The following is a 142706-nucleotide window of genomic DNA, read 5'->3' as shown; positions in this document are numbered from 1 at the left end:
ATCTTTCTCTGGAAAAAGAAATCTGAGAATATTCAGTTTTAAAGATGTCTTCATCGCTTTAAAGAGAGATCGTTGCGTCTGGAGCTCCTAGGCGAGCTAAAAAAAATTGGCTGGAGCTTTAGGAAAAAATCTCGTCGTCCAAGGAATGCACTGTACTTTGTCTATGTATTCTCTGGACCGCCATGTTTGGTTTTTCCTCAGGGAGATTTCAGTAGGTATAGTTAGTAAAAGTAGTTCCTGCGGAGAAAAACATTTAGATTGCGAAGAGGAAAAAAAACACCCTTCAAAAAACTGGCACCATTTTCCCCATTGCTTCGTGTCTTTTGCTGTGGAAAAACCACTCAAAATGCATAACGCTACGCTTCCGCTAAAGCTCTCTCGTACGAGCTGATGACATGAGGGTTTGGTGGGCCCTAGAGGTGTTTTGGGGTCGTCGTGAGGCGAGTACATAACCGGGTAAGCATTGGTGTGGGACCGCGTACTTCGGCCTTCCCGGCCCTTACCACGGTGCGTTATTTATTAGGGAGATTGAGTGGTGTAGGTGTGTGTGTGTGTTTTTCCAAACCTTCACACACAGTCAGGCAGGCAGGCAGGCAGGCGCTGCTGGCTAGTGGATGCCAACGGTTCCAAAAAATCTCCCACCGGCAGACTAAATACGGATAATATGAAGAACTAGGCAAACCCGGAGAAAACAAACACAAGAAGTTTAATGCATTCACGCTCTCCGTGAAGAAACAAAAAGACATTAAACCAGAGGCGAGAGAAAAAGTTTGAAGCGAGAGAGAGAGAGAGACTACCCTACCCAACATTGTAATTTTAAGCATCTCGTTTAAACCTCGCACTAGCATCCCACCCCCGGAAGGATAAAAGGGTTGCATTAATCTCTTTTTATTTCATTAAATAGAGGAAATGATTTTTTTTTACTTTTTTTTACTGAGAATCGACAGCGTCACTCATCTGTAAGCGTCCGAGACAATTGAATAAATCGAGTGCAAAATTTGAATGAAACCAACAAAAAATAACCTGGGAACCCAGTATGTCAACAAGCTCTGTACTTTAAAGGTGAAATAAAAACTATAAGGAGAGAGAGAGAGATAGAGAGAGAAAGAGAGAGATCTTTCACGGGGGGTTAAACAATTTCACAAAACCGGATGAAAAATGGCAAGGTTTAAGGTTTCTCATCCACTTTTCCCACGTGCGTGAAAGAGAGGCGAAAGAGCGAAAGGGGAGAGACAGCGAGACAAAATTTCCCTTTTGGGTCGTTCGGAAGCGGGTGTGAGAGAACCAAAACATGGGCACGAAAACATTCGGAGCGAAGGCCAAGGCTACCCCGTGAAATACAGTCCAAAAAAGAAAAAGAAAACAAGGGCCTCCCTCCGGCGATCGGTTGTGAGCGGGTGTGAGTGACTCGAGCCAAAAACCACATGACCAAAGCTCTGGTTGACCGTTTATATACATTTCCGCAACGTGCCGGATATTCAAGCCACGGCCAAAAAGAAAACTGTACCATACGAACCGGAGTGGAGAAAAATAACTCAAAAAAAAATCCACAAAACACCAGGCGCCTCCATGTGCTCCACGCGGGAGCACTACTGCGCTCGTGAGTGACCAACAACGTGATTTTTCACAGATGAGACTCTCATACTCACTTTCTCTCTCTCTCCAGGCTATCATCCTTTCTCTTTTGCTTTCGCTCTTCTTCTGCATCTCTGCCGTTCACTTTCGTTCGCTGGTGGTTCGTTGGGCGCGAGTTTTTTGTGGCGAGAAATGTGAAGTCACCAACCCCCCCTCCCCACCCCAACCATTTCCAAAACTTTTATTTACAGTTTTTCTCTTTTCGTTGTTGCTTTTACAGGGGTTTTGAGGGATAAAATTACAGGTCAACAGTTTGACAGCGACTTCAAGTGCCGTGATTCCCAACCGGTTTTATACCATAGCCTGAAAGCACTGAATATGTAGAACATAAAATGTTCCAGTACTCACATACACTTCTGAGACAAGGACTCTGTCCAAAACTGAGGAAACCCTCCTAGTTACGATCAAGAGGTAGATGCTCACAGAAGGATCTTTAGACCCAGTACATGTGGTAGGATGATTTAAGACGCCATCACAATGAAGAGCTCCACAAGCTCAGGTTTCCATAGACAGATCATAGGCGTGATAGGCCCAAACTGAGATGGAGTGATGACATTAATTGATCTACCAGCAAGGCCTGAATGGCTGAACAAATCAATATCTCGTCAAACTTATCCTGTAAAACCCTGCAATTTTCACCTTTCCGTGTTGGAAGGTGTTGAGGGGGAGGTGGGGGGGGGGGGGGAAGGCAAGAGGAAGATGAAGGTGGGCAACAGATGGCCGACACCCTAACGTCTCTAGTTGAAGACTCGAGGAGCAAGCGCTTGCTCTCTCGAGCAGCTCTATTAAATTAGTTACAATAGCGGGATACTTATGCGAAAACCCCGTGGTAGAAAAATAATCACCCCTCCCCTCCCCCCTCTCTCGCCAACACACTCACACGTCCACAAGCGCTCGTATAGCAAGGTAACAGCAACAAAATCGGGTAAGGATTGCGCTAGTGTGTGCCAATGCAAAAAAGGGCTAAATATCGATTGTTTTAGCGAGTGTTGTTCGCAGCATGACGAGGATTAACGGATGGTAGGGTTAAACAAAACAATGAACGGAAAAGCCGGTGAAGAAAGGAAGGGAGGGGGGGCGCGGGGTGAAGAAATGACAAACACCACCACCAACATCCCTCTCTCCCACCTCATTTTCTAGCTTCATTTTAGCATAAAATCGATGCACCCGTGGGGTTATGGCGGCCATAGCCACCATTTTGCTTCGCGCACCCCAAAACCCGAAACAAAGAAACGGAAGAGATGCGGAGAAGAACAGCAAGAGAACAAAAAAAAACGGTTCACCGGTCATTACCATCAACCAGGGGGTGGAGTGGGTGGTTGGGAGGAGAAGAAGGAGCGATGGGAGGGGTTCCATTTTCTATTCGCACACATTCTTCTTCCTGCGTCGGTCTCGCGCGATTCGGCTCGAAAATGTTTCTAGCGTAACGGAGGAAAATCAAAGCACACACACACGTGCGCTGCTGGATGGAAAACGCCTAGAAAATCTCCCAGTTCTAACGGGTATTGATTTTGTTTCCTTCTGTTCTTACTTCCGTTTTCTTTTTCCGTTCCGCACACTGTGGGAACCACTTGAAAGAAATCAGAGCATCCGCCCGGGCCACTGGAAGACGGCGACCAGTGGTGAGTGTGCGTGTGTGTGTGTGCCCGAACTGAACAGTGTGTGGAGGAAAATGTATTTTTAAACCACCTAAATTTTCGACCGTACCGCACATCACAAAAGAGCAAGTATTTTTAGCCGTCTGGAAAACAACACAAATCTATCCAAAAATTTACAGCGCACGTTCATGAGATAGTGTTTAGCAGACATTTGTTGTACGCAAAACAACGATGGACGACTTGAACGAACGTTAGACGACGGAACGATAGAGAACAGAGGGTTTGGCTCAGGTCAGCCGCTTCCTTACAAACACCACAAAGTTATTGGAGTTGAAGTCTTCACACCTGGATGTGTTCTTCTTTGGCTCTCCCGAACTCCAAGAAGTCTCCTTGACTAATGTCTAAAATCCAAAGTCCTTAACTGTCTTGTGAAGGCCCGGGGCTTCTCTGCCACCTCTGGCATTGGACCACAGACTGACTCAAACTGAGGTTTCTTCTTCTTCTTCTTCTTCTTCTTCTTTCTTGGCACTAAAACATCGAGAGATCTCGGCCTGCCATTTCTGGCTTTCTGTGACTTAATTTTACCAAGAGTAAAGTAGTCAGCCCTACGTACGGAGAGATCCAGACGGGATTTTAACCCCGGTACTACCGTGTGAAGACCGGTGCTGTTATTGCCTCGGCCACCGGACCGCCCCATAAACTGAGGTTTAATGTCCCGAAATTAATCCTGACCTATCCCAAAAATTGTACTAAAAAAATCCTTTCAGTTGAAGTTCACCTAACATCCAGGGAATATCTTTGATATCCAGCGATCCAGTATTAAGTACGACTTTAGATTTTTGGAGTAGCCCCTGTAATTGATGTTTAAAGTTCCCTAAGGACCTCAAAGAAAACATTTTACGAAAGAAAGTTCCAGTGTTCCAGTCCAGTGATTGTCTAACCTGGAGATCAGTTTTCCGGGATAATTTGAAGTCCCAGAGATTCAATTCGATATCAACTTTGGGAACATAGACTGCGTTCTTCTACTCAGATGATACAATTCCAGGTGATCTGACACAGAGATCGCTTAGATATCCGAAGATCCAATATGAAGTACAATCGAATGACGTTATCCTTTACTTTGGTCTACAGACTCCACTTTTCATGAAATTGGCGAGGGAGCTAGAGTAGAGTAGGAGCGATAAAATATTCAGATATTCTTAGCTTTCTTGGAATTGGTTCTCTAACTGAGGTGTGAAGTTGAGAATGACTGTAGACAACATATTCCTTCTGACCCATGATTTCCAAAAAAAACTTCAATTGATCTTTTCATAAAGTCCTCAAAGCTGGTTAGGAACGGTTTAACCTTCCGATCAAACTGATCCAGAGATTGCTTCTTCATCTAGAGGTATCTTGAGATATTCTTTCTGATGCGAAGAATCCACTCTCCAAGAACTAGGCATGGGAGGTAGATTTGACAGTTCTTTTGATTGGTAGGCGATATCTTTGTTATCTATGTTACCTGTTCATCACATTAAGCCTAGAAGATCTTCAATATTTGTGAATTCCTCTAAAATAATAAAGTTGACGAAGTATTTCACATGATTTAAACGCAATTGTGCTTGAATGAAACTGATTGTAAGGTGTAGTGACCTTTGAACAGTGAATCATCGCAAGTGAAATCATTAAAAAATCAAACCACTTATGATCTCTAACCCCAGCAAAGATGTATTGCTGGTAGTGTACTGATAGCGTCCATTAGAATCGGAGAGAATGCGGATATTTTCTTCGGTTTGTTTAGCATGCATTGATTTACGAGCTTCTCTGCTCCTGACTGACTCAAACGCACTTAAAAATTGCAACCCATTGCACACAGATAGCGGACAGTCACAGCATGCTAGTGTGTGAGAGACAATAATCGCCGGGCAACAGTCGTAAACCTCGAACCCGACCCGCTTTAACGCACAAAACAAAGCCAACCACCGAGCGGACGTTTAAAACTCGCCAAATTCCAACCGCATTCGATCATATTAGCTCGAAGCTTAGCAAAGAAGCGCAACAGAAACAATGTGCACAGTAGTCTGGGCATCATATGGCCACCATGATGATGATGCAGCGAAGAAACTGGGACTCTGATTCACACGACTCGAACCGCTGGATATGTGTCGAGTGTAGCGGTTCGGGTGTTTGGATCGCCCGATTGGCTATTGTCACCACCGCTAAATACATCTGCCCTGTTTAATTACCCATCACTGCCAGCAGTTAAACTTTAACGATCGGCCTCCAAATACCACCAAGGGTCTCACTCCCTCCGCTCTATGACCCAGGCCCTAGGCGGCCCCGAGGTTTACGCGTGCTCAGTTGATGTCATTATTCGGCGCACTTCCAGGGTGCAGCGCAGAATGCCGCCCGTTCTAACCACATCATCACGTCATCTTCACCCGAAGCCGAGTGTCGGCACAGCTCGACAAACACAGGCCGTTTGTCAGAAATCTCGTAAACCAATGCATGAACGAGTGGCGGCGTCCGATCATAGCAGCAGCAGCGTTCGGTTGATCATGATGCGTCGCGTGGTCGCCTACTGGTTGGTGTTAAAAATATACCACCACATGCATTACGCAGAGCGTCGTCTCCCACATCCTAGGTTCCGAAACCGTCGCCCTTGACGCGGTGAGTTAACGAGTCTGTAACATGTGTGTAACACACGCAAGGGAATCGACTCTTGCCGATCGACTTCTTGCAGTTGGCGCACACGGACGCCACCGTCGTCCCTCGCTCACTTCAACTCTTGCCACTTCCAATGTTGGGTGTTTTCCCATCGTCGGGTGGCATTAACATCTATACGGCTGTAATGTGTTGCGTTGCCCGCGGGTGGCTAAAAATAACGGTCAGGATTTTCAAACTCGGTCCTCCTTCTCTACTCTCAACACCGCCACATGGTCTTCTTCCCTTGAGGAGTCTGGCAGCTCCCAATTAATTGAGACCAAACTCGTCTAAGCGAGTCCTGGAGAAAGGTAGAAAGGTTTTTGTTTCAACTGCAACAGTGCATCAACAATCAATTCAATCTGGTACACCCCGCATCCCTGACCTTGCTTGCTTGTATCGGCGAGCCGTACACAACAACAAAAATTGGATCACGCGCCGCTTGTTAGAAAGAAAATTCTTCTAGAAAAAAAAAGCACGCGATCACAGTTTGCCACCATCTTGAATTGTTGATTTGCGGTTAGTCAGCCTTTTTGTGCGACGTGTGCGGCGCTTGAAGTAGCTGTTGTTGCGTTTTTGTTTTTTCTTTCTGTTCACCCAACCTGCATGCTGCAACCCCAACACCCTCACTCACCCTCCTCCCAGGCGGGCAGTCCAATTATTCCAGCACTACTAATTGAATGGTTGCGCGCGCGTGTTTTGCGGGGGATCCAAGACCGTCAAGAACGGGGAAATTGTAGGTGGACCAACGGAAACAGGGAGACGTAGGAAGTGTCAACGGGGAACGGGATGGGTACAAATCGATCATTAACCAAGCCAGTGAGTAACGCAAGGCGTATAGGCACAGCAACAAATAACTCGCCAGGTCATAGTTTCGCTAGTGTGTGTGTGTGTGTGTAGGGGGGGGGGTCGCTGACTCGATAAGGACCATGAAGGGAAGGGTGTTGTGTCCAGGAAGGTGAGTGCGGACACAGCGAACCGATGGATAATGCTGGAAAAACGGACCTCGAAAAGCGTCGCAGCATATCGAAGTACAGCGTAACGCAGCTAGCAAACCCTTCAGGTGTCAAGGGCTTTTCGTGGCAATAAATTAATGTTCTGTAATTGAGCATCAACTGCCTTTACGATTAAAAAGGAGAAAACACAACCAAGTTCTAGGTGGACATTTAAGCCTGAGGACCAAAAAATAAAATATTAAAATAATAATCATAAATAATCATAAAAAATGTTGTATTTCCCCTGTTCCAGCATATCAGACCGACAATAGGGTTTGTATCTATATAATGAAACGTTTTAAGCATTTAGAGGGAAACATTGCAGTTCCGCTATGGAACTTTACAATCATTTAGTGGAATCTTGCTAACAATTAGGGGAGATTTGCAACGCAGCTACAATATTTTACAAACAGGCTGTTGAATTTCTGGCGAAATATTTTTAGTTCAAGCCTGTCAGACTGCAACATTGACAAATGCCATTGGGTCGTTTGTTTACATAACAAAGTCCTCGATCATTAACATTCGAACGTGCATAACGGTTTTAAGGGTTTAAGTTTTTAATACCTCTTCGGTATAAAAAAATTAAAATAAATCTTCTAACAGTTAGCTAATTTCCATTTTATGTTGCCAAAATTACAGCGCAAACTTGTACTTCTGCCACTATTTAGTTGAAACATTCTTCTGAGTGATTAAAAAACATTAAATATTGTTTAATTTTATTCATAGCAAAGATTCAGGAACAATCTTGAGGAAAACAGACACATCATTGGATCCGATTTTTTGAGCAATCGGTTTTGAGTCTGTTTTTTGTGTCATTCTGATGGCAAAATTAAATTCAAACTATTTTGTTATTTTCTTGAGTTTGGGGCTTCTTCCCCTTGTACACTCCTTGTAATTAAAAGTAAACCGAAGAATAATACAACATCATTGGGGTCCATGATGACCTTAATATTTTTTTTTCAAAACCTCAAATATTGCATTCGAGCAAATGTGTTTCTTTTGGTTTGTTTTGGCTCTATAGGTTTGTTTTTTTTATAGTGCTTATCGCTTCGATATACTTTTCACACTGCTGCGAAAGCCTTACGCTGTGATTCTTTAAAGTTTTCAGAATCTTTTTTTTTCAACAAAACATATGCGAGAGAACCACCTGCCAAAGGGATGCATCAGTTGTCAAACGCTTTGGGGAGAGTTTACCTGTTTCGACTCAACTGTTGTGACTGCTTGACTGTTTGACAGCACGCGGCTTACATTTTTCAAATTTGCTAGTCTAAGGTCATCATAGACCCCCTTTGATAGATAATCTGGAGAAAATCTGAACCTTCTTCTTCTTCCTCGGTGCATGATTCTGGATATGATCATAATCCGAGGATCCTAGATCTGGACCTTAGGATGACATTCTCTAGTCTCAAGCCATACTCTTGATCATACCAATACAAACCACCCATCAGATGAACACACTGAACCGTTAAGGGTTTGCGCTTTGGGACGCTTGCCGCAAAGCGCAAGAAAACACAAGGCCCACCACCACCCCCGTTGATCTCCTGCGCTCACTCTATCACCACCCTCGACCCTCTCGACCCTTCAAGAAAAACACTTGCGATGCAAACACACACACACAGGCACACAAAAAACAGCAACAATAATAAGCCGTGTACAAGTAGGAAAAAGAAACCGAAGAGAAGACCGAAAAAAAAACTGAGAGCAAAAAAAAAAACAAACCTTAGTAAACACGCACACTATCGTGAGTCAGTTTGGGCGATTGTTTAAAGCGGGGTAAATGCGGTTTGATGCGGCAATATGCTAACTCCCCGGCACCATCCACTCCAACTACCTGCTGTGTCGGTCGCCCTCGCCCTTCCATCGCATGCCACACCAATCAATGAAAGCGAATGTGTAGTGGTGTGTGAGCGACTGTACGGTACGGAGATGCGCGTGCTGAGAATGACACCATGGTATAAGAGGCGGCTGCCAGTGATGTTGGAGGTGCTGTGGGAACCGTGGTTCTGGGTGGGCCCGGGAGCAGGACGTGTAGGCATTCCGGCGTCTTGTTGACCGTGCTCGGCTAGTGTCTCGGCTGTACATCGGTTCAACCGCCACCGACTTCCGTGTCCGTCTTTCCTCCGCCCGTCCGTCCGCATCCGCAGTATAATGCTAACGAACCAGACGCAAAGCGAGGCCGGCCGACACCGTTTCATAATCGACTCTTAAGTGAGTGCCCGGGTACAAATACATACACCGCGAGAGACAGAGAGCGGGAAGCAACGTACGCACCCGTCTAGAAGAGCCGTGAATGAAAACACACCCGCCACTCGCCCATCCCACGTGTATCACAGGCGCCACTCACGCGATGAGACACTCGCTCTCGCTCACCCCGAGAGTGCCGATTCACCACCAACAACAGTGACTTGCAAACATTGGGCAGCGACGGCGGAGGCTAGCCGACGTTACGTCGCGGCCGCAGTGAAAGCGGAACGGATCGAACGCTGGGAAAGCTTTGGAGGAGAGGATCAGTCGTCTAGATATACTTAGAACTAGACTATCACCAACACCAACATGACAACCCCTTTTTTTTTTGGAGGTGGTAGTGAGACACACTGAGTGACTTGACCTAATAAGAGTGATGCCCTCTGCTGCGAGAAGTCTGTAGCCGCTGGTCCAAAACCTGACACTCTGATAAGGAACACCTACTCGGTGTGCGACAAAACCCCGTTCGACGACCTCTCAGCGGCACGCGGTTCCTGCTCCGCGTGGGTCTGCGCATCCGGAACGCAAGCGAACCGACTCCGAAACGTGAGCAGCAGCAGAAAAAAGGGACAAGCAACCCATATCGCCAACCTCGCCTCTGCGCGTGTGTTTGTCTGCAAAAATGACCTTCGTTGCGGCGAAACTAAAGCATGGCCGGAGGGAACGGGCCGAGCGGAATGATGGCGAAGGTCTGCGCGCGCGTCTGCTAACCAGCACCGTTTTGCCCATATTTGATATTTGTTCAGCTTCCACAGATGCCCACAGCAACACAGGAGAAGGAGGAGGATTGATATAACCAGTTTTAAAAAAATGCGGCGTTAAGAGAGACCCGGGGGACCCATCTCCTCTATATATTAATACCCCTCACAAGAACAGCAGCAGCAGGCAGCCCACTTTTATATGCGCGATAGATCCTTCCTTCTCCATTGAAAGGAATAATCTTTTCTTCTTCTTGATTTTTTAATCAAATTCTCCTCCTCCCTCTAATGCGACTTCTTGAAAATGCCATCAACGGGTTAAAAGTTGAAGCGATATCGAGAATCAAACCAAGGTCGGAGAGATGTCCGTGTTGCCCGTCACGCATCTACTGCTTATACCATTTGTCCTATCGATTAACCGGTGCATTAATGCTCCAATAAGAAAGTCTTACTCTCACGGGACATTCGACGAGCTTGGTGAGGCTCTCTCGCTCTCGCTCTTTTTACTTCCTTCTTTTTTTCTTTTTTTATACTTTTTTTGCGATATCACTAGGCTATGTACAGAAGTCTGGAACTGTTAAGGGAATAGAAGACACCTCCAGCGAGTCATTAGACGCTATCATTTAAAAACAGCGATTCGAAGGACACAGATCTTCCAGATTAATCTAGCTAACTTTGTTGCCAGAGTCACCTACATATCTTCTGTTTCTGTGTGCTGCACACCAGCATTTGATGCAATTGGCAAACGCAAGTACAGTCCCGAAACCGAAACACCCTGCGAGATGATGCCAAGATAAAGCGAGACACGTCCGTCATCGATTTTACAGTGTTGCCACACTTTTGCACCATCGGACTGCAGAGTGTCTCTCTCTCTCTCGCTCTATCTGTTCTTTTTTCACCTTATGTCTGGTATCGCTATTACTCAAGATGGGAAGATGCGAATGCGGTGCAAAACGTAATACAGCGACAAGCAAAGATTGAAAGCAATGGCTCGAAGAAAATGGCTCATCTAACCGTGAGGCACAACAACGAAAACTCCGATACAATATTCCCCCTTATGCTAACGGCAAGCAGCAGCGGTTAAAAGAGCGAAACGCAACTATCTCCGACAAAACGCAACCACATTTGGGAATGAGAATGTTGCCCTTGTTCTTCCTGTTTTTTTTTTTGCTTCTTTCTTCTCCGACTTCTCCGAGTTCTGGGGCTTTCCTGCCCACTTTCATGCTTGAGAGCATGCAGAGCAACAACAACAACAACAAAGATGGTAGTCATGGGAGCTTAAACGCGAAAAATCGATGTGCACTTTGTGTCGTGATGGAGATGTATGATTGTGTACGTGTTTGATATATAAAAACATATCACACAATCTTGTCAACGGAAGCGCAGCCCCCCTTGCGTCGCCCAGCTAATCTCGTCTTCCCCTCGCCGAAACTTCGTTGCATTCGAAGCCTGCCGCCACCTACAAGCGGGGCAAAGGAGAGGAGAACCACGAACGTTGATGGTTGCGGTGGCTGTCACCGCACAAAACGCTTGATAACATGCACTAGCAGCAGACCTGTGGTACGGTCTCGACACAATCGCTAACGCTTTGTACAGCAAACACCGTTGCACAGCCACCACCCCCCGTGTCAGAGCGGAGCTCGAAAGATCGATTCGCCATTATATTCGCTAAACGTCTTTGCGCCTTCGGACCACCTCGCCTTATTACGTCATGCACCAAGCGACATCATGTGCAAATGTATCACCACAGTTCGTGCCTGCGCGTACCCCGAATGTGTGTGCGAATGTACGTGCATGGCAATATGGCCGACAAGATGGCCAGCGCAGCGTGCTCCAATATATGCCTTATAACACAACCTCACACCCTCAATGCTTTCTTCTGACTCCCGAAAGGTGATGAAAATTCGGAAAACCCTTTTCCACATACACACACACAAGTGTATATGCACACTGGGAGACCCCACCCAGAAGGTCCGCCCGGTCGTTTTGTATAAATAAATCTATATATTTGCGCCGGTACGTCCAACACAACCTCTGATAGCCCTCCCCTCCTTACCACCTCATTGCACCCCAATACCAGTTTCTTCTACCCGTAGCAGAGGAGGACAGTGAGCGGAGAAAGTGGATGGGTTCCGAAAAATACTGCAGGTCAATGTGCGGCCAAAACTAGATGCTAAGACCAACTATTTTTGGAAGGGTTGATGGTATGCAAAATTCTGTACCGTGTACAGGCGCGGTCCTTACTCCCCAAAGTCTCAGAATTGGGGACTCGGGACGGACGAGTTTTGGGGAACTCAGAACCATTAAGAGTGGCTGGCTGGTGCTGTACGCAACCAATAGCTCGCCATTATCCGGACTGAGCTTGAAAACCGATAGAGCAAGCTAATCGAGAAAATGGCGAAAATTGGACAATGAAAAGCACTCGCAGCACCAGCTAGGATGTGTAAGTGTAAGTACGCTTTAAAAGTTGCACTCGGGTAGTAAAAGGAGAAAGAAATAGGAGCGGCAGGGAGCAGAGGGCATCGCAACCCGGAAGTAAACCCACTTTGCTAGCGAATTGGTAGCAGCAGGCAAAGAAAGACACTCACTTAGAGAAGAGACATGCGCCGAAAGTCTGCTTGCACATGACGTGCCTCTACCACCCCCTATATAAGCGAACCAGTAGAAGTTTGATTGCTACCAACATGAACTCCCTCGTGCAAAGGACATCCGCTATCGCCAAGCAGATTGGTGTTGAACTCAATGGAGTTCAACTATGCATTTCTATCCTAGAATGCTTTATGTCCACAAACTGGACCTTAATTTTCCGAATGAAGTATACGGACCACGTGTACTTTGTACCTTGTGGACATAACATCAAGACTACGCTACGGTTATTCGTTTCCCAATATACAGTCCTAGAGCTCCACGTAAGTCCGACCAACCGTACGCAGTGAATATCTCCTCGTCTTATAGATGTCCGTGGTGATTCAAACCCTCCCAATCACTGCCATTCCCATCATCCCAAAATATGTTCCGCCATGCTGAATTTTAATCGGTCCCCAAACCATCCAACAGTCCACGAGGGTGTCCAAATTTTCACAATCTAGCCAAATGGTTTCGCACACATTTAGCAAATGCTCGAATTTATTTCTGCGCCATTATTGCAGACGTTCGGAAGCCATTTTTTTTTACCTACGAACCTACGCGAATATTGGTGACATACATTAAACCTTCAATAGGCCGTTCCGACACGGAGGGTCGTCCAAAAAAGGATGCAATAGATACTGGTACCATATACGAGAGAACCTTTTTCCTGGCCAAAGGAATCAACCAAAACTCTCCAAAACCGAGGGCTCTCGCGCTTACCGGGTGCCTTCTCGAAAGGACTCCGCAAAACATGCCCGGGTGAATGCGCCCAACTCAGTTCGTAGTAGCGTCATCATTCTAACCTGTAGCTCTCTATACCAGCGCCTGTAACAGAACAACCTCTCGTCGTCGGTTTTCCTTGTTCCCCGTCCCTTATTTTCAGACCCTTCCGCCCTCCGTTCCAGAAACCCTGGCCGAGGGAGGTTCATCCATCCGGATCGCGAATCAAATTCTCTTTTTCTTGTGTCCGGGACGCACAGGTTTTACGCGCTCTTTTGTACGCCATTTTGCTCACCCTACGGTGCAGCAGTTTGCTATGCTACCGCAAACGCAACAACATGAACGAAAGGCGTACGGGCGAAACCCTTAACACGAAGCCCATCAGCATCGCGCAGTGAGCAGAGTTTGGTGTGCAATGGTTCTTCTTCTGCTCACATGGGAACCGATGATACGGGCTACAAAGACAGCGAGATGAGTGAGAGCGAGATATCGAACGGCTGCCAGACGATAATGCAAAACCACGTTCGATGCATCGCCACGTCACGCATTAAAATGGCCCTCACCAGAGTATAGAGAGAGCATAGAACACACACACACACAATCACTATTGCCCCTGTTCGTCTCGGCTTTTCCTTCCCTTTCACTGCTTTCCATTACGTTTTTTTTTTGTACAAATGGTTTTAAGGAAACTATTTTTAATCTTGCCCTATGTTTGGTAGTTCGAAGATGACGATCTTGCCTTAGCGCATTCGGGAGGGTAGTCATCAGGGACAGAGTTGCAGCAGCATCTTCGCTAACCGACACAATTTGGCAGTTCAACTATGACTGTAACGATAGACACGGGGAACCCCGTAGACTTGATAAGACTGAAATGTGTGTGAATGTGTCAGAGTGATAAGCTGTGCTAGGACCTCGAGGCAACATGGATGGACGAGCAATTCTTGAAGAATGTGTAGGATTGCAAAAGCCAGCCCCTTCGTACGTGAATCCTTTACATAAAATGTGCGCATGATAACGGGTCTCTTGCACCACATGGCTCGCAAACCTGTTTTTCGGAGCGCATGGACAAGACCCTTCCGAGATTCTGAGCAGCAAAAAATGGCGCCTTAATTTTAAACGCTTCTGGTTGGCGCGCAAAAGTTTATGCGCGTGTTGCCTTGACAGAAGCCTTATGACATGTGTTCGCTTCGTATGAACTACGGTCTCGGTCTGGGTCTTGCATATGTTCCATTACGCCAGAACGGCCATTTTCAATTAGGGAAGATTCTTGGCCTTAGAAGTAGGGAACAAACCGGACTCAAAACCCCTTTTCAACAATAATCTGTGCATCAGTTCATCAAAGTGTGAAAGATCTTTGTAAGGGCTTTTAGGCCAGTACCAGCCAAGGATAATGATGTCTCTAAATAAGAACCTGAACGCTTACACACACGCCATGTGTGTATTCCTCACCAACAACTCATCACCCAACGGCTGTGTATGTGTTTGTGTGCGGTAACAAGCTGCAGCATGATTAACGGCTTCTCGTATCGTTTCCCCGAAACAAGACTGATCGCTTACCCGTGCACCGAGGAATCGGGCCTCCAGTAGCTCCTGCTTGCGCGGATCTAGCGCGGTATGGAAATGGTCCATTTTGACCGCTGCACCTGTAAAATGTCAACGAGAAGATTTTAAGCATTTTTGAACGTTTTTTTTTTTTTTTGAGGGGGGGAGACGTTCGTAAATACTACTTACCACCCAGAGAGAAACGAGTCGGATCGGTCATACCATTGATGACGGGGCTATTCTTAGAACGTCATCTGCGGAGAAATGGGAAAATAAATGGGGTTAAAAAAAATGTAACGAAACACACTACACTGCCGCAAACAGATGGCTGTGCAAATTTTCACATTGAATCGGTGCGAAAAAGCAAATGAAAAGGCATTTTTCACGGGACTTTAGTTGCGATCTTGTTGCGATTATGAAAGCTTTGAAGACATGTGATTTTAAGGTCAATTGGATAAATTTAAAACAAATCGTCAAAGTCTCAGAGATAGCGGCAAATTTGCGCTAAATTCTCCGCTTTGACTCTGTAACCTCAAGAGGTCGTGGATTTCTGATCCACTAGCATCCTTGACTTGATCTAGCCGTAGCTGAAGATTCAGTCCCGCGTACGGAGAACCAGTCTGGATACTGGACACTGCTTCGTCTTCTTTTACTTCTTGATGGTCTCCACAAGCTCGAAGGAGACTGACTTAAGGCGTAGCTGGATAGTCAGTCTTACATACGGAGAACAAGATCCGGACGGAATTCTATAACCAGTGTTCTGACTCATCATCGCATGACGCTTTAACTACCGGACCGCCTACACATTATCATTACAACTTCCAAACTTTAAGCTTAAGAATCAATTGACAAACAAAATATCTACCAGTTATCGCACAGTTTACGATCTATATCTATCTGATAGGGGATCTATCTATCTGATACCCAAAGCAGTATTTTGTAATTGATCCACTGCTTAAAGAATGTCTAAGACGCATCGCATCCTCAGATGTAGTCGCTAAATCTTCTTTGGTCCCACAGCCTCAAGAGCTCTCGATCAGCTATTACCTGGCTTTGCTTGACTTGATTTTACCAGTACCACTGGATAGTCAATCCAGCTACCATATCACTCACTATCTATATGTCCAACCGGGGGTAGTACTCTGTAGCAGATTAACTAATTGAAGCATGTGAGAGATACATTTTTTCAATCATAGTCCAATGTGACTAAGACGCTTCTATGCATAAAATGTCCTCCTATACTGCCTACCTGACTTGTTTGACATGATTTGAAAAAGGGTTCCGGATGGGATTCGATACCCCGAGTCCTGTCACATAGTAGACCGGGTATCACCGCGATAAGATCCCTAACCGCACGATATTACCAATCACTAGTTATCCGGTGGCCGACGCGGTGCCGGTCTTATCACACGACAGGACCGGGGTTCCAATCCCATTCAGATCGCACTTTTCTAAGGATAAAATCAAGACACAGAAAACCATAAATGGCAGGTGTCGAGACCTTTCAAGGTTGTTAGTGCCAAGGAAGAAGAAGAAGCGCCATTTATCTTTCATCTGTCAGCGCTGTCAAAATAGCAAAATTCAAACTCGAGCAAAAATCAGCCCAATTATTCATGTTGCAGAAAATGAGGCTTTTGCTGATGAGGAACACCGTGTTTTGATAAGCCTGCATCAACCTTGCAACAACTCTTTCCACCCACACTTACTCGTTGTGATAAGGCAGCACTGAAATCTGCTAGCTCGCTCTCTCTCTCTCCCACAGACACACACACACGCGCGTGGCTTATCACTTTCTTTGCTGCTTTCTCCGCTACGGTGGTGATTGCCGTGCCGTGTGTCTGTGTGTGTGTGTTCGGTTGCTTGAAGAATCGCTTTTATTGTAGCCGGCTCTGTCGGGGGGGTGGATTTTTCGATCCCCCTCTCTCTCTCTCTCTCTCGCTTTCTCTCTTTTTCGTCCTAACGCACCACTTGCATTTGCACTTTCTCCCTCACACACCAATCTTCGTATACCAGCGCACGCCCGTAGTTGGGAAGGACAAAAACGGTATGCGCACTAACCATACAGTGATACCGCCGTGTGCCCGACACCCAGTAGGACAAAACATAAATACACGCACACACTTGCACACCGACAGAAACACTAAACAACGTGCCCACGGACGCAATCAGCACACAAACGCACGCACACGCGCGCGCGCATACACATACACACGCCACCCGCTGTATACACACGTACGCAAGCACACACACACTGCTCCAATGGCAGCAGGTGCAACTCGACAAGCGAAAAACAACAACTCTGGCACTGGGAGTATCCTTCCGCTATCAAAACTTTATCGCCTGAAGATATATTTAAAAAAAAAACATCTTGTACATTATGTATATGTATTATACACACACACACGATCTCTCACTCCCTCCTCACAGACACACACACACACAGGACCGGTAAGCAGGATCAATTTGTATATTGATAGGGTTCGCTCTTAGGGACCGTCCGTGTGCTGTAGTTTTTCTTTTTGTGTGCTTTGTCCCCGGTTTTATAATTCACATTTTTGTGTGCCTTTTGCTTCAGGAAAAACTTTCTAGTTTTCCCTCGACAAAACCGCAACCATGCAACCGTTGCTGGTCGGTGGGGGACACACACCAGCTGCGCTAGTTGTGACACAGTATCGATCATCGGGTGCCTATCGAACGTCCATTTTGTGCGAACGTCCACAATACAAGAGGGCTTAAAGGGCGACCTGAATAGCAAATAAAGTGTCTTGCTATGCCATACCTACATAGGCTTTTTCGCGAGCGGGTCTCTGAGGGACGTTCTTTAGGCACACAGTTTGAATTGTTTTTTTTTTTCAAATCACTGCTCTACCCAGCCTGCATTAAAGTATGGGAATAAGGTAAAAAGAAAATCATTGGAAGTCCAACTTCTTATTTTTCTACTCCTTTGAATCTTATATCTAAAAAACGTCTCAGCAAGTCATTACCAGGCTTCCTTAACTTTGTATTACCCTGGCAAGCAGGAAGGTCATTCCTGTGTACCGGGAAAATGATGAGGACGCAGTAGTGGATCACGTCCCTGTGGAGAATGTAAGCAAAATGAAAGTTCTTCTTCTTCTTTCTTGGCACTACAACGTCGAGAGGTCTCGGCATGCCATTTCTGGCTTTCTGTGACTTAATTTTACCCGCAGTAAAATAGTCAGCCCTTGCGTACGGGGAGCCGCTCTGAATGGGATTTGAACCCCGGTCCTGCCATGTGAAGACCGGCGCTGCTGTAAAAATGACTCACTGGGCCAAAGTCAAAGGCTAAGTGGAGATATTAGACGAGACCCCTTACGGAGTTCGGAGCCGATCGAAAATGATCGAAGCTTCAAGGACCTCACATACAGCTTGCAGGAAGCCTCGGGAATCCCATGCATCTGCTTAGTATGCCTATACTACGAAGTCCTGCCGAAGTTTGCAGACCGGCACTGCTACCGATTCGGTCACCAGATTCTTCTGGACTTCTTCCTTGTTAGCTCCAAAACCTAAAGAGATCTCAGTGAGCCATTACCTGCTCTCCTTGATTTAACTCTTTTTGGGTCCTACGGTTTGAAGACCTTCGCCACGAACCGCCTCGATCTCCGGTATTCTTACTACTTCCGCCATTCGTACAGGCTTTATATTTCAATAGCCTGTTCTACGTACGGAAAACCGATTCAGACGAGATTCGATACCCGTAGTTTTGCCGTGTTCTTTTTTGGCTCTACAACCTCGAAAGGTCTTGATAAGTCATTACCTGGCTTCCATAACTTTGTATTACCTTGAAGATGGATAGCCAGTTCTGTGCAAGGGGAAATGATCCTAACAAGATTCTATATACCCGTAGTCGTGCCATGTGAAGTCCATTGCTACCTGTCTGCTTCGGTTACCGGAAGATCCTACTATTTCTTCATTGGATCTACAACCTCAAGAGTTTTTGGCCGACTATTATCCGTCTTCCTTGACTTGATTTTACCCGTAACTGAATAGTCAGTTCTGTGCTCAACGATTTTTTTTTTTCGGAAAATCCTTCTTCCTCTGTTATCTGTACAACCTCCATACGTCTTGACTACCTAGCACCCGGTTTTCCTAACATAATTCTACCCATAGCTGAATAGTCAGTTCTGCGTACGGGGTGACGATCCGGAAGAGGCATCATCGAGGGCATCAAAATCATCTGACTTTAACTTCTGACTGGATAGTTTATATTATTCCCAGCAGTGGTTAAATATTCCGTTTTAAAAAGCTAACATTGCTTCTGAACCACAAGCGTTACATAAATAAAGCCAATCAATATATGCCAACCATAACGGAGGGGACGCAAAGTCCTTGGGGCACACAACAAAAAAAGAAACCACACAAACACGAAGCAGACATTCCTAATCATACTTTATCGGAGCTACCGATGGGCAACGCAACACACAGCACAACAAAAAATGAACACTTGCGTGACACAGCCCCGTGCGTTGGTGTTGCGGGCTACAGTGAGCAACGGAATAAGATACCGGCGAAGGAGCAACTAATTTCGCCAATGGCGGATTCAAACCCGAGATACGCCATGATTTTAAGAATACTTTCGAAAAAAACACACAAAAAAGCGTAAATCAAATTCCTGATGCATGTTTGTGTATATTTGTGTTAGTGGTGAATGATTTTGTGCAAAAAAAAAAGCTGTATTTCTGTGCTCAACCTTCCATTCATTCGAAAATTGCCATCAATTTTCTTGTCACTTCTTCTTCTTCCATTTTTTTTTCCTTTGCTTCGTTTTGCTAACATCACTTCGTTCGCACCGGGATGAGTTTTTGAGTGGCGTGTGCTTGTGCTGTGTGTGTGTGTTTGTGTTTTTATTTCTCTTCTTGTGGTAAGAGTGTGAGTAAGGGCTGTGTTCTTTGGTTGCTAATCGGGGTTGATTGAAGTCTTCGGTTTCACTTTCGCACCCGGACGAGCACCCCTCCTCTTCGAACCGAAGGGAAGCGTTTATTGATTGCAGAGTGGACATATGTGCACACGCACACACACACAAGCACACTATGCGTTAAGCTTCACTTTCATCTTAATTTTACATTTCCTAATCTGTTCTTTTTTTATTATTTCACGTGGTGTCGGCCAGGCCGTATATCTGTTCTTATCGGATACACTTTACAGAATAACTGGGATCGGAAAATGATTAACCGATTTACAACTTTTTGTCTGCTTTAATATTGGCTCAAAAGAATTTAGATAGCGAAAAGGGTGTCCCTACAAACAGTTTGTCCTCTTCTTTGGCACTGCAACCTCAAGTGGTCTTGGTCGGCAAACAAAGGTTTTCTTGACTTGTTTTAGCTTGCTTATCAGTCCCACGTTCGGGGGAGACGATCAGGACGAGAGCTTTGATATCCGGAGTCGAGCCATGTGAAGACCAGCACTGCTATCATAAATATCAATCACCGGAAAATTCTACCTATTCCTCGTTGGCTCTACAACCTCAACAGTCCTTGTTCATTGCCCTAATTTTTTAAACTTGATTTTACCATTGTAGCTCAATAGTCCCTTCTAGAGTAATATCCGGCAGCTAATTCACCGGTCGAAGGATGTGAACTAAGGCGCATGTATGCATGCAGTTCTCTTCTTCTCACTTCAGGAAGTCCCTAGAAGTCTAAGGCTGCCATTATCCATCTTCCTTCCCGTTTTTCCCCCCGTTTGCAAGAAAATTATTCCTGCGTATGAGGTGACAATCCTCTGGATGGGATTCGATACCCGCATGACACCCGGTGCCGGTACAGCTTCGGTCACCGGACTGCACTATTTTTACACCTTAAATCAGATCCAGTACAATTCTACAAACAATTGCAATTAAAACCAAAGCTGATTCACGCCCCTTATAATCTATCACGCACTGTAGAGCTGTAGACCTGCACTTTACACAAGTGATGAAGCAGGAATCGTTAGTCGCCAAACACACACACAGACAGTGGCACGCGCGCATACTATCTAGCAGCAGGTGTCAACCACTGGCCCAGCTGACTTATACCGCCTCTATCGTGAACCGGGGAACGATCGTGCAATCCCACGCACACACTCACACGCGAAGGTTGGAGAGGGCGAAAGAAGAACAGCGAAAAACGCCCAATAAGATGCGGTGTGCGAGATAAAGTACTGTCGGTGGTGATGATAATCCTACACCGACGAAACCTTGAGAGCAGTCGGCACAGTCGCAGTAAAAAATGCCGGCTCAAGCTCATTGAAGGCAGCAGCTATTGACACAGTCTGCGTGTGCGTGTGTCTCTTTTTGCAGATAGTCAAGAAGAAGAAGAACAAGAAGCAGCGAACACAAGTGTGCCGGTAGCAGCAACAGCAGCTTCGACGCAACCGGCGTGTGTCTTTGGGTTACTTTATAGAGCGAACCTTTTGAGTCATATTCGACGCAAAAAAAGGTCTCCGACGCGTTGGAATTGGCAAAAATAGCGCTAGCGAAATGTGTCAGAAAAATCATAAAGGGGAACAGTATGTGGTGAATAATAGGAGAACATAGGTTCTCAAAACAAGCAACTCACTTTTACCATACGCACACTTCTTAGCAAGCTAATCACGCACGCACACACACACGCATACGCACTTCACTCAGGTTGACAAAAATGCGGGGGATTTTGGTTGTTTTTTGATTGATGAACAGGATGGATCCGTTTTGTCCGGCAGCGTCCTTCCGAAAGGCCGCCTTTTTGCTGCAGGTTCACACCGAAGTCTCTTATACGGCGGCCTATTTTGCCCGTACCTTGGCTACCACACAGTATTTACCGTCCGAGATAAGATCGCTTACTCACACGCGCACTGACACGGGCCACTGAAGTTTTGCAAATGAATTATCAAACTGGCAGAAACGAAACGAAAACGAACTATCGTACGGTAACGCTAAAAAAAGCCGAGCGCGCGTACCGTCCCGCGCTTATGTCTGAACACCTTGACGTTTACTTCGCAAGTATGCGTCGGACCGTACCGTCACTGCATACATATCAAATGCGAATGTGGTGCGAATGTGTGTGACCGATCCGTTCCGACAAACAGTGAACGAAAGCAACCAAGAAAAAACACACGCCGTTGTCGGATGTTCGGCTGTCACATTTACGCGGTTTGACGTTTTGGCTGCGCGCTCGTTGACAGACATGCATTGCGGGGGAGAGATTTTTTGTTTGCTTTGTTGCTCGTTAACCCTAACGAGGGCAACCGAACGAATACAACATTCTATGCCGGGAAACATTCCGATAAAAAAACTATATTTAGTCATCTTCTTTCCATTAGGATAAATATGTCATTTCAATTGCAAAAGCTTTTCACATAATGGGTCTTTATACACTAACATTTTTTTTTCAGTTAAAAATAATTATTTAAATTGCTTTAAAAAAAATCATAACAGAATTCTTATCCTTTTCGATTAGAAGTCGGTGGACGACAAGTTTAACATGATTTTTTTATTTTAACGGCAGTAAAAATCATTCAGAACAATTTACTAGAAGCAATACAATTTATAACATTTATAAAAAATTTCTGAAAAGATCTTAAAAGATGAAATAGCCAAATTATCTTAAGCAGCCAATTTCAGCACGCTAAAGATCGCTGATCTAGTACGTTTTTTGCAGTAGATAAGCAGCGTCATAGTTCGTCGTACCTTTAACCGGGCCTTAAGCAGCTTTCGTGTTTCAAACCGTTAAGGAAAGCTTTTAAGAGCTTTTTATTTTCAAGCAAATCGTCTGTTTCGGGATAACCGCAAAAATAAAAACAAGCAAAATGGTAAAAAATGTGAATTTCTGGGTTGTTATGTCGCTTGTATGGTTGTGTGCTATCGATGAGATTTTATCAGATATTTTTTATATCGTATGTCAGGTAGTTCTGTTAGTAGTGTGAGTGACTGTATTATGGTATTGCATCTTTTATTAACGTCCCTATAATTGAGAATTTAACATGGTATTTCCTGCGTGAAGAGTGCTGTCTTTGTCGTCTGTACCAATAGTTCTGTCGTTGCTCGATATGCTCTACCTAGACAAAAAGAAGTCAACCAGCAATCAACGAACATTCGAAGCTTTAAGGTTTTGTTCCATATGTAATTGCTGTACACTTCTGTTTTTTTCTAACTTTTCTTTTCTGAGGGTTGCTCATCGATGTTATGCACATTTGTATCATGCGTACCGAAGCGACAGCGACAAAAAAATTTACACAAACTTTATTGGGCTTTTGGAATCAGTCTAAGCATGCACAAACATGGTGTCGATCGCTGGATCAATAAGGAGTGAAGGGGAGTGAGCGGTGAGAATATAAGAGGAACACATAATGAAATGGCACAACAATAGAGAATTTTGGTAAGTGGAGAAAATCATACAAAAACCCGGATAGGAAAGCCTTTACACCCAGCACTTAGTCCGAGTAGACGCAAAAAGTGTAAGGTAAGATAAATCGCAGATATATTTAAAACCTTCGTTATTATTAATTTTTATAATTGATCTATATCTTACAGACATTGCATTACAAAACTTAAAAGATGCCGTTCAATATCGAAGAAACAGTGGATAACAGAGAGCATAAGGAGCTGTTAGCGGTTCCTGTACCTTGGGTCCAGGGAACGAGCAAAGGAACGACGAATTTGTTGTGGCCGAATATACGACAAAAGGATCGGTTGAATAAACTGATCATGTGTAGAGGAAAATCACGAAAACATTTACGACGTGCATAGAAGTGTCTTCAAAGAAAGGCCGGTAGAGTGTGTGGACAGTGAATGGATGGACGAACTGATTTGCATCATCTGGCTGGTGAATCTGCTATTATTGGTCGAAGGTTGATGCTTATGTTTGTTCCACAGATGTTTATTCCGGTATGCAACATAGATTTTAGTTTGGATTGCTCGTTGTTTCATTTTGCTCATCATCTTCCGAACTGGAACTGTTCGTTCACCTGCATGATGTTTGTTGTGTTTATGTTTGTTCAACTGCGTGATCAAAGTTTGTTGATTCTGAAAGAAGAAATAGAATATAAAAACAAAGTCTCAGACAGTAAATTACATTAAATTCGCAGTCGTCTCCGTTCTGAAACAGCTCACGCATAATTTAGGCACGCTTTCTATATAAGTTTTCCGATTTTTTCACACACTTGGATTACATCTTTCCACAAAATGTTTTTTTTTTTCCAATGACGCTTAATGGCCAACATCAATGTTCTATTGACATAATGCTGTAAACAAACAACTTGAAGGACCATCTTTCACTCTTAAATGGGCATAGAGTTCCATGAAGTACCGCATGCTTCTTAACAAGCCGCATAGTTCGGGTGAAGACTTTGCATCGTTTGTTAATAAGCCTAATAGTTCCATCGAGTTCCAAGTGCAAGTAGAAAAGCTTCATAGTTCCATCAAGTTCCACGCTCTTTTTAACTTGCCTCAAAGTTCGGCGGTGGTACGTTCTTTCTTTAAGCAGCCCTCAAGCAGCACGATAGTTCAATTTCATTATTTTTGGCTATTTGGGCATCTTTCACTCTTTAATGGGCATAGAGTTCCATGAAGTACCTGTCGTGATTATCGCTCATTATGATAGTTTTCTTTACTTTATTTTATTTATTTTTTACAATTTTTTTTTTAAATATTTAACTTTATTCCTCTCCTCAAAACAGTATAACCGTTCGCTTTCAGCTCCATCACAAGACTCCCTCTTCCTTTTGTTTTCTTTCATTCCTAACCGCATTTTCATTTTCGTTTCGCCCCTAACTGCTGTCAAATAATTTCGCCACTGCCTTTACAATTTTTGAATCTTGCCGTTTACCGTCACCGTTCGCTGTCTCGATATTTTAATTTGTTGTGTGATTTGAAATTATTAAATTTAATATGTTTCCTTGTGTCTCGTTAGAAATACTTTGAACTTGCCAAAATTAATTTTACCGCCTATCTCAATCCCTACAGTACCGTATGCTTCTTAACAAGCCGCATAGTTCGGGTGAAGACTATGCATCGTTTGTTAATAAGCCTCATAGTTCCATCGAGTTCCAAGTGAAAGTAGAAAAGCTTCAAAGTTCCATCAAGTTCCACGCTCTTTTTAACTTGCCTCAAAGTTCGGCGCTGGTACGTTTTTTCCTTAAGCAGCCCTCAAGCAGCACGATAGTTCGATTTCTTTAACTTTGGCTATTTGGGGAGGTTTAAGCTTAAACTGAAAACTGTTACAGCCCATCAACGTTATTGATTGATGATTTTTTTTTATTCATAAGGAACGTCCTGGCCATATTGCTTATTGGTAGGTTTTTTTTATTCATAAAGAACGGCCTGGCCGTATTGCTTAAAGCTAAATTATAAGTATGAGTACAATTCACGATGGTTTGGAGACATTTCCTTCTTCAAACTGTAAAAGGGCACCTTGTCCCGGGTGAGCTCGGTTAAATTATTGGTACGTTTTACTTATATTAAAAATATTAAATCATCAAGTGTAAACGTTTTCTTTTTAATATGAATTTTAAAAGAGGGAAAATTTTGAAGATATTATATTATTTTATTTCTGAAAAGAAGTGAGTGCACTTCCTTGCCACAAATCTTGATGAGTATCCGACAATTCCGACTACATGTTTAACTTTTAAAGATTTTCATAGTAACTCTGATTAGCTGTTACATGAAAACGTTTTAAAATTGAGAAAAAAAACTAATTGCGGTAAATTAAGCAGAAGAGTGGGTATAATTTCAGTCAGGGCATTTGAATTTAATTGTTAACTGAATTTTTCGTATAACCGAGCATGCCCGGGATAAGGCAGAATAACAGGGAGGAAATGCCTTGTTAATATTTGTGAACTTGTAATCGTCAACACATGCGGTGTTGACAATACGGCGTCATGCCGTAATACTGGAATTATAAATAAAATAAATAAATGAATTTTTCGTATTTTTGTCAGATCAAAAATGGCGGTTGTAATTTGAAAATTTGCTTGAAAAATTTACTCCCACAAGTACTTACTTGTAACAATGTATTCCAGAACGATTGCTCCACAGGTAGTGATGGGCATTTCGGATTTAAGCCAGGATGGGTCTAGTTTTGGAGAAAAAACGCAGGATGGCGTCTCTACCTGGTATGATAAAAATGTGGCAGGATAAAAATGTTGTCAACTAAAGTTTATGGTGTAATTTAGTGATAGGTGCTCGGAATCGGAATAACTTGGTTCCGATTCCGTTAACGGAATTGGTTCCGGACCCGGTTCCGGATCCGATTTCAGACCCGGTTCTGAATCCGATTCCGGATCTGATTCCAGATCCGATTTCCGATCCGATTTTGAATCTGATTCCAGAATTGAGTTTTTTACTTGTTTCTTAATATTCATTATTATTATTAAAAAAATGCCACCGAAATACAAGCTGATAATTTTTGGTTGATTAAATATTACCGTTTTATTGCATTTTTGAAATTGTGCCTGTAGAAAAATGTAAAAAGCAGCTTGAACACGTCGTCATCAAGTACAAATTTCGTCAGGGGGGGGGGGGGCCTTCTCAAGTCTTTTACCTATTATTCTTATTTTTCCTCCTTTTCTGAATATCTATGCCCGTTAACAAGTATCCATCGAACCAATGTTCCGTTACAGTCCGGGAACACCGTGTATGTTGTAAGCCTGATTGGTCCCTCCCAGCGTGACCAAAAATTATTACGTAGCTCCTGTAAACCAATATAAATGGTCAGGACAGAGGGAGGGGGATTTAATCGAATAATAAGCAATATTTCATTCGACTTTATTCAACCATTTCTGACCATACTGAAAGCACGTTGTGAAGCTTTCGCAATGTGTACTGCGGTTTGCATACTGTTAGGTTAAAAAATATAGTGACGAACAAATTTTGTCTGGGGTGGGCCTTCTCGAGTCTTTTACCTTCATTTTGGCTTATAAGGGCTTCGTACTAGTTTTCGGTCGCACTAGGGGTGAACAATCGGGCCTATAACTTGGACGGCGTTATCGGACGGTAACGGAACATTAATTCGAAGAATACTTTTTACCGGGCATAGATATTCAGGAAAGGAGGAAAAATAAGAATATCAGCATTTCAAATCACATGTTACAATGTATATTATCATGTTCTACTCGCTGTCTAGTACCAGTATTAGGGAACAATGCACAATGTTAATGTCAAATGAGTTTTGATCATTCATAAATCCCGCTGTACATAAAAAATGACAGGCCACAGTGCTGCACACAAAAGATTCTAGGGGGAGCCTTCTCGAGTCTTTTACCGAATAATAACATTTCAAATCACTTCTTACAATTTATATCATCATGCTCTACTCGCTGTCCAGTAACAGTATTAGGAAACAATGCACAATGTTTATATGAAACTTGTTATGACCATACAAAAATCCCACTGTGCAATAAAAATGACAGGCCACAGTGCTGCTCACCAAGGTATATGGATATAGAAGGTAGATTTGTTTAGAGCAAATTGACATTTCTCGACCTGACATAACAGTTCCGTGGTGATCGAGGGGAAGGGTATTGAGAAGAGTGATGGTAGCGTCGGAGGAGGCGCCGGTGGTGGTATCGCTTGCGATTTTTTGACGAAAAATGCAACCAAATATCGTCAATCGTCTGTGGGACAACACTTAATATGTGAAGATGACCCATAAATTAGCGAAATTGTTCAAAGGACTGAGAATCGAGGCTGTTTGTTCATGTTGGTAGCCCCATACCATATGTGTTTGTAAACAAACTCTGACATAACTCGACTAAAATGTCGCCCTGTCAAATCGATAAAAATCCACCTTCTAAATACATACACCTTGCTGCTCACTAAAGATTCTAGGGGGGCCTTCTCGAGTCTTTTACCCATTTAGGCGTAAATCCTACAGTGGCTAACAAATTTTGTCAGAGGGGGACATTCTCGAGTCTTTTACCGTAATCATCAACGTATGCGGTGTTGACAATACGGCGACAAAACTCGAAATATAAACAAAAAAATAAAATAAAATTTCAAATTTATTTCAATCAACTGGCTGTCAGTCAGCTAACTGTCAATCCGGCGATCCGTCATCTTGCATCCATCTGTCAAAAATAGTGTCACTGTGTGGGACCCCTTCTGCGTGTACGCATCGGAACATCGAAGTTTCGCTCTGTGTGCGCAGCAGTACGACGACGTTCTTTACGTGTGTGAGTGTGCGCGTGTTTGTGGCTGTGTGTGGTATGTGCGTAGCTGCGGATAGATAATATACCTGTATTTTCATCGTTCCGCAGCTAACGTAAGTTTTTCCCGTACTCCGTACAATCGATGCGAAGGGGCCATATCGGTTAGTTACGAGCCCTGTGTACGAGAAGAGCGCACGAAAGAAAGAAAAAAAGCTGTCCCGCAGAGCTGAAACAGAGCAAGCACACGGAAAAAAGCAACGTCTTCAAACTAATTTCATCAATCGTCAGCTCAGCCTAAAACGGTCGCGAGTAAAAGCGTGCGTGTGATTGTGTGTGCGTGTGTATTCCTTTTGCAATAATGGCTTCAGCACGGATGCCGATGCAAAATTCGTAAGTATTTGCAACTTTCCTTCCGAGCAGCTTACACCAAGCAACCAACCAAAGCCAGCAAAAAAAAAGTCAAGATGGCGAGCTGTGCGTTTGTTTGGTGTGGTTTCATCGTCGTCGGTGCGTGTATTGGCATGTGTGTGCGTGTTTCTTTTTAGTGCGTTCGGGGATGGTTTTGTATTACCATTCTTGAATACGTACGAAGCGCAGCCATATTGGAAAGCATATTGGGGAGGATTTTTTTTGTTGTTGCTTGTTTGATTCGCTACAACGAGGCGTTGGTGTGTTGGTGAAAGCCTATTGGAAACATCACACTATCGACTAGCTAATGCGTAGGGTTTTGCAAAATAGTCGCTCAATAGGATGTTAAAGGCTAAAGTCGCGCAATAATGCATTTAACTGTATGAAGGCATGTAACCAGCCGTACCAAACAGTTGCAGATAGAGAGGATAGTCTCATTGCTGTCCATTCAATTGCTTTGAGTGGCAAATTTCTATAGCTAAGCTAAAAGTGTAAGTATGGAAAAGGAGCGAAAGAGAGAAAGAGATACATCGATAAGGAAAACCAAGGAGAGTAGAGCATTCGAGATAGCACACACCATTAAGGGCCTCACAATGAAAGCTGAAACAACACTGCTCACTCATACTTGTCCTGTCTACTTCCTTCCCAACGCGCTAGAGCAGCATCGGTAAGGTTTCCGAACGATGCGTTGAAGCGTGTTCGTGGTGGGTGAGTGACAGAGTAAGCACGAGCGGGCTCGACGCTACCGTTCACGCCCGTGCGGCGATATTGCGAGGAGCAACTGGCTTAGGTGTACTAGCCAGCCCCAGTGCTTATCGTACGCTCCGGATGCGTAGTGTGTATGCGTACGCCCGGTAAGAAGTTGTGCAGGGCCAGAGTCCCCAGTAGCAGTGCTGTAGCAGAGTCTTGCAGGAAGAATATGACGACTAGATGGTAAGGAGGGTGGGGGGGGGGGGGGGGGCGCTCACAAAAGCAGCACCGCATACAAACGGGCACCTGTCATCGTAACAAACCATTGCGCTGCCATTGTTGTGTTGTGTATGTTGCTTGCTAAGTGATTGAAAAGAGCCCAGGTAACAAATAAGGCAAGAAGGTGCATTCTGTTGCAATTAAGCACTCTATCTCTCGCTCTCGCTCTCTGTCATTCATTCTCTACTCTTTTGGACGACGATGTGCACAGATTTCACACAAAATGCACACGCACCAGCAAAACACCAAGTGCAGTTATTTTTTTTACAATAGAGAAAAAAGAGAGAGAGAGAAAACGGCAAGAAAGAGTGCGAGAGCGGTGCGTAGTGACTCTCCTGTCAGAACCTCTTACGAGCAATTGTATTACGGGAAAAAATGCAGCAGCGAACGTGAATCTTTCCAGTGTAAAAGAGATTTTTATCGAGCTGTATTATGAGAGGATTTTTCTTATTCATCGATTTTCAAGCTTCTGATTCATTGGAGTCGATGAAAAATTACCCGAAAGGCAAGAATGGGTAAACCAAGCTTTTGGATTTGATTTACTCGCGGCTATGGATTTATCTGTCACCGAGCCTGAGTTTTTTACAGTTTGTATTGGGTTGCTTTGAAGTTCTCTGCCCAGAGGGACGGAAATTGAAAGTAAAACGCTAAACACCATTAACCATGGTTGAGAGTTGTAGAGGAGTTTCTTAATAGGGCTTTTCTCGATCTAGCTTATACGATTTTAACAGATATCGAATTCAAACTACAATTCAACCTGTCAGCAATACTTTCAAATGTCAAAATACATAAAAAAAAAGTCTAAGCTGCTTTTCAGGCATTCAAACCCTTCTTTTGGTTTGCTTACGGGGTTCGTTGGGATGTTGTTAAGGCTTGGACAGGTGTAATTGCGATTTTTCTCATTCAAATCGTCGTATTGTCTTGTCTTTTTATACTAACTTGACAGTAGGATCATATCTATTTGCAATGGATTGTTTTTTTTAAGGAAAGGATGATAAAAAAATTACTTTCGTCTACCATCGACGATGTGTTGAGCTCAGCTAAAAGCAAGTTTTCGGTTGGTACGATTTTATAATTTTACCTCATAAAATGTGTTTGTATGTGTGTGTGTTTTTCGAATGCTCAGGTGAAAGAGCGAGAAGGAGAGAAAAATCATACACGACCGGGGTGCGCGATGGTGTATCGTTCACACGGCTGAACCTTAAAATCGATTACCCCATCACACACACATACACACATACAAGACCGGTCGGAAAGCAACCGTCTCTCGGTAGTGGTGGTGGTGTTGAACAAACAAATGGATTTTGTGTCTCACGCTCTCCATGTAACGCAACATTTAAATGACAAGGAGAAAGCTCTTTAACTTCGCTTCACCAACTCCTCCATCCCATTCGTTCGGCCCAGCTGACCAATTTCCTGACAGAGGCAACTATTATTCTCTCGCTTTTGTTTACTGCGGGCGAGACATCGTATACATGCGTGTGTATGTGTGTATATGACAGCGAAACTGTCTTCACGGAAAATGTCAGCTGGGCCCAATAGTCTGCCGTCAGACTGACAGCACACACACACAAAGAGCGACTCGGGTCGGTTTTGCAAGAAACATCGAGAGAGGCGAAGGCTCCATTTGCAGTTCGCAGTGGTTCGCGGTGCTTTGTAAGTACCCGATTTCTTCCTGCCCTTTTTTTTGGGGGAAAGCATTTCGGTTCGGTTGTGTTTTTTTGTTTTGTTTTTGCTGTGTCCGATACCGATTTCTGTGTCATTTTATGGGTGTAAAATTCGAGGGACACCTTAAAATTAACCAAAAAAAAAAGGATCGCCTGGAAAATGGTGTACGCTTGTACGTGTCGGAGCACCCGAGTGTGAAGGTGTATGTGTGTTGAAAGGAAGCAAAGAAACATCTTCGCCCCGTTTTACAAACGCACACACACTTATGCACATGTGTGTTTGTGTGCGCGTATGCGCGTTCTTATTATTCAATCACCACCGAATAACACGGGTCCGGTCAGATTGTTCTCGCAAGTTGGAAAATCAAGCGAATTTTCCAGCCACTTTTCCCTTGTACGGAGTTTTCACACATGGGCTGTGTGTGTGTGTGTGTTGAATCGAGAAAAATCAAGCCCGCAAGTTCGCTTTCTTGCTGTGTCTCACTCGCGCATTCGTTCCTTCGTTCTACTAGCGATCCTGCTCAGGCACACTCGACCGCGCTCTCTCGCTCTCTCCTAGAAAAAAAAATCTTCTCATCAGCGAATTGTTTTCCGAGTCTCCGTTGTGTGCGTTGGGCGAGCCATCCATTTTTTGACAGTTCGTTCGGCAGATCAGTCTGGCTGTCGCGGACGGCGTATATCGATCGCAGTAAGTGATGTTCTAAATTTGCCAATATAAGAAATTCCACATGCTACTTGTGTGTGTATGTGTGATTTAACGAATGAGAAAGTTAGTGTGGGTGTTTTTTTTGTTGCACATCGTTCATTTCTCCAACACAACAAAGGGGCCCTTTATTGTTTCGTTCTGTGTTACACACCAGTAAGAAAGAGACAGCCAGAGAGAGAGAGAGAGAGAGAGAGGTGGAGCGAGCGAGTGAGGAAGCATTGTTTTAGCATAATTCTTCTTGAAAGCTGGCAGAGTAATGCCGTGTCGGGATGTGTGAGCAACAGCAACAGCAGCGATCACAGTACCTGGAGTGACAGGTGTGTATGGAAATGGAAGTGTAAAGTACGTTTTGTAAGGATTATTAAGCCAACTGCAAGCCCGGTTATGTGCGCAAAAGTTGTATTATAAAACCCCCCCAAAAAAAGCTACTGAATGAATCAAGCGCTAAAAGCGAGAGCGCACTGAAGTGACAGAAGCCAAACTGAGAGCTGGTGAATGAACGACAGCCGTAGTGTATGTGTGTGTGTGTTGTGTGGTGTGTTAAAATCTATCGAGTGCATTTTTGTTGCGGCTCACAATTTCGCTTACCATTGCCCCCCCCCCCTTTCCTTCCCCCCCCCCCCCCGTCAACCACACCGCCGCAACCGGTACGCAATATTAGAGTGCGCGCGCGCTCGCGTGTGTGTGTGCGCGTTCGTATGTGTGCAGCCAATCAACCAATTAAAATGCTACCAATCAGTAAATCAATCAACCGTCCAGCAAAAAAAAAAGAAGAAAAAAACGGGAACGATAAATACACTATCCGATACGAGGAAGAAGAACACCTTCATTCGGACATCTCTTTCTCTCGGCCGTGTGTGCGCGTGTGTGTGTGCGTTTTGTTGCAGCGAACTGTGTGGTTCGCCCTTTCATCATTACGCTCGGACGCGTGAGAATGAAAATCGCTGTTAGAATTGGAATTTATGGAGTGAAACACGTACCTTTAGATTTTCCGTTGTGAATTTTCCAACCCCACTTTCAGAAGGTGAAAACTGTGCGTTGGGGCTACTGTATCGGCAAGTCCCTCTCTCTCTCTGTCTCTCTCTTTCGCTCGCTCTACATTACTTTATTGCTTGCCTGCTGGTGTACGACCGTTTTCTTGGCCATCAAACGTGAACGCGATGTCTGTGTGTGTGTATGTGGCAACCGAATGATGGCCTTTCCATTTTCCTAACCTAGCAGTACAGCCAGGCCGTTCTATATGAATAAAACAAACAACAAAAAACCCAAACCTCTGCACAATGGTTAGTTACAAACTCAGTTTTAGTAGTGCACCTATCAATGAAAGGCAAAGGAAGAGTAACAAAAGTGCCAGAGTAACATTTATCAATGAAGCAGCGAGCACACACAATGAATAAGAGCCAGCCAATCAACCAAACTGCCGTTCTCTCTCATTCCATCCCTTACTCTCTCTCTCTTGCACACTATCGGACTGTTTTTGCATACGATGGTGCCAATGATTCCATCCATCAAACGCAAATTTCAATGCTCTAGCCTGTATTATGCGGGGAAGCAAATTCTGTTCCAGATGCGTGCAACAAAAAAGGCCAACATCTTTTGAGGTTGTATTGCCACAAGAGGAAGAGGAAGAAGCATTTGATACCATTTGCAAACCATTTTAATATCATCACCTACACACTGTCACTGGTTGCGCACTTGCGATGCAGTCCAACAACCAAACAAGAGGAAGCAGATGCAGTCGTCGCCCCCAACCGTATGCATTTGCTGTACGCTCGCTGGCTGTGTGTGTGTGTGTTGGGGTGTTGGCGAAGTGAAGAGGGAGAAGGTGCTAAAAAGATCTAGAAGCAGGCGGCGCTAACACTGTGCCTCGTCTAGACAATCTCGTATGAGTAACGATCGAGATGCAGTTGCATTCGAGCCCCAACGGTGTGTGTGTGTGTGTGTGTGTGTGTGTGTGAGTGTATATAACAAAGAAAGAAGTTTGTAGGCGAGCGGAGTGGGGGGGGGGGGGGGGGGGTACGGCGGGAGTGGTGCTGTTGGTTAGAAGAGCAGGCGAGAGATGACTTCACCAACACACCGATACGTCCGCAGCCTTTGGGATTCGTTCGGAACACAGGTACACATTGGAGGAGGACGGTAGAGTGATGGGCACACACGCACACAACGACAGGCACGGGCTCTAAACTCTATCTCAAGATGTGTGCAACTCGATGGTGATGCTTGGTCGCAAGAAAAGCGATGATCGAAATCAAATGACTCAACTCTAATCAATCAAAACCAACCAACCGAAGTCGTCAGAAAATTTGGTGCTGCAAACACCTTTGCTCTTAAATAACAGTATCGTACTATCACGACAGGCCCGAGGTTCAAATCCCACCCGGACTCGGCACCCCGTCATGAGCGTTGACTATCCAGCTATGACTGCAGGCTGCCAAGCCCACAAGAAGAAGACGTTGAACTCTTAAAAAAAAACCCACAGCAAAACGATCTCTTCGGTTTGTAAATGAAGTTTACCGAGGCCTCGAAACCTTGGAGCCGAAATGGGAAATTGCAAACTTTATGGCAAAATATTGTATAGGTAATAACATGTTTTGGGGTCAAACGAGGTTTAAATCCGACCCACGCCAACGCTTATTGGTCAATCATTGTGCTGTTTGCTAAAAACAAAAGAAGGACAAAACCAATTTAAAAACACCAATAATGACAACTTGCCTACGCTTCCTATCCGCTCGCTTTTCGTTGGTAGGTGCATTTTTTTGCATATCAATTTCTTTGAATACCACTTGACGTGATTTTTTCGGAAGATTGCTGGAAGTTGTAGGTGCGTAATAGTCGGCAAAGGAAATCGAGCTAGTCATGCCGCGGTAGGAGTTAAGATCCTGCTGTAGGAGTTTAAATATTTCTGTGATTAAAAGGTCTTCAAACGGCAGGACCGGGGTTCGAATTCTATCCGGACCGTTCCCCCATAGTGAGGACTGACTATCCAACTACTTGGTATCATTCAGTCTAGTAAGCCAGAAACGGCAGGCTCATGACCTCAGAGGTCGTTAATCCCAAGAAGAACAAGACTGTACGCCAGAACAGAAGTTTATTAACTAGCAGCCCATCTGGCACTATAGAACATTGCAGAAAAGTTATACGAGGTTGTGTTTTCTCTTACAATAATTGGCTCGGTTGTTATTGGCTTAATCCGTATGCCAATTAATTTACAACACTAGCGTTTTATTGCGTTTCCCAGTTGATTTGAGTAAGAGCAAAATCTCTGGAGGATCTCTTCTCATGCATTCAGCTGAATAGCATACAGCTAAGAGCTGTGGATAAAACAAAGCCAAGGCAGCCAGACCTCTCGAGCTTGGAAGTGCTAAAGAAGAAGGTCTGCGATATTCCAGCAAACCAAATGGCTTAGCGCAGTTCCGCCATTCTCGAGAAAACACATAAAAACGCAGTCTTTTTAATATAACACATCTCGTCTGGAACTATTGCATCTTATATTTTAGTGCGGTATATAGCACATTCGTGTCTGTAACCTTGTGCCCGTGTGTAGCATAAGGTCTCTCGCTGCATCCGAGATGCATATTGGGTTCAGCTCGGACGGAACCGGGGTTTATTAGAACCGCCTGGATTTTATTGAAGGCAATAAAACGATCCTTGTGGTGCGTCGTCGTCGTTCGCGCTGCTCGACGCAAACCATCTTGCCGTGCGGAAGAGTTTGAGAAGCAAAGGAAGAGGAGGTATAAAATTGTCCATGAAAACATGTGCGAATGGGTGTGCTGTTAATAGGGTGCTGTGGGTTGGAGTCTGGAAATGGAAACTGTGCATGCTATAAATTTTTTTTTTATTGTTTCTTTGTCGGACAAGTGCAGCGAACTGCCGCTCGTCAATGAAACCCAATTGACAGTAGTTTGCGAGCAACCAGGCGCACAACACACCGATTTTTGCTACAGTGCCTCTAAGGTGAACTGGCACAATCGCTACGCAATGAATGGTCGGTTAAGTGATTGGACGCAAACAATCTAATCAATCGTTTAAATACCATTTACCAACACACTTGCCAAGCGCGCCGACGGGAGAATGTGAGGCCGTGGAGACGTCTTTCGAGTGAAATAAAGAATTTAATATCTTTTTTTTCCGTTTTCCCATTTTAGGATAAGTATGCTAACGCTGTAGTACGAATGCTGCCAACATCATCGACGTAAGGCCACTGCAGCCCCTTTGCTCCGTTTCCAACCTTGCTGCAACCTCCACCACTTTGCCACACACGCGCATTATCGGAGCAGAGCGTGTCGTGCTGGCAGTACAGAACGGACCGCAAGCAGGAACGGTTGGCAAAGGACGGACGCTTAGCTACGCACACATTCCAGTGTGCGGCAGGCAAGTACGTGAGTGTGTGTGTGTGAGTCCAAACCAACGGAAGTGGTGGCGGCTGCAGTAGAAGAAGCTGACGAAGGTGGACGTAGTGTGGGGAGTAGACGGACGGCGGCGGCGGCGGCAGCGAGAGGCACGGAAAAGGAAACGCAGCAGCACCAGCGGAGCCGGATTGTGGTGACGGGCGACTGCGTTGGCGGAGGTCAGCGTCGCGCCGCTAGAATTACCGGAGCACCGTCCAGCACTAGGAAGCGGCAGCACGCTGGAGCAGATACGAAGGCGAAACCGTCATCGTCATCGTCGTCGTCGTCCTCGCCAACAGGAGCAGCGCCAGGATCGGCCGGAACACAGGTGGCAGAGGAAGGGGGAAACGAAACATCGGTTGCAGCACCTGCTTCGACGGCGTCATCCTGCGGTGGCTTCCATCCACCGTCACGATCGGCTACTACCAGCGGTGGAACGGCCGAGGCGTCGCCCTGTGACGACGGTACCAACATCACCAGCACCAGCACCAGCAGCACCGGCAGGATGGTGGTAGCGTCGTCCGGGCACGCATCGGGCAGTGGCGGTGCAGGGCAGCAGCAGGCAGGACGCACCAGCAACCAGCAGCACCGGCTCGCCCAGGTTGCGTCGCCCGGTACGGGCATGACACCGAAGGAACTGTCCGACAATGATGATCTCGCAACCGGCCTGGTGCTCGACACCATACTCGGCTTTCAGACGCACAAGATGAGCCTCAAGTATCGACCGCTGAAGGCAAACAAGGACGAGATCAAGAACATTATCGAGGAGTTTATACGGACGCAAAATTACAGCAAGTGCTACCAGCAGCTGATCAATGGCAACTGGATGCCAAGGTCGCTGTTGAACAAGAACAAGCTGGCACTGAAACGGCTAGAGGCACACGTAAGTACAGAACACACAAACAGACAAAATCACGCACACTTTATGGTGACCTTTGCCAGCATAAAAGATTCAAATTGCTTACTGAAATCACTCCTTTTTTCTTCTTCACTTCGCACAGATCTATCGCTATCTGCGGGTGTTTGATCAGCACTCGGGATTCGTCATCGAGGCATGCTACCGCTACTCGCTCGAAGGTCAGAAAGGTGCCAAAATCTGTTCCACCCGCCGCTGGATGAAGAACGAAAAGATCGAATGTCTCGTGGGCTGTATTGCCGAGCTGACCGAACGCGAGGAAGCGGACCTGCTCTATCCGGGCCGGAACGATTTTTCCGTCATGTACAGCTGTCGGAAAAACTGTGCCCAGCTGTGGTTGGGACCGGCCGCCTACATTAATCACGATTGCCGCGCCAACTGCAAGTTCGTGGCGACCGGCCGCGATACGGCGTGCGTGAAGGTGTTGCGCGACATCGAGGTGGGCGAAGAGATTACCTGCTTCTACGGGGAGGATTTCTTCGGCGATAACAACTGCTACTGCGAGTGTGAAACGTGCGAACGGCGCGGTACGGGTGCGTTTGCTGCCCGCGCCCGCCTGATCGAGAGTGCGTCGCTGTATAATGGGGCGGCGTGCGACAGTGGTGTGAGTGGCGGAAGTGGAGTCGCTGGCGGTGTAGGTGTCAGTGGAGCTGGGAGTGAGGTTGGCGAGGGCGTTGCCGGTACCGTCTCGTCGCTGGCTGGTGATGTGAATGGGTTGGGCGGCGTTGTGGTCGTCGGCACGGCGAACGGTGGCGTGCGGTACAGACTGCGCGAAACCGACAATCGGTTAAATAGGATGAAAAACAAGCGCAACAATGGTACGGGCGGCAGTGATCTTGGTGGCGCCAAGCTGGCGTCCCTCGGGAAGGAACCACCGTCCGCACTGAGCATGCTGACGGTGCGTGAATTACGCGACAAGGGCATGACGAAGTACGACGCAGAGATGCTACTTGCCCAGCAGAAACCTTACTGCACGAATGTTGCTGCCCCGGTTGTGGCGCCGTTGGCACCGCTCGGCCGTCAGTTTGCAACGGAGCTGGCAGATGACGGTGAGTCGCTGGCGGGTCATGGGAGCAGCACCAGCGGCAGCAAGAAGGCGACAGATGAGAAAAGTGCGTCACAGCTGAAGCGTGCCACCCGTTCGTCAACCTGCAGCAGTATGAAACCTTCGACCGCTACTACCACTGCTGCTACTACCACCACCACCACCACCACTGCCACGAAAGAGGACGAGCACAGTCCGAAAGGGCAGGACAAAAAGCGGGACGACGAAACGTTCGAGGAAGGAAACGGGAGAACGGTGCAGCATCACACGGGCGGGAAAACACCAGCCAGCAAAAGCGTTCATTCGCGCCAGCGAAGGTACAGCAGCTACAGCAGTATTGCCGATTCGGAGCAGTTCAGCGAAACGTCGTCCACCGAGCGCAAAGCACCGGCGGCGGCGGCCAAATCGGCCGCCCGTCACCACCAGCCACACGAAACCAAACGAAAGCGGAAGAAAGATAGGGCGGAAGAGGATGGTGGTGCTCGCCGGAGACGGGCAACGTCGGTCGTAGGGCCTGGCGGGAAGGTTCGCTCGCGGTCCAAAGAACATCCGGATGAGGTGATCCTGATCGACGACGACTGTAGCAATAGCAGTGTGCCGTCCTTTGCCTCGGATCTGCCGTACAGTCAACCGGTGCCGACGGCCGACGGCAATCAGCAGCAGAAGCGCCGGGCGAGCATGTACACTAGCAGTAGCCGAAGTATCTACACGTTCCACGACGATACACCGCCCGAGGCCGATGCGTCGAAAGGTGGCGACGGTCAGCTGAAGCGCGCCACCCGTTCGTCGACTGGCGGCAGCATAAAACCGTCAACCGGTGCGAAACCGGACGAGAAGAAACGGGACGAGCCGCAGGGTAGTAGAGCGGCACACGGCAAAGGTAGCAATCCTGGTCGCCGGAGGTACAGCAGTTACAGTATTGTCGAGTCGAGCGAACAGTTCGGTAAGGCTTCGTCCACCACGTCCGCCGGCCAGCACGAAACGCACCAGGCCCTCGAAACGAAGCGCAAAACGAGAAAAGATTCCGCCGGCAGTGATCCCCGGCGCCGGGCAGCGTCGGTTGCGCCCGGCGGTGGTAAGGTCGGCGCGAAGGATTCGAGCGAAGATGTGATCGTGATTGATGATGATTGCAGCAATAGCAGTGTGCATTCGTTCAGCCTGGAACCGATTGGCAGTCAGAAGCGCCGAGCCAGTATGTACAGTAGTAGCAGTCGAAGTATCTACACGTTTCACGATGATACGCCCGACGATGGTACTGCGGGACCGACGGTGAATGGGTACTACGCGCTTCGGAATCCTTCGCATGCGCCCCAGCAGGACACTCATCATCCCCACCACCATCACCATCATCATCCACATTCGAACCCGTTTGCTGCAGGCATTCCGGTGGACGAGTCAGCACAACCGTCCACCACCCGTAAGCAATCGGTAAGCCGCAAACGGACCCGCGAACCAACACCGGACGAGCAGCTAGCTACGTCCGGTACGTCATCGGCCAAACGTGTCGCAGAGAACGCCGCTACATCGTCCCAGCAGCGCATCATGACACGCCGGATGTCGTTGCGCGTGGCCCATGCGTCTGGTGGCGATGCTCACTCCACGCTGCCGTCGACGGGCGCTGAGACGGACGAAGTTAGCCCACGGTTAACGCGCGGCATGCTACGGCTGCTGGTGGAAGAGCATTTAGCGGAGTCGAACGGCAGGCAGCAGCAGCAGCAGAACCTCGCCAAACCATTTCGTGCGTCGCGGCCGGGTGAGGAAGGTGTGTGTGAAGGTAGTGGGCAGGAGTGCGGCGACAAGTTCGGTAGACGCTGTTCGACCGTCACGACAACAACCACCGCAGAAGACGAGAAGCAACAGCAGCGTAAAGCGGCAAAAGCGTCGTCGAATCGTGGCAGCGGCAGACGAAAAGCGAAGCTACAGACACGACCACACGAAGAGGATGACGAGGAAGCGAAAGATGTCGGGCAAAGGAAGGATGTGAAAATGTCACACGGTAGTGGTAGTACGACAGGTAGCAGTAGTAACGGTAGCACTACGCGCACCCGCAAGCAGCTATCACCAACGAAACGATCTCGCGGAAAGGATTCGGTTGTAAATGGGCGTGCTAGAAGGTACGGTTGGCACGGGCAACCGGCGGACGAAAACGATGACGAGGGGGAAGAGGACGAGGAGGAGGATGAGGAGGACGAGGAGGAGGAGGAGGGGGAGGGGGAGGAAGAGGAGGACGATGTACTGTGGCAGCATCCGGCGAACAGCAGCAAACCAACGAGCTCCTCGTCCTCATCCTGTGCCGTCGCGCAGAAGCGTAGCAACGGTAGCTCTGCCCTGTCCAGCTATTCTTCTTCCTCCTCCTCCTCCTCATCGTCGTCGTCCTCCTCCTCCTCATGCTCATCTGCGTCGTCCAGTGCGCGATGTAAAGGTGCCTCACTGCAGCAGCTAGCCGACCAGCAACGGTTAAAGCTCAAGCTGCGCATGAATCCGGCCTCGACGACAACGTTGACCGACGCCGAACGGTTACGGCGGCAGTGGCCACCATCGAAATGTGATTCAAATCGCAACTCCACAAGCAATAACACTGCTGCACCGGATCGTCGAGGAGGGTTGGCAGGGAAGCGTACTGCTGCTGCTGCTACCTCATCACGCCGCAGGGAGCCGCACGATGGGGATGGGCAGTCTACCTCGGTTGGGAGCACCACACACCACGTGGGTGGCGGTGAGCCGCCAACCCCTATGACGACCGTGTCGGACGACGATGAGGAGGACGATATCATACTGTCCAAGATACGACAGTGTAGCATGCAGCGGGATGCGGCTGCCACCAGCACGAACAACACCAACAGTATAAGCAGTATGGCAATCAGTTCCTCGACCCCGTCCCAGGCACCGGACAGTGGGTGCGCTGGTGGTGCGACCAGCTCCAAACTGTCTCCCTCCTCTTCTACGTTCTCCACCTCCTCCTCCAGCACGGTACCGGCGGAACCGTTGATGAGGACACCGGAGCGTAGGTTAAAGCTGACGCTCCGCATGAAGCGCAGTCCGGTGATTGACGAGATCATTGAGTCGGGCAACAGTATGAGCGATGCGGACAACGGTGCCAGCCCGAGTGCGTTCCGGCGCGAGTACGAGATCCTACGCATGGAAGGTTTGCGCGATCTAGACGAACAGGAGGAGGAGCATGAGGAGGAGGAGGGGGGCCGCGATCGCTCTTACCGGTCGGTGTGTCGCCGTGTGGCTAATCTGAGCAGACGCTCCCTTACTTACGATTCACCCGCCAGCAGCAGTAGCACGCATTCGCTCAGTGACGGTACACTTCTTGCCAGAGCGAAAGCAACGGATGAAGCTAGTGCGACGTACCGCCCGGATGACGCGACCAATGGCGAAAAGGACGAGGCGATGGAGGACGACGACGAGGAGGAGGAGGAGGAAGATTTAACGTCGTACAGCAGCAGCTGCAGCAGCTTGGTGTCGCAGAAGCGCAAAAAGCGCCACAAAGCATCGAAGGAAGCCCGGCGACTGCGGAAGGAAGCCAAACGCGCACGACGCATGAAGTACTACACGTGCGCCACTAACGAAGCTGCCCCTGTGGTGGAGGACGATAAGGAGCTGGGTGAACATACGGTGACACAACCGCAACCTCCACCACCACCTCCGCCACCACCTCCACCACCGCTAGCACCGGTAGCAATCGTGTCGGCCACGACTACTACCACCACCGATGCAGCCAGGTGTGCAATAATGGCCGAGGATACACCAGAGACGTACCAGCAGCAGCAGCAGCAACAACGGACCCACTACCATCAAAATCATTTCCCCCTTCCACACCAACAAGCACTACAGTCTGTGATACTGCAGCCGACCGCACTGCGCGACGTACGCCCGGCAGAGGTAAGTGGCGGGACGGGAGGGCGGGACGAGTGGGGCGAGATGCCCCACATAAACCTGCGCTGGTCGCTAGCAAACCCGGCGATGTACGGTGATACGGTGAGCAGTGCGAGCGCTTCCGCGACAACGGTTACCTCGGCAACGGTCGGCGAGGGTGTTGGCAATGGTGGTATCGGACTGCCGATGAAGCGACTTCGACTGATTTTTGGCAATGAATCGCATACGCGTGAACTTCCGGCACCGCCCGAAACGTCCGATAGCGCTAACTCCACCACCGCTGCTACCAGCTCCGCAACGAACGGTGGTGTAATCATGTCACCGTCAAACATCTCATCGTCCTCCACTACGACCACGCTGGCTGGACCGGAAGTAGCGGCAGCAGCAGTATCTCCCGCCAATCTACCGAGCGCTAGCAACAGCGAGGGTGTGACGGTACTACGCAATGGAGAACACACGACCAATCCACCCAACGGTACCAACCGACCGAATGTTATCATCAACAATACGCCCGGCGTGATTGTGGGACCGTCACGTACTACTGCAATCACTGCGCCTGCTGAACACCGTTCGTCACCTTCATCGATGATGGTGGACTGCACCAGCGGAAGCATCATTGGTGGGAAGGGAGTCATCAACAGTGCTTGTGGGATTAGCACCAACGTCATACTGCAACGGCCACAGCAACACCCTCAGCAACTGTTATCGACCGCACCCACCACTACCACTACTGCCGGAGGGATGGATGATGGCGATGTTGGGGGTGGTGGTGGTGGTGGTCTTGGTGGTAATGGATTGATGCTGCGTGGTCACCAATATCTGCCTCCATCTTCAACGATTCCGACCGATGTACCGTGCACGGCTGTCTACCCACCTGGAGTCACGAGTGTTGGAGGCGATGTACAGCGGGCCAGCAGTACGATCAGTGGTGGACTGCAAACAACTGTGAGTATCCTTCCGATTCAGATAGTAGTGTTGATATTCCATCAAGTTTCTTATATGCGCAGGTCTATCAGATATAATGCGACCTCTTTCAACGCTCGATAGTCTTCTGCTTCCTTGGCACTACTCGAGAGGTCTCGGCCTGCCATTTGTGGCTTTCTGTGACTTGATTTTACCCGTAGTAAAGTAGTCTGTCCTATGTACGGGGAGGCGGTCCGGATGAGATTTGAATCCCGGTCCTGCCGTGTGAAGATCGGCGCCGTTATCGCCTCTGCCACCGGACCCGCCCCATACGCTCGATGGTATGGGGAGAAAATTCTGATGCACTTGTAGTGCCTGTCAGTGTCAATTATAACTCTTGGAATTTGAATTTCTTCGAAGAACTCAATCCTTCTTGGTCTGGAATGGGACTCTTTCTGTTAGATGTCGCATGCCAGCTAAAGATTTCTAATCTTATTCACTAATTTTGGAATTCTATCCATTATTCGCCGTTTCAATTTTTTTTTAATTTCACGTGGTGACGGCCAGGCCGTATATCTTATGAACTATACTTAATAATTACAAAATAATTCTTCGATGTATGCTATTTTGGTAGGAGACATTTCCTTCTCCTGCCGTTGATATGCACCTTCTCCCGGGTGAACTCGGTAGAGGATGGGGAGTTCCGCTGGTAAAGTGGGAATCGGGAGCGTCGTCAGGTTGTCGTCACGTGTTTTCGGGACGGGAGGCAGCCTTTGTGGTATTGGCGCTTCGGGAATTTGATGACGCCGTCCTCTGCGTCGAACTTCCTCGATGAAGCTGCGAATCTCCAAACCGTTTGTTCCGGATTGCGTGCTGATGTCGTCACGGGCGACCATGCCTGGGTTCGAGCACCACAACAGCTTAGTTGAGCCATCGTGGTAGAAGACACACACACACACTCCGCCAGCAGCACGACCTCCAATAGCGACCTCAGGTCTCTTGAGTGCTGCTTTGACACCTGCTTCTTCTTCTTCCTTGGCACTACAACCTCGAGAGGTTTCGGCCTGCCATTTCTGGCTTTCTGTGACTTAATTTTACCTTACGTACGGCTAGGCGGTCTGGATGGCTTTGACACACCAGCTTAGGCCAAAAATGTGACTGGCGCACGTTGAAGTTATTGAGCGGGACAAACGAGGAACAATAAACACATAGTATACTATATTAAGTTTGGGCAATCAATAGTGCGTACTACTACGGGATAGGAAGTGGGAAGGAATCAGAGGGTGATTCCCATCTCTTTGGCGAAGCCGAACAGGATCCGCGCGTATTCGTAGTCCTTCTGACCCAGGATGTCGCGCATTGGCACCGCGGGGGATCTTTTCCTGATGCCCGAACGGCTGATAGTAACCCGGGTCTTGCCGCATCGAATTCCACGCATGGCCAGAGGATGTGGTCTATGTCGTGATATCCGTTGCTACAGCTACAAACCTTGCTGTTGTTCATAACATAATGGTTCGACGTGAGTCTAGACATCACGCGAATAACCGCACGATCCATCGGGAGCCCGTGAAACCAGGGACGCAGAGATACCTGCGGTGAGATTGAGTACAGGAGCCTCCCGAGTTCATCCTCATCCCACTGGCTCTGCCAGCGGGCTATGCAAAGCGTTTGTGGGATAAGGAGCAACTCGAGAGGCGGAATCGACCTCTCAAAAAACTTGCCTTCAAATTCGCAAAATTGTCGTTTCAAAATTCAAATAGGGTAAGTGCTCCAGTTTTCGGCAGTGTACCTATTTTCGGCAGGTCGGCAAAAATAGCAAAATTAATGGAAAAATCGCAAAAGAAATGATCTTTCAACTACTTTTAAAGGAATAAATCATTGTTTATTCTTAAAATACGAAGTTTTGACGCATTTAGATCGATATTTACCGAAATATCGAATTATTTGTGCCGAGCTCAAAACATTTCGTCAATTTGGCTTTGCGCCGATAGTTCGGCAGTTCTGAGATTTAGCAAACTAGAGCTTAACAAAATTGGGGTTTCGATTTTTCTGAACAATAAAATTAGTTCAAAATTTATTCAAACCTCATTGATAATTAAAAAATCCAATAAATGAATATTTTTTCACTTTAAAGGCTGCCGAAAATGGGTACATGGAAAATGTTGATTTTTGACAGCTCAATCCAGTGCAATTTCAGAGCGATTTTCGAGAGACGTCAAAATCTGGCAGTTTCATATCCAAAATGGGCAACATAAAATTAATTATTTAACTACTTTCTATCATGAATTTAAGCAAAGTAAGAGTAGAAAATTGTTTAAAATATTTTTCTTTAACTAATTACACCTTTTCGAGTGTTTCAAATCGTCTATTCGTGATGCCGAAAATAGGAACACGGCCTGCCCAAAATAGGAGCATTCTGCCCAAAATAGGAGCAAAACCAATGTTTGCATTTTTACTAATATTTCTAAAAAACTAGGGGTTTAAACAATAAAACATAAATACTGAAACATTCTTTGATAGTTTTACAACCAAAATAATACCACCTTCAATCAAAATTATTAAGTTTAATAATTGTATTTGTATTTTTTTCTGATCAACTGCACTAAAGTGCCGAAAACTGGTACAGTTACCCTAGGTAAAAACTTTATTTTTATTTTACTTTATTTTCCAGAGATTTCTGCTCCTGTCATTTCCACCATCGCTTGATGTTCAACCGTGTGCCGGCAATGGAACCAGCTGGTAGCATGATGCGCCACACCGCCTGCATCGTGACGTAACGGGTGGCGTTCTCGGCGATGACTGATAATACATGTTACTGCTGCTGCTGCTGCTGCTGCAGCATGACGCTACCGGCTTGCTGCAAGCAACTGAAGCACAAACTTTAGACACACCATCCTGTCGAGATGTACCTTCCGGCAGGATTCATGATGCGTCCGGCTGTGGGATGGAAGCGGTGTCCTGCCAGCAGTGTTTCTTAAATATCTATCTCCGTTTTTTTTCCGCGCCAGTGTAGCAGAATTTGGAGGTCCGTCGTCACAGTCCGTGCGGCCAGAGTATGGGCAGAACGCGAAGTCGGTTTGTGTGTCATAGTAGTAGCAGCTGTTCCCGAACCATTTGAGATCGCCAGTTTGTGTTGAGGAGGGGAGGAGGGGGGGGGGGGGGAGTTTCCCATCCTTGTTTAGCTTTCTTTCCTTTTTTTTCACGCATAGCCCCAATGCGCTTGAAGCTGCAATTCAAGTCGCAACAGACAGTCGAAACGAGATAGTCAGGCAGCTCAACCCCTCGAACGGATGGTTTGAGCTTCCATTCCGGTTTTACCCGTAGTCCGATACCGGATCCGGATGGTTCAGATTTGGCATGTGCGAAGGAGAAACATTTTAAACGCTTTTTAATGTTAAATTAATGCTTACCTCTTTTGTCATTTTAGCATAATTTATTCTTTACTGTTAGCTACTCCTATTCAGCTAGTCTGCAAAATTGTGGCGATTCATCGTTCAACCTCTATTTTTTGTTGTTGGTTGTGATCGTCTTTCACTCTCTATCTCACTCCCACACTAGTAATTTCGTTTGGTTGAGAACACACATACAGACACACCAGCCACAGGAAGTGTAGGGCACACAGTGTAGAGCAGAAAGGAGAGAGAGAGAAAGGAGAAGGGAAACTTCATCCAAGCGAAGTGAGGGCGAGGAAAAATTTTACCTGCAGGCTCTATCTATCTAGGTTATATTTGGTCTAGTCGACGATCTCAAACAAAACCACACAGAAGCACAACCACCGCGATGGGGGTTGTGCGTGTGCGTTTGCATGTAGGGGGGGGGGGGGGGGGGGGAGGGGCGTTTTCAGCCGTCTGGACCTCTTTGCACTCCTTACCCCTCCTTCCTGCCCCACCAACTCCCTCTCCCCTTCCTGATACCTGAAATGGAAATAGCTGATGCGTGAAGGTCAGGTTTCCTGGATGCGACGATCAAGCTTGTGTGTGCGTGTGTCAGAGCTGTGTGTGGGGATATGCGCAACTGGATCACTACGTGTATAGATAGCATAAGTTTAGACTTAAAATGTAAGGAGTTTTCTTTTATAACAACCCCCCTTCCCAACCTTCCCCCCCATACCCGTCCCTATCATCACCATGAAGCAGGCAGCAGTGAAGTAGGCCGTGTGTACAGAATTTTGTTTTATTCTTCTCGATCAGACACTGTTTTTTTTTGCTGATGCGAGTTGGTAGTGATTTCGAACAAAAAAGCAGAGAAAAAGCGTGATCGTTTGTTTTTCTTCTTTGTAGTAGAAGATTTTTGTTTTGTTTTATCTTATTCTCTGTTTTGTGACATGTTTGTGACATGTGTTTTTGTGGCCGCGAATGAAGCGTTTTTAACACTGTTGTGACGTTAATGGGGAGAACAACAGCACAAGATACACACACACTGACATGAAGAAAATATGTTTAGGCGGGTCGTGGGGACAGTGGCGCCTGTCCTCAGACCGGGGTTAAAATCCCATCCCAGACCGCTGTGAATACCTTGCCGCGGGAAAAATCAAGTCACAGAAAGCCAGAAATTGCAGGCCGAGACCTTTCGAGGTTGTAGTGCCAAGGAAGAAAGAGCGAAGTGTGTGTGTGTTTAATTGTATCCTTACAGTAGGATAATACGAATATGTTATTACTATTTTAATTACTTCATGCTACACCAGAAGAGGGTGAAACTTAAATAACTTAATTGCATTTTAGCCGTGTTTGATTCTTGTGTCAATTTTTTTTCTTGCCGAGCTAGTATTAGTTTGTCACCTGCGTCTCACCTCATTGTACTAGCTTACAAGTATACAAAATGGGAAAGTGATACAAAAATGGGTTCTACAGACACACACACACACTACCTTGAAAATTGCACAGGATATTTCAATATTCTTTTCGGAAGTTACGCTAGGCGTGATGGCCATTAGCTACCAGGAGTGATCCAGAAGCGAGATTTGCATCAGCTCAATGCCCCACAGGATCGTGGTGGCCTGGGCAGTGTGGTCCAGAAGCAACACAAACCTGTCACAGCCGCCAGGATACTTTCGCACCCCATCCCCCGACCTAAACACTGTGCATTTAGACATTTGAACGCACGCTGCAATGGAAGAACACGCTCGAGCCCGCTACACTATCCCCGAACGGCGCGAAAAACGGTTTACAAACATGCGCTACTGGCGTTTCTGCTCCAGCTACATTAGCGGAGAGCATCAGATTGTTCTTATGATTTATTTAACGCCGTAAGCTTACACCTAGCTCCGTACGTACACGTATGCAACACGCGCATCTCCAGCGAGGAAGAGATGAGACCGTGTTGGGGCTTTTTTTTTTGGTTTTTCGATCCGCGCGAACCTAAACCACTAGCTGTAAAAAGGACCATGTACGTGTATGTTTGTTTGTTTTTTTATATATTATGTTTTTAATCTAAAGTAAACCTGGAGCGTACCGAGGTAAGCCGCTAGCAGTAAGAATCCCACATGAGGATAGGTCAGCTCACAGAACGCACACATGTGTGGGCAAGGTTTTTCGATGATCTGGATGAAAGGGTCTCCCACCTGTAATACCTCCTCCTCCGTCACTTACCCCCCTCTGCCTCTACTATCCCAGATTCATCGTCCCTCATCTGTATGTATTCGGGAGGATTAGCGCTCCCCAATGTCTCATCGTAATGTGTCGCGAATAGGAGGTTTAATTTTCTTCGGGGGGTCTCTCTGCAAAAAAAAAAAACGGCGCAGAGAACAATAGGTACGAAACGGGCCATGCGGAACGGTAAGCGCCGGAAGCAACACTAGCAGAACGCGACATTTAATATTGCTGTGTACGATAACGGATGTGTAATGTTTAGATTGTAACAAGCTCGTAGACTGACACGGAGTCGGATGAATAAAACGGTCTCATCACGTACTGCCAATTTCTGAACCACTGTTTCTCTTCCTCTGGTCACCCGGCCCGGGTCTCTCTCTTTCTCTCTCTCTCTCGCTGTACCCTCGGTTTCTAATTTCTTTCCCCCTTTCCTTCGCTCCCCTTCTTGCCCCTTTTTTCAACACCGTGAGATACGTTACTGCTCCAAGTCACCAACGCGGCGGTTAGGCTTAAGGAACAACACCCTTGTAGTGTATGTATTCGCGGGAAGATTTTTTTGAAAGTGTGTCGAACAAAACCCAACAGCCATGGCAGATTGATCGATGTTTAAGTTTTAGAGAGCGCAACAACTTCTCACTGTACTGCGACGGAGTAGTAGTAGTAGCGAGGCAGTCGCGCCCAACTCTGTGTGTGATGGGGGCGATGTGAGCGGATGAGGTTTGGAGATTGTACTGATATAGAATCGTTTTGTCCAGATATGATTTACGAAAGGAGGCATATTGCCAAACCCACGTAGTATTGATGGTGTAGATGAGGTATATATATATATATAGGTAGATGAGCGGTAGCCCGGTCGTGACCTAGCGAAGGGATAGGGTTAAGCTTACTCGAAGAAAAAAAGAAAGCAAATTTCCTCAAGGTATTTCCACTTAGTAATGGTAACTATTATTCAAAAAAGAAAAAAAAAAACGAATGGAAAACAACTAAAAGCTGCCACCGGTTGTTTCTCAGCTCCATGTTCCAAGGTTGTCCAATCGAAGGTGTTTCAGACCACAGACAGATGTTTCGTTTTTATTTTAAGTTTAACTCTAATATGTACACTCTCTCACTCTCTACCAATATTTGGAGCTCGTCTAGCCCGTCAGCAGCAGTGGCCGGTGCGCTGGATGGCTGCGACCTAATAGTGTAAGAGCGTCGCACTAGGGAGAGGTTAGGTCTAACGGGGATGAACTAAACGATAGTAGATATAAGGCCGAAGGATATGCTGGGTCGAAAAGGCAGTACTACTAGAGAAAGAGAGATAGATAGAGAGAGAGAGAGAGATAGAGAGAGAGAGATAGAGAGAGAGAGAGAGAGAGAGAGAGATATGCCAAAACCAATCGGCTCAGAAAACGCTGGCCAATGAAGGTGAATATGGAGCAGGGATAAAGGAATAAATTACTAAAAAAAAAAAACAAGATGAAGACCGAAAGGTGATTGTGATAGTCAAAATGGTCGTACGGTACGGGAAAATGGTGGGCGGCACCTCTGTGACTAGCTTAGGGGGTGTGTGTGTGTGTGCGCGCGAGTGCGGTGGTTTTTGGGAGAGATTGTGAAGACGTTGTGAATACTACTGCGACTAATTTGAATGTAATGATTATGAAATATAGTTTAGCATCTAACTTGAAATACATTAAAAAAAGAAAATGGAGCAAAACACACATACACAAACAAAAAAACAGTAAGCAAAACAGATAACAGATGAACAGATATTAGCGTTGAGTGTGCAGCGGGGCAGCGCATCCTTTGGTGTGTAAAGGTGTATCGCTGCATAATAATCATAGTAACCGTACGGATAATAATAACTAATAAAATACATAAATAGAATTGCAACAAAAAAAACCAACAACTCTGCGACTCTACGTGTGTGTGTGTGTGTGAGGTGAATGAAGCAGAAGCTAGAGAAAAGGAGATGGATCGAGATTACTTTTCTTTATATTAATTTTTAAATCCTGGTCACGGCACCAAACGCATGGTATCTGCTTCTTTCTTGGGCTGACGAACTCTTAGATCATGGGTGCTTTATGTGGCTTATTGAACTGATTGACACCGTACAGTTGGAAAGTCAGTGCTTGCTATGGGAGAACGGCCCAGCTGGGATTTGAACTCCGGTCCTGCCGTATGAAGCTGGTATATTGAACGCATGGTAAATTGAAGGCAGATTTCTTTTGCATAATGCTAGTTTTTAAATTCACATAGGACGGCCTTGCCGTATAAAACCTGGCCTGTGGGTGTAAACCATAAACCTAGTTCGAGTATGGAAAAAGTAGATGGAAGTATATTCGTTTGAAATCCAAGCGCATTGTATTTGGAAACCAAACTTCTTGTCAATCGTATATGGAATCCTATAAATCTTGAACTTCTCGACTTGAACTAACTTGAGGCGATGACGACACCGGTCTTCACACGGCAGTACCGAGGTTCAAATCCCATCCAGACGACCGCCTTCCCGAACGTAGGGCTGGCTACTTTCTTCTTCTTCTTCCTTGGCACTACAACCTCGAGAGGTCTCGGCCTGCCATTTCTGGCTTTCTGTGACTTGGTTTTACCCGTAGTAAAGTAGTCAGCCATACGTACGGGGAGGCGGTCTGGATGGGATTTGAACCCCGGCCCTGCCGTGTGAAGACCGGCGCCGCTGTCGCCTCGGCCACCGGACCGCCTCGCTGGCTACTTTACTACGGATTAAATTAAGTCACAATAAGCCAGAAATGGGAGGCCGGAACTAGGCACGGAAAATATTAGATGGAAGGGTTGATTTTCTTTATTATCATTTAAAATCCTGGTCACGGCACCACGAACGTATGGTATATGGAATTCACTCAAACGAATGCTCCTTAAAGTCAAATTTCTTGTACCTAGCTCAAGCATGGAAAAAGTAGATGGAAGAGTTGCTTTTCGCTCTATTTCTTTTAAATCCTGGTCACGGCACCACGAACCAATAGTAAAAAGATTTCATTGAAACGAATGCTCCGTACAGGCGAATTTCTTGCCCATAAACCTAGTTCAAGTATGGAAATTTCTGCCTTTGCTCCTAATCTCCCGACTGCTTTGGAATGAAGGTTTTATGAGCTCGGGACATGCTCAACCAAACTATCGGAACGCCCGAAATTGAAGGGTTTTAATGCTTACGCTCGTAAGCCTGCGGCAATAAACCGTTTTGCGTAATGGAGTAGCTTTATCGGAGTAGCACTGGTACCAGCCAGCACTACACTGGAAATGCCTTTAGTCAAACAGCCCAACAAGCGGGCACCTCCTCAGGCACCTGCCACCACTATAGCTCGAGCGTGCAGTTTTGCGTTTGGAAGTTGTCAAGTTTCGTTTCCTTCCCTCTGTCGTTAATAATAAATGGCAAGCAAATTGAATTATTTTTATACGACCAATAATCAGGCCAATGTCGGTAGCGATGGTGTGTTGCTTTGCCGGATTAAGAGCCAGGGAGAGAGAGAGATAGGCAGCGACCCTTTATAAATATCTATAGGTGGAGCAAAAAGGGTGGAAAACTAAATTTTGCGTGTGCTTATGAAGGCAGGGGTCGCAAAAGTCAAACTTTTCCAGTTCACTCCACTTTCTCGATTACGGGATATGATTAGGTTTGTTTAGTAGATTTTTTTTTCAGTTTTCCCCTTGGCACGTAAGAGCGTTTGACGTTTGTTGGGCGAACAAATCAAAGCCAAATCCACGCGGGGAATGCTCGTCATCGTGTCCCTTCTTTCGGCCAGCACGGACACATAAATTTCAATCATTTTGACATGCCAGCAGGAAGAACCATTCCGGCGAACCTTTTGCGCTTGCTGGGGGGGCACGATTTGATTGCGAACAGGAAGACGATTGGCACGGGTTCTGGTAGCCGCGAACGGTAAACCCCTTGTGCGATTCGTTTTCATGTTGAGCAACCTGTTCGTTAGCCAAAACCTCCCTCCCCGCGTATCCGACAGCCCCCGTGCCATATACCACAAAAATCCCTTTTTGGCAGCACTGACAGACTGACTTGAAGCTGAAGAAAAACCACGCCAATAATTTGAGGTGTCGGGTTTGCTCACTGCCGTTGCTTGCAACGCGAGACAACATATCCCCGTTGATCGATTTCTGTTTTCGCGACGGAAACGTTAGCCAAAAACGCGGTCGAGCAGCAGTTGATTAAATCGGTGTCATATTTCACCAGCAATATGATATTTGAGGCAAGATACATGAGGCAATCGGAGGACAAAAAAGTGCTCAGCTCAGATCAGGTGATTAGGCGTAAACCAATTTTGTACCAGTGCCCAGACGCCTGACGTTGGCCTGTCTTTAAATGGCAGAATCGTTTGTACAAGGTCTCAAGGCAGCATCGGGGCGTGATATTTAGGGACATACTAACGACATGGTTGATTGCTAGATACTTCTAAAGCAGCATCTAGACAGAGGCGTTGGCATATCGTATTCTGGGATATAGGACATTAGGATAGCTAAGAGCTCTTGTAGCTTCAGGGTCCATGTTGAGAATATTCTGATAGCATTCCTTGAAGACCTCACCTGAAAGACCTCAGAAGAAGCAAGTGCCCAGACACTTGATACAGACCTTTTTTGAATGACAGAATCGTTTGTACAAGGCAGGATTTCAGCAGGATTTTGGTTTCATATTGAAGGACAAATCATCGACATGGTAAATTGCTCGCGGATGGCAAGAACCCGATTTTTGAGTATAGGATATTGGGATACGAGTTCTAGTAATTTCAGGGACTATATTGGGAATGTTGATTCTAATAGCATTCCTTTAAAGCCCTCACCAGGAACTCTTAAAAAAGCAGTGAGTAGATTGCTTGCAAAAAAACCTTGAAGACTATTTAATTGAGTTAGACAAAGAGGCAATTTTCTACGAGGACTATAACATTCGCTCTACCAGATGTTCAGAGACAATCCTCCCTTCCAATCAAGATGAAAATTCCCTTTACGAGGATACATATTGCATAGACATCTCCTACCCATGCTTCTACACTTTCTTTCTGAATCTCTCCTACTGCAAACTGCTGCTAGAGGCTCTGGACACGGTGGATGGAGGTACAACTTAGACGTTACGTTTCCAAAACACTATGGGCACTCGGTGGTGGATTGGTGGAGTACAGGAGAGGGCTGGCAGGACTCTCCCAACACACTCCCGTCGTCCTGCGTGATGAAGCTGGGCCAAATACTTGTTGCTGGAGAATGCACCTATACATCCACACACAACACTCTCTGTCCCAAGACCCTCCTCACGATTTGTTCGTCCTTCACCCGACATATGCTCACGGTAGTCATCGTACAGTAGTGGAGTAAATTTTTTATGAACACCCCCTCCACCCCTCTTTTTTCCTCCATTTGCCCTCGACCTGACATCGCCATCAGGACAAGGAATTCCGGTGTGTGTGTGTGTTTTGTTGTTGTTGTCCTTTCCACTGCAGTCCTGTGTGAAATTTGGTGCTTCGGTGTGTTCTACGCGCATTCGCATTAGTATGAAAGGGCTCCCTCAAGCGGTAGATGGACGGGAAGGGGTGTTCTTCGCATAAGGAATGGGCAGCCCTTGAGTGAGGACTCGCCGCGTCATCCGTATGGTCCCCGGTTTATAGAAGCTCTCGCATACACACACGCAGTCTCTCGCGCTCCGGGTTCTTATCACTGCGTTCTCTCTCTCGTGTTGTGCGTGTTTCTTTCGCAGCAGTATTGGAAGAGACTTTACTCTGCGTAGGATATCTCCCGCCGTCAGGATACGAGTGCCAGGACAACTGATGGTGTTATCAAGCGCCGAAAGATGTTTCAGGGATCATGTGTGCACGTGTGGATATGCGTGATACAGCTTATATCACGAATTGAGATCTTCTCTTGGGAGGCTCACAAACTCTCCGACGAGTGCTTGTTGGAGGCTTTAACCTTCCACACACTAATCCTCCTCATCCCAATATACATATGTACGGGGTTTGCTCTGCTGTCGGAAGGATAATGCCACTTTTCTGTCGGTCGGTGGATATACGCATACGCGGTGCGGCACACCGAAAAGCTGTAGTAGTCGGAGTAGTCATCAGGCAGAGAGGTGGTCATGACCAAAAAAGAGAGAGAGAGAGAGAGAGAGAGCGTGTGAAAGAGATGGAGTGAGAGAGAATTTGTGGAACGAAACGGGAGGAAAAAAATGTATGTACATTGTACAGCACACAACCGACTCTGCAATCTTCTTTCGGCGTGTAGTCCGTACGGCGCGAGGTTAAGGTTTATCTCGAGTGTGCGTCGGGGTCCATTCCAAAATCGCACACGGCCGAAGATGGACGGACGGTCCCGGTGAGAGTTTGGCCCTTTTATCCCGAAAGGCCCTTTAGCACCGTTCGTTCCGCGCGTTTCGCCACTCCCTCCCTCCCATTCGCACCGATTTTTAGTTTTCGCCAACAAAACTCCTTTCGCCAAACCCATCCAAACTCGCCAAAACCCGTTTGCTACAACATCCACACAATAACAAAAAAAAACAGCTTCAGCAATAGTCACAATAGTAAGCAAGAGGGCCCTGCGTGCGTGCGTGTGTGCGTTTCCGTCGTCCGGTTCCTGCTCCAAAAATCTTATCCGCATCCTCTCGTGGACGTCAACCAAAACGGGAAAAAGCAAATGGAGAACGTGTAGTGGTGGTAGTGTCCGTATCCCGAAGCTCACAACCACCTGTTTCGTGTTTGCTGACGGGCAGTGCAGCGCTGTGGAGAAAAGCTTCCGTATGTTGTGTGAACTAGCCGAAGCTTGAATCCTGCCGCAGACGTTCACCTCAAGGCACGTGTGCTCTACCACAAGTTCGAGAAGGTAAGGGTGTACCAGCACTAGAAACAAAAGCAGTCGGAAAGATGAGGTGAACCAGTACACGCATCGTACTCGTCGCTACACCATTATCAACCCGTAGTGAGTGAGGTTTGGGCGAAGCAATCCTGCACCGTAGCGCTGGGTAGCGGTGAGATGAGAACGAGACCGTAATCTGCGTACGCTTTTCCCCCTGGTACTCACACAACTAGCGAGCGCGCTCTAGGTGGCGGTATAATGCCGAGCGGCTACCGACCGACCGGACAGTTGCGGATGGATACCGCACGATGGCGCTGACTGCTTCCACTGCTCAGGGTGTGCGCCGACAGCAATCAGTTTGCGTTTGGCCGTCGTGCCGATTGGACCGGACCGTCTAGAGCGAGCTGGGCAACGATCGGGACGACCGACACATGATGGTGAGACGGTGGCACTAAAAACCAAAACCCACACAACACCGCACAGTGAACGGTGGTGCGGAGGAGGAAGCTTGGGTTGGCGTGTGGTACTGCCAGACTTAGACACAAAAACAATCAACCAACAAAACCGTTCGTGATCTGTACCAGCAAAGCGTGCTGTAAAAGCTAAACCAACAGAAGGCTAGTGTCGGTAGTGGTAGTAGTGTGCTAGTAGTTAGTAACGGTAGTATTTACCAGATCACTTAGTTAGGAGATATCGTGCACTACCGTTGCGCTAGAACGCGTCAGAACGATGGAATCTGTCGGGAGTAATGGTAATAGCGATGCCAGTGCGACGGTGGTGGCATCCGATACAGGTGCCGCTGGTCCGGTGCCCGAAGTGCCACCGGTGCCGGAGGTAGTGCCCGCACCGGACATATACAACCCGGAACGGGTCGGCACGTTCAAGGGTGAGCTGATGGAGTTTCTCGGCGAGCTGGTAACACCGGGCGACCCACCGTGGGACATCGGAGTGTTCGAAGGGTACGGGCGCGGTCTGGTCGCGACGCGTGACATCGACGTCCACGAGCTGATCTTTATCGATCGTCCGGTGTTGGTGGGACCGCGCGTTAACAACTACGAGGTGATCTTCTGTGCTAGCTGCTGCTGCATCTTGCGCCGTCTGCAGCTCTGCACCGGCGGGTGCCGGTTGCCGATCTGCAGCCGGTGCGATTTTTCCGTCGGTGCGGAATCACCGCACGCGGCCGAATGTCGGTTGATACAGAGCTGGCAGCCGAAGGATGCGGGCCGCTACTCGAAGAACATCCTGTACGCGCTAACGTCCATCCGGGGCTTTCTGCTGTCCGACCGGGATCGGTCGATCGTGCTGCAGATGGAGGGTCATCCACCGCGCAAGGAGATGACGACCGAGATCGAACGGTTGCTGAAGGATGGCTACTTCTGGAACCTGGACCCGGAAGGCCCGGCGGTACGGTATCTGCGGCAGGTAGTGAACGTACTCAACACGAACGCGTTTGAAACGAGCCGGATTGTGGCGGACGAGGAGAACAACCATCATGAGATTATACTGCGCGGTCTCTACATACTAGGTGCGCTGATGAACCATTGCTGCAGACCGAACGTCCGCTACGTGTTCGACGATCAGCTCCGGATGCGTGTGCACGCTTCGCGCCCTATCAAGAAAGGTGAACAGATCATGAACAACTACTCCAAGATACTGTGGGGCACGCAGCATCGCATCATACATCTCTGCTTCTCGAAGAACTTTCTCTGCAGCTGCGACCGGTGCAAGGATCCGACGGTGAGTGTTTCCAGCCTGCTCTGAGGCACCTGAAATCGTTTGGTTTTGGTTGCATGCACCTGAATCCTCCACTGCCACCATGTTTATGTTGCATGCTATATATAAAACCCAGCATCATCTGCTGCCCGTGCCACGATGCCAGGGCAGCCGGACGCGCGACACAGACCAAGGTAGACCGTGTGAGCGCGCGCTAAACAACACCGCCGCCGCACCAGATGATTCGTTATTTATATTTTCGGATTACGCTCGTAATCTGATGCCAACGTAATCTTCCGGTCCACGCCTCCAACCGATACGGGTTTGGTGGCGTGGAAGTGAGCCGCAGACGAGCGAGGATCTCCACGGGTGAGGTTCTATGAAAAGTTGTGATGATGGCGATAGTGTTGGTGATTGGCAGACTAAACCGCATTGCAACTGCAGTACGGACATACGTCCGTTAATAAATTATGTCACATGCCACCCAAGGCAAACAGCAGCACATCTCGCTACAACTCCCACGGGCAGCAAAAGTGCTTCCGTCGGTGAGTTTGGTAGTATCTCAAGGGTAGCAGAGTTCATCTCCTGCAGCAACCGACTCAAAAAAAGAAAACACATATCATCACGAGCCAAAACGTGCCGTGACGAAGTCCGTGTCGTTGCCGTTACCAAACTTATTTGCCATGGATGCTCGATTTCGGCAGCAGCATAAGCGACTATTTTGAGGCGAGTTTTGCCGTTTCGTGCCTCTGCCTGCCCTTCTAATATTGGGGTCGTTATTTTTGGACCACCGATCTCCTAGATACCGGGCACAAGGAGCGTGGTAGGGAAGAAGAGACGAGCCAAAGAAAATAAGAAAACCCCAGCAACAACATACGTGCATACACAACCCCCAACACCACGCACTAGGGAGAGAACCCGAATTTGCCGAATATTTCCGGACAGTTTTTTTGATTCTCAATTTTTTTTTTGTTGGGATCTGGTTGCCCACCGAAAGGGCACGTCTTCTACCCCGAGGATCGATTTCCTTTGCTGCACCTGTACCTGTCCGGTGGAGGAACGAAAAAAAAAAACTTGAAATGCCATTCGGATCGTTTGTCAACGGGGTGTGGTGGTTGGGACCCCCGGACGCTGGCAACATCTTTCGGGAAGTTGTCAGCTGTTAATGTGCGACAAATGGTGAGTTTTTAATTGCTGTCAGTGCTGTGTGTCGGTGGTGTGATTTCAGCGCGCCCTATGAGAAAGAGACACCAAGACTGGCGGCGTGGTTTTTTGTTTTTTGAGAGTTGGCAAGCGAAGATTGGCGATGTTTTGACAGATAAGTATCGATTCCCCGGGTCCGGGAATGAGCCGATCAGCACGAATCGGTTCGCTGGTCGTATGTGTACTTGGTGATGTTAAATTACTCGTATCCTCCATTACCTTAAACCTTTCCCACTCGCCTGGGGTACAGGTTTGATCAAACGCGGATAGCGGCTACTACTGTACTGACGCAATAGAGCTGGCGGCAATAGCTCACCAAAGCAGCTGACAGCTGTAGATGATTTGCCCGTTACACAATCTTTGGCACATCCTTCCATATCTCCTCTCTCGAATCCCTCCTCGCAATTGAAAGGCGCTCGCAAAAAAAAAAAATAGAGCTGCTGTTTTGGCAGCAGTTGTCTGTAAAATATTTCCTTACATTTCAAAAACGAATCAATCACCTTTCGGCGTCGGTGACCTTTTTTGGAGGGGTTATTTCGGTGTGTCCTTTCGCGGGATGTCATTTTGCGCGATTTCGCTATTTATGGACGAGTACTGGGGCAACATTCGGTTATCTTCCGCAACAGCCATGTTGGTTGGCCACCTTGCAATTTTTGTCCGCTTTAGGACTTAATTGCGAATTTGCGGCAATCGGGTAGTTTCGCGAGGGTTTTTTTTCTGATTGATTGATTTGTGGTGTCAGTTTAATAGCTGTACTTGCTATCAAAACTTTGTTCGTTGCTTTCGGTGTGTTTGGAGTTTTTGATGGGCCAATTGGGCGCGCGCCATCTTGTTTGGAGCGGAGCCATCTTTTGGTTCTCTTTAAAACACGCCAAGGGACAACGGCAACTCCTAGCAGCGCGTACTGCGGTATTTTAAATCATGAATATTCAATGGCTAACGAAACGGGTTGACCTTGATGATATTGTTACTATCTCCCTCCCCCCCCCCTGGGTCACAGCTATTTAAATGTTTTGCTTCCAGCACGCGTGCCCTGTACGGTTGGACGAAATATTGATGTTTACAGGCATACAAGACCGAAAACACATTTCGTGAGGAGTGCTTCGTAAATGGATCGGCTCACTTTGAAGTGTGTATAATACTTTTGCGTGTGCTCTCTGTTGTGGATAACATTATTAAAAATGTAGCCTTTGTCACCCCGATTGCCTAGCTTTAGGCGTCCGTCCCACGCTTTCGCCTAAAGGGAGACAATTCGCTTAACTTTTCTTGCTGTTGTACATCTAAACCACTAGTTTTCATGGTTTTGATGCAAAGTTTTGTGGTCGCCGACGTGTCTTTCACACCAGCTATGCCCTCAATTTTGAACAGGAAAAACTCCCAAGTGTGGACCACGTTGTTTGCGTGCTGGGAAAAACTTTAAAATAGTCCTTTGTTTCGTGTTTTTTTGTTGCTTTCACTCCTCACCTGAATGTCGCAAACGGTTCAGCCAGTAACTGATGTTTATGGGCTCTGTTTCACGATGCTACCACCCGGCTGGTCTAAGGCTGCATGTCGTGTTTATGAACGGACGCTTCGCACAAGTACCGGGACCTGGGTTGGCAGGTATATGTGATCCTGTCGACATTATACATTAGTCTGACCATGGTCGCATTGTTTCCTGGTGGGTTCCCTCACCATGCTGCTTCATTGGGGGTACTTTCGGAGAAGCTTGAAATGGAGCCTTAGCACGATATCCTACTGAGGATAATGAATAGTTCACAACCATACTTTACGCCTGTGAACGCAAACTAGCCTGCTAGAGCTAAAGCTGGACAATATTGTTCAGAGTGAATTTGGCTTCGCAATTCAATTTAGTTTGGAGAGGCATAAGAGATGGAATGGAATGGTCTTGGTGGTACGGAGAAACGATATGTCACGAACAGGTTATGTCTCTTTAATTATGAACAAGAAACAATATCAACTGATAGACGCTGTAAGAGCCGGAACGCTCGTTACTAATGCTGTAGAGCAAAATATGTATAATCTATTTTATGTCTTTAAAAGATCTTCGTGTCTAAAAATAGAATGAAACAAGTCTAACAAATGGATATGAAGGATATATCAGTCAAATTTTCTTTTTTTTAATTTAAATTTATTTGATAAAAAAATCGGTACTAACCCCACTTAGTCATTGTCGATTACTAATCGAACGTCAATCGAACTCGGTGTGGATTTAAATCTAGATTGAATTTCATACAAATCCTGCTCGCTCGAATCCCGAGCGATTCTCAACCCGGTGGTAACTCAGTATGATCGGATGTGCTCCTAATCACATCGAATCCAATCGACTCCCAATCTAAATCCGAGTCGGATTGGGTCCTTACCCTATCCAAATCAATCTGTCAAAATCTTTTTTTTTATTCATAAGGAACGGCCTGGCCGTATTGCTATCTGTCAAAATCTTAATAGGATCGGATTTAGTCCCAGTCGAATCAAATTCGAATTCGAGCCAGTCCGACGATTCGAGTCCTAATCGAATTCTAATCAAATATTGGATTTAATCCTAGTCGAATCAGATCAAACTGATTCTAAATGCAGATTCGAGTCGGAATGCATCCTTATCCAATTTTAATCAGATTAAATCCCAATCCGTTTGAATTTAATAAGGATCGGATTCAAGCCTAATCGTAGCGGATCCAATTGACTTCGAGTCAGAGCGAGTCCTAATTGAAATCTAATCAAATACGAATCTGATCGAATCCCAATAGAATCTGTGAAATAGGATTCAATCCATATTGAAACTGTCAAAGGAATGAAATTTTGGATGCCTTGAGTCCCTTCAGGAGTTCGTCATCCTTAATTAAGGATTGGGATAAGCTACTGCTTATTACCTACCGGGGCGACAGGTGGTAGAGGTCGGGACCGGTCTTTATACGGCGGGATCGGGGCTCAAATCCCTCCCGGACTGTTCCTCCGTAGTGAGATTGGCTATCCAACTTCGTGATATCTTTAAGTCTAGTAAGCCAGAAATAGCAGGCATGACCTAAGTAAGAGGTCATTTGGCCAAGGAAGAAGAAGATACTGCTTACCATCAGGCGTGTTATGGATTTATAACTTCGATGCGTTCTTTTTTTGCATTTTGTCCCTAAGTTCCACCACTAATAGCGTACAATGCTTTACAGGAATCTGGCACCTACCTGGGCGCACTGAAGTGTGTACGGGAGAGCTGTCCCGAGGGTCGGCTGCTGCCAATAAATCCGCTCAAAATCTCGTCCCTGTGGCGATGCGACCGCTGCAACCTAAAGATGGACAACATTAAGGCAAGCAAGATCCAGGAGATCGCGGGCCGCATGATACTGAACAACGCGATCAAGCGCGAAGCGAGCTACATCATCGACTACTTGAACGATCATATCGTGAAGTTTCTGCTGCCGACGAACCAGTTTACCGTCGAGCTGAAGCTGCAGGCTATCAAGAAAATACAGTCCGATCGGCCGTTGGCTGAGCTGCGCGAAAAGGAGAAGTACTGCGTCGAGATATTAGACGTGCTGCAGCGTCTCAACTACGGCGAATGCTTCGTCAAGGGTGTACTCTGCTACGAGCTGTTTGTGACGCGCGTCACTATTGCCCAGCTGCTGAACGAGAGTGCTGTAAGTGATGTTTGGTGGCTCTAAACCCCTTAGTCTGCAGCTCTAACGCCCTTTGTTCTACCATATTTCTAGATCGCGACGGAAACGGCCAACCTCGACCAACTGCACACTGCCTGGAAGATACTCAGTCCGAGCGGTAACCGACCCAGGGACCTTCAGCAACTGGTTGTGACGTACGGGATCGAGTGAATTCGCCCTCCCCCTCCACGGAGCCCGTGCAAACTATAGCTAGAGCGAAAAGAGCGCCAAATGCTCTTGTACAAACAAAAAGGAAAACAAAACTAAACAAAAAAAACATATCGACACCTCGCGACAACACTTGTCCGTTATTTTTCACTTGTTTTTCACGGCACTTAGAAAGCTTAGGATGATGCGTTTTACCGTGGTGTGTGTGCGCACTGGACAAAAGCAAAACTAATCCGTGAGTGAGAAGGGAGTGACAGTGTGTAGGAGATTGATAGAAGATGAAAGAGAGAAACATAGAGAGAGAGAGAGAAAGATAGAGAAAGAGAGAGGGATAGAGGGAAAAAAGGATACAACGAAAGAGAATAGCTAGGCTAACGCCCTAAAAACGGGTATACCTGCTGCTCGGGATCAGGCCAAAGGATGTTGTTTGCACTGTTGTTTGTGATTTAAACGTGTGGGTTTCAAAACATATACACTTAAAGCGGCACCGGTGAAGTGGAAGAGTGAGAATTGATAGAAGCTGCAGGTGAAAGATATGCAGACGGAATATTAGTAACAGTTCTTGTAGGCAGGCTGCGGTGGCTCGGTATGTGTACCGAACGGACCTACTTTCATCCAGTTGGATTACCTCGTTTCAATCTATTGCTCACATGTATCGGAGAAGAAAGAGCGGGAAGAGAGAGAGGGAGAGAGAAAGAGAGAAGGAGAAAGAGAGACAGGGATAACCTTAATAAGAGCAACAAATAAGCTGCAAAACAGTTTTTACCTAACATTTTATGGACTCTAGTCTGTCTAGAGCTTCATTTGCTCTCAAGACCAAAAGGCAACACACACAAAAAAAAAAATTGCCCAAAAGTATGCAATCTGCATGCACTTTGAAATTGCTCTCAACCTTTTCCTACCAACGTACCCAGTTTTTAGCATGAAACAATTTTTCTATTACTCTCCTTTTTCCGAATATTTGCACCTTGCTCATTTGGCCCGCACACTAAACTCCTCACTGTCACGCACAACCGGCGGGCGTACACAACCCTCAAAATGGCGGGGTGTCTGCGTGTACTTACCTAGCAGAATCGGCTGCCATCGGTACGATTGTGTGTCCAACGCGCGCGTGGTAACTATAAAGTTTGATAAACAAGTTTCAACCTTTTTCTCGTGGTTTTGATCAAATTTATTCCTAAATGAAACAAAAAAAAGAATTATAAAAGAAAAACATATATTAGTGTAAGTGAGGTGCGTGCTGATGCGCGCCCTCTAACATCAATTACTTCTCTTCGAGCTCGTTCTAACCGTTTGGCTTCCCTTTGTACTGGCGATACTCCGTTTTTTTTTCCTCGAACTCCTCCTACTTCTCTATGCAATTGCATTGCACCACGGTCGCATTCCGTCGGCGGTGCCACTTTGTATCAACGTGCAGTAATAAAGAAAGCAACAAAACACAAAATCCGCGAAGCGACTTTGTCCTCCCCCAGCCTGTTTTTTTCTTCAAATTCTTTCGTTTTTTTGTGGGCCGGCAGATGGGACGAGGTGGAATGGTGACGGGGAAGGACGTGCAGTCTAATAATACATGGTATCGTGAAGCAAAATGGTTTACAGTGAAAGAAACAGACGATTGGTGAGGGGACTTATGGGATTTTGAATGCGCTTTTATGTTTCGCTTTCATACTTCTATCCCAGCAATCAATACTTTTTGTTGGTGTTGTGCAAAGAATTGGAAATTAACTGGTTCGTAACTGTAGCTGCTTCGGTTAAAATAATTTAAAATACAAAACTCAAAACTCCTACAATTATGCAATTTGCTTAACGATTTTTGTTTGCAGGGGTTTCGATCATGTAATTGAACACGTACTTTGTGGCAAAAGATTCTGTTTTGAGTAAAAGATTCGAGAGGGCCCCCCTCCTAGAATCTTTTGTGTGTAGCATTGAGTAGCTGTTATTTTTGTTGCACAGTGCGTATTTTGTGTGGTCAAAAATTGTTTGATAAACAGATAAAAGGCTCGAAAAGCCTCTCTCCCCTGGTGAAATTTATTTGTCACAATACGAAATACGCCTAACAGTATGTAAACCGCAGTATACATTGCGATAGCTTCACAGTGTGCTTTCAGTGTGGTCAAAAATTGTTGAATAAAGCCGAATGGAATATTGCTTATTATTTAATGCAATCCTTTCCCCAGCCCCCAACCACCAATCCTGAGCAGTCATGTAGGCTTAAGGGGGCTATTTGCTTATTCGTATTATTTATTTGTTGGATAATTGTTATCGGAGATAGATATAAAAAAAAGTAAGTAAAAGAGTAAAAAGCTGGGTAAAAGACTCGAGAAGGCCCTCTAGAATCTTTTGTGTGCAGCACTGTGGCCTGTCATTTTTGTTGTACAGTGGGATTTCTGTATGGTCAAAACCCATTTGATGTAAACATTGTGCATTGTTCCTTTATTTTGTTAATAGGCAGCGATTAGAACTTGATACAATACATTGTAACAAGTAGTTTGAGATTATGATATTCTTATGTTTCCTCCTTTGCTGAATATCAATGCAAGGTAACAAGTATTCATCGAATTACTGTTCCGTTACCGTCCGAGAACGCCGTGCATGTTTTAGGCCCGATTGTTCAACCCTAGTGCGACTGAAAACTAGTACGAAGCTCCAGTTAGCCAAAATGAATGGTAGGGTTAGCGGAGAAGGGGTTTTAATCAAATAATAACAATATTTTATTCGACTTTCTTAAACCAATTTTGACCACACTGAAAGCACACTGAAAGCTCACTGTGAAGCTCTCGCAACGTGCACTGCGGATTGCATACCTTTAGGCGTAAATCCTACAGCGCCTAACAAATTTTGTCAGGGGGGGGCCTTCTCGAGTCTTTTACCCTTTTTTTCCATTCATAGTTAAACTCCCAAAGGAAACATGACCTAAACTTTAGGCGTTTTAACACTATATTGCATACCTTCAAGGGATGCGCATCTAAGACACAAACCTTTGTAATTGTTACCCGTAGGATTTTTTATTACTAAAAAACAAAGTGTGTTAAAAGGCCTTTTTAACGGATCAAAGTAAAAAATAGCCGTTTTGTTGACCAAGGTGCAGTAGCTTGGTTGGATTTTTATTAAACATTTGCACGTTATAAAACCACTTTACACCACACAAACATCTCCCAAATGGGTTCTTTTGTTGCTAGATTATGTATAAAAATCCTTCCGTGTTTAACTTACTTTTGCTAAAATGGCGGAATGGAAATTCCAGTGACCGCTTCCCAGGTAAAAAAAAATCATCATCCTTTCTCGCTTTGGCAGGTTTACTTGTTACTTAGACAGAGCGAGAAAGCGTCACGATTTTGTTACCTGGGTTAAGGACGCTTCCTTTTCTTTTTGGTGCATACCCTCTAGGCGCTGACAATTAAATGTCCAAAAGGCATTCGCTTTAGTTTTTGTTGTGTTTCGTATTGTAAAATTTATTTCGAACAAGATAAGGGCAAACGAAAAATCAAAAAAACGAAACTAAACTCTTAAAATATTCTAATCAACAGAAAAAAAAAACAGACTAACTTGCTGAACTCGCGTTGCGCGCCAGCATAACCGTCTCCATTCGCCATTAGCTAAAAGCTTATCGTACAAGCTTATCTTCTAATCGGTACACAGTAGTAAATGAGGTAAAAAAACCTATGCAGTTCCCTTCCACAGTAACGCTAGACTGGATTATGGGTAGAAGAAGGGGATGAACGATGGGAACACGACCGGAGCTGGATGGATGGAAGAGAGTGCAATTTTTAGATCCAGTGTTGGTTCCGCCTCATACTGGCACACCGGTGTTACTACTCTAACGGAATGCCCACCGTGGCACCGGCGCTCGATTGACGACGGGCCAGATATCGCTGAAGGGACGGGATGGCGAACAGCATCGCTCCGCTGATGGCGATCGTAGTGCCTGCCATGATGAACCCGGGACCGTACGAGAGAGTGAAGTCGTACAGCCAGCCTGGATAAAGCGGAAGAGAGAGAGTTTTACTTTTATGTTGGTGATCATCGGGATTTTTCGCCAAACACTTACCTGCAATCGGAGGTCCCACGAACGAGGCAATACCCTGGAAGAGCAGTAGCAACCCGAACGCATTTGTCAGCTTCTCCAGCCCGAGCAGATCGACCAGAATAACCGAGGTCAGCCCAACGTATGCACCGATGGTGAAACCGAACACGGCCGAATACACCGCAAGCCAGTAGAAGTCGAGACAGAAGACGGACAGAGCCGTCGCAATGCCACACACCGCCAGTGAGCAGTTGTACACAAACAGTCGATTAACCCACGCCTTGTCGGACAGATAGCCGAGCACTATGCGTCCAACCGTGTTGGCGATACCGATGATGCCGAGCAGGTAGCTCGCATCCTGTGACCCAATGCCCAACACCTGAGCCTGTGCAGCGAGATACACGTACGGCACATTAAATCCAACGCTCGTCAAAAAGTTCGACACGGTAAAGATGATAAAGATCGGGTCCTTCATGATGGAGAAGTTCATCATCTCGCGGAAGGTGTCACAGGTTTCGCGCGAGCACGGTATACACCCGCAGCAGTGTTCCGGTGCATCCGGTTCGCCCACCGGTCGGTGAAGTCCATTACCCTGCACGGAGCCGTAGCTACCCTTCTCGTACACAGACAGATTGGCCTGGGATGTGTGGCGCGATGCGATGTTGTGTACGGAACCGGTGTAGAGTGCATCCTTCCGGTACATGGTGCCACTCTCGGTACGCTTCAGCACTACCTGCTGCTGCTGCTGTGATTCCGGTGTGGTGAGCAGAGGTTGACTGAGGCCCAACCGTTTGGCGTCATCGGCTGGTGTGGCACGTGAGGGTTTGTCTAAGTTATGTCCGCTTACTGAGTGACCATTCTGCAAGGGAGAGAAACCAGGAGTTATTGGAAGGGGGGAAACAAAGACATCTATCCTGAGCAAATGAGCGTACCGCATTGAGATCTATTTTAGGTGTGTCCACGTTACCGTGGCTGTTGGAGCGTTTCAGATTACTTTCGCTAGCGTTGGTCGGGGGTGGCTTCAAGCTGTTGCTCTGATCTAGTATAGGACGGAAGGACGGTGTCAGTTGTGTCGCATTCTGAGCAAGCAACCCACACTACCCAACTTACCAGCGCTGGAATGTTGGGGAAGTTCCTGCAGTTCCTTCCCGGCGCTCGGTTCGTGCACCAGCGGCCGGAACATCAGACCGAAGAGGACGCAGATCAGCACGATACCGGCGATCGCCAACAGTGCACCCTGCCATTGGAATTTCTTGATCAGCGCCTCCGTCAATGGGGCGAAGATCGATGTCCCTAGGCCGGAACCGCACACCGCAATACCGGTCGCTAGGGATCTCAGTCTTTCGAAGTACATCGTCACGCTGACGATAGCGGGCAGGTAGATCAGACCGAGCCCGAGCCCGGTACCCACGCCGATCGTGATGAACAGCATGAACACGCTGGTCGCGTACATGCTCACTGCCAGCGAGGCACTAGCCAGCAGTGCCCCGGCTATCGTAACCGCTCTACATCCATACCGGTTAACCAGTGACGATGAGATGGGTCCTGGAAGTGCGAATGTGTGTGAGAGAGAGAGAGGGACATGTAAAGAACGCTATATGTGAAGCTGTATGGGATCAACACCGTACCTGAACAGAGTGTGACGCCTACTAGAATTGATGCAATCCATGCCGTGTAGCCTTTGCCCTCGTTAAAGTACGTCAGAAACTCGGAGTAGAATATCCCGAATGAATACGTCAAACCGTCGGCTGTCAAAAAAGAAATGAATTAGGAGAGTATTAACACATGACAGAGTTACTTTTCATTCCTGATATCTTCTCCTTCTGCTTCACTTCAAGAGGTGTCGGCAAGATTACCTTCTTTACTCATAACTGAATAGTTACATATAATCCGGACGTCATTCAATACCCAATACTCCCAAAATCCTTATGTCACCGTGCAAAGTTTAAACGTAACCGACAAGCTATGTGACGCGTAGCGTGTCCATCTTGAAGTTCTACGACCTCGTACGATCGATTCATCTTCGAACCGGAAGCGAGTTGTTGTGGTCTCGAGGTCCCCACAACAGGATCTTGATAGCCAGAATCCGAACCAATTGCGAGGTCTTCGTCTGCTAATCTTTCCAAACCCCGGTGCGTTAGCCCTATTGACCGTGTGTTAGTTGTTGTTTTTCTATCACCTTCACGGCTAATCTTATGTGTCCTCATCCTCAGAACAGAATCCACCGCGCCCGTTATCAGTCGGTACGGGGTGTCATGGCAATGCTAAGGTGAACATTAAAACATATCACCGCCATCACACGGCGGTCACACGTTCACGTCGTCAAGCGTGCGTCTTACTCGTGGCTTAAGACAGACAGGTTTCTGCAAAAGTGTTCGTTATGGTTTATCTGATGTTGTTGGTGTGTCTCTTGAGATGGACTTGCGCTTATTGTAATTATCAGGACTCTGAACGACTGAAAGTATCTATCAAAATCACATCGATCTGACGTTTTCCAGCAACTCTTGAAAATCTTCAACATTTTGACAGCTAATATAGTAATTTAAAGCCGAGATACGTGTAACCCCCGTCGTGTGTTTTAAACACAGTCCTAGATTGTCTTCAGTAAACAGGAAATATAATCTTCCTCTCTAAATGTTAGGTTCAACATGAATTGAACAGCTGTTAAAATGGTAGCGTCCTCTTATCAGTACCCAGCAAGGATCTACCCATAAACATCACAAAAAAACACACACCATTCGGTACGCAAAATGGATCACGCAGCACGAGATCAGCTCGAGGGAACAGTGGGGAGAAAAACAACAACAACAGCCGTAGCCTGCCTGGTCAAGGTTGTGACATGTAGGAAATTAGTGCTTTTAATTTATAGCCGCAGCAACCAACGGCCGCCGCAAAGTAAACAGCCCGGTTTACCGTGTGTTTGCCGGTTCCGACAACAACGGTGTTTGTGTTTTAATTTTCTCCGCAAACATTGATCCACTGCTCCGCCATTCCGATACTCTCCCGGGACCGGGTACGAGAGTGCTGCACATGTGCGCAGAACAGGTCCGTGTTGTGCACCGTGATCGTGAATCGTAAAGCCGATCAAACATACGGTACACAAGAACATCGCATAACAAGGTATGTCCTTGGTGTGTGAACAAGAACGCTCGGAGGTAGTGGACCCGGTAGACAAAGAGCGAGAAATAGTCGTTCGCGTTCCATACTGACGGAGGAGGTGTTGGCGGATATTAATCATGGGGATTTTTTTTTTTGCAGGTCATTTACAAGAAGGGCTGCAATACAGCGACGGCTAGAGATCGATGCAGTACTGTGCGGACGAAGAGGGCTGGGGTGAAAATGGGGAAATGGGGTGAGTACATGACTCGCTATTTCCTGCTTTGTATTGGATATTCGTAAGTACAAAGTCTTGTATCTTTGTTAGTCCGTGGGAGAAGTAGCATTTCATTATTAGTCATTATGAACTACTGGTATTTGTTTTTTAATTCTAATATCACTATTGCATACCTTGAGGCGATATATTCCAATGCTAAGGCACAGGTAGTCGACGAGTCTTCTATTCTCTTCTTCTTTGGTCTAACGACTCCTTACGTCTTCTTCTTCTCTACTTTCTTGGCCTACCGATCTCTTAGGTCGTGCTTGCCATTTCTGGCTTACTAGATTTAATGCTACCACGTAGTTGGATAGTCAGTCCTCACAATCGGGGATCGGTCCGGATGGGATTTGAACCTCGCTCCTGTCGTATAAAGGCCGGCGCCTTTGTCGCCTCTACCATTTGCGCCAAATGTGTCCCCCAATACTGATGTATATCAGCGAAACGCTCCAAACAATAGGCAATTATGCTACAAGGGTCATCTATAGCACTATTATAAGAATTGAAACCCTTACACGAGGCGATATATTCCAAGTCCAAGTGTACTCAGTTCAAGCCCTCTATTGTGGTCTGCATTCTTCTTCTTTTTTCTGGGCCTAACGACCTCTTAAGTCATGCCTGCTATTTCTGGCATACTAGACTTATTGTTACCGTATAGTTGGATAGTCCCTCCTCACCAAGTGAGATTTAAACCCTGGTCCTGCCGTGTGAAGTCCGCCGGCGCTGTCGCATCTACCACTGGGCCGCCCTATGTCCTCCATATACAGACGTATATCACCCAATCACACTTCAAAAATAGCTCAATTATGTAACAAGGGTCTCCTATAACTCTATTGTAAGATCAGCATCCCTCTCACGAGGTAGTATGTTCCAAGCCCAAGGCTAAGCGCAAAAGTCAGATGACGAGCCCTCCATTGTGTCCTCCATATACTGATGTGTATCACTCCAACAAAAAAAAAAGCAATTATGTAACGAGAGCCTCCTATAACTCTATTATAAGAACTGCATCCCACTCACGAGGCTCTGATGTAATAAACGGCCCAGAGTCTCTATGCCCCAGCTAATAGGCAGTAGGCGACCATCAATCGCTATCAAAACAATAGATTCCGATGGCGAGAATTTTGGGCGAGGGCGATCAATTGCGCATAGCTTATCGTTAATCATCGATCATCGTTCAACTGACGCAGTATTGTGTGTCGGGCTCGAATTGGCCGTTCGTTATCTGTCCGAAGTGGCTCGCTCGAGTTTATGATTGATCTGTTATTGACCGCTATTGGTAACCCCACGTGGGTTTAACAACCCACTCCGTGGATGACGATTAGTGATGCAAAGGTTAGTTTCGAGCGTGTGCGCTGTGTACTTACTGATGATATGAATGCTGAACGAGGCCAACACCACCATCCAGCCCCAGCCACCGTCCGGCGGTGTTGGCAGCCCGCTGTCCACCTCGGTGACGCTCTGCTCGATATCACTGTCGATCTGTTGCTGCTGCCGTTTGCGGCTTGCCGGCGGTCCGTGTGTCATCCTGATGTTCCTGTCTGGTGCTGCTGCAAATCGATTCCCGCACTCGCTCGGTCGCTCGCTCTAGTCACTCCCTTTGTTGGTGGTGAACCACCACCGTTTGCTTCTGGTTTAAGCACTTAAGAACAGTACGGGGTTTTTGCTACACGTTCGCTCGGTCGATGTCACGCATCTGGTGTACGGAGAGAAGACAAAAACGGAATGCCACTGTAGCAGAAAGCAAGATCCGATCCACGATCTGATCACTCTAGCCTCGTGTGTGTGTGTGTGTGTGTGTGTGTGTGTGCGGAATGTGTAATAGTGCCTCTTCCGCATTGAGTCACCAACCGAGTCACCGAAGGTTTTGGGAGCTTGGGAGGGATCGCTTATCGCAGTCTACACCGAGTCGGATGTTTTGCTGAGATGTGGCAGCTTCCGAATCAGCTAACGACGCTCCACGTGGTGCGATAGTGAGGCACGCAGCTTACAACACTCAATAGCTGTGGTTTAGGGTCAATTGAACAGGCATAGCCAGTATGACCAGCTTCCCAAATACGTACACACACACACACACTAACGCACCAAGCACGAAGCAAAGGATCAAAGAATAGCTCGGTTTACTCTGATTAAAGTGCTGCTCAAGCACTAATGTCAATGAGGTTCGCTCCGGTTAGAGTCCGGAATCCGATAAGCGTATTGTTCGTGTGACGTTCGGCTTTGTCTTTGTTTATGCATTTTCCATACGGTGGTTATCAAATAACTGTTGAACCGGGTGAATCATACCGGCTGTACATACACACAAAGCACACACACACACACACACACACACACGTTGGCTTCGTCACACTGTAGCAACTGATCGCATCGTCTGCACAAATCGCAATGTTTTGTGTAGAAGAAAGTGAAAATAATGAGTTGCGGAGCTACAGATGTAGAGTGGTAGCTGCTTGTATGGGGGTGATGTCTCTATTGATGTTGATTGTAGAGCGGGTGTATAGAGTAGTTCGTTCGTACCACGATCGTCCAGTCAACAGCACATGCTTGTCTACTGCACCGAGTACACTAATCCACTGCACCACCGATCTGTCAAACACTTGCCTGAGAGTGATACTGAACCGAACGGGTAAGGAACCGACGCACGACTGCAACCACGACCAGTGCCGGTCGTTGTCGCGCGTACCAAACCGATCCATTATCTACTGGGGCAGCTTCGTTATCAGTGCGTCGGTATATAGAGGACGCCTAGGCGCGACCGATCGGCACACGATCGTGTTTGGTCCGATCGTGCCGAGAACACAAACAAACGTCCCGTCAGCGCCGCTCTTATCGATACGTACTAGCCTGACGGATTATGGACCCGTCTGTCAAGGAGATGAAAGAATTTATTGGAGCCACTTAGCGCACGCCGCTAATTATCTCCAACCGGACTGGGGATACTTTGTAGGTGTATTACCACCTGCCTACCGACCGTGCTCCGCACCATGGTCAGCGCGACCATGAATGGAGGTAGTAGAAGCTAGGAACGCACCCAACGACAATTGCGTACACCTGATCAGAGTGGCAGCGAAAGTACTCGAGCAGCTCGAGTAGCTTCACCTACCCTGCACCCTTATCGGCTACTCTAACAGGGTAAGGGTTTTGTTGTTTTGCATTTTACGCTGACGCTTTCATTTCTTCAACACACGCCCTACCTCCCTCAGTCTTCTCGTAGGTGCGGTTCTTGCTTCCGCAGTCCACAAAACCCACGGTAATGGCGGACACGATGCGGAAGAACCTTGCTTAAACAGGTGATGAGGTACAGATTCTTTGGCTACTGTGACGAACGAAAGCGAAAGCACACTTTCCCCACCGTCACGGAACGTGTCGCCCATGTCCCAACCACGGCGACACACACACACAGGTCCCTCCGGGTGTAACGCTTGCCCCGGTGTCTAGGTGAAACATAGTAAGGGCAGTGTCTTCACTTTCCCACACCACAAAATCGGCTGTATCGGCAGAATGCGTAAAAATAGCGTCCGATGCGCGTGTTACCGTCCTCAGTCTCCGTCCACCATCTTTCCGTTCGTTCTCTGCGGCCCTCCGAAGCTTACCACTGCTGCGTCTATACTGCAGCTCGGTCTTTGTTGCTGAAAATAGCGCGCGTGCTGCATTCTGTTTGCTGTTGCTGGTTTTGTAGTCTGCGTTTTAGGTTGCAAAACGCGTGACAGAGGGCAAGACAGCGAGAGAGTGTGTAAAAAAAAAACAGTGTCAACAGTGTCTAGGGCCTACGGCCTCGTTTGACACAAAAAAGTGGTCATCGGTGTTTAATTATTTCGATTAGGGTAATGAGGCGTTGTTTAGGAAGATATGGACGATGGTCAAGATTAGGGTGGCGAGACTGTGAGATAGGCCAGAAGAGAAAGGTTTGGATCTAATCTATACTGATTGTTGCAGATGGCAACAATATCTCTGTAACTGTGTGTACATGTGGGAATGGAGATCCTACAGACAGATCATCTAGCTCCTGCAATCTAACCATAAAAACCTCTTCAACAAGTGCCAGCCTATTACAGCCTATAGCAACCTGTTACCGGTAGACACTCAGCAACAAAGTCTTTGAATCCTCCGAGAATAGTGCGCTAATATATCGCGACGGTTGCTACGGGGTCGTGTACATCTCACGTACAGCAGTGCAAGCTCACGTTGATGAAAAGGATAAACAATGGATGCTGTTGCTGACTTCCGTTTGCTCTTAGACACCTGTCCGGGCGCGTGTGTGTTGACAGATGTTTCGCCGGTCACTGATAGCCTCCAGATTCTAGCTATTAGAGGGCGTTCGCACGTGAAGCCGTGCGTAAGGATCTGCTACGCTCGCTCGGTCCAAAAAAACTTCAGACCAGTCACATGCATCACTTTGATCGATGTCAGAACTACTGATTGATGGACGATTTTTGTCACCGCAACACCTCTGCAACGCACACACAGTAACCGATACATGCTGCAATCCAGTTTATCTGGATTTCACCACGACAACGCTCAAAAACACACTCACGCTTGGGAATATCCGTCAGGGTCTAAAGCATGTGCCTGGTCTTTGCCTTATCTTATCGTAGAAGGGGGGGGTTCCAACGTTACGACACCGATTAGACGGCCGATGCATATACTTACGCTTCGTCGCATTGCACCGTGTAACCGTGCCGGTTCGATTGCCATTCAATGGTGGGGTTACGCTGTCGGAGCACTAGATCCAGTACTAACTACTGCCCGTACACATCTCGACACACCGGATGTAAGGACGTGAGGGATTCTAACTTTACGGACGCTATGTCTGGAGAGAGAGAGAAAGTGTCAGTGGCACACGCGCACACTGTTGCTAGTTGGACGGACGATTTCGGAATAACGATGCGTAGCAGGGACAGTAAGCGCCAGCGTAGGCAACTACCGAGAAGACGATCGTTGATGTTGCGCAGGCGTTTGCGCATTCGCTGTCACTGTGGCGACACTGCGTACCCTCTAACGATTCGCAGACACCACCGACCGCTAGGAACGGAGAAGACACCGGCATAGACCTCACTGGCTGGTGTGGGTGTGTGCGGCTAATCATACCAGACGTACACAAATTTGATCGATGTTTACTGGCTCATTTCACTCGGTCTAAAGATGCTACCAAATACAACGTGCCGCGGTTCAGTCTCGACGATGACTGGCGATAACTTACAAACCCTATTGGGTCAATTTCAACCACGGCAAGCTATCGACCACTTGTGCTGTGGGTACCAAGGACAAAAACACAAAAAAACAAATCCCCCGAAAAATCACAACCAGGCTGCCCTATTCCTGCGACCCGAGATATAATTGGTGAATCGGGAGGGTAAAAAGATAAGTTCTGTAGCCGTCGTTATTGCTTGGCAGAAAGGAATGGGAGTCGCCTTTGCGTGACTCTCGATTGGAAACGAAGTTGTTTTTTTCGTTTCGTTTCGAAAAGGGTTTTGTGGTGGATTTCTAGCTCCCCAATCTTAGCTCTGCAAAGAATTGTTACTACCGTGCAAATGACGTTGTTTGGAACGTTCATTAGGTTTGACAGGTTTGAAGAGACGTGGTAGGCTTACGAATCACATTACATGGAGGTTTGATTTGTTTTACGACTCGGGACCAAAGCCTTCCCGCGGGTCCTCTGGTTGCTGGGTTCGATCTAAACGCAAACGAACGAGCTGTGCTTGTAAATGAGAACTAAACACGATACTGTAAACATGGCTCTAGTGATGAGTGAACATATCAGCCGTCGTGACTAGTTTACAGCCCCGAATCGAAGAAGCGTTATAGGGCTGAAAGAAGAAAAAAAAAACGTTTCCAGCAAACATTGCTAGAAATGCTAGAATGTAAACAAAATTTGTCGGCTATTTATGGCGTGTTTAGTGTACGGGCCTGTCAACAACATCAACTGCCAGTAACGTCCAGCTGTCAGACAAGTGTTCTCGCTAGACGTTTTAGAAAATATGACTGGGTGGGCGAGCGTTACGAACGGGCAGGAACGGTAATATCCCGACACCGCAGACCGATGATTCCACGGAAGCTATTGGGAAAAAGTTGTTTATTTTTCACCGTACGCGCGGTGATCCTGCTGTTGGAGCACATTTCAAGCGGCGTTCCATAATGAGCTCCCGGAAACAATTCATCTCCCTAAACAAAATGCGAACTGGGTGCGCTAGTTAACGGTCCCGATTCGTTCAATTATGGAAGATGAAACGAATTGTAGTGGGAGACAGCAACGAATATCAATATCGCAGCAAACAGTCCCTAGGTTATCCGTGTTTCGGGAAAACTTGAAAAATCTCTCCCCTGACTTCCTGAGCTCCTTATCCAGACTTTCCACTCAATCTAACCTGCCCCGAGGGTGGTTTGCGGTGAATTTGCACCAGCGCACACGCCTGCATGTATGCAATCCTGCAGCATTTAATGACTTATTTTTATATAGTGCCGCTATTTTGCCGTTGCAAGTGATATCTTTTGGTCGTGACGATGCAAGCCTTTTTGAAAATTTTATTGCCCTCTACCTAACGTTTATGCGGGTATAAACGATAGTGGTTTTGCAGGCGTTGCAGCTTCTACCTTAAGATAGAACGTGTCAGTAAAGGCACGGAACCAGCCATGGATGCACCATTACACACGTGCTGTTCGTTTACCGGTGTCCTTTATTTTGGTTTTAACCCTCTCGAAACGTTGGTTGGGAGATTCACTGCCTTCGCTGGGGGTTTTTATGCTGGTGTATGTTCGTTGTTTATTTTTTCCTAACTCATCGACCGCCAAGTTGCGGCTTGAACCATTTCACCACCTGAGAACTGAGTCAAGGTTGTGGCAATCGATTGTGGCAAAAAAGAAGAGGGAAAAGCACTATACTGCGGCAGAACGGTGTCATGCGGTTTTAGCGGTCCCCGTTTAGTGGATGCGATTTGGGGCTCAAAAATGGTGCTTGCTTCACTTGCGTCGGCTAGTGTCGATTCGAATAGAGTCAGAAATGTAATTAAATTGATTACCGGTAAGATGCGCCTGTCGATGTTGGGATCCATCGGTGTAGTCAATTGAACCGGATTTTTGGGAGGATTTTTCGGCACAAGTAACCGACCAAATTCGTAAATTAGCACCAGAGCACCAGCAAACTATTGCCCGGCAGAACGGGCTATCACACACTGGCCAGACGGGCCCAGTAACGCACGTGCACTTTCGCGCGTAAACACCGTCACCCGTGTCGCGGGACACTGGTTGGATTCTCAACCGCTCGACAGTGCGGGTGCGGGTTTTGCGCTGAAGATGATGCTACAGTACATAAAAAAAAACCCGGCGTAACACAGAACGGTTCTAGAACGAGAGCCTGATGCATTTATAAAGCCCTGAGCACGGTGCACCAACACAGGACGAGCGAGAGAGCGAGTGCGAGAGAGCGAGAGCACGTAACTAGTACAGAGCCATTGGGCGGAACGAAGGAGATAGAGCAGTAGTTTTAGAGCATGGGGCGAACACAGAAATTCTACGAAAACTTGTCGTTCATTTGCTATCGAAAACAAAAAGCTACTCAAACATTTTTTTGTTGTTAGTTTTGTTGGCGCGTTTGCATCTCTCCATTTTGCTTTCATTCATACCGAACAAAATGGAGTGGGCACGAGACTTACAGCGTAGCAGCACTGGGGGAGCATTATCGACCAGCAACTACTTGTTGCTTGCTGGCTGGTTGGTTGTGCTGGTGGTTGCGGCCTATTGTTTTGACAGGTGGACCTGGAAGATATCCTCAATAATTAGTTACGCCTCTACACATGGCTTAACGGCGTTACGTACATACACATCTCTAGCTACAGCAAGCAGCAGATACGCTAGGCGTAGTGACGAATGGGGAGCTTGCCATCCAGGCTTGCAGCTTCAACCCTCAACTTCAAATCTAATCCAGCTCATCTTCAAGAATCTTCGCTACCTGTAATGCGAATCAGTTTTATTTGCCGGAAATGAGCAGCCACACTCGTTCTCACTAGTTTGATTTGAAGCGCACGTGTACGACGCATGCGATGACAGTTGGGGATTTTCTTGTTTTATTCTACTTCATTGTGAAACCTGGCGAAAGGTGGGGGGGGGGGGGGGGGTAAGAAACCTTGTTTGTGATTTTTCGCACTGCCAGCGCTACCTGACTCTAATTGTGAACAACTGCTGCATTAGTGTCTCTTCTGTATCATAATGAGCCTAAAGGTATGCAATGCAACGTGTGTTGTAAACTCCCTTCGAAACCGTTCATTTGATTCGTTTGCGTAAAGCGTATTGCATACAGTTAGGCGCAAAACACACGATGCCATTTTCATCGGGCCATGCTTTTACAACTGGTACCGGTTAGTGGGTGATACTGACATACCTCTACTTCATTCTACTTGAAGCATACAGCTTTCTTACAGCATTCACGTTCTGTTGTTTTGTTCCACCAAAAAAGGAGAGAGAGAAAAACACACAGAAACACGTATGTTTTCTATAGAGCGAAGCATACCGCTCGTATACCTGTTGCTGGGTAAGGAATTCGTTTATCATTGTACGGTTTCCACGCATGTTTTTGCAGTCTAATTTGGTACGCGCACCTAGCTCCTAACCCATACGTTGCTGCTTCCTTGCAATGTTGAACATATTTGCCACTCGACGGTATGTATTATGCGAAGAATGCACACATCCTCGCCCCATCGTTTGGGCACCTTCCAATCGGCGCCCTCCCCTCCCCCATGGAAAGGCTGGAGATGATTTTGGACGATTACTTGCAAAAACTTTAAACCTCCTTCAACGGTGTCCAGGTAAAGTCTGCCTGGTAGGTGTAGTACACCAGCCAGTAGAGAATGTTGAAGAAGGTGAACGACATCGGGAAGAGGACGCGTGCTGCTTGATCGATAAGCGAGACACTGTTGACGTGTCGATTGCCGCCACCTAAAAGGAGAGAGTTCGTTCGTTCGGTCAATATATGCCACTAGGCGGCGTATATAAGCGCCATAACGTACCTCGGGCCGATGCTTCACGCTGCCGACGACGTCGAAACTGATCATCGCCCAGAAAGCATAGCCAGACCTGTTTCCATGTCGGTTCCTTCGGTGGTTCCGTTTGTGTGGTGCGTTCCATCGTGGAGAGATGGGAAGACGTCGGTTTGAACATGTGCGTCGGATCATTGTAGATGGGACAGATCAGTGAGCTACGGCGGCGGGCAGCTAGCAGCCGTGGTGATTCGATTGCGGCGGCCGTACTGAGATGTTGCTGCAGCGAGGGTAAATCCCGTATCTCTTCCACGCCCTCCATATCTTCCCATTCTTCCTCGTCCAGCGGTATCTCACCGCTTCCAACCTGGTGAGAGGGATGAGAAGCAGCTCCACGTTACTATGCGACAGCTAACGACCAATAATGCGAAGAAGCTAAGTTACCTTGGTGAAGTAATGTACACCGGCGAACTCGAGCAGTGTCGCGATACAGTAGAAGAAGCTCATGAGCAGAAACCAATCGAGTGCGGTAGCGTACCGTACCTTCGGCAGATCCGTGCGCGAATCGAGACTGATCGTAGAGAGCGTCAGCACGGTCGTTATACCCAACCCGACCCGATCGCTCGTCGCTTCACGATGAATCCAGAACGATACCCACGATAGTACCACGATCAGTATGCACGGTACGTACACCTGGATCAGGAAGTACCCGGTGTGACGCTGCAGATTGAACGACACGTGCAGCACCGAAAATTCACCCTCACGCCGGATAAACGTGTAATTCTTCTGCCCGAAGCTGATCAGATCGAACTGGCTAAGGGTCATGCCCGGCACGAAGTTCACCGAATCCTCGTCCTTCCACTGGTAGACCAGCTGCTGCCGGGAGTACGCATAGCTACCCAGCACGAGCGGACACGATTGGCGATCCATCGGGAAGCTTCGTAGCTCCATCAGGCAGGAAGCTTTAATCGTTAGCCGCATCGAGTACAGTATCTCACCGTCCTGGCTGAGCCGCAACAGCTTGTTCGGCACGGTGATGGTGTGTACGTGCGAGTGTTTGCCGTTGTAGAAGTACGTGTCCGGACGCCAGATGCGCTCCAACATTTTAATGCTGAGCGAAAGGCTCTTAATAGGACCCTGGAAGCTGAGCCGCTTATCACGCCAGTACTGCCGGAAGTAGCAGTCCATCGAGTAGTCCTGTTTGCCACAGGAATGGAGAGTGTAGAGTTATGTACTAGTGGAGTTTGAATCTCACAATGCTTACCATATCGAGCTCTGACACAGGACCCATGCTTCGTATAAGTATGTTGGTCTGCACCAAGGTTGGTACTCCTGTTGGCGATATGGAGACATACAGCTATTTACACGAATGACCCAGTGTGCCCTTCAACTTACCTTGTCCATGTGTTGGTATCTGCGAGTTCTCGTAACGCTTCAGGAGATTCTCCAGTATAATCGTGATGTTCTTGCTAAGCATATCGTCGACTGCACTTCGCCGCTTGAAGCGTTCACCCCTCTCGGGATATTCGTCCGATCCGTTGAATGACCGTGCCTGCCTATGATAGACCACAGATCCCACCGGACGTGCCGCTTCTTCATCCGGTTGTTGGCCATTGTCACCCGTATCTCCCCGCGGTCGAACGGGATCGGTGTAGATGTAGTAGCGATTGGACTTGTAACTCGGGTACGTATCGGGCAGTAGCGAACGGTAGGTATAGGGCGCCGGTCGCTCTTCTCGGTCGTGTAGTTGGGTAGTGAACGGGCTAATCTCCCCAGGACGTGTGTTTGTGTTTCGTTGCGCGGTAGCAACTTTCGGCTGCTGTACACCTGCAATCGTGGCAAAGTGTCGTAGCTTGTGCAGCTCCAGCGAGAGTCTACGTTGGTCGGAGTCGGTAAGCCGTCTTGATGGTGTCCCATCGCTGAGAGCTACAAAGGACGGAGCTAGCAGAAGTACGTTCGCGTCCGAGGTGTTGCGGTGTGTGACCGGCACTGAACTGGCTGGTGTCAGACGTGACTCGTTGTGTCCAGTGGCAGGTGAGTACTTCAATATTTCGAGACTGTAAGGAAAGTGGGTAAACAGAGAGTAAAGAGGTTACCAAGGACTAAGGTGTTGTAGCGGTAGGACTCCCTTACCTTGGCAGGATGTAAAAGAACTTGTACTTTTTACCATGTAGAGTACCCTCAGCATTGATGGAGGTGTTGCTAGTGCTCAAAAGCCTTTTTTCGAGTGTCGCGAGTGGATTCAGCGCACTGGCTAAGACTTCCGGTGATAAACCGGTCAATCTAATTAGGATACACAGAAATCAGACATTAATCCTGACACCTGTCAAAATGTAATTTAAATGTAAAAATCGATTCTCAGTGAAAATTTGATGGCATCGTCTCCAAGCACATAGCCTGAGATATTGAAAGCGATCGCTTTATCTATTCCGTAATGTAATCATGTGCCCGTGCGACCTCATTTTGAATCTCTGTCACCATCACTGGACCATCGTGATATCCTCGGATGTCTGATGCTCATGTATCCGGCGCCCGCACGTTGACTGGGCGCTTAAATTTCTTACGCAACCACACTTACTTCAAGGACTCGCCCCATCCTCGCACGTTGGAAGTACGGCTCACCGGTGACTTCCTTTCGCCGGCCCGCCAAACTCTGATGTGTTTCCCCGGTCGTTCCTTTCCCGTCCTTAGACCCGGAGGTCAGCGTTCAGCTTACAGCAAATGCATCCGGGGGGGGCGTAGAAATCGTGTGCTCCCGTTTCGCCTTTTGCGGGTGCAAACTACTAATTGCCGTCTCAACTGCACCACTCGACCACAAAACCACTTAAATGTAATTAGACCAGTTAAAACGGTTAAAGCCGAAGAATGCTTGAGCGTCTCACTCACACTTCATCACGCGTTTACCACAAGAGAAAATCGGCATTAAAGTGTGCAAGGGGGAGCCACAAAAAAAAATCCGCTTCAGCCCCGACAACCACGCTTTCCCGGTCCCTTGGACACTAGGTTCTAGAGGTTCCCGTCGATGCATTGCAGAGAGGTTTGAAAGAGATGCAAAGGCTTAATCATGCTGGGTGGGTGGGGGTAGGTGGAGGCACACACAGAAAGGGCACAAGGATAAAATGCCGAGTGCCGAGAACAAAAAGAAGAAAGAAAAAAGCAAGACAAGATGCTGCGAGGGATTTTTTAATAGGAGAAAGCACCGGAGTTCTTCACGGTTGTGTGTGCAGCGAGCGATGCAAAATAGGCAACATGAAGCTCAAAATCGATAGCAAAAAACGCCCGGCCTATGCTATTGGACAGTGGCAAGTGTCCTTTGCTAAGTGGTTGGTGTGTATGTCCCCGCAAGGGACTCACTGGCGTGGCCTGTAAAGGGTGGACAAACGGCTGACGTACTGACAGGATGCGAGTACGTCAATTACCTGGCCGAGAGCGCAAACGGGCAGGGCGCAATCGAGGACCCAAATTTGCTCCCGTGTTGTCAATGGGGGCAACAATTAAAAATATAAATGCTTCATAACGAAGATGGCTCGGTTGCGGTAAACGGCTGTAAACTATGCAATTATCCCGGACGGAGTACTTAGCGGATTTTGACAATTATCGTCCGTGCCAACTTTGCTGCCAAGGTTGATTGTTTGCTTCGACCGTGGTATAATAGTATTAGTAGAAAAACGGGGCCAGCAAGACAAAACGGCACAAAACATGGTCATCAATTAATAATCGGAACGTTAATCGGTACTGTACTTACGAGAGTAGTAGCAGAGTGAGGGTAGCCTGTAGTAGACGAGCTGAGAGCGCCATGCTGAAGGTCCCCGTCAATCATAAGCGGAAACTATTTACTGTAATAATGTGGACACACACAGACACATGCTAGTATCAGATTCACAGTTTTGCGTTTGAGGAAAACACACGGCATTAAACATTAAAACTTGAGTCTTGAAGAGGACATGTCACGAAACATGTCTCACACAGTGTGAAGTTGATTGGTGTTGGAATTTTGGGACCTCACGGTTCTATTAGCAAAGATGCCTCTTTGGTACGATCTCACTAACCTTAATCGTAACTGCACCACCGCACAAACAGATCACTTTTGGACGAGATCTTTCGCACGATATCTTACCTCCGGGACCTCTCGAACACTAGAACTCTCGAACTCTGGAGCTCTTAGGGACTCGACTAACTCCGTCACATCAAAAAGTACCCAACCCGATCACCTTACAGTGAGCCGTCCCGCCAAGTATGATCCAGTAAGCCGTATGCAGATTCATGTAAATCCGCTTTTACGACCGAAGGACCGCCACCAGCTGGGCGAACACGTGCGTTCTCGGCGGACCAATTTCAAACTGTGGTACCGCCTGTTCAACGGTGCCACACCGTTTTGGGGGGAACCCGCTTCCATCTCGCTCACTCACACCCACACACACACACACACACACACACACTTTGGCATCTCTTTCTTCCTCCGGCACACACACACACATACAGGCGCGCGCGCTTGTGGTTGCCGTCTTATTGGAGAAGGAATTTGTTCCAACGGGGTTTTGTGATCTATTTCCCTTGTCAGCAGAGTTTGGCTCAATGGCCGTTGGACCAAACGGCACGCCAACTCGTTCACACAGACAGATAAGGATGCCATTCTCTTGCGTCGCACTCGCACACAGGATAAGAGCGTTTGTTGGAGCGCTTTTATCCGTTTTTTTTTTTATTCGGTTTCTGTTGTTTGCTGTGAAGTCCTTTCGCTTGCAATTTTCGCAGCAGTTACACAGCAGCCCGATGACTACGGTCCATGTGCCTTGCATAGCCGGTTTTTTTGTTTGGGGCGGTAAGGGGGTTATGTCGTCTCCTAACTCCTGCTAACGCTACAAATCTTCCTGGATCGTGGGGCGTCGGGTGAGTTACGAGTTGCTCCTTACTTGGGTTCCTATGCTATGCGCTTCCTTAGACGGTTTGCTTCCCTTCAAGCATTCCCTTCATTCCACGGTCACATTGTACCGTCGTCCTGTTACATCTTGCTGCTAGCGTGATGGAAACAAATGGAGAAATAAGCAAAGGAACACACACACACACACACACACATACACAAATATGTCATTCCGCTTTGCGGTGCATAATGGCGAAACGAAACATAATAACGTTTACGAACCGTTTTGAGCGAATACACCACAAGAGATACGCAGTACAATAGGACATTAAACCTATTTTTCTGTAAAAAAAAAAGCGCCCAGACAAAGTTACAAAATTTGAGAAAAATTATTTCAAAATTTTGGCCATCTCCTTTTTTGAATAACAAAATGAAGTTATGTTAAAGAAAAAGCAATAACCAAAGCAACCTCTGAACTGATTGAAAATTCACAAAATTTAGTCAGCGAAAAATGCGATCCCCACATTCTTCGCTTCGGCTGTCTACTCCCCCAACTCTCAGCGTGGAGTTCAACAATACCGGCAACCAAAAAATCGGGAAGGAAGGACCAAGCGCATTATGCATCACTGCAATCAAATGTGATGCAAAAATGCATCACAAATGGGGTTGCACGTCCCGGTTCCAATGGGATGGCATGAGGTGCAGGACGGACGGGGTCCACCCTTTGGGTATGTTCATTAGCGATCGTACCAGAGCGTGAAACAGGATAGCGAAGGAATTGGAATTGGACGAATGCACGCCTGACTGGAAGCCCCCCATTCGCGTGCTCGCACCGTACCATCGAACTGTTTCCGATGTATGCAATCGCGCATGCAGCGTGCTTCGATATTCCAGGAGATGGGGGGGGGGGAGGACAAACGTGAAGGGGGAAAATGTCATTGCTTTATGCATTTGGTAGGATTCAATTATCCTGTATTTATCTCCCAGGGTGATTTTTGAACCTATGAGCACTGCAAAGCGCTTGTTTTGTTTTGCGTGCTGCATACTTTCTGGCGTATACCGTGAGACTGGAGAGTGCAAAACACAATACACCTCGATCATGTGATCACTTAGCTGATTCCGAATCAGGCTTTGAGAAACGTTATGCTTTTGTTGCTAATACTAGTTAACATATCTAAGCGCTACGCTACGCCTAAAGTTATGCAATATTTGTTCTGTCTAGCTTTTGTGTTTCTCAAAAAGCAGCAAATTTAAAAACTTACTAAAATTTATACTCTTGTAAGCCATATTAATATTCGTTTGTTATTATGCATTTACGATCATGGAGCTCGGAGATGAGCTAGGGATAATATACAGGATCATTCATGTATTCAATCTTGAGCCGTCACTCTAGAAACAGCTAGATGAGATAAAAAATAAAGTCTCAAAACGTCAGATAACTAAAAAAAAGGTGAAAACCTACTCAGCTTGTTTTGTACTAATTACAAGAGGATGTGCTTGGTAAGCTAACCGCCTGAATGTATGCAATTTTCATTGCTGATTCTTTTTTTATGACTTTAATGGGGCGTTAAAGATCGGTTCACCAAATTTTAATATCATATTGCATATCTTTAAGTTGGAACAGCCTAGAAAAAGCTCGACTGATGCTGTTTATCGTCATTACTATTTACTTGTTATTTGCAATAATCAAGTGTTTGATCCTATATCTACAACAGTCAATGAAGTTTATTACTATCAAATATAATGCAACGTGAATGGAGAATCGAAGCAATTAATCCAGAATGATCTTAGGACATGTGAACAAATGTTTAAAAAACTAACCGCCAAAATGTATGCAATGTTTTATTCTTAAAGCCTTTTTTATATTCGTAATGATCGTTTAAATGAAATGAATTATCACACCATGTTGCATACCTTCTTACATCTACAGCATCCATTGATTGTTTTTTTTTTTTCATTCTGAAAGATTGAAGATTATTACTGTCCAATATAATGCAAGTTATTTATGTCAGTGTTTTTATTTTTAGCATTTGCATTTTATTCAGTTTTTTTAATTTCAATTATTTATAGAGACTTTAGGTGTTTGAGACCTCATTCGCCGCTTTCAAATTTGAAATGTGTAAGCATGTGTTTCATTTACTAGTTGCCTGAATGTATGCAATATTCATAGTTGATATTTTTTATGACTGTAAAGATCCGTTATAATATTTCGATACGGATCGGAATTATGACACAATATTGCATACCTTTAGGATGAGCGATCTTATGTCTACTGTATCCAATGGAGTTCATTAGTGTAATATGAACATAATACAATATGAAGAGAGAATCAAAGCAAATAATCGAGTATTTTCTGAGTAAATAAATATTAATAGACTAACGGCCGCCAAACTTTCTGAAGAAGTAAAAGCTTACTCGCGTTCTTCTCGGTCTAATGACAACACAAAAAAAAAACACTCTCCCAAACGCAGTAAGACGAACGAATCGTTGACCCGCTTTTTCGCAAAAGCAAAACAAGCATTCTGCATCGCTAATCGCACGTCTTGCAGGCGTTATAATCCATTAGACGATTAAAGTGACGTATGTGGTGCAGCCCGCGGGAGGACAAAACACACCCACCCATCCTCCCCTAAGCCAACCGGCAGCACAATGTAATCGTGTTTGCGACTGACCATTGTGGCTGGTGGTCGCATTGTACGATCTCTGCACTGTCTCGGGGAAATCTAGCACGTACGCCGCGGCTACGTGTACAATATCTCGCACCCAGTTACAATATGCACAACCACACTTTCCAACGCTCATCGTGCTGGCTGGCTGGGTGGCTGGTGCCCCAGTTCGGCAGCTTAGCGCCTAAATGTATACACCTGTAAAGACGCCGTCACAGCTCGCATTCCGTTGGCAGCCGTGGCGTATGTCGGTGAAGAATCCCCTTTCCCTAGTTTGGATAATTGCAACGTAAGACAACGGCATTTGGTTGCATTCTTTAGCGGGGCGAAAGGATTCTTTTGCTCGGCACAGAAATGCCACGGAACTGAGGCATGCTAGGGCGTGTGGCGTATGGCTTCTTGTCATGTTGGGTGGAACCTACGTTGAGTGGTGAAGGCAGTGTTTGGGGTGTGGGTGTAAGACGTTTTGTTGTTCGTACTTGTCAACATGCGTGTGTGTGGTTGTGGTATAGATCAAAGGGAACTGGTTGGACGTTGAAGATCTGCATAGTAGCAATAGTGGCAAGTCGCCGAAGGAGCGTCCAGTATACCAAGGGATCTTTCTAATCGGGCCAGTTTAGATGACTTCAACGTGCATTAAGATGATTTTCTCAACATTTTTTTAAACCATTAAATTCTAGACGCAACAGCTGTACTAACGACTTATGTCTCCTATACCTCAGAAACTCTGCTAACGTCACCGGAGTCTTCCCATATGATCATGAGACACTCGCGTTCACTAGTACGCAAAAGCTAGCTAGTAAAGGCCAAACATCTGGGGCAAGTGGGATATACCACCGTACATTACCACCAACAATGGTCCTGTCAATAGAAAAACAATATTTCACGCCCATGACGAATGAACCGTCTGGGCTGGGTCATCCCTGCGTGGGCGAAGAAAGCAACCCCCCCCCCCCCCCCAAAAAAAAAAGAGGCCCAGCGAACAATGTGCAACGCCGGTGAATAATTAATTTTAAAATAACGAGAGATGATCCAAAAACCAACAAAAAAACAAAACGCATGACTAGGCAAAAGTCTCTCTCGCTTTCGCACTTTCTTTCTCTTGCACTCTTGCTTTTCGGTGGAAAGAATGCTACAGAAATAGGAAAAGTAAAGCAAAAAAAACCGGAGGAACCGCCACCGAAGGGAAAGCAATAAAACGTGCCGACAGTCGTGACGAAGGCTCAGCAAATACGTGTACACCGCTCATATTGAGCAGGCTGGCCGAGCCTCAAACGATGGTGATTTGTGGTGTACGGTGGGGTATGAGGGTAGAAGAAGAAAGAAGGGGGGAAGGGAAAGCTGGTAGATGAAAGTACACAACATCAGTTGTGTGGTCAAACCCGTTTAAACAAAAGCCCCTTTCTTTGGTGTACGATATTGAGCGGTAGCGTTCAGCCGAGTGCGCCTAACAGTATGCAATCGGAGGTGCAATTTTGACTTAACAGTGGTTTTCTATCCATCGGATGGCAATTCGGAAGCCAGCGAAACAAAAAAATTAAAGAAACAACAAGCTTCTTCATTATAAGCTGCAAAAAAAACCCGATCCGGAATGTTTATAAGTCACCGCTTGTCACATATAATCACCCCAAACGGGAACGGAAGGTAGCAGGAAGCTCGCACACCTTAAGCAAATTATTATCCCCACCCACCAGGCAGCCAAACAAGCCAAACGCACCACACCTCTCCTATCCTCTTAACCTTCCCCCCTTCCAGATAGGTCCAGGTTTTGGAAGGAATACACGGAATACACAGCATCCTTTCTCCTGTCAGCCCGTGTCGGCTGACCGGAATGGGAAGTGAGTAATGCTCTCGCATGTAAATCGGTGGCGCGCATGCGAGAACGGTACCGAGCATACATGCTGCGTTTCGTATCGTACCGGTGTAAAGCGCTGTTTCCGCCTAACGCCTAACCGAACGGTTTATGGTGAAAGAAAAAGCGATGTCCATGTCATCTGCTGCCAAGGTATCTGCTCGGAGCCTGCAGAACCGATACTCTCTCGCGATGGGCCGATTCGCTCGCAGATGAGATGGAGCTCTCCTGTAGCGTACGGCGAAGGCATCTCTTTCGCTCTAGCAAACCTAGAAGGTAGACAGAAGAGGACTCCTGGCGGACAGAAGCATAGAACCGATACGGATACCTCCACTACCCGGCTGGTAGTGCTCCACCGGCAGAAGAAGCAAGACTGCGGTGGAGTCCTGTTTTTTATACTTCTCCCGCTCAGACATCATCGTGTTCGTTCGTTCGCGGTTTCGAAACTGCTGAGCAGTTGAGGCTCTTGTTGAGTACTGCTGCTACTGCTGCTGCTGTTGTTGTTGTTCTGTGGTTGTTGCTCTTGTTGTTGCTGGTTTTGTTCGGTTTGGTGGGCTGTAATCTCAGCTCCCATTCACATGCCCATCAGTGGTGTGTAGAGGTGCCCAACACTAGCCACACGCAGATACCGTTTTGCGTTATCACACGAGTGATGTACAGTCGCACGGCGGATGCTGATCGTGCACGGGAAATGTGCTCTGCTCTGTTGTTGTGCACCAGCAGTGTTCATTAGTGGAGAAAGCAAAGAAGAAAAAAAAACACACACACACACACACACACACCCCGTCCTGCCCAAAGTGTCCGCCAGCGAAGCAAATACTCAGCGGCCATAATCCCCGAACCCCGGTTCCTGGCTTCAGGTGGTTATCCCGATTAGGGGCCGTTATCAGGCCGACTCCGGTCCTGCCGTACGAACTTTACAGACTTTGTTTGTCATTGAAGGTGACAGGGCCTTGCAGTGTAGTGGGAAGGACCTATCCTTCCTTTGGGAATCTGGTAGGATATCTTCTGGATCCTGGACTCCTTTGTCTCAGCAGAGATTCCAACGGGTGTTTATGTTGACGTGTGCGCACATTTGTGTGGATGTATGTGTGTGTGTGTGTGCGTTCACGCGCGCGTCTATGTGTTGTGTTGTGAATTTAAGATGCTAGCACAGCTTCCAGCTCCAATCCAGACCCTTCCCTGATGCCCAAGTGACACACGAGTGGAGGCTCCCAATAGTTTGGCGCGCCATCAGCGTTAATTGGGCGACCGTGTTTACATAATCCTTTACTGTGATTCAATTATGTAATGCATCAATCAACCCTAACAACCAATTCATTATAGCACAGACACACACACACATACACAGCCGAGCACGTGCGCCCAGCTCGGTTTCGATCTCTTTAGATTTTAGCCGTTTGTTCTCGGGAATCGAGGGTTGAACAAGTGAACTGGCAAGTGTTTGTGGATGGATTCCACATAAGCAGCAGCTTCCTTCTGTGAGCTGTTTCGATAAATAAAATATTGTCCCCTCCATGTACTGCCGTACTTACTTTGAAGGTCTACCTAGACTAGAACACGCGTGGCTGTGTGCGTACCCGTGCCCGTGTATGTGAGTGTGCTCGTTTTCTTTGTGTGAAAGTCACGTCCGAGCGGGCTGTTCTTTATGTCGTTGCCCCCTATGAATCAATCTCGCACAATCAATGGCCTTTCATAGGTGAGGATTGTGATGAGGGTCGAACAGTATTGGAAAAAAGTAAACTTCTTGACAAAAAAAAAAAAAAAACGAGGTCACGGCGGTTCCTGGGAGGCGCAGTAACGTGCTTAAAATCGCCTCTCACACATCGCTATCAATCAATTTATTGTAAATCCGGAACCGGATTCCAGGAACATTAGCTCCGCTACTCCTTACTGGTGCTCAGAATATGCGGAACCTGTTGAAAAAGAATTCTTAGTAGTTAAAATACTAGTTATCGACGCCTATTTCTTCGATCCTGACTACCTGCAACTATGCAATTAGCTTCAATTTGAAGTCTGTAGATTCCAGCTTTGGAAAAAAGCTCATTGCATACCTTTCAGGCGCTTCAGAGCTTCCACGTAACCCAGCAATCTGAGTTGGAAGCAGAAAGTACCTTGCTCTAATTACAACTTATCCGATTCTTATCTATTCCATCATTAGCTTTAGCGCTCTAGTACATGAAGCAATTACTCTACAGACGTAGAGAACGTATCTGCCGAATGCGCTAAACAAGCCATGTACTAACGTGTAAGTGTCCCGCCAGCACCATCCATCCATCCGCCGCGGACTAATCACACCGGCATCCTATCGTCCGGTGTCCCTTATCTTTCACAGTCCACAGCTGCAGCAACTGTCTGTATGGCTGGCCTTGCCTACACCGTAAAGGCTTTGTAGCTGGAAGAAGATGCAGCTGCTCGGGCTCTAGTACGATTCTCACCTATGACAGCCAACACGTGCCAATAGAGAAGGTGCCGTTAACAATTGTTCTTTTCTTTCTATATGTATGATTTTTTACCCTTATCAATCCTTTTTTATACAACGCCTAAAGATAGGCAAATGTACCATCAAACTTGCTTTAATAAGTATGCCCTAGCCTTTGAGTTTCTCATAATATTTTTTGTTCTTTTGCTCTTATCTACTTTCGAACCTAGGTGTGTGCACGCGCGTGTGTGTGCGTGTTCAAGTGTGTGTGTGTGAGGTTGATACACGGTCGGAGCCTAATTGTTTGACGTTTGGCGGAAGTAAAACCTACCAAAAAAGGATTGTACGCTACACGCGCTGGTGGCCGAGCTGAGAGTTGAGCAGCAGCAGCAGCAGGGAAGCATTAGGGCACCGTTAATCAACTGTCACAAACATGTGGCAAATTTTGATTATCTGCTTCTTACACTCAGTACAAAATAACAATGCATTGCGAAGGTAAGTGGAGGGGTAAGGGGGCGGATGGTGAGCAAAAAAAAACAGGCTTACGTTTTACAAAGATTTGAAGAAGGTTTGTTGTTTACGAATGAGATTTGAAAATTCTATAACTTTCGATCTTCGGGAACACACGCCTAAATGTATGCAATTTACGTAACAATGGTGGAGTATTTCGCTATCCCGTGGACGATTGACCTTACTATCCCTGTTACAGCGTACATCAGAAATCGATGGCGGCGGGCCGTCTGGAGAATGTAACACAGACAATATCACGTATACTGGAGGGCTATGACATACGGCTAAGACCAAACTTTGGAGGTGCGTGCCCCATACGGTCAGCGCTTAGCAACCGTACACTAATCCAATTATCTCGATCTCCACCACAGGAGAACCATTGCACGTGGGCATGGACCTGACGATAGCGAGCTTCGATGCAATCTCGGAAGTGAATATGGTAAGTAAGGATATTCGCACGCCACCGTCAACAAATCTGTATCCGGTTTTTTCGCTACGTCCCTATATTAACCTCCCGAAGGATTACACTATCACTATGTACCTAAATCAATACTGGAAGGATGAGCGGCTCGCGTTTAACGCGTTCGCCCTCTGGGGAGACAATCAGAAGGATCAAACGGGAGAAATCATGATAGAGGACGACGGTGCGAACGACGTGATTACGCTGTCGGGGGACTTTGCCGAAAAGATTTGGGTACCGGATACGTTCTTCGCCAACGATAAGAACAGCTTCCTGCACGACGTAACCGAGCGCAACAAGCTCGTCCGACTGGCCGGCGACGGTGCGGTAACGTACGGGATGCGGTTCACCACGACGCTTGCCTGCATGATGGACCTTCACTACTATCCGCTCGATTCGCAAAACTGCACGGTAGAAATTGAGAGCTGTAAGGATTTGGTGAGGCTGGGCTAGTGCGTGAGCTGTGGTGTGTTGATATCGTGCTATTTCTGTTCTTTTCTCCCGGCCCCAGATGGCTATACCGTTTCGGATGTGGTGATGTACTGGCGGTCCACGCCTATCCGGGGTGTGGAGGAAGCGGAACTGCCACAGTTCACCATTATCGGTTACGAGACGAACGATCGGAAGGTAAGGGAGCACTGGCAGCACCATTAGCGTAAGCTAGGAGCGTTTACGTTCTCCTGCTCAGTAACGCGAAAGGTTCGCCTAAAAGTATGCAATTAGTTCAAAATATGGTTAGTTGGAGTTGGTTTGATTATAGAGTCGTTAGGCCTAAGTTTTATGAGAATGGTTTTATTTCAATTTGGCTGTAAATGCCAATTGTTTAAGAAAATCAGATCAGTTTTGGCTTTACTTGGGTGTTGTTGGTTGATAGAGTTAATGTTAGGGTCAAGCTGTATAGTAATTGAGAGGACTCTTTGTTCAATTGGCTAGAATCAGTGTCTATCCATGGATCAGTCAGAGTTCAGATCAGAGTTTTACGAGTCAAAGAAAGTCGGTTCTGAGATTGGTCGGTTCTGAGACCATTTTCTGATCTAGATGCCAGAGATCCAGCTATCCTTACTTACTTATCAGGCGCTACAACCGCTTTGCAGTCTTGGCCTGCTGCAACAATCCTCGATACCGCTCACGGTTTAGCGCCATCGTCTGCCAATCCGTTATCCCGGCCGTTCTGGCGGACGCATCAACGCCATTACTCTATCTCAATTTGGGCCTACCACGCCTCCTCTGTCCGTGTCCAGCTATCCAGCTACGGGTAAAAATCAACCCAGGAAAGTCAGCATCGGGAGCCTGCGGCTATTCGAGGTTGTAGTGCCAGAAATGATATTCCCAGGGATTCCAACGTGACTTGGAATCCAGCAGTGGGTAAGGTCGACGAATGGTTGGAGGACTTCGAGGTGTTGATTTTGTCAGGATCCTTGGAGGAATTGAATGAAGTTCCAAATCTTCGTCAGGATACTAAACGGGATAAAAATATATAAATTGCATACCTTTAGGCGTCGATCTCGTCAGTAAAGAGTTTTGGAGACACATAACAACCCTTTTTACCATCCTCTCATCCTGTAGGAAAAGCTAGCGACCGGCGTCTACCAACGGTTGTCACTGTCCTTCAAGCTGCAGCGCAACATCGGCTACTTCGTGTTCCAGACGTATCTGCCCAGCATACTGATCGTGATGCTATCGTGGGTATCGTTCTGGATCAATCACGAGGCTACGTCGGCCCGCGTTGCCCTCGGCATCACGACCGTGCTGACGATGACGACCATCAGTACGGGCGTGCGCAGCTCGCTGCCCCGCATTTCCTACGTGAAAGCGATCGACATCTATCTGGTGATGTGTTTCGTGTTTGTGTTTGCCGCACTGCTAGAGTATGCCGCCGTCAACTACACGTACTGGGGTGCCCGGGCAAAGAAGAAGTGCAAAAAGAACAAGGAAGCCGAGCGGAAGGTGTTTGGTAAGTGTATGAGAGGTGGAGGATCTGATGGGTTTTACTAATGTGGATGTGTTGTTTTTGGGGCCAAACGTAGGAAAAACGGAGAAGACCTCAACCTGCTCGGCGGACGATATTATCGAGCTGCAGGACATCCGCATGAGCCCGATCGCATCGCTGCGCAACCGTCATTACTCGAACACGATCACCACTACGGACAGTGTTGATTCGACCAAGTTTCCGCCAAGCTTCCGCATTGCCAGATCGTACGGATCGAGTACCCGCAGTGGTCTTCGGTATCGCAACTCGCGAGGTAAGCAGGGTTTTGTGCCACCAGGACAGGGGTTGCTCATTCGGTTGTGTGCTCGTTTTCGACAGGTCAGGGTAGGCCGAAGATGTTGCACGCGATCAAACGGGGTGCCTCCGTCATCAAGGCGTCCATACCGAAGATCAAGGATGTGAACGTGATCGACAAGTACTCGCGGGTCATCTTTCCTGTGAGCTTTGCTGCCTTCAATGCCGGCTACTGGATATTCTACGTGCTCGAGTGACCCACAGTCAACTAAGAGCGCAGCACGCCCCATACTAGAAGCCGTAGTAGACCACGCTTCTGTAGGACACATACATCCCGCCAACGCTCCAGACAAATGTTCTAAACTTGCACGCTGGAGAGATGAGTATGCCTGATAACAAAAAAGGCTACACAGAGATTGAGAAAGAGCGAGAGAGAGAGAGAGAGAGAGAGAGAGCGAAAGAGAGATAAAGAATTCTATTAGCTGTGCAAGAACATGGTAAAAGGAACAGACAGATAAGTCTCCCTAGTCTTGTTTCTCCCTCATCCTCATCTTTTACCCCGAATTGCATCTGGTTCGATCGATCAAGCTCAAAATAAAATTATTCAAAGTGCAGCGAAGAAAGAAAACGGCGAAGAAACCACCCCCCTACCCCCTTGTTACCTATCATTTCACATGTTAGTAGGAGATCAGATTAGATGAAAACATTATACGACAAAGGAGTAAAACACACAAAAAAAAAAACGATTTAGGCAAAATTAAGGCTTCACGAATTTGTAAAAAAAAACAACAACCAACAACAAAAGCTAATCAAAGATAATCAAAGATGCAGTCATATTATTTTTCCACAAAAGTCACTCAAACACACAAAGACACACACAAAAGTAATGCTAATTACATGAGAGAAAAAAACATCAAAACCAACCATCTTGTCTTATTTGGTTACTTACTGATGCTTAGAGTATGAGACATTGGAGAGCTACCGAAATCCTCAATAATGCGGGTGCATCAACGTCATCAGTCTGTCTATGTGGATGGCGTATAAAGGTTGTTTCGGTCACTGTATTAGTACCATTCATCAGTTTTGGACAGAGTCTCTCCGTCATGTGTCTTAGGGGCGTGTCCTCGAGACCTCAAAAGGTCTCACTCTGGCAATTCTGGCTATCCTTGACTTGAATAGTTAGTGCTGTTTTCGGGAAGACGATCCGGACAGGATTCAATACTAGGAGTTCTGCCATTTCAAGACCAGTACTACTATGTCCGGCTCGCCGTATGGGAGTCATCATCATCATCATGTTGGCCTACTCGTTTAAAGTGCACTTGGTCGAGACATGGCCCGGTCAACAATAGATTTTCAGGAAACTCGATCCCTGGCTGCAGCTTCCCATCCGTGCAGGCACCCAATCTCCGACAGGTCTCCCTTCACCTGAATCAGCTAAAGAACTTGCTGTTCTCCCCGACGCCTCGTGCCGATCTGAGGGTCGCTGACGAATACCTTCTTGGCAGGGCATGAGTCCGGCATCCTGATAACATGCACCAGCCATCGTATTCTGCCGGTCTTCGCCACCTTCAGGATGTCCGGTTCGCCGTATAGCTCAGCAAGCTCGTGGTTTATCCTTCTCCTCCACACTCCATGCTCAAACACACCGCCAAAGATAGTCCGGAGGATGCGTCGCTCGAACACGCCCAAAGCGTTTGCATCCTCCGCTCGGATGGTCTAAGACTCGTGGCCATATAGGACCACCGGGTGAATCAGTGTGCGATAGATCTCACATTTCGTGCGGTCTCGAAGTCTTCTCGATTCCCCAGCACAATGCGTTTCCGGATTTTGCTGCTGACATCGTTATCCAAAGTATCGACAGTCACAAGATAGCAGAACTCATCTACCACCTCGAGGTTGTCGCCGTCGACTAACACGCTGCTTCCCACTCGGGCTCTACTACTAGTAATAGGACTATAAATATTCTGTACAGTCCCTGCATTATCCAGGTGTGGCAGGAGTTTTGAGTGATGAAGTTTCGTCATGCCGTAGTATACAAGGGTTTGCAGCCACACGACCCCTTGCGACCTAAATCACCATCTATGTTGGTTATTGGTGTACATTTGACCTTAAGATGAGATGATGTTTTGGATGACTTCACGGATAGGATCATCCGTCTATCGTCATACCAGGTAGAACTTGGTATGCAGGACTTGATTATTCAGCTACGGGTAAAATAAGGTCCAGGAAGCTAGAAATTGACAGACCAAAATCTCTCGAGATTGTTCGACAGCCAAGAAAGAGGAAGAAGAAGAGTCAATTTCATCTATGTCATTAGCCAGAATCCTTATTGACTTGCAGAATATGGGCTATCAAAGTGTGTGGGATGGTGCTTTCTAGCGCTTTGATGGAAGCAAAGGACGCTGAGGGTTTTTTTATCACCCCTTCACGTAACATGCTACGTAGGTCATTGTCATTCTTACTAGCCTGGTAAGCTTGGTTAAGATTTCAAAAAAGCCAGGATTGAGTCGTTGAGTTAGGTGCATATGCAGCTTTAATATCATTGAATAGATGGATGGAGTACAGTTCTTGTTCCGCCATCTTCTTTATCTCCTTTATCTTCTTTATTTAAGGTGGAGATCTCATCAGAGGATGATTTTCCATTCCGCAATATTCTCTGATGGTTTTTGAACTATCTCATCGACGAATGGGAGAAGTCGATTTTGTAGTATATGGGAGATAACGTTATTGGTGTTATTCAACACCGTAGTGCCCCTGTATGTTGTATCTAGTGTTGGATCAAGTAGCTCTTTCTGAAGAGGCGAGGGCAACTGCTCACTAACATGTGAGAGGTAAGGCCTCCTGGAAGCTCCGCACTCACTGAGGCCGAAGAGTTCGGAGAGTACCAAAAGCTACCTCGTTAGGTCGAAGAGTGCTAAGAGCTACCTCTTGAGGTTGAAGATTCAGAAGAGGCCGAAGAGTGCGGAGTTACCTTTTTGAAATCGAAGCGCCCTCACTTTATTGAGGCGAGGCCTCCCGGTAGACCCGAGCCCACTACCCAGCACTAGTTGTATCGCTTCTTGTATATGAGATAGATGACTTCAATCTGTTGGTCTACTATTTCATCGGTGCTTGGTTTCTTCGATGACTAGGTGGCCAGTAGTATGATGCCTTCTATTACTGGAGCTACCAACAGTCATATTTCGCCACCAGAGGTCCTCATCGGTCTGAATTCTGAAGTCTCGGAATTCTGAAGAAATCTGACGATTACCACTCTTTCTTCTGTTGTTTGTTAAACGTCCAAACGAGATGTTGGGCTACCATTCCAACGTCACAACCAAACACACGTCACCGGTAAGTTAACATTTAAAATACATTTATTAATATTTAATTTTTCTTTCTCTTTATCATTACAATGTTATTCAGTTTTGTTTTCTTTTTTTCCCTCCCTTCCGCTCCTCCGTTTTCCTAGTGGTTTTTGTTCATTCCACCACCGCAATTCCCCCAATGCTGTCTACCCTATCACTGCACTCCTGGCGTACGCGCCGCACCCGCTAAACATCTCAACTGTGGTTTGGGTGGACTTTTGGTGGTCCGCCATTCGACCCAATCTCGGCGATTTGTACGCTCCACTCGAGCAGAGCTGAGCAAACGTTCCTGCATTCTCCAATGGCTGTAACGTGTGAATGTGTGTGTGTGTGTGTGTAAAAAGATGTCTGTGTGTGGTTGGTGGTGAGTATCTGACCTAGATTACTTACGCTACACATCCCTTCCAGGTACTAGGGTACACATCCCTTTCCGTTCAGTGAGCGAAGTAATAGCTGAGATCCGAACAAAGTGTGTGTTTGTGTGTGTGTGTGTGTGTGTATGGGTGGGTGTTCCAGTTGAGGGTTTTGGACCTTGCTTTCTTACACTACACATCCCTTCCGGGTACTAGGGTACACATCCCCTTTCCGTTTAGTGAGCGAAGTTAATAGCTGAGGTCCCTCCCCCCTCCTAATTCAACCATCAGTGGTCAGTGGTGGTTCCTGTCTGTGATTATCGATGTGTGCGAACAAGTATGCTAGTACACGAAGGTTAAACCAGACGTATACTAAGAAGTAACGAATAAACAATGGTTTCAATTCAACACGCATCAGGTCACATTTTGTACCGGCAATCGTTTTTCGTTGTGATGATACTCCAAAAACCAAGACAAAAAAAAAACCCCTTACGTCCTATAAATCCTGCCAACTGCACCTGTAGCGGTGTATGCTCAATAAACACAACAACACAACTGCCGCCCTCGCTCATCTCCAAAAAACTTTAACAAAAATATTTAAAAAACGATAAAGATATTCACAGGACACAAGCAACAAACTTCACTTCTGCTAATAAAATCTCAACAAAAAAAAAATCAAATAAAACTACACTGATCGATCAACTTGATCGGCAAATGGGAAATGGTGTCGCGATGTGGGTGAAGGTGTATAGCCACCGGCCAGTTACAAACAACATTACCACGTGTAATCCAATTCGAATTCGAATGTTTGACGTTTCGAACAGTCAGCTCGCTTACTACGCATCTCCCTGTTACCTGTACGTTACCATGCTTTATCTGTGTTTTTTTTGTTTGTTTTTGTTTTGTAGGTTTGTTTGTTTTGTTATCTTCTTCTGTTTTTTTTTCTTCTGCACCATTCTAATTTCCCTCTCAAAAGTTTATATTATTGATTTACTGTTCTGCTTTGTTTTTTGCCCCCCGTTGTCGCTTTCTACCATTTTGTTTTTTTAGATTTGTTGCCTGTTCATTTGCCATGCTTCTTTTTGCCTGCTTTGCTTCCGTCTGCCGCCGTCCGTCCACGATGATGGTAGTTTTGTTTCGTTTCTCCCGCCGGTTCGGTTCGTGTTGCTTTTAGTTGAGCTTATTGGTGTGTCATGATTTCCTTAACATATTTCCTTGTTTTGTTTGCTTTCTGTTTCGTGTGTTTGTGTTTAAGTTTTTGTTTGTTTGCTTTGTGTGTGTGTGTATGTGTTTGTTTGTTTGTTTAAATTCCTAATATACACTGATTTGAGAAATTTACGATTTTTGCCTTCTATTATTTGCTCGTACTAAATTTTCCCTTGTTTCTTTTTCTCCTTTCGGTTTTCTTTTCCAGCCTCATTCATTTTCTAACCCTTCTTCTTGCTGCTGCTGCACTCGTTTTCTTCTCTACTGTCTTTCGTTTATGCTACCAAAAACTTTCTTTTTTTTTTTTGCTATTCCAACCTCAGCCCGGGTTTAAACGCAAATTTGTTTGGTTTTGGTTTTCTTCACTGCATACGCTCGCTTCTTTGTTCCTAATAAATGCAGTACTATTTAGTTGGGTTTTTCTTTTTGTTTGATTTTCTTTAAAAATATAAATATCATCTGAATCGTTTGTTGCGAGTTTAACTCACGCTGACCGTCTTATCATTCTTTTTTTTTTGTTTTGTTTTGTTTGTCTCATCTCTTCTTACGGTTCACGCCTTTTTTCGCTTTGTTTCGTTTGTTTGTGCTTTTGTTTGCCATATGTTTTTCACCGTATTTTTTCTCTCGCTTTTCCCTTTTCCTTTTGTGTTTAGAGAATTTCCTTCGCTTTTGTTTCATGGCTACTTGCCCGGTTGCCCTCTTCGAGGTTATCCAATCTCCAATTCGCCCTCATTAAATCATTCTTCGACTCTCTCTCTCTCTCTCTCTCTCTCTCTCTCTCTCTCTTTCACTCGCTTGTAAATGTGATTTGGTTTATTTGTTTTCCATCTGTGTGAGTGTGTGTTTTAAATCGGTTTAGTTTAGGTCAACTGCTCATTCGCTACTTTGCACCTCGGTTTGCGTTCTATCAATTCATATTTTTCAGTTCCCGTTTCTAGTTTCACCAACCTTCCAACGTTTCCATTGTATCGCTGTGAACTTATCAAGTGTTGTTTGTTCTGTTTGTGTTTCATGTTTTTGGAATGTTCGGGTTTTTGCTTTCGGTTTTTTTTTCTCTCCATATGTGTCATAGCAAAATCATATGTATATGTGTATATATATATGCTTTCTCGTTAAATGCATTGCGTAGATCGTTTTCTTTTTCTCTCTCTCTCTCTCTCTCTCTCTCTCTGTTTACTTTTGCTTTCTTCTTACCGTCCATTTTAACTGGACATTACTATATATCTAGAAATGATGTTTTTTTGTTTTAAAATGAGCATCAAACAAAAGGGATCGTGATTAAGCGCTAACGGCCCTCTCAACTCTCCCTTTAATATGTCTGTGTGTGTTTCTGCATCTGAGTGTGTGTGTGTGTGTATTTTTGTCTTCATTTAATATTTTCACAAGCCAGTTTTTAACCCTGCCAAACACTTGTATCCCCTATATTACTATATAAGGTAATTAGAATAATAAATTATTCATATCTTTGTTACAATCATAATTCAAATTACGGTAGCATTTCAAACGCTCTACGCACTATGTTTTGTGTGTGTGTGTTTTTTTTCTTCATTTTTTGTTGTTCTGCTGCTGTTCATCACTCCTTATTCACTAAATCTCAGTTTTCTTTATCCGGGTTCATCGCTGCGACAATAAAATTTGCAGAGCCTTGCGCAAATTTCATTCCGGAGTGCTGAAGTCCGATTTGCCCGATGGCTTCTGGTTTGTATTGTGTTTTCTTCTCTCTCTCTTTACATATATAAACTGGGACGGCCGAATTGTAACCTTCCCGATGATATCATACTGACTTGGCGATTGTAACAAAAAGAAAACGAACGTGGGAAAACAATGAAAAATCTCCCTTTCGAAAACAACACCGTTTAAAGTACCATAGTAATGCCTTAACGTTACGCGTTACGAACAGTTACCATTCCAAGGAATATATCTTAGCCAACGCTTGGAAGCGATGGATGGGGGGTGGTAAAAATCCCGGTTTGAGCCTCTGCATTTTTTTTAGCTCGCTTTCCAACCATTGTGCCAATATATTCTGCCACCAGCCATCATCTGATGCGTTCCGTGACGGTCCTTAACGAGATGGTTTGTTTTGGTTTCTTAATCCTACACTTGCATACAGCTAGCATCCGTTCGGTTTCTACGGGTTTGCACTAAAACGCGCATTCTGGTAATGCGAATTGCGATTGAAAACATGCATGAAAAATGCGTTTTTCGATCTGTGGTATTACTGATTCTGCCCCATATCGTTTCTTATGGTTACACTCTGTTGCAACTGGAGAAGATGAATGACAGCTGCCACCCGTCACGCTATCATGCCGGTTATGGACAACCGGGTGTCAGCTGTCATACATGAAACAGAAAACACTACTTATTTACTAAAGGTAATAGTGTGTGTGTGTGTTCAGTCAAATGTAACAGTTAAGTAACAAGTACATGTTAAAGAAAAAGGAAAGCAAGAAATAGACGCTCAACCTCTCCCGGTGGGGAAAACTTGCCCCAGGTTACATGTTTCAATTTAGAGCCCCCTTATTGAGACATCCGCAGCAAGTGTTCCGCACCAGTGGCGAGGAAGATACGTCTTGTTGACAGTCATGAACACAAAACCATAAATCAATAATAGTACGTTATAGGCCTGCGTTTTGACAGTTCTGTTCCGATGTGGTGTAGTGTTCGGTGACAGAGAGTCTCTGTGCCTTGCGCGTTAGCTAGACCACTCTGTGCCTTGCATGAGTGTTTGTTTGCTTATGTGATGTGAAACGTGGTTAGATAGGGAGCTGTTAATCATGAGATATTCAATATTGGAAAATGAAGGGAATTTATCATTAGCTTACACAGGAAGAGGGAATATCTGTTTCTACTACATCCGAGTTTGACAGTTCTCTGAGAACCGCGAGCGTAAGCACTTTGCCCATGTAGCTCAGCAAAGTAGACTTCACTACAAGACTTCATGAAATAGTAATCCTATGTGATGCAGTGTTCACAATTAGAGCAAAGCACAACATGAGTAGTATTTCTCCAGTCTCCAGTCGCGCTGCGTTATACTGAGCTACATCAAGATATGCTTGTTTCTTTTGAAGGAGCTAACTTCGGTAAGCTCACGGCTAAACTTCAAACGGTCCAACAGCCGGGTGCAGTAAACACGTACGCATTTAAATTGGTAAAGAAAAACCTTAGAGTCTTAATTCACAAAAATGCTCAGGGATAATCCGAATCAGAACGAAGTCTCTGTTCGACTTGTGTTGAGGACATGATAAATCCAACATCTCTACTAAAAAATGAAGCCCTGTTGGTGCTCCGATTGTGTAGTGATACTGTATGTTGTTGAGTCTTTAGTGTCTTCAGTATTTACCTAAACAAATTAAATTCTATCAATCCCGTTTCGTGTCCACGACGGAACCTTAACCTCAAACATAATGGGGTTGTATTCCCAAAGAGGGCTTTTGGTAGTAATAGTGTTCCACCACATTCACAAGCAACCCAATATGGCAAAAGGATGTGCTTTAACTTCAACCATTCGTCCGAGGTATTGCTGCATGGATCTAGCCATCGTCAGACACCCTTAAGAACGTAAAGCTTCACAGTACCCTTTCCGGTGCCTTAACTAACTACAGCAGATGTCCCTGTTTGTGTGTGTGTGTGCGTATGTGTGTGAACCTTGTAAATCTCTCTCGACTTTAAACTAAGATACTTGATACCTCGATAATCAGTCAATAGTTGCAACCGGCTTGCTGAACGACTGCCGACCAAACAAGTGTCATACTGATCGAAAAAAAACGTATAAGATACACACAGAAACATGGCTTCTGTAGTGTAATGAACCTGCACAGCAGAACCATCTTCTCCTTCCTTCGCAGCAGTATCGTGACACCACTTACAAATAAATCAATAGCGTTCTTCAAGGATCGCCAAATGCTTCTGTCTGACCATCTTAATGTATCCTCCTTACTAATAAACGTAGTTTGCTCCCGATCCCGTCAGGATCGTAGAGTTACGAGTTTGACGTGTGTGTGTGTGGGTGCATGCAAGCCCGAACACTATCACGCCCAAACGCACCCAGCAAAACAGTCTATAGAGCACCTCGGCTAATGGTGTACCTCTGGTCGATCGCCATGATCATTGAGCCCTCGACACACGGGATAAGCAGAGGTGCCACCAGAGCCGACGTCAACATAGCCGGTTAAGCTGTCCCTACTGTCCTGCACACAACCTTACCCACACCCACCCACACACACGCACGTCAAACTGGTACACAACACAGCCTCCTATATAGTCGTATCAAGTTTCATCCTAAATCTCGTTGCCCTTGGTTTGTTTGTTCTAGGTGGTTGAGCCAACCCAAAAATGTGTGTTTTTCAGTTTGCCTTGCTTAAATGTACGAAGTTATGCAGGATGAGTTGAAACACACATAGTACACGTGTACAGATCACCTACGAATATACAAGATTAGTGTCTAAAACTGCTTACGCGGTACTGAGGACCCTCGCTGACCGGCCATATTTTGCTGACCCTGATCTATGGGGCGCAACTAGTATTTGACACCTGTCACTACGTGTGTACGTGCTCTGTCCACACAAAGGATATAAAGAGACGGTAAATTGAGGGCCCTCTCGCATCTCTCTTCCTCTCTACACATTTTCCTTCTTCCTCCCTCCTTCTCTCACGACTTCCTGCCACTCGCATTCTGTCTTGATACTGACGTTAAGTGGACACAGTGAACCGATCGTAGGTGGAAGAGTTGGTGATGGGCTAAAGTTTCTGTTATCAATGTAAAAACCGTGTAAACGAAACGATGTCGGTGGTAGTGCCGAGTACCGCTTTGGTATCTCGTACGCAACCACCGGGATAGTTCACAGCATGTTCACGCATGTATGGGAGTATGCAACGCTTCAAAACGGAAATTTTTAAACCAAAACGAATTTTTTGGTCCCCGGTTCGGGGACCACTACTCCTGTGTTCACTCGCTAAAGATTCTGTCCGTTCGCTTCCCACAGCAAATGGGCTGTCAGCCGTAACAGCTCGTTAGCTCATGCCCGTAAGTATTTCATTGAATTGAAACGTTATCCCAATAGTCGGCCATTTTGTGGGGCTTTGTCCTTGTTGTGTTGAATTAGCTGCCTGTATAGTCCTAACATTTCCACAATGTTTGTGTTTTGTTTCTTAGTCTTGCTTTTGCACACTTCAGTTTTGAGCAGATAAGGTTTCGGTACGCTGTTGTCTACGATTGATTTTCAGATATTCTGGGTGACGTTAGTAAACGGAGCCGCCATTTCCCTACTGTAGCTGCATCGGGATTCGGGAGCGTGTATCGTGTGACGACCCGGTTGAGGTCCCCAGGCTGCACCTTAAACGGGAAGAACTGCTGACACTGGTGTGATCTGGGACGTGGGTGTTGATGCTAGGTAGCTTCCATTGCTCGTGCCATGATGCTGGACGCCCAGGTACTTCTCCTCAAATACCCGCTCCTGTTCGGGGAAAATAGGGTAGGTAGCCGTTAGTACTCTGCTCATACCTCTAGAGTCAACTTTGGAGTCTTGTATCACCGACCTGTGCACGATCATACTTTAGCCGCTTCCAGATGGTGTTGCGCGACGATCCTGGATCGCCCGTCTGACACAGGCCTTCGATACCGTTGTAGTTCGGGTTGGTAAAGGTAAGGACATCGCTGGCACTGCGCGAGCTTTTCTTACTCTGCTTGCGTTTCGAGTTGACAATCAGCACTGGAAAGGTGAAAGCACATCACATCACAAAATTCGGCGCTTTACTACTCAACCAAAGCGAATCGTTAGGAGAAAGGTGGATGTTATGCGGATACTCTCAAGCTAACTGTATGGTTGTATCAGACATACTTCTTTTTTTTAACTATAACTATGACAACTAGCACTGCTACTTGTACGCACGTCAATTACCTAGGATAGCGATGACAACGATGATCAGCAACCCGGCCAAGATGGCGGTCGCTATAATGACTAGCTGCGCGTGCATGCGGCTGGTCGTCAGCACGATTGAGCCGTCCGACCGGGGCGGTTTCTCTTCCGTTGCCGACAGCATCTCATCGTTCGGCTTCATCAGCACTAGAAAGGTCGGTTCCAGATCGCAGTGATGCCCGTCCGGCACATCCGGACAGGCGCACACGTACCGCGTTTCCGCGTACAAGCACAGATGCGAACAGCCCCCATTATCCTGCCGACACGGGTTCCAGTCGTGCGGTTGCCGCTGCCCGGACACCGCCCGTATCTCGAGCGCACCGCGTAAATTGAACCGTGCCACCTCCACGTTCGACGCGCTGTACTTCGGTGCGCGCAGTACCGACTTGTTGTACCAATCCGTCCAGTACAGGTGCGTGGCGGTGAGCGTGAACCCGAACGGGTGTGTCGCGTGCGACACAACCTGCTGCCGCCGACGGCCATCGAAATCGCACAGCTCGATCCGATCCTGCAGTGCGTCCGCCCAGTAAAGCTTTTTCGCGTCAAAATCGATGGCGAGACCGGTCGGGAAGCCAAGCTCAAAGTCAATGATGCTGCGCCGCTCGGAACCGTCCATGTAGGCTCGTTCGATCTTGGGCGTTTGACCCCAGTCGGCCCAGAAGACGAAGCCCCGTTTCGGGTAGAGGATGATCGAGCGTGGATCGTCCAGCCCGTCGGTAAGGATCGCCTTCCGGCAGGAACCATCCAGCCGCGCTACCTCAATCTTCTTCAGTGCCGTATCGGTCCAGTACAGATTATCGGCCAGCCAGTCAACCGCGATGCCGTTCGGTGTGTTGAGGGCACTCGACACAATCACCTGCGTGTCGGAGTAGTTGTGCATGTTGACCCGACGAATCGCATCCACGTTCACGTCCGCGTAGAACACGTACATGCTGTCAAAGTGGTAGTCCAGCACAACCGCTCCATGCACACCCTCGATCGGCAGTACCACATCGAACAGATCAGGTGTATCGAGTGAGATACGTCCAATGCCCGAGCGTAGCGCAATCAGCAGGTACTCCTGTAAGAGAAAACAACACATTTGAAGAACAAAAGCCGGTGCCAGCAACACCTACACCAACACTTACGTCTGGCAGAGTTTTACACTCCGTCGTGCTACCTTCACGCATTGTCAGCCCGGTCGGACATTTGCACGAGTAACCGGTCGGATTGCGCAGGCAGAGATGCGAACAACCACCATTACCCGCACCGCACACATTCTCCAGATGACGTTCCTCGTCCTCCTGCACCACCTTCACATCCATCAAACCCTCCAAACCGTGCGTTACGTTGCGTATGTGTGCGGGGCTAGATTTCGGTACCGAGTGCAGTGCCTTCGTGATCCAGTCGGTCCAGTAGATGGTGCGGGCGGTGACTGCGAGCGCATACGGATGGGGTAGATTCTCCACCACCTTGGTGCGCGAAGCACCGCTCAGCGTACACGATTCGATCGTTTTCATCTGTGCGTCGGCCCAGTAGATGCGCTTCGCACCCCGATCGACCGCAAGTCCGTTCGGCCAGCCGAGCCCTTCCGTGACAAGATCGATCCGGTTCTCACCGTCCATGTCGGAACGTTCGATGCGTGGATTTGCGCCCCAGTCGGACCAGAACAGGAAGCCGGTTTCGTAGTCGAGTGCGATACCGCGCGGCTGCTCCAGCTCCTTCCAGACCAGCGCACTGCGGATGCCCTCTTCCAGATCGCTCACCTCCAGCACCTTCCGGCCAGCGTCCGTCCAGTAGAGCTATCAGGCGCACATGGAGATTATATTAGTTGAAGGAGAAAGAGAGAGAGATAGTGACAGTCACAAAATCGCACACACACACACTTACCTTGCGACCGATCGAATCGATAACGAGACCATCCACACTGGTCATGCTTTCGCTGTAGATCTGCTTGATACGCATACCGTCCGGTGTGGAGCGCATGATCACATCCTCGATCGTGTCCGCCCAATAGATTTCGCCCGTGCGCCGATCAACGTCCAGCGTCACTACGTTCGAGATCGGTGGTAGCGGCAACACGACATCAATCTGATAGTCACTGTCGAGCGACACCTGGCGCACCTCGGTACGGTGAGCAAACACGAGATAGTTGGACGGGCCACTCTTGCACGTTTTACCGTTATCCTGTGGAAGAAGCAAACAGAGATGTTTAGTGACCCTGCCACCATTTTGTTTTAATATTTTCTGCTACCTTCAGCTGGATACCGATCGGGCAGGCACAGCTGTAGCTGGTCGGATTCAGCAGACAGATGTACGAGCAGCCACCGTTCTTGTGTCCACAGGGATTGCGCGACTCGCGTCTGTTCCGATGAAACACGCGGATATCCATCAGGTCGGTGTTATTGGCGAGTATCGTACGTCGGTCGTGCCCGTTGTACATGTTCGCCACCTGTATGCTGTGCGTGTCCCAATCCGTCCAGTACACCCGCTTCTCGTACACGTCCAGCCCGAACGGATGCTTCAAACCCTCGGTAATCAACCGATTCCGCCCGGTACCATCGTAGTTGACGTACTCGAGCGACTTGGTACCACCGTCCAGGAAGTACAGCCGCTGCTTATCCACATCCAACGCCAACCCGTTCGGCCACTGCAGATTCTCCGAGACAAGCGTGAACCTACCGCTGCCATCCATCCCGGCCCGCTCGATCAACGGGTTCGAGCCCCAGTCCGACCAGAACATGTAGCCCTCGCCCGGATGTACCACAATATCCCGCGGTTTGTCTAGCCGTTCCCAGATCAGCAGCGCCCTCTGCCGTCCGTCCGTGGTGGCCGCCTCGATCCGGTTCGTACCCGGATCGGTCCAGTAAATCTTGTCCGTTACCCAGTCCAGCGCGAGCCCAGCCGGTGAGATCAGGTTCGACTTCACGATCGCCTCCTGCTGACTACCGTTGATGAACGCACGGCTAATCATGCTCTTACCCACATCCGTCCAATAGATGACATTCGTACGGCTGCACCAATCGACGGCTACGGTCGATTTGATCCCGTCGAGCGGTAGCACCATATCGACCGGGTTTGCCGCATCCAGCTGCCTCACGCGCACATCCTTCTTGCGTGCGATCAGCAGAAGTTTGTCCGGTACGGTCGAGCACGTCTTCTGGTCTGGGCGTAGCGTTAGGCCGATCGGACAGGCACACCGGCGGTGTGTACGGGCCGGTAGACACAGATGCGAACAGCCACCCTTACGTCCACCCTTGTCCGTCGCGCAACGGTTCGTAAAGTCGGGCTGCCGGGACGGGTGATAGCTCTGGATGCCCATCGGGAAGTGGAGCCCCTCGTGCACGACGCGGAATCCACGACCATTCACCTTGCTCGCCGTGGAGATCGTTTTCGTGTGCCAATCGGTCCAGTACATCGAGTCCTCGAACAGGGCCAGCGCGAACGGGTGTGGCAGATTGTTGCTCAGTATCTTACGCCTAGCTTTACCCTCGAAGTTTGCGCTCTCGATGACGTGTTTCGCATCCGCCCAGTAGATCCGGTTGCTGGTGTAGTCGATCGTGAGCCCGTTCGGCCAGAAGATGGCTTCCGCGATGATGGTCTGCCGGTCGGACCCATCCATAAAGGCACGCTCGATCTTCGGAGCCGTGCCCCAGTCGGTCCAGAATACCAGGGCCCGGCCAGGATGTACGGCAATGGCGCGCGGTTTGTCCAGATCGCTCGCCGCGATCACTGCCCGCATCTGTCCATCCAGCGTCGACACCTCGACACGACGCGTCCCCGAATCGGTCCAGAACAGCAAATCGTGTATCCAGTCGACGGCCAGCCCGCCCGGTGACTCTAGCCCCCATTTGATCACGTCCCGCACGCCGCTCCCGTTCAGATGCGAACGTTTGATCACGTCGATCGACACGTCCGTCCAGAACAGCAAATCCTGCCGGTAGTGGTAGTCGAGCGCAATCGCATTCGGCAAACCCTTCGCAATCGATGTGTACTGATTGTTGGCGAGCGACACCTGCCGTATGTCGGCACGGTTTGCCATCAGCAGCTTCACCGAACCACCGACCGCTTTGCAGGTGCGCTGGTCCGGCCGCAGTACATACCCCGGCTGACACGAGCACCGAAAGCTGCCCGCCACGTTCATGCACTCCTGCGAACAGACCGGATTACTGATGATCGTACACTCGTCGATGTCGGTACAGTTGTAACCGTTGCCGTGGAGTAGATACCCGGGCCGGCACATACACTCTTCCCGACCACTGTACGCAGTTACGCAGAGCTGCTCGCACCGTGAGTGGGCCCCGCACGGATGGACGATCGGACAACGCATCTCGTCCTCACCGTTCGCACAGTCACTGTGACCGTCGCAGACGTGTTTCTGATTGATGCATACGCTGCTAGAAAACAGAGCCACATTACATACCGGCTGTTCGATGTCTCGGTGACGAGACAGACGAGAGTACTTACGAATCGCGTGTACTGTTTCGGCTGCCTGACGGGCACAGAAATTGGTTCAGCTCACACTTGATGTCGCAGTCCTGTTCATCTTCGCCCCGTCGACAGTCGGCCGTTCCATCGCACACCCAGGATCGCTACACTCATTTTGTGTGGTGAAGTGAAGTAAAGATATTCAGACATATGTTAATAGGGGAGTGATGTTTTATATCTACCACTAGTGAACTCGCTCTCGTGAACTTGGAAGAAGTTCTGATTGCTCTCCAAGGCTATTGCTCGATGCCGTTACATCAAGATTTTAACATCCATAGTTCGAGAGATAGTCGTGAGTGCAAGTTCACCATTGGCAGAAGCATCTCCAACTACTCTCTGGCGTCTTCCAATCGTACGCTACTCACCAGTATGCAACGCCCATCCTTGCACGTGTACTCATCTGGCGAGCAAGTCCTGCCAGCGATTCGATCCACCGGACAGTTCTTCTCGTCCTCCCCGTTGTTGCAGTCCTGCTTGTCATCGCATCGCCACTGCAGCGGGATGCAATCACCATCGTCACACTTGAACTCGTTGATCATACAGTCGACCTGCTTCTTCGGACAGTTCTCCTCGTCGCTCCAGTCGCCACAATCGTTGTCCCCGTCGCACCGGAACCGCATCAGCACGCACCGGCCGCCCGGACCGCCCATACCGCCGAGCGCACCCTTACACTTAAACTCACCCTCCGGGCAGCTCTGCATCGGCCGGTCACAGTTCGCCTCGTCCGACTCGTCGATACAGTCCGTTTCGCCGTCGCACTGGAACGAGGCCGAGATGCAGGAACCGTCCTTGCACCGAAACTCGTCCCGCGTACACCTGTACCAAGAGCAGCAGTTGTTGGGCGATGAGTTGTTGTACCTACTGCACTTAGCTCTCCTTCAAAACTTCCGACCAGGCGCTCATTAAACGGCGTGGGTAAACATCATTAAATTGAATGCGCGCCATTAAGCTTCCCAATTAAAAGCGGCAAACCTACCTTGCCGAGGCAATGGCCTGGGGTGTGGCAGAACCGTAGACAACCGAACGGCAGGCAACAAACAATTTCCTGCAATTATTCGCCCCCGGGTTTTCTCCGAACACTAATGAAGAAAACTATTTTCAAGTTCACTGCCAGCGGCAGGATATTGCTACGGTGAACGATGAAAGCTGCCAACAAATTGCGTTTATGCCACGTCGGATTAACTTCCCGGAGAAGGGGACGAAACACCCGATCACGGTCAGTTGGCAATTGTGTCAATTAATTAAATCATGCCTACAATGCAACGCACCCGGAGCGACAAACTGCGCCTCCCCGGACGTTAGCTTGCCGCGGGATATCCCGGGACCAATCGTCGGTGCAAGTGCAATGCCCCGGGGGTAGATAGGGCGGATCTTCTCCTGAGTTTGGAATGTGCTGCTCATCAGCACGGAAGTTCAGTACGGCAGTGGGACGTACGCTCAACACATACTTGTTTTCATTAAGGCCCAGGGCTTCGGCTCTGCAGTGCGCAGCCTGGTTCCGGGACGCCATGTAACACTGCAGACAAGATCCTGACCTTCGCCCATGAAACGGAGCCATTTCAGGGAATCATCCGCCCCTTGCTTCGTTTGCTAATGAGAGACAGTTTCAGGTGCACAATACATGCAATGCTCAAGTGCAAGCAGGGTATCGGTAAAGTAATTAAATGAAAACTTCAAAACCCCCACCATTCTGAAATGGAACCTGGAGGAGATTTTTGCAAATCTAGTAGTTCGTCCAGAACTCCGATATGCCGAGGCGATTACAAGGCCAGTCTTCGGACACGGCAGGTCCGGGCATCAAACCGCTGCTGGGCCGTCTCTTCGTACGCAAGACTGACTATCCAAAGCTTCGAAATGGTAGTTAAGGACCTCTCTAGTTCGTCCAGAAACTATTGGACCGGTTCTTGCCCGAGACTAACCCAAGGATACCCCAGCGCTACTTACTGTTTGGTGCAGTTTTTCTCGTCCGACAGGTCGTTACAGTCGTTGTCACCGTCGCACACCCAGTCCCGCGGTATGCACATCCCGTTCTGGCACTCGAACTTCTCCTCGGTACACTCGAGCCGCGACCCGCAGTGCGTCTCGTCCGTGTAGTCACCGCAGTCATCATCGCCGTCGCACAGCCAGTCGCGCGAGATGCACGTGTGCGTGGTGGCACAGATCACGTGCGTACCGCTCGTTTCGCAATTATCCTTTATCTGCTGCGCTAACCGCTGGTGCACGATCTCGCAGTTCTGTTCGTCCTCGGTCAGGACACAGTCCGCCTGCCCATCGCAGTGCAGATCCATGTGGATGCAGGCGCAACTCTTGTCGCAGGTAAACTCGCGCGGCTCACACTTGATGTCGCAGCTCTCTATCCCGGTCAGCCCATCCACCTTGCCGGCACCACCGGCACCGCCACCGCCACCACCCCCACCGCCCGACTCCATCAGCAGTTCGTCGTCCGGGCGAAAGATGTCATCCTCCGGCTGGATGTGGTAGTGTCCCAGGTGTGCGCTCGGCCCGTACCGTTCGAACGGCCGGAACCCATCGTTCTCGCGCCGCTCGACACCCCGTATGCCGTACACGGTGTCGTAGTGTGACATCGATCCGTACACGTTACCACCGGCCCCATGGCTACCGATCGGATGGTGCGACAGTCCCGCACTACGATCGATCGCGATCGACGCATTCTTCGGGTATTGGGTCGCCTGGTGGAAGGTGCGCCGTCTCGGCGGTGCCATCATGATCTTGCCCGGTGGCAGCTGCGGCCGGATATCCTTCTGGTATGGTTTCGGTTTGCGCGGTTTCGTCTTCACCACCCGGCCTTCGCCCGACTGCCGCATCGAGTTGGAGCCAAATATCTGCCATGCGGCACCAAGCTGGTTCGGCCCCTGTTGGGACTGTTCCGATTTGCCCGTGTACTGTCCCACGCCCTCGGACGTTATTTCCGTCGTTTGCTCCTCGCCATACACTGTATATCGTTAGTGTGTGTGTGTTGGTAATATAAACAGAAATGGAAAAACGACACATTAAGCCATATGTCATGTTTGGAAAGGGAAACTATCGTGAGACTTGAACGACCTTGCCTACATTCAGGCGCAATTACTAGTAAGGAGTGGACATCTCTGTTAGTCAAGTTTCTCAAGATACCTCCCAACTTGAGTGGGACTGGAGGGCAGTCTCAAGGAAGGAGGACCTCATTTTCAAGGACAGATTACACCCATCGCTGTTTTGATGAATGGAAACGTTTTGGGCACGCCTGCGCACTGTACTCCAATTGCTGCTGCCAGCATTCGGGGGGGGGGAGGGTTTTTTGCCCATACTGAATCTCGCCCCAAAAATTTCGCCCTTTTTAGCATACCTTTAGGGCGCAAAGGGGGGGTAGAGGAGGAGGGACGGGATGGGTTCGTTGAGAGCGAGAAGTTTAGCCCGAGTCTGAGAAGAAAACAGCGGTTGAGTGAGCTCAACTTTCGCCCGCAAAAAAAAGGGAAGGGAAAAAAGTTTATTGATTTAGGGTGCAAGGCTTTGGGCGCTCCCAACACGAATCCGAATCCGCTTCACGCTCTCCAGGCCGTGTTTTCTTGTTCCAGTACGGTACACGATTCTCTACAGGGTACTTTCTTCGCCTCCTCTAATTACTTTCTTAACTGTTTTGCTGGTGCGTCCTTTTCTTTTGGGGCGGTTCTCTCCGTTCTCTCTGTTCCCATCCTTATCTCTCTTACCGCGTTGAGTCGCTCATTCATGGAATAGTTTGTTTTTTCTTTATGGTGTGGGAATCGAAGAATATTTTTGTGAATTTGACGACTCGTACACGGGACACCTCCCGAAACCAACGCAACATCATCATCAAGAAATTCCTGGAAAATGTTTGATACGCTTTGGCGGAAATGCCACGTCGGAGATTCGGGTTCACACGCAAGCTTGTGATGTGTGGGACGCCCCACGCTCAGCTCAGAAAAAATTGCTCAAAACTTCAATGTCCAACTCCTTACCAGATGCTACCATATGCTTATGCGTCCCGATCTGTTCGCGTTCCCGATACGCATACGCAATCGAACGCAAGCAGCTGTTAACGAGGTCCCTCCATTACTTACCGAGTCCCAGAAACAGGGGTACGGTGAGCAGCGGTACGATCAGTCCCAACCGCACACCGAACCCGGTCGGCGCAACATGGCCCCGGTGTGAGCGTCCACTGCCCCAGTGCTGACGCTGCTGTTCGGCCATCTTGCACCGGAACCACCGTCCAACTGGCGGAATGTCGCTCGGGTCCTCACGACTCCCCAGCTGGTTGATGCTTTCTGTGGTTCCCTTGCAGTATGGTACGCTTTGCTGAACACGGGCTGAAAGGTTCGCTACAGTTACGGGGAATGCTCACAGAACTCACAGAACACCGTAATTCGGCAAGCGGTCGGTAAACCAGCGCACAGTGGGCTGCATTACCGAGCGCACTCGGGCAGGTAAAGGTGGCGTACCCTTGCTCACAGTCTCAACCGTGTCAACCGCGTACAGAGGAGCGTCCTAACACACACACACGCACACGCACGCAGGATGTTGCGTTTTTCCTTGTGCAGCAACTTTGAGGAACTGTTTTGTCTAATTTCTAAGTGAACAAACTTCCAGCCCAAAACCCCTTAAAAATCAAAGCCCTAAACCAGTCTTTAACGACACTGTGTTGTTTGGATGTATATATCCGCTACATATAGCTATATTGTTGTCGGGGGTTTTCTCTCCTGTTTTTTTTTTGGTTTTTTTTTTTTTTGGTACTGATCCCGGCCCTTTTCCGAATCGGGTTTTCCAGCTAAGGTGGGCAACGCACCCGCGTCGTTGCACACGCGGCCAGTCGAATCGATGATGGGGGCGCTGCTGCGTACAACCGCTCCCGCACACATTGCTCTTGATACATGATTGAGGTTAGATTTCTGTTTGAAGTTAGCATACGAATTGTTGGTTCATTCCCCCCTGTGGTTCAGCACCTCCTCACACCATTTTGCTCACTTCACGATGCTGGGCCTGCTGGGCACGCAAGCCTTCCGATCACTAGTTCAGCATCTTCTCTTATAGCCCTTATTCATGGTGCGTCCGCACACACACACAGACACACACACACACACTTAGCTAGTATACTTCACAATACACCTGCAAAGTTGAGATGAGGATTGGAGTGGTTAGCAAGGCAAAATTTGAATATGAATAACCCCCCTCAGGGATGGCTTGGGTTCGGAAGAACGCATCTGGTACGGTGGAGATGGATCCAGCAGGATCCTGAGAAAGGCACGTGGCTCGGCCATCGAGTGAGCAGCATCCAGACGCAAATCCGTGGTTTTGTGGAACTTTTTACGGCTTAATCACAATTTTCCTTTCCCTGCTGCTTTTCCAGAATGACCCTCCCCCAACCCTAGCCATCCGAACCCTGCCATACTCCATGTTGTTTTTTTGTTGTTGTTGGTCCTGTCGTAGTCTTTGCCTGTACTACCGCCCACGCCCTATAAAACCACATTACACTGCACGACGCATACATGTATACGGGATGGATGGATGTGTTTGGCCAAACGCATATGCACCACCACAGAGATATCGCGGTACACATGCACACCCAGATATCCATACATCCGTAACGTGGATGACTTCGTTAGTGTATAGGGCCGAGGACGAAAGTATCTAGGTTTTTTTTTTTGTTTATTGGAATCACCAGCCAACAACCAGAATTTCAATCAAACGTACGTTCACTGTCATCTACGCACGCAGATGGTCTCACACTAACACAGCACACACACACACACACGCCAAAAGATTGCTTAATTTTCACAGCTCTTTCAGGTACACTGCGTACATCATCATCTCCCCCGTCCACCGCTACGTAGGTGTGCGCGAGGAGTTTCCAGTTCCAACGACCGATGCTACACCCTTTTTTCGGTTCCGCTCATCTTCTTTTTTTCCACCCCTTCTTTTCGTTTTTTGGGGCCGAGGATTATTGTTGGAAGAAGGTGATGATGAACGCCACTTTTCGTGGGTTTTTTTTTCACCCCGTTTGGCAACCCCGGAACCTTGTTAAGGACCACTGGTTCAGGGATTACATATCACTGGCACCAGTGTCTCCGGTAGCCCGCTGCTATTGCGTTTTCCGAACCCGAAAAACCGCCCGTTGATCGTGGTGCTTGATTGTCGGTTGGCCGTTTGGTTGGTGGAGCATCCGGTTCCATCTGCGAACCCGAGCAAAAGGCGTTTTTTTCTTTGCGTGCCAGAGTGTGGTGGCGCAGGTTTTTTCCGGGGTTGAGAGACTCCGAGGATGGTGGAATGTGGAGGGGGAGGTTGGTGGGATGCTAGGAAGGGTAGAAGGGGTCCGATGGATAACAGGTTGGGTTGAGCTCGAACCGAGAGGTACGCGATGGAGAGTGAGTGGGAGAGAGAGAGAGAGAGTGAAGGGGTGGTGTGAAAAACGCGGTGGTGGAGGCAGTGCTACTTCACCGCCGAACAATCCCGAAACACTACCGGATCTGGCCCGCAGTGCAGCCAATCACGCGAACGGTACATCTGTAACTGGTGGCCAAGTCGCAGATTTCTCATCGCAGCCACCTATGCGAGCGCCGAATGCCTGCGAAATCGTTCTTCGACACTGGTTCCGCTCCCAGCATCCAGCATCCGTTCGGGGCGAGCGCGAGCGTGAGCGAGCGAGCGTGGGAGCGAAATTCTTAAGCAAGCATACCGACTTACATAATGGTCCAAGCCAAGTCACCAGTTTCGAGCGAGTGTACTTGGGCAGACCGTTGCTGTCTTGGGAGCGTAATACGAGGGACGAGAGCCCACGATGTGTGCCCGTGCGCAGTCGCACCGTAACACGGTGAAACCACCGACCGCGAGTATGAGTGTGAAAAGCTGTTTTCCACCTCGCATATTGGGTACGGTCCAATATGTCCTGCCGTAATCAAATGCCGCCCCAGAATATTGAGCCCGCGAGTACCATAAGCGTATAACCGGGAATATCTTAGTGATCACCACCAGTCCTACTCACACACACACATACACACACATCTGAACTGCCTTTTCTCCCGATCATGTATGGGCTAGAAAGCTTCCAGAAGCTTTCCCGAAACCCGATTCTGTTTGCTTTGCAAATAAGTCGCGCTACCGTGGCGATTCTCATTTTGGACAGGAAGCAATGGGAGGCAATCTGATTGGTAACTTCGATCGTGTACCACAAACGTATAGCGAGTCGGCAGCACCAACGAGCAGGGAGCAGATTTTGAGTACTAAAATGCTCCTGATAGCTCCAAGTTTTCGGCAAGTAATTAATAAATTAGTTACGTAATTAAAAGGTTGATAGTGGCAGAGTTTTTTTTAGTTTTATGTCACATTTTAGTAAAAAAAAACCCCGATTTTTTCTTATTATTTAAAATAAAGCATCGACTAGCACGAACGAACTCAACATGTATTTGCGTAGATTGAAAACAAAAGCATCAATTTAACTCTCACACCGAAAACTGGACTCTTAGCCATGCGCGCTCGATATCGGAAGAGTTACACATACTGGGTGAGAGATGGTGCGTGCAGGCGGCCCCGAGTTCAAATCCCGCACCACGCGTGACCCCCAAGCCTAGGAAAGGTAACGAGAAACGCTTTTCCGTGTATATAATTTAGGTAAACTTAACGCACTGAATAATTAGCTTTTAAAGCACCCAAATGTCAAACTTTTTTTAATATATGAGATTTTGTTAGTTGGATTTTTGCTTTTAATTTTAAATTCTTCTTTTCTTTTCACTATCATTGCACTTTATTTTTCATTTTCTGCTCTTCAAATTTGCTTCTATTTTTCTATTTTTTTCTCCATTCTTTCTGTATGAATATGATAAGTAAAACCTTGTTTGTTTGTAATATTTTCTCATTGCTTCGATTTTTTTTTCCTTTTTTATATTATAAGTTACATTTTTTATGGTTTTATACACTTTTTAAAAATTCATTTTTAACATTTGTTTAAGACGTGTGAATTGAAGATTGACACAGATATACTTACCAAATGTGAAATTATGAATAACTGATTTATCTTAAAAAAAAAAACAAAACTTTTCCACGTGTTTGTGCACTATCTCTACTCAGTTGAGTCTTTGTTGAATTGTTCAAATCACTTTAAACAAGAAAATATTTAAAGAAAATAAACAGAGCTTCACAATCACAATGTCACCAAAATTTAACCCCAGAATGCTAAAATCCTTCCGTTATCACTGCGATCATCACTGAAGCATCACTGGATGGCGACTAGCCGGTCACACTGCTTCCGCAGGTCCTTATGTACTGGGCGAAGACGTAAACAATTCGACCCCCACCTGATTCACCGTATTGTTTTGCCGATTGATTAAAACTTACACAACGGCATAGGGTAAGGAACGGCAGTAAGCCAATTATTTTCTGTTCTATTGCTGCGGGCGATGTTTTAGAACGATTGTGCACAAATGTTTCAGCGACATCGATCAGTGCTGCTGTTGCCGGCCGGCCTCGCGACATGGCCGGACAGACGCGTTAGTCTGGCACGCCATCCCGGCCTCTGAATCGCAGCAGAATTGTGTAAGCAAATTATGCAGAAGTGAGAAGAGGAAAAAACAGACAGCGTAACTTTAAACACACATCACCGGTATCGGGAGGTATCGCCATGGTCACCTGGCACAGCAGCGGCCATCAATGGTAATTGTAATTAAGTCAGCTGAAAAGATAAAGCAATTACGCTACGCCCCCGGAAGGATATGGGTGGGTTAGTTTTGCTCGGACGGATGGCGAAGCAAAAGGAAACCAAAAACAAGCAGCAACAACAACAAAAAAACATATTTAAATACCAATCCTGGTGACAGGCAAGTTTTATTGGAAAAACGTGCATTCGTTAATTTGAATTGCACGGCGCTGCTAGACTAAACACAATTAAAAACCCCGCTGGAGGAACTTTTACAGAGGACGGCGAGCCTACGCCGAACCATCGGTAGTTCGGTTCGGCTGTGAGGACAGTGTGCCGGTAGTTTACCATGTTTTGCTATTACGTCTAGCAAATAATGAGCATTCAATAAACTTCCAGTCTTGATTAGTTCCGGTGAATGGAATATTTTAACGTCTGCATTGGACCGACACGAGCGACTTGCAAAGTCTTCTAAAGTCTAAAATAGAGCTGAAACCTTCGAACGGATATTCAATGTCTGGATGATCTGGAAGACTGCACCACTGTAATAAATGATACTTTGACAGCTTCAAGGTGGATCAGTAACATAAATTGAAGAAAACTATCTTTTGTGTTTTCAGGACATCTAGTTGCCAGAGGTAGTCAGTTCTCCCCTTGATTACTTCTCGCAAATAAAAGACATCAGTAAAATATGACATAAGAAAATGAAACTATCTATCTAAGTCCAGCAATTCCGGTGTATCTTACTTACTTTATGCTACTGATGATTTGTCCAATTCACTTGGATTAGAGATTTCGGGAAATTATTATTATCATTATTGTAAGATGCGATCGTTGAGAAGTCTCCTCTCTATTATAAACGTACCTCGATCCTCCTTATGGTGATAGTGTCAAAGGGAAAGCAGATGTATAAACAGTTAGTCGACCTATTCAGCCTGGTACACGCACTACGGATGCACAGCGAAAATAAGATTGAATTATTTTGTACAACAGTTTTTGGTTTCAACTCAACAACAATACGGAGGTTTCAACTCAACCGGATTGTTTGAGTTGAAAGTGATTTACAACAGAAAATAGTACTACTCTACACTTAACATGGAACGTTTACGGAAAAAACGATCTTTGCTGGATGCACGTGTACAGCTGTTGAACAAAGCGGTTGAGGAAGTGGCAACGAGAGACTATGACAGTGTGAGCGTAGCCGTGTGCTTGAAACGAGTCAACGACCTGTCCACGCAGTATGTGAAACTACTAGAAGCGATCGTGGACGTGTGCGTATCCAAAGAACATCGAAATGATATAGTGGCACATCAATTCGAATACGACGAGCTAATATGAAATTTGAGAACCACTTTATTAAAAATTGTTAATCGTTTTAAGGTAATGACCGAAGAAAAAAGCACGGAGTACAGTGGACGTGACGAACAAAATGGAGCAGACGCCATCAAGCTACTGGCAGAACAGTAGACTGAGCTGCTAAGGCTGCTTTCGTGTTCGTTTAATCCCCACGCTGAAGCGACATCCGTTGCAGATACGACCCCACGATTTGATCTGAACCTTCCTCGAATGAACTTACCCGAATTTTTGACGGTGATATATTAAAGTGGGTATCGTTTTATGATTTGTTCGAGAGTGCGATTCATCAAAACGTGTCACTGCACAATGCACGAAAGCTGTACTTTCTGAAAACTAATTTAAGCGGTGAAGCAGCTGCCTTGATATCGCATTTGAAAATCGAGGACGGGAATTATCAGCCAGCCTTGGAGAAGTTGAAACATAGGTATGATAAACCGCTAGAAGCAGCAGTGAAACATCCGGCAAGCACTAAAACATCAGCAAGTAGCTAACGATCGTTACATGCTGTTTCCGACGAAGTGATTCGAGCATTGGATGCTATGAAGCAAGAAGGACGAGATAGTTGGCTGATACATATACTCGCTGAGAAGCTAGATCTCAATACAAAGCAGCTATGGTGTCTCAAGCAAGCGGAAGAAGGTGAAGGTGTGATGAAGCTTGAAACATTTTTAAAATTCTTAGATGTTCAAAGCTCTGCGCTATTTATGACAACACAAGAAAAACCAACAGCAACAAGTGTAAGAACTGAACGATCAAGAGTATTAGCGATAGGCAGTAGCGAGAATTGCGGTAAGGTTTGTGGCATTTGTCAAGACGCACATACTGCTTCGAACAGAACCAAGTTCAAATCCATGACCATAGATGAACGAATATGTGCAGTTAAAATCAATGGGACTCTGCTTCAACTGTTTGCATAAAGGACGCAGAATACATCAGTGCAAGGCACCGAAAAACTGCCACGTATGGCATAAACGCCACCACACATTTTTGCACAAAATAGAGCAGCCACTGCATAGAACGATTGAGAGTCAAAACTGACTAGCTTTGGTGTTAATCCGAGTCGACCAAGCGAAGGAGTGATCGATTCGGGAAATCTCTCGCGCAGATTCCTGGCATTGTCAGAGTTGCTTGAATCAGGCGGCTAACCTTTTTTCCTGGATAACCAAGAGAAGTTTTTAGCCGGCGGACTCGCACTTCACTAACTCGGCGTGGACAACGGGAATGCCGTAGCTCGATCAGACGATTAACCTTTTTTCCTGGATAACCAGTAGAAAAGTCTAACCGTGGTTCTTGCTTGGCTTGATTTCGCCTAATTCTTCCGACGGAGTGGGAGACACCAAAGTGCGGGACCAACATCCGGAGGGAAGGCAAAGGTGAAACTTTCCCGACTATTTATGGAAACCCAAACAATGAAACACAAGATTCTTCGTTGAGGTTTGGATTACAAGTCGCTTTTATTCTCAAAAAATCCTGTCTTATATACTAAAACAATCCCGAAAGTTAGGTTGTTAGAATGAAAGGAAAAGTTTAAAAGAGATAGCACCTCTTTTTACCTGAAGTAACATAAACCTATAGCGTCGGGCGTATCCCGAACCTTGAAGCGACGTTTTCTTATCTGTTTATGGTTCTGGACCGTGAGATCAAGTGGGCGATCCTTTTTTATGGCTCTGGGTAATGTATCGCGCATCGTCCTATGCATATTTTGATAGGCTAAATCTATAGTGCAAGTGTGTATGTTTATTTTTTGCCTGTGCGTCGTTTACTCTATTCGCGGGTGATCTTTGCGTCACTGCACTACGGATAATACGATCGTACCTCGATCTTCGTATTGGTCCTTTTTTGTGAAACTAAATGCGCAGCGATAATGTATGTGTTGGGCTCTTTTCCCGTCTATGTTCTTTACTCTTGTATTTTATCACATGGCCTGAGTTTATTTAGGATTTCCTGATGTCTGGATAATTTCGAGCTGTTTTATGACATGTCCTGCCACGTTACCATTGTTTATCATAATTTCATTTTTCCTTTTGGTACGAGGCCTTTCTGTGAATTTAGGTTTTTCCTAAATTAATATTGCCGATGAGAATTTATCCTAAACGAAAGATATTTAGTAATTTAAAGTTGTTCATCTAACTCTTGCATGCCAGTCAGTTTCGCTCAATTTTATTTTGTCGCGTTCGCAACATTCCGGCCCTCGTAAAACTACAAGTTTTACCAAATAAACGCAACATATTACTGCCCGGATAAAATTCAAATCCTCCTTTTTAGTTAATTTTCCTAATATTTTAATCAATTGAATTGTTTCGCACTCTCATTATACGACACCTGATTGTAATTGCACGCATTCTGCCGTTGATGGTTCATCGATGCTTGCAGTCGGTTGAAGAAACCATTTACAGTTGTTTAGCCGGTGAGGATGCGTTGGTGCTCGTATGTTGTCACGGCGATAACGAAGGAAATGATAGTAGTGAGGCATAATTCACTGTTGGTTGCACATTGGACTACTCGTAGGGCTGCGCGTTGGGCGTTGAAATTCAGAAACGACTTTGATTAACACGATTTCAAGAATCTCTACAGGATAAGAGATGTTGTAGTTGCTCGTTGATTTCACACGTCGTCGTCTTAAAACACGATGGCTTCAGTTGGGCGATTTCTCAAGTGGCTACGATGTGAAGAATAGTCGTCATTTTGATGCTGGATTTTAAGATTTAGATATCGATAGTTGAAGATGCATTCGAATCAGCTAGTCGACCAAGATTATAGTTTAGACCGCAGTAAGGCGTTATGCGGAAACTATTGTAGACTTGGGTGTTGTTCAGCTCTGATTTAGTTGCACAGAAGAAGTGATTCTCTCATCACGTTGTACAGCAGGTTTTCATCTTCTGGAGATCTCAGCATCTTGACCTTGCTTTCCATCAGACTCGGCCCATATGACCAAACAGTAGTCTCTCGATAGTGTTAGCAAGACATACAGCATTTGTTCGACCTTGAACGTTTGATAGTTGAACATTAGCTAGCTTTCTTCGTAGATTATAGTTGTGACTTCGCACACCCTTTGAAGTTCCACTTTTTTGTTGAGATAGCCAATTTCGTATCTAAGCACTAGCCAACCGCATATTACCGCTTCGTAGTTCCCTTTGACGTTGACCGTTGTCATCTAATTGTTGATAGCAGTCCAACTGTTTCTGCCGGATGAAGAATGACGCTCTGAAGACTTCTCTGATGCAGGTTGAACTCAGTCGTTACTGATGAAATGCGTTGCTATTGTGCGGGTGCGTTGCAATTACAAGACTTTTGATATAGAGAGTCATAGTCGATTTTTTCTAACGTTTGAGCTAATCTCTTCTCTACTTATGTTTTAGAAAACTAATGTTTTTTTTCGCAATGTCCATTTGACGATCGTTTTCTACTTTGAATTTTTGAAAATTAAAATACTTGAACGCTTCATTTGGGTCGATTTGATTTGATAGATTTTCTTGTCTCCTTATATCATTTGTGGCATGCAAGAGGCTATTTTCTTTTGCGAATAGTTTGTTGGTTGCATGCAAATATGTAATCAATCCCCTTGGTGTATTACCAAGAACTTCAGCTGAAAAGAGAAATAACATGATTAATATAAAGGTCGATAAATTGTGGAACAATACCCTGAGGCCTTTGATTAAGCCAATTTGCTTTTTTCCTATAGGCTTAATCGTTTGTGTGCCTATAGGATTATTTTTAAATATATTAGATATATTTTTACAGGTGTAGATCCTTTTCGATCTTTTGTCATTTGTGCTTCCATAAAATCATTGGAGTTTGCGATACAGGTAGAAATCCTATTTCTTTTCTTTTTTGTAGTTGGTGCCTCAAGAACTGAATGTTCATTTATTAATTTGTAGCCCTTTTGACGAACCTCTCCGGATTTGTCTCTCTTTGACTGATGGCCATTGATATCTCTGAGAGCCGTTTTTTTCAGATTTTATTTTCCGTCGTTTTGCTGATTGTTTTAAGCTTGACTTCGCAATATCCGTAGATAGAGAAATTTGAACACCTTGTTTCAATCCAGACTTTTCTACTGAAAATTTGTTGGATATTGGTTTACAAAGACCTTCTTTCTCTTGTACTATCATGGAATATTCCTCTTCTTGGCTTTTGGTTGTTTTTCCGTAAATAAGCCAACCTAATCTTGTCCTCATTGCTATCGGTTCTGTGGGTTTACCATATTTATGTTTAAACCCCATCAATAAAGTGGGGGGTGAAGTGAATAATGATTGTTATTCAAGCCGATGAATGTTTTGAAATCCTGAAACAGGAAGATTAGCAAGGTGAGGATATTTTTTGCTTAGATCATCATAATCTAAAGATTGAACAGGTAATTTCAGATCTTTAACTGTTCTCACATTTTTCAGTTGAAAACCCTTTTTAGTTGGACCCTTGATTCTTAACTTCACGTTTTGGCTTTTAACGTGTTTAGTTTGTTCGCCTTGTGTCCATAGTAATTGGAGCGGTTTTACTTCCCCATTTAGGTTAAGTTGTCGTGCAACGTTTTCTTCTAATAGGGTCGAGGATGAACCTGGGTCTAAAAGCGCATAGGCTTTTATTTTGTGATTGCCGTTTATTAATTCAACTGGCAACACTTGGAATTGCGTTGATGATGTTGCTTCCAGTTCTTGATGATTGTTTACTCCTGCGATTTCAAAATTTTGAGGTACATGAAGCATTTTATGATGCCTATCGGTGCATCCATTTATCCCGCATATTTGCGCGGATCTATAATCATGTATTGTATGATTGTTAGATTTCAAGCAACCTAAACATAAACCTTATTTTGAGCAATTTTTATTCGCTCAGATGGCACCTCATTGACCAATGCATAACATTTGATCGTTTCATGTAGCTTATTGCATGTTAAGCATTTGCTAGCTTCTTTCGAATTCTGTTCGAAATCCTTTTCCCTTTTGATCGGCTGTTGAAAACCTTTGTATGGGATTTTTTGTTCGTGGAGATGAACGCCTTCACGTTGGGTATGTGCGGATATTGTTTTAAGCATGTTTGCCGCTTTAGCGAAAGGTCTCAGCCAATCGCATAGGTTTTCTAAAGTTTGAACCTTTAACGGTGATTCCGCTTCAACCATGTACCGGGCTCTTTTTTCATGAATTTGGTGCGGTAGCCTAGCAGTCAACTCCAACACCAGAGTGTGATCTTTCAAGTAGTCCGTTTCCCTCATTAAATTAACTATTTGAATGAGGTTTTCTAAAGCGTTCACCATTTCCGCGACGGTGTTTTTGGAATCTCCTCGGATTTTATACAGATTATTACGTAGCTCAAGATACACTAAATCTGTTCTCCCGAAGGTGTTCTTTAAGCGTGTCGTTATTTCTGGCACGTTTGAAGAATCCAACATTAGTTGTTGAACGCTTTTGAGGGCTGGTCCATATAAGGCCTGTTTAAGGCGGTTTAAATTCTCTAAATTAGAGAATCTTCCCTCCTCATTAGTATCATCAAATGTTTGTTTAAAATTTGGCCATTCTACAGGATCCCCTCCAAATCTCGGCAGCTGCATAAGCGATTGTCTTTTTAATAGTGTTTCTATGTGCGGCGATCCTTGTTTGTCGCCCGCAATAGTTGTTACTGCTTTCAAAAATTCTTGTAATTGCTCTTTCGATTGTTCTTGTTGACCAAGCAATAGTCTTGAAAACATAGCCTCTGTATCCTTACTAGCGGATTCCTTGGGCAATCTATTAAGTTCATATGCTATCTTTTGACATTTTATGCAAAGCCAACATTCTTCCGGCTTTGGTTTACGTGTTAGTTTGGCACATGTTAAATGAAACCACCTATCACATTCATTGCATGAAATCATGCTTTCTTCGGAAGTGTCTTCCGCCACGCACAATCGGCAACTGCCGGAAGTGTTCGTGGTAAATTTATAAGGCATTTCGGACGAATCTATGATTTCCTATGCCGAGCTATTAAATAAGAAAGTTTGACTTCACTAACTCTTCGTGGACAACGGGAATGCCGTAGCTCGATCAGACGATTAGCCTTTTTTCCTGGATAACCAGGAGAAGTATCTAACCGTGGTTCTTGCTTGGCTTGATTTCGCCTAATTCTTCCGACGGAGTGGGGAGGCACCAAAGTGCGTAACCAACATCCGGAGGGAAGGCAAAGGTGAAACTCTCCCGATTCTGTATGGATACCCAAACAATGAAACACAAGCTTCTTCGTTGAGGTCTGGATTACAAGTCGATTTTATTCTCAAAAAATCCTGTCTTATATACTAAAATTCTCTGGGAAAAGAACATGAAATAGCATTACATCGATCTCCTTTATCCTAACTCGGTATGCCGATGCGTTTGACCCCTGCCTGGCGTCGGCTAGTGTAGGAGGTCTGTTAGTTTTGTTGTAGATGTCTGGCAATTGTGGTTAACGTTACCCTATCGTTTTATGACCATGGGTAATGCATCGTGCATCTGTGGTTCAAGTGCGTATGCCTATTTTCCTATTGCCTATTGCCTGCGCGTCGTTTAATCTATTCGTCAAGTTGGTCTTTCCTTTACTGCCCTACGACCGTGCCTTGATCTTCGCGCACGTCCTTTTTTCGTGAAACTAATCGCGCAACGATAATGTATGCGTTGGGTTCTAGCGTTAACCTGTTTCGGCCCATGTTCTTCACTTTCGTATTTTATTACATGGTCTGAGTTTATTTATGATTTCCACATGTTGGGATTTGTCCCTTTTTCGAGATATTTCCAATAACGCATCATACTCTTGTTTTCTCATGGTGAGAGGTCGCTCTGTTAGTTTAGGTTTTTCCTAAATTAATATTTGCCGATGAGAATTTATCCTAAACGAAAGATATTTAGTTATTTAAAGTTTTTCATCTAACTCTTGCATGTGTTGAAAGTACAACCACTGTGCCATCTGTCAAACGAATTTACCGTTGCACGAACTTTGTTTTTCGCGTTTGACGTTTAAAAGCGACGCTATGGAAAACGCGCCTTTTTTTTTTCTGTATATTCTGAACTCTGCGACACGACTAACATCTCAGCTATCGAATGTGCTAATAAAGTTTCTTTTGTGTTGTAAACGTAAAACATATTTGGCCACCTCTTTAGTTTTCCACCCTCGCCAACAGGTTATGGGCCCAGTGCATCGTGGACAACATAAAGTTTTGCGGTTTACTGTAGCAGGAAAGTGACTTTTGGTGAATTAGCATCCTGGTGTTATCCGTAGTGTGTGTGTTTGGAAAGAATACGCGATGGCGGAAACACATGTTTCGATTGAGAAGCTGAGTGACCAGAACTACACGGTTTGGAAGTTTAAGATGCGGCTCCTTTTGTCACGTGATAAAGTACTGCACGTTGTGACGGAGGAGCAGCCGGAGGCCCCTGATGCCAAATGGCTAGCCGACGATGAGAAGGCGAGGGCCCTGATCGGCTTGGCATTGGATGACAGCCAGCTTATTCATGTCATGCAGACGAATACGGCGAAAGAGATGTGGGACGCTCTGAAAGGCTATCAAGAGCGGTCATCCCTTTCGAGCAAGATTCATGTAATGCGCCAAATGTTTGCCACCAAGATGCCGGAAAGTGGAAACATGGCTGAGCACCTGAAAGAACTTACTTCGTTACGTCTCCGACTGATAGCCCTTGGTGAGGAAATGAAGGAGCTCTCCTTCGTTGCCCTGATGCTGTCCAGTCTACCGAAATCTTACGACGGTCTGATAACAGCATTGGAGAGTAGGCCGGATGCTGACCTAACAGTAGATTTTGTTAAAGGGAAGTTGCTGGACGAAGGGCGTCGGCGTGCGAATGGCGTAGATGAAGAAAAGGCTCTGTACTCTGGGAAATATGGTGCTAGCAATAAACCCAGTGGAAAGAAAAAGAAGAAGATGCAGTGCCACTACTGCAGGCAGGACGGGCATTTCCGAAGAGACTGTAAAAAGTTGGCTGCGGACAAAAAGGAGAGAGGAGTTCGTGAATCAGCGAACGTCACTGTGGAAGAAAAACAACACAATAGTATGGGTCTGTGTTTGTTCCTTGGGAAGGCACAAACTAAAGGACTATGGTGCTTTGATTCGGGTGCGACTTCCCATATGACGAACGATACATCTATTTTACACCACATTGACAAATCGAAGCGGTCTACTATCTCCTTGGCCAATGGACGAGTCATCAAGTCGGCGGGTGTCGGAAGCAGTAGTTTGGTGTCGGTGAATGGAAATGGTGCTCGAATGAACGTTTCGCTAGACAACGTTTGCCACGTGCCTTCGCTCACAACAAACCTTCTATCGGTTAGCAAAATTGCCGATTTAGGTTTTGAAGTTGTGTTTGACATGGCTGGCTGCCGGGTTAGAAAAGGTGAAAAGGTGGTATTAGTTGGCGAACGACAAGGCGGTCTGTATCACTTGAAGCGTTATTCGGAGCATGCAATGCTCGTCGAGCATACTTGTGGAGTTTCCTGTCTACACCTGTGGCATCGTCGATTTGGGCACCGTGACACGGAAGCAGTAATGAAGATTGTGAAAAACAACATGGGAAGCGGTTTGAAAATTGACCGGTGTAACGCAAAGTCCGTATGCGGACCGTGCTGCGAGGGCAAAATGAGCCGTGAATCCTTCCCTAAGGTTTCATCTTCGAGGGCTTCTGCTGTTGGCGAACTGGTGCACACGGACCTGGGAGGCCCAATGGAAATACCCACAGTGCGCGGCAGTCGGTTCTACATGATCATGGTAGATGACTACAGTCGTTATACGGTTATCTATCTGATGCAGAACAAGTACGATGCTGAGGATCGAATTAGAGAATACTGTGCTCTGGTAAAAACACAGTTTGGTAACTTCCCTAAGGTCATTCGGTCAGATGGTGGTGGCGAGTATGGAAGTAATTCTTTGCGAAAATTCTTTGTAGATCACGGCATGGTACATCAACAAACGGCACCGTATTCGCCGCAGCAGAACGGAGTGGCCGAGCGCAAAAACAGGTACCTGGTTGAGATGATGCGCTGCATGCTGGCAGATTCGGGCTTAGATAAGGTGTTCTGGGGTGAAGCGATTTCGACTGCCTGCTACCTGCAAAATCGCTTGCCATCATCCTCAGTGGCATTAACACCTTTTGAGCTGTGGTACCGAAAGAAGCCCTCGTACGAACATCTTCGTGTATTTGGATCGGAGGCTTTTGTGCACGTTCCAAAAGAAAAACGCAGAAAGCTTGACAAAAGAGCCGACAAATTGGTGTTCGTTGGTTATGAGGATGGTCAGAAGGCTTACCGTTTTGTGAACCTGCTAACGAAAAGAATCACCATTAGCAGAGATGCCAAGTTTTCGGAACAGTGCGAGAAACAGAACGTGCCAAAGCCGAAGCTGACACCGTCAGGAGGAGTAGTGGAATTTCCACTTGTCTCAACTCCACCTCCTCAATCGGAGGAACCGATCGTCATCGAAGAAAGCGTGAACTTAGATGCATCGCAGTACGAAAGTGCGACCGAAGACGATCCGACGAATGAACCTTCGTTTCATGCATTCCCTTTGGATGAGGTTGTACGTAAATCGACTAGAGCGACCAAGGGAATTGCACCGATTCGTTTGATAGAGGAAGCGTATACGGCAAGAAAAGCGGAAATAGCGGTGGAACCCAAAAATCTCAATGAAGCTCTGGCCTGTGATGCTCATGCCGAATGGAGATCGGCAATGGAAAGTGAGCTGAAATCACACAATGAAAATGGGACTTGGGATGCCTTAGTGGAGCTGCCTGCAGGACGGAAAGTGGTAGGTTGCCGCTGGGTCTTCAAATTGAAGCGGAACGCAGCTGGAGAAATAACCAAACATAAGGCCCGTCTGGTAGCTCAAGGCTATACTCAGCAGTTCGGCGAGGACTATGACCAGGTCTTTGCTCCCGTTACCAGCTATACGACTCTTCGAATGTTGCTTGCCCTGGCTTCCAAATTGAAAATGACACTTCGTCATTTTGATATCAAAACTGCCTATTTGTACGGTGATCTAGACCAAGAGTTGTACATGCGACAACCACCAGGCTATGCAGAGAAGGGAAAAGAACATTTGGTGTGCCGTCTAAAGAAAAGCATCTATGGACTGAAGCAGTCTGCACGATGCTGGAACCTAAAACTGCATAGTGTCCTAGTGAAGATGAATTTCCAGCAAAGTGATGCGGATAAGTGTTTGTACACAAAAGTCGTTAAAGGGAAGAAAGTTTACATCCTAGTATACGTAGACGACTTAATGGTAGGGTGTGTAGATGAAACTATTATCGACACTGTATACCAAACCTTAAGTGACCTTTTTGAAATGACTGATCTCGGAAAAGTGAGTTATTTCTTGGGACTCGAAATCAAACAGAAAAATGGTGATTATAGTGTTAGCCTCGAAAACTATATTGAAAAACTAATCCATAAGTTTGGTTTGAGTGATGCAAAAGTTGCAAAAACGCCTATGGACGAAGGGTTTTTGAAAGTACAGGACAAGAGCGCAACTTTGGATGATCAAACTCAGTATAGAAGTCTTGTTGGTGGTCTGTTGTATATATCGGTGTGTGCGCGACCCGATATTGCGGTTAGTACGGGCATACTCGGTCGAAAAGTGAGTGCGCCTACTGAAGCATACTGGGTGGCAGCCAAACGCGTCGTTCGGTACTTAAAGGCAACTAAGCATTGGCGGTTGATGTATGACGGACGTGGTGATGGCTTGATCGGATATTCAGATGCCGACTGGGCCGGCGATGCCAACACGCGGAAGTCAACAACAGGATACGTGTTCTGCTACGCAGGAGGAGCGGTGTCTTGGGCCAGCCGTAAGCAGACGAGTGTCACGTTATCCTCCATGGAATCGGAGTACGTTGCTCTGAGTGAGGCTACACAAGAATCGATCTGGCTTCGTCGGTTGTTGAACGACATGGGCGAGCACGTGAAGGGACCGATAACAATTATGGAAGACAACCAGAGTTGTATTCAATTTGTTAACTCCGATCGGACCAATCGTCGCTCGAAGCATATTGAGACGAAGGAGCATTTCGTCAAGCAGCAGTGTGCGTCAGGACTTCTGACGCTTGAATACTGTCCCACGGCAGATATGTTAGCTGACGTTCTCACTAAACCCCTGGGAACCATAAAGCAACGAAGGTTTTCAGGAATGCTGGGACTGTCGACGAATGATGGCACAATTAGTTGAGGAGGAGTGTTGAAAGTACAACCACTGTGCCATCTGTCAAACGAATTTACCGTTGCACGAACTTTGTTTTTCGCGTTTGACGTTTAAAAGCGACGCTATGGAAAACGCGCCTTTTTTTTTTTCCTGTATATTCTGAACTCTGCGACACGACTAACATCTCAGCTATCGAATGTGCTAATAAAGTTTCTTTTGTGTTGTAAACGTAAAACATATTTGGCCACCTCTTTAGTTTTCCACCCTCGCCAACAGCATGCCTGTCAGTTTAGCTCAATTTTTATTTTGTCGCGTTCGCAACAAGGACATTTGCAGGCAATTCAAAATCGCAAAGCGGGTCTTGAACCTGATAAGTTGAAGTAGATTTTTGGGATAAACAGTACATTTTCGATTAGCGAAAGAGACAGTGTGTGTGAGAGAGAGAGAACGATAGAGAGTAAGCACCAGTTTGGCTTTGCAAAATTAAAAATTTAACATTTAACATTCTACAACAATCTCAGAAACCGTTTCTTATGCACATAGACCATGGCCTAATCGGTTTTCGCCGCACGATTTGACAGCTGTCATGTTTTGACCGTCGTTCAAATTGTGTTCACACTCAAAGCTGTGCTTTTCCAGCAGCATACCAAACACGCATTTCCCAAGATCATACAGTCATTTGAATGTTGAAAAAAGAGTGTTTTTTAATAATTTTCCTAGCCACTCACGGTGAGCACCATTGCCCGAACGGGCAACATTCCAGCGGACAATACAAATGTACATGCGGCGAAAAGCACATGTCAGCTTTGTGCCCGTACCCGGGCGAAAAGATGAATCGCTTCGACGCAAGGTGTATGTATTTAGAAGGTGGATTTTTATCGATTTGACAGGGCGACATTTTAGTCGAGTTATGTCAGAGTTTGTTTACAAAAACATATGGTATGGGCAACAAACATGAACAAACAGCCTCGATTCTCAATCCCTTGAGCATATTCGCTAATTTATGGGTCATCTTCGCTTATCAAATGTTGTACCACAGAAGATTGACGATATTTGGTTGCATTTTTCGTCAAAAAATCGCAAGCGATACCACCACCGGCGCCTCCTCCGACGCTGCCATCACTCTTCTCAATACCCTTCCCCTCGATCACCACGGAACTGTTATGTCAGGTCGAGAAATGTCAATTTGCTCTAAACAACTCTACCTTCTATATCCATATACCTTGCTTCGACGATCGACAGGGCCCGAACTGACACTGTCAAAACATAAAACATTTGATGATGTGTACTGCAAGACGACGAAAACGTATTCCTGAGTTAGATCGTGTTATTTTCTGTCTTAAAGTTATAAACTAGCTAGCTTTAAAAGGTAAGAGGAAAAAATCCATTCGATACGGCAGGGCCGGATCGTTGCCGAGTGTTTGTTTCGGGTAAAATTACCCACACACAGACGCACACACTCTCTCTTTATGGCGACCTTCATGGCATTAGCCTGAATTGCACAGCCGCGCTGATGTGTTGGAAACAAATAACAAATAATATTCTTTGTCTGCTCCCACCCACAGACTCCTTCCTCAGGAAACAACCGCCTTTGTTTACCCTTTTTGTTTACTTTTTGGGTTTGTTTCGAAACGTAACTCCGACTCCCCAGTCCCCGTAACTATGGCTGGACACAGCAATCAAGATGATCCCGACCTAGCAAATCTTCAATCAAGCTTCGACGAGCAGCAGGTACGTGTGTTTCGATTCACTCTCACTCTCTCTTTCTCTCTCTCTCTTCGTCACGCCTTGTCCAACATCTGGTAACGTTATTAACCACCCCTATTTATCCCCCAACCCCTCGAAACAGGCTAAAATAAGTGCGCTGCGTGAAATCATTCGCCAGACGGAGGTAGTGAACGATATGAAGCATGCGACGGCACAGGAGAAAGTGAAAAACATCGCCCAGCGGCTAACACACTTCAAGACGAAGGTTACCACCGCCCGGCTAAACCGTGCGGGCAGCAACAGTGCCTCGACCCAGTCGCTGGCCCCCATCGACCAGGGCGTCGCGCTGAAAGGTGCGGTGGCGGCCGGCGACGGGCGACCGGATCCGCGCGGTCCACTATACCCACGCGGCCGCTCCGAATCGTCCGGGATGGAAAAATGTTCCCTGCTCCGGCAGCAGATCGAACAGAACCGGCTGAAGATGGCGGAGCGGGAATCATGTCAGCGGGAGATTGAGGAGCGGGTGAACGAAATCAAGCACAAGCTTGAAGCGACCCAGCAAACGCTGGGAAGGTCCGGCGGCGAGCTGGACCGGTCGAGCACCACGTGCCTGCCGGAGCTGGTGCCACCGTACGAGCTGTCCGAGAGCTTGCGGCGCTCGGTCAGCCACTCGTTTCTGGACCCTGGTCCGGCGCACGAGTCGTGGTCGACACCGGTCCAGCCGGTGCGCGACAGCAACGAACAGTTTAATGAGGAGCTAACGATATTCGAGGACAGTGTACGGCAGGCATGGACGAAGCGCAACAGCGACGAAATGCTCGAACGGCACATAGCGACGCTGGAGGACGATTTGCACGCCAAGGAGCGCATTATTGACGAGCAGCTGCGTGCCCTATCGCTGCTGGTGAATGGACTGCTCGAGGATGACAGTAAAACCGATCTCGAGTTGGTAAAGGAGTTACACAACTTGCAGGTAGGGTTGTGCAAACAACCGAGCACGAACAAAATGTGTGCCAAGGGGGATGTAACTGTTTTCGTTGAATATTTTCTCCCGCGCAGATGAAACTACTTCAGCAAAGCTACAGCATTTCTAACGAGGAAGCACTGGCCCGACTACTAGAATTGTACGGGTACGATCCACTAGAGAAAGCCATTGAGCGAAAATACACCCGTCCAGGTATATTTCTAAAACGACCCTTTCGTTTTCTAAAGCCCCTGTCGTTTTCGTTGTCGAATAATTCTGATATATATATATTTTTTTTTGTAGATCCTGCCCCACCAGCACGGTTCGAGCTGCAGGCCGAAACGGACGAGGCAAAGGCAGCGCAACGCGATGCAGCGGAAAAAATCATCTCGCTCGAGCAAACGCTCACCTCGCAAGATTTAGAAATGGAGCGCATGAACCAGCAAATGGCGGAACTGCGCCAATCGCTGGAGGAAAAAACGATCGAGCTGAACGTGATGACGGCGAACGTTTCGGTGCTGCAGGAGAAGCTTAAAACGAGCGGACCCAAACCCTTGTTTCCCCGGTCAGCCGACGAGGAGCTCGAAACGGAAACGATCAAGCTCAAGCAGCAGCTGGACGAGTCGAACAAAAACATGATAAAGTGCAAGCTAAAGATTAAGCAGCTACAGAAACAGGTAGACACACTGAAGCAAACCTCCAACGTGCACGAAGAGCTTGCGAAGCTGACCGAAGAAAATACCGTCCTAGCGCAGCGGCTTGCGGAGGTAGAGGATCGGCAGATCGGCGAGGGTACGTACGACCGTACCAGCGCCGCCACCACCACCACCAAGCAGACCGGTCCGGAGCTGCAGAAGCGTATCGAAATGTTGGAACTGACCTGTCAGCATCAGGCCACCGCTATGCAGCTGCTCGAGGAGCAAAAGAACGATCTGAACGAGGATCTGAACCGTACCAGGCATCAGCTGGAATCGCTTGCCGACCACCATGGCCCGGTGGCGAACGTAACGGAAGGTGACGGTAACGGGGACAGTGGACGGATCGCCAGCCAAATGTTGTCGATCGAGCTGGAGGAAAAGCTGGAAAAATGTATCGCTGACAAGAGCGAGCTGACCAAGGTACTGCACAGCTGGGAGGCGGAAAAGGCGGAGCTGCACCAGAAGCTGAACCAGTACGCTGCGGAAAATGCGGAACTGTTGGGCCGGATCGATAAGCTTAGCCTCGAGAAGGTGAGCTCGGCTGAATCGATTGAAATATTGGAAAATTTAACGCAACGCGAAAAGCAAGAGATGGAAAATTCGGAAAAACGTGTAAAGGCGGAGGAAAGTGGTGGTGGTGGTGGTGGTGGTGGTGGTAATAGTGAAGAAGCATCGGAGACTACCGACGACATTGTGCAGAGTGTGCTCGGTGGTAAGGAAGACCTGAACGAAAGCTTGCTGAAGCTGATGGAGGAAAGCAAGGAGCTGATGGACAAGGTGGAACTGTTCACGGACGAGCGGCGCGAAGTGTTGGAGAAGCTGGACGCGATTTCGATCGAAAATCAGGCATACCTGAGCGAGCTCGACAAGCTGAAGGAGGCGAACGAGCAGCTGCGTACGTACAGTGGGGAGCTGGCAACGGCCAAGTCCGATCTGGAGGATAAGCTGCGTATTATGAACGAAGAGAAAGAAACCATCCGCCAGGAGCTGGACACGGTGAAGGTGCGCCGGACGGAAGGTGACGAGTGTGGCAGTGCTGCCAGCCTGCCGATCGCAGACGTACCGTTCGATAAGGAAATCTACCAACAGACACTGCTGGCAGTGGAAACAGACATTGCCAACTACAACAAAAACAAGGACAAGCAGAAAAAGATGCAACTGGCCAAAAAGCTTACAGTGAGCGCGAAAAGTGTGGTAACGATGAGCAGACAGTTGTTGGACGGGTACAACCGGTATGTGGAGGAGCGTACGGACGATAGGGACCGAAGCGACCTTAGTACGCTGGAAGCGAAGCTCCAGGAAACGGTGAAATGTCTTGAAAGTAAAGCCTCCGAGACGGAACTGCTGCAGCAAGAGATTGCTCTGCTAAAGCACGAGCTGGAGGTGGCGTGCGAGAAGAGTTCGGACGATGAGCCGGAACTGCTCAAGGTTGAGCTGAACAGCAAGAACGATGAGATACTGCAGCTGAAGAAGGATATTGATGCGCTGGTCGATGCAAAAACTGCCGAGCTGTTGCTGCTACAGCGCCGCCTGCAGGAGGCCCATCAGGAGAACCTGCGGTTGAAAGTCGTATTCGTTCAAGAGTTCGAGCAGCTAGAGATGGAAAAGAGAAGCGTTCTCAACGATGCGGAAAACATGAGCGAAGATAGGGACGAGGCGCTCGGCACGATCGGCACACTGAATGCGAAGATCATGGAACTGAACCGAACGGTGGAACAGCACCAGACGGAGGTGGGTGACCTACGCACGCAGAAGGAACAGGTGGAGCAAAAGAACGAAGAGCTGCTGGAAAAGTTGAAGAAGTTTGCCGCGAATTTGAAAAGGAAAAACGTCCAGTGCGCAGAGCTGGAACGGACTGTGGAAGGGTTAAAGGAATCGAACAGAAAAATGCAACAGGATCTAGAAACTCGGTTAGCGGAGCTCGACTCCACTCCTCCTGCCAGCGAGGAGAGCCGGCTGCGGGAAGAAAATGAGCAAATGACCCAAAAATTGTACCATCTCAACAATGAGCTACACCGTTTGCTGGAGCAAAAGTATCACATGGAATCGGAAGGCGACAGCAATCGCGAGGAGTTGCAAAGGTGTCACGAGCAGCTCGCCGCGGTAAGGGCAGAGCTGCAGTGCCAAGTCGACGCCCTGCAGTCGGTCGAGTCGGAGCTGCAAACGTGCAGGGACGAGATGCAGACGCTGCGTGCGGATGTTGCTAGCAAGAATGGCAAGATAGAAAAGTGCAAAGCAATCATAAAGGAAAAGATTAAGGAAGCGCAGCGCCTGCAGGAACGGGAACGGCGGGCCGCCTACCTGGAGGACGAGCTACGGATGACCCAGAGCAAGCTGGAAGACTTCCACAACCAAACGTTGCTGTTGGGCCGGTTGAAGAGTGAAAAGGAGGAGCTTAATGCAACCGTGCGGGCGGAACACGAACAGCGCAAGGTGCTGGAGGAACAGTTGGCGATAGCGAAAGACCGTGACGCGGCGGTAGGGGAGCAGCTGAAGCATGCCGAGCAATGGGTACGGCGGTACTGTGAGAGGTGGCGTAAGCTGCAGGACCAAACCATCTCACGAAAGAGGGTAGAAGAAGAACTGTCGACCGACCCACCGACCTCGCACGTGTTCGGTTGGCTGACGTCACTAGCGGAAACGGATCAGTATATTGTTCAGCTGCTTATACGTCAGATGGAAACGGTCAATACGCTCGAGAGTTGTCTGCAGAACGCGGAACAGCACAACACGTCTGCGGACAGTAAAGTGGAGCATCTTCAGCATCAGCTCGAAACAATCACTACCGAGCTTAGCAAGTATTCGGAGCTTTGTGCGCAAAAGGACATCCAAATTGAGGAGCTAAAACAGGTGCTGGACACAAGTCAGAAGGACCTGCAGAAGATAGCGGCTGAAAACGAGCAGCGTTTGCAATCGCAGCGGACGGAGCTAACCGATGCCTTGGCGGAAATCGAGCGTCTTAAGGTGGAGCTTGACGATGGTCGTGGAATGGTCGAAATTCTCCTACAGACAGCGTCGGAAAGGGAACACACAATCGAGACGCTCCAGCAACAGCTTTCCATGCTGCAGGACCAACTGCAGCAGGCGATGTCGAGCCAGGAGCTACTGCAAGGTACGCAGAAGTCAGAGCTGACAGAACTTCGCAGCCTGGTTGAAAAGGCAAACCAAGAACGGTCCACAATAGAGCAGCGTTTAAGTGAAGCAGACCAAGCCAACTCCGAATTGCGCGAACAGATTGCCACCTCCAAAGCCGATGCGATTGCGCTGAGTCGTGAGCTTGCTGCGGAGAAGCAGAATATTGCCAACCTCACCACATCAAATCAAACGCTTCAGTCGGATATCGTGGCGCTGCAGGAATCGTTGTCTACGGTGGGCGAAGGCAAACGAAGGCTTGAAGTACAGTTGGCGGACTACGAAGCCGTACGGGTAGAGTTGATGCAGGAAAAGCAACAGAAGGAACAGTTGAACGAGCTGCTAAAGCAGCGTGATCAGGAAGTTCAGCAACTGCGCGAACTTCAGGACGACGCCGGCAAACAGCGGTCGATGGAGCTGGACCAGTTGCGGCAACAGTTGCAGGAGGCAGAGCAGGTGCGAGCTGGCTGGGAGACATCGCTGAATCAGTACCGTACCCAGAACGAGGAGCAAACGCACGAACTTGCGACCGTTCGCGACAAGCTGGCCACACTCGAGCGGCAAGTGCAGGAAGATCAGACCAACATCTCCATCCTCACGTCACTGAACGGTGCGCTGAACGAGGATTTAGATCTGTTGCAGCAGCAAACCGGCGAAACCGAGCAACGCTACCGATCGCTGTTGGACGAGCTGAGCCAGACCAAGCGCGCGTTGGAAGCGGCGGAACTCCAGCAACGAACCTTGCAACAGCAAACGGCCGATGCGGACCAGCGGTACCGCACGCTGCAGGACGAGTACGAGCAGCAGAAGTTGGCGCTAGAGTCGGCTGAAATGAGTGCACTGCGGGAAAGCACCGAAAAGCAGCAACTCGTCGGTACGCTGCAAACCAACCAGCAAGAACGCGACAAACTCCAGCAAGACTGCGAACAGTTGCAGCGCCAACTTGCCGAAACAAGGTCGGCTGCGTCGGTGACGGAGCCGGCGACAGTGGCGCTGGTGGTGACGGAGCAATCCGACCCGAAACCTAAACCGGACTACGATCTGGGCATGTGGGACGATGCGGATGCGGGCTGGGGTACGGCTGAAACGGCACGGCTGGAGGAGCTGGTTCGCGAAAAGGACGAACTGATCCAGCAGCTTGGTGCGGAGAAGGAGATGATGCAGCAGGAAATTACCGACCTGAAGGTGAAGTCGGGCAAGCTGCTGCGCAAGGTGAAGGAGTGCAGGGTGAAGCTGGACGCGGCACAGCGCTCCGAGCCGGACGGTTCGGGGCCGGTGCAGGACACACTCGAGCCGAGGGTGCGAGAGCTCGAGCGTGAGAAGGCGGCACTGGAGCAGAAGCTCGACATGCTCGAGTCGGCGTGCGAAAAGCTCACGGAGGTGAAGGAGTTCCAGCACAGACAGATCGATCTGTTGCGCGAATCGGCCACCGCTTCCAGCGAGACGGATGAGCTGCGGCTGAAGGTGCAGCAGGTGACGGCCACCTTGCAGACGCGCGAGTCCGAGATCGAACATCTGAAGGCACGGCTCGAGCAAGTTACGGGCGAGGCGGAGCGTGTGGAGGTACTGCGGGCAGAGTTGAGCGAAGTGCAGCGCCACAATGCGCAACTACAATCGACCGACGGTGCTGCGAGGGATGCCGGAGTTCCGGCCAATTCGCTGGAACTTCAGCTAGCGGATCTAGAGCACCGGAATCGGTTGCTCGAGGAAGAACGGTCTGAGCTGAACCGGGAGCTCGACATACTAAACCAGCAGATTCTGCACGACCTGCAGTTTGAGGATCGCTTAAACAAGGCACTGCTCGAGCTGGATGCAAAGGGTGTGGAGATACAGATGTTACGTTCGACACTGGAGCAACTGCAGCAAGCAACACGTCCGGTGGAAGGAGCCCACGCTGAGGCGTCCCACGAAGGCTCTCCCGATCAGATCGCTTCACTGCAGGCACGCATCCGGGAGCTGGAACAGGAACGCGACGAACTGTTGCAACGGGTGTCGGCGGGTGTGGGTGAAGGTAGTGCCTCCCTCACCACGCAGCCTCCGCCACCACTTGCCCGCGTAGATGATGCCACCGTGCAGGAGGTGCTCGAACGGCAGGAGCTGGAAATTGTGACGCTCAAGGAGCAGCTCGCGTTGCGCAGCGCGGAGTACGCACGGCTGGCGGCACGTGTCGATCCAACGAAGCTGTTCGCATCGGGGCTGAGCGGCAGCGAGACCATTCCAAAGCCGGAACAACCACCGGCCGGCGATCGGGTGCCGCAGGCCGAACTGGAGCTCGCCCTGTACATGATCTACCAGCGGGATATGCGGTGCGACGAGCTGGAGCTGGAGCTGCGCAACTTGCTGCAGGAGCGCGACACACTGCAGCTACGGCTGTCGAACGCGTTGCGGATGCACGAGGAGTTTAAGATGCGTTTCGCTAGTTCCACTCCCGGAGAACACGGTAAGCATGAACTTCGACCTCGAAAAAAAAAGTTGTGAGTTTGGGCCTTGAAATTCACCGCCACCATGTTTGGTTTTCTCACTCACTCGCAGAGTATGGCACCTCGGGAGAGTGTTCGATCGATGCGTCACCCGACCGTTCGCTCACCGGCGTACCGGCAGACGAGCGGCCCGTTTCGAGCCTGTCCGGCCCACAGGATCTTACCTCCAAGCTGTCCGAACTGCAATCGATCAGCTACTCGAAGGAAAAGCGTTGGCAGGAGGAGCGTGAGGAGCGCAACCGGCAGCTAACGCTGATACAGCGCGATCTCGCCAATATGCCGGTGGAGGCGGCCGCCAAAATAGCCGGTACAGACGTGATGGGTAAGGCGAGCCGGGTACTACTTGGTGTACGGCAGCCTCTCACCGACTACTATTGCTTTGTTTTGTTTTGTTTTTTTTTTGCAGCCGACACGGAAGCAGCGACGCAGCAGAGCGCCTCAACTGTGCTGCTAAACTGGATACTGGGAAAGAAGTAGTCGACACCGACCCATCCTATCACACTACCGTGTCTGTAATGTAAAGTTGTTTTACTTGTATTATTATATTTTGTTTGTTTTTGTTTTTTGCTCCCCAAACCTATATTATAATAGCATCGCAGTCACACTGCCGTCGGCTCGGATATGCAGCAGCCAGATTAGGTTACAGCACCTGGCACGTTTCCTTCCATGTTTGACGGGGCACCGGTTCGGAAGCCCCCGTGTCCGTGGAGTGTGTTCTCGCGATAGGTTTTGCTATGTTACGAGTGGTGAAATATGTTTGTAAGTATAGATGTGTGTGTGAGTGCCATATTACACACTCACAGCGCTAGTAAAATATTGAAAACACAAAAAGGCGATGTATAATAAACTACTGTTTTTTGGCGAAGTTGTTGCAATACGGATCGAAACCAACCTTCTGTTTCTTCTTCTTCCTCTTCTTGGCCTGCTTAGGGTAGGTCTACAATTGATCAATTACAATCTACAGTTACACAAAATGACTTGGCCAGGTCGCCAATCCTTTCTCCAGCAAAACACGGTCCTCCAACCAAGACTGCATTCGATCTCCGACGGGCTAGACTCCACCCTAGGCTACCGAGACCTCACTGGACAACCCGAAAGGTAGTTAGTTGGCAGACCCGAAACTGGCATTTGTCTAACACTCCTTACCCGTAGAAGACTACCGGGCTTGCTGGAAGAGCAGAATTGCGTGGGTTAACTTCGAATTTCTCTTCTTGCGTTACGTTAAGGTAGTAGCGACTCCTCTACCATCTCGAGATCGTCACGACCCTGCTGGTAACCCTGCTTCCGAGTTGGGCCCCATCCGGTTAGCTTCGTTGCCTTTGATCCTGAAACTAACCCCTATCCACCATGCAGTTGCAGTCGGATGTACGCCTCTCTTGTAGGTTGATCGTTGATCGATTTTCTTGGTCGGTAGCCAGCTTCGAGTATTCAGGACAAGGTATCTAGCAAGCTTACGGAACCTGCCTATTAGTGATGGGCGGATCGACCTGAACCTACCTAATCGGGGACCCATCCGTAAGCGATCCGGAGCGGATCGGGTCGTATTTCCAGTGCCAACGAGTTCGGCTTCCGTAGGTGCAGCAAAACGCATATACGAGTTCGACCTCCGTTTTTGGGTTCCGGTCGACCCGTCAGTTCGACGAGTTTTGGGAACTATGGGAACCTGAACTCCTTCCATGGGTCTATGGGAACCTGAACTCGCCCCGAACTCACGAATTAACCCGATTCGAATAGATACCTTTGCTGTACCCACGGCTTACGATCCGAACTAATTCGAACCGACGACACGAACCTGATTCCCTTAGAGAATCGAACTCGATACGCGAAAAACGGCGCACATTGAACCATTCACACTACCTACCATTTCGAAAAAGTAAAAGCAACCGAGTTTTCTGTTTAACCATGAGCTTTTATTATCATTTATTTATTTAGATTCTTCTTTTTTTTACAAGCAATTACATCACTTTACAAGTAAGCAACTGATTCATAGTATCCGCTTTAGTATATAGCCGAGTGTGTGTATGTGGTTGTGTGTGTGTGTGATAGCTGTATGAGCTGAAATCTTTCTTTCGATTGTATGGAGTAGGTGTGAATTGTAAGTGTTTCATTGTATTTTGGCATTGGTAATTTCCCCCCGTTACGGATCCATCACGAACCTGATTCACTGGTTTTCTATTATTTTAATGTTTCTTTTCTACACCTATACACACGCACACATACTCCCACATGTTCAGCCATTTTGTTTTACAACCTTTCCTTTGTTTGAGTTCTACGTTTGTTTGTGTGTGTGTTTCACTTGTTCGTAGTGCTAGTAGTAGTATTAGTAGTAGTAATAGCGTTAGTAGCAGCAGTAGTGGTGGTATACGTAGTAATAATACAAGTTTTCATCTTAGTCAAAGATTGTCCAGTGAATATAGAAGAGATCTCGCATTTTGCTCGTTTTCTTTAGGTGTTACGGTTGTTTCTCATTTGCTTCGCCTTAGTGTGTATTGGACAGATGTTTCGTATTAGTGATGATCGTGGGTCGATCCGAACCTACCCGATTTGGGGGGCCGACTCATCGGTGTAACGAGTCCGAGTCGACCACCCGCTGGGTTCGACGAGTTCGGGATAGGTACAAGTACGAGCTGGATCGATTTGACCGGAACACGTTCCACCCACCTGACGACCCTAGGTAATGATGGGAAAGTTCCGACCAAACAAGGAACGGAACGGTACCGGTATTCTTTTGGAACAGGAACGGAACGGTTAACTTGCAGGTTAACTGGAACGGTACCGTCGGTACTTAAACTGTCGAACGGATAGGCCCCTCCGCTCAAGAGGGGTTATTTCTTGACTTTTTGGCAGGTTTTTTTTTCTTCTTTTTGCTAGGTTCGTTCCAAGGACCTGGCAGGTTCCAAATTTCGCACCCAAGTCCGATCATTCTTCTAGAGGAACGAAACGAACCTTCATCGGATCGTGCATCACTTTTCGAACCTACCCGAAACCTACCCGGGATGAACAGGCTTTGTCGCATTCTTCGCTCCACGATCAGTACTCGATGTTCCACTCGTGGTTCGGACTTCCATTCCGTGTTTCAGTTCCTTCGAAAAGAACCGTATGACCAATCACTAGTTTGTGTATGCGTGTGTTTGTGTCTGTGCTTACAGTGTTTATCGGATCGTGCGATTCGGCGTACAGCAACAAAAATTTAGGACGTAGATTGCTTGGAGTGTTTTTGTGTGCGTGTGTGTGTGTGTGTGAGCGGGTATTTTATCAAAATCGCTCATCGTTATAAACATCGAAACACTTGTACCTACTACCTCCGCCGTATATCGGATCGGAACGTTTTGTTCTTTGAGTTGGAGCAAACAAATTGGAAACACGTAAGCACATCAACACACAGTAAATCGGCTACTAAGCGGATGTGACAGATGTGATTGCACCCGCTCGGGGTTTTTTTCTGTCAACTCGGTTGACATTTGTATGCCTGTTTGCTTTTTTCGTTTTCGTTCACCTGTTTGACCGTATATAAAAATGGGGGTATCCAACTAATTGATTGACAGTGGACAGAAAAACCGATACCACCGGGGTGCAATAATACTGGAAAACGAGTAACAATTCTTATAAAAAATGGATTTTTTTTTGTTATTTTTTTTTTTGCATCGCCACCAACATTTCGCCCGTCCCCTCCTTCACACAGTGTTGGTGGCAAAAATCGCATTTTTTTCTTTTTCTTCTTTGTTTGTTTGAATGTTTGACAGCCTTGTTTAATATATTTTTGGTTTTTTCGATTTTGTGTGTGTTTGTGTGTGTGTGTGTGGGTTTGCAGTTATGTAGCGTGTAAATACATTTTTGCTAAATTTAATATTACACCATCCGTGGATTATGTCGCATTGTGTTTGTTGTTTCATAAAGTTTGATTTTCACGTTTGTTTGTTTGTTTTTTCTATTTTCGTTAACACCACTCAACACCAAAAAGTATTTCTTCCTCTGCCTAATAATCTTGCCCTTTTTGTTCTTCTTTTTTACCGTTCTATTAATATTTCATCATCGTTTTCTATATATATATATATTCTTATACCTTTCTATTTCTATGGGTTTTCAACCGCA

The 142706-nt window shown here is 47.1% G+C and overlaps 5 protein-coding genes and 1 long non-coding RNA gene across 30 annotated transcripts; 4 read left to right on the top strand and 2 right to left on the bottom strand.

Moving 5' to 3' along the window:
- The first annotated feature begins 22498 nt into the window (after positions 1–22498).
- On the top strand, positions 22499–23445 carry LOC118509227. The gene is made up of 2 exons (XR_004905851.1): positions 22499–23174; positions 23246–23445. It is a non-coding gene; the product is annotated as an uncharacterized LOC118509227 (long non-coding RNA).
- Positions 23446–27718: 4273 nt separating this feature from the next.
- On the top strand, positions 27719–63306 carry LOC118509186 (pneumococcal serine-rich repeat protein). Of its 9 annotated transcripts, XM_036049466.1 has the most exons (6): positions 27719–27882; positions 27967–28248; positions 35754–36879; positions 36998–42784; positions 61209–61676; positions 61749–63306. In XM_036049466.1, the coding sequence occupies exons 3-6, from the start codon at positions 36502–36504 to the stop codon at positions 61863–61865; spliced, it is 6750 nt and encodes a 2249-aa protein (XP_035905359.1). In that variant the 5' UTR covers positions 27719–27882; positions 27967–28248; positions 35754–36501; the 3' UTR covers positions 61866–63306. The 9 variants fall into 9 exon arrangements, with proteins under 9 accessions (XP_035905359.1, XP_035905351.1, XP_035905417.1 ...); XM_036049458.1 differs by having other exon boundaries at positions 27719–28248; XM_036049482.1 differs by lacking the exons at positions 27719–27882; positions 27967–28248 and adding an exon at positions 29065–29199.
- A 1621-nt stretch (positions 63307–64927) lies between these two features.
- Positions 64928–82612, bottom strand: LOC118509130 (gamma-aminobutyric acid receptor subunit alpha-6-like). 6 transcript variants are annotated; one of them, XM_036049333.1, is made up of 9 exons: positions 82340–82612; positions 81968–82058; positions 80356–80505; positions 79618–80279; positions 79487–79554; positions 78667–79419; positions 78253–78589; positions 76270–78181; positions 70785–70949 (listed from the first exon to the last, which is right to left on the bottom strand). In XM_036049333.1, exons 2-8 carry the CDS (start codon positions 82018–82020, stop codon positions 78027–78029), a joined length of 2178 nt encoding a protein of 725 aa, XP_035905226.1. In that variant the 5' UTR covers positions 82021–82058; positions 82340–82612; the 3' UTR covers positions 70785–70949; positions 76270–78026. The 6 variants fall into 6 exon arrangements, with proteins under 6 accessions (XP_035905243.1, XP_035905252.1, XP_035905235.1 ...); XM_036049350.1 differs by lacking the exons at positions 76270–78181; positions 78253–78589; positions 78667–79419; ... (3 more) ...; positions 81968–82058; positions 82340–82612 and adding exons at positions 64928–65835; positions 65908–66742; positions 66816–66922; ... (1 more) ...; positions 67512–67631; positions 73904–74128 and having other exon boundaries at positions 70621–70949; XM_036049359.1 differs by lacking the exons at positions 76270–78181; positions 78253–78589; positions 78667–79419; ... (3 more) ...; positions 81968–82058; positions 82340–82612 and adding exons at positions 64928–65835; positions 65908–66742; positions 66816–66922; ... (1 more) ...; positions 67512–67631; positions 72788–72809 and having other exon boundaries at positions 70621–70949.
- Positions 80143–94133, top strand: LOC118509156 (gamma-aminobutyric acid receptor subunit beta-like). Of its 7 annotated transcripts, none has more exons than XM_036049429.1 (11): positions 80143–80256; positions 89760–89846; positions 89934–90067; positions 90251–90515; positions 90730–90833; positions 90902–90969; positions 91051–91417; positions 91502–91617; positions 92557–92944; positions 93018–93233; positions 93299–94133. In XM_036049429.1, the coding sequence occupies exons 4-11, from the start codon at positions 90454–90456 to the stop codon at positions 93469–93471; spliced, it is 1494 nt and encodes a 497-aa protein (XP_035905322.1). In that variant the 5' UTR covers positions 80143–80256; positions 89760–89846; positions 89934–90067; positions 90251–90453; the 3' UTR covers positions 93472–94133. The 7 variants fall into 7 exon arrangements, with proteins under 7 accessions (XP_035905322.1, XP_035905305.1, XP_035905339.1 ...); XM_036049412.1 differs by lacking the exon at positions 80143–80256 and adding an exon at positions 88076–88189; XM_036049446.1 differs by lacking the exon at positions 80143–80256 and adding an exon at positions 88093–88111.
- A 3671-nt stretch (positions 94134–97804) lies between these two features.
- On the bottom strand, positions 97805–115197 carry LOC118509106 (low-density lipoprotein receptor-related protein 4). Of its 6 annotated transcripts, none has more exons than XM_036049276.1 (11): positions 114974–115194; positions 112579–113620; positions 110447–111455; positions 108868–109318; positions 108482–108606; positions 106269–108411; positions 105905–106201; positions 105163–105816; positions 104018–105095; positions 103656–103828; positions 97805–103573 (listed from the first exon to the last, which is right to left on the bottom strand). In XM_036049276.1, the coding sequence occupies exons 2-11, from the start codon at positions 112706–112708 to the stop codon at positions 103454–103456; spliced, it is 6180 nt and encodes a 2059-aa protein (XP_035905169.1). In that variant the 5' UTR covers positions 112709–113620; positions 114974–115194; the 3' UTR covers positions 97805–103453. The 6 variants fall into 6 exon arrangements, with proteins under 6 accessions (XP_035905169.1, XP_035905204.1, XP_035905176.1 ...); XM_036049311.1 differs by having other exon boundaries at positions 106269–108408; positions 114974–115193; XM_036049283.1 differs by having other exon boundaries at positions 114206–115023.
- Positions 115198–130861: 15664 nt separating this feature from the next.
- Positions 130862–139505, top strand: LOC118509084 (protein lava lamp). Its single transcript, XM_036049220.1, has 7 exons — positions 130862–131002; positions 131199–131364; positions 131483–132313; positions 132400–132517; positions 132608–138574; positions 138667–138936; positions 139021–139505. The coding sequence occupies exons 2-7, from the start codon at positions 131296–131298 to the stop codon at positions 139089–139091; spliced, it is 7326 nt and encodes a 2441-aa protein (XP_035905113.1). The 5' UTR covers positions 130862–131002; positions 131199–131295; the 3' UTR covers positions 139092–139505.
- Positions 139506–142706: the final 3201 nt, after the last annotated feature.

This window comes from Anopheles stephensi, chromosome X, assembly GCF_013141755.1.
Source record: "Anopheles stephensi strain Indian chromosome X, UCI_ANSTEP_V1.0, whole genome shotgun sequence".
Taxonomy (NCBI): domain Eukaryota; kingdom Metazoa; phylum Arthropoda; class Insecta; order Diptera; family Culicidae; genus Anopheles; species Anopheles stephensi.
This window is presented reverse-complemented; position numbering and strand designations above follow the sequence as displayed.

Bases quoted from the DNA above. Each gene is read 5' to 3' on its own strand.
- LOC118509084 (XM_036049220.1), top strand. From the start codon at position 131,296: ATGGCTGGACACAGCAATCAAGATGATCCCGACCTAGCAAATCTTCAA. The intron at 131,365-131,482 runs GTACGTGTGTTT...CCCTCGAAACAG, and splicing joins CAAGCTTCGACGAGCAGCAG to GCTAAAATAAGTGCGCTGCG. The intron at 138,937-139,020 runs GTAAGGCGAGCC...TTTTTTTTGCAG, and splicing joins AGCCGGTACAGACGTGATGG to CCGACACGGAAGCAGCGACG.
- LOC118509106 (XM_036049276.1), bottom strand. From the start codon at position 112,708: ATGGCCGAACAGCAGCGTCAGCACTGGGGCAGTGGACGCTCACACCGG. The intron at 108,607-108,867 runs GTGAGTAGCGTA...AAATGAGTGTAG, and splicing joins AGGATGGGCGTTGCATACTG to CGATCCTGGGTGTGCGATGG. The intron at 103,829-104,017 runs GTAATTGACGTG...TCACCTTTCCAG, and splicing joins CGTTGTCATCGCTATCCTAG to TGCTGATTGTCAACTCGAAA.
- LOC118509156 (XM_036049429.1), top strand. From the start codon at position 90,454: ATGTGGCAAATTTTGATTATCTGCTTCTTACACTCAGTACAAAATAAC. The intron at 90,970-91,050 runs GTAAGTAAGGAT...AACCTCCCGAAG, and splicing joins CAATCTCGGAAGTGAATATG to GATTACACTATCACTATGTA. The intron at 92,945-93,017 runs GTAAGTGTATGA...GGCCAAACGTAG, and splicing joins AGCCGAGCGGAAGGTGTTTG to GAAAAACGGAGAAGACCTCA.
- LOC118509186 (XM_036049466.1), top strand. From the start codon at position 36,502: ATGGTGGTAGCGTCGTCCGGGCACGCATCGGGCAGTGGCGGTGCAGGG. The intron at 36,880-36,997 runs GTAAGTACAGAA...CACTTCGCACAG, and splicing joins TGAAACGGCTAGAGGCACAC to ATCTATCGCTATCTGCGGGT. The intron at 61,677-61,748 runs GTAAGTGATGTT...CCATATTTCTAG, and splicing joins AGCTGCTGAACGAGAGTGCT to ATCGCGACGGAAACGGCCAA.
- LOC118509130 (XM_036049333.1), bottom strand. From the start codon at position 82,020: ATGGCGCTCTCAGCTCGTCTACTACAGGCTACCCTCACTCTGCTACTA. The intron at 80,506-81,967 runs GTAAGTACAGTA...TATCCTAATTAG, and splicing joins CTCACTCTGCTACTACTCTC to ATTGACCGGTTTATCACCGG. The intron at 78,590-78,666 runs GTAACTTAGCTT...CCCTCTCACCAG, and splicing joins GTGTACATTACTTCACCAAG to GTTGGAAGCGGTGAGATACC.